The following is a 137,241-nucleotide window of genomic DNA, read 5'->3' as shown; positions in this document are numbered from 1 at the left end:
TTCATCCTATATCACATCAGCAAAACTGTTGACTTGGTAGGTTAATTATGAGGAGAGTTTCATCCCATGAAACTCACCTAGCACAATTACCAAGTCCCACGATCATATCTCCACGCAAAAAATAAATGTTGCAGGTTGTCTATGAAACTGTACAATTAAACTATGCACTGAGAGCGACAGTTTCATTCTATTAAAAAGATAACAGGCAGTGTTACAGTGCGATGAAATTATGCACTAAGATTGGCCTTAACCCACTCAACTATAAAACTAGGTATTCTAACCCCTAAATTATTCAATACCATCTAGATCACCTCATAAAACCAGGTATTCTAACCCCTAAATTATTCAATACGGTCTAGATCACCCCCTCGGGTGGTTTTGGAGGTGGTTTGCTGACTTGGCGTATTACATGGACGATGATATGGCATTGACCTTATATGTAATGCTTCTTTTTCTTTCCTTTCTCACTTTCCTTCTCTCATACACTCTGACCCCACCAGTCATCTCCTTCACCCGTGCCGTTCTTCTCATGCACACGGACAGCAGAGAAAGAAAGCTAAGCAGAGCAGATTTCCTAGCCAGCCTTGGAGATCTAATTTGGCTTTGCTGCGGCCTGCGGGTACAAAGGTTGTTCATTTCTCCTGCTCTCTCGTCGTGCCTTGTCAATGGTAAACTAGCAGCCGGCCCCCCAAAGTCAAATGGCAACAACGACGGCCTAGGACCTGGCAGTGGAAACCGCAAAATCAAAGTTCGTCGGTGGTCCGTCGAATTGAACTCAACTAGCAGAAATTGAGCGCCTCCGTCGAAGTTCGTCCTAAAAAATGCATTGTTGCTGCCGTTGCTAGCCCAGGCTGCATCCTTCGCTTGTCGCTACCATGCCCAATTTTGCCTTACTGCTAGTGCCACTGGTGATGCGATGTTGCGTGGCCCGCCAAACCCTCTCTTTCTTCTCATCTCTCTCGGTGCCTCTTTCTCTCTGTATATGAAAGCAAGCCCCAGCAGGTTCAGCAAGAAAGAGAGGAGTACAGTACTCCCTCCGTTCTAAATTGTAAGTCGTTTTGATTTTTCTAGGTTTATAAATATTTATATGCACTTAAATATAGCATATATCTATATGTATAATAATATCTATAAATCTAAAAAATCTAAAACGACCTACAATTATGTCAAGACGCAAGGAATATATTCGAGTAATTGAGCAATGGAAGGAACTTGTCGCAGTGATTTGTTGGATCTATTTACAATGAGATTTTGTTGACATAATCTTTTTTTACACCCTTCATTACATTTTTTTTAAAAAAACATGGTGCAAACGGAGACAGTGCACAAGTGGGCATCCATAATGTTTGGTGAGAAAACCCTACAATCTGGAAGTCAAGATGGGGCGCAATTTTGCTCAAGCCTACAATTTGGAAAGTAAAAATGGGGTGCAATTGGGTGAAGTAATTTCCATGGTGCATGGCCAATATTGGTACATGGATAGTTAAATCAAAATTTAGTAAATGATTCATTTTTTCTAAACCTAATATTATTAATCTTTCATGTATGATATATCAATCAACTAAATTCTTTTTTGAACCAGCTGTGTTAAGTTGTTAGCTACCAGTGGGCTTCGAATCAGATGGTTTTCTTTTCTGAAGTGGGATTGTGCATGACCCGTAGTTAGGTGCCTGGTTAAACATAGAGGCGGTGGCTCTCGATTAGAGCCTGTTGGCATCGTTCATGGTTTTGCAAAATACGGTTATGTAACAAACTACTGAGAAACATATATCGCTTACGAGTATTAAAAAGCAACTTATTTGGTAAATTCTTTGAATTCGAATTCTGCAGATAAGTTGCTAGGAAACCTTGTCATTTGACAAAACTCCGGCTAGGAGGTATGATGTTATTGCTCACAGACTTGTGCCATTGAAATTACCAGGTAAACAAACCAAATAAGGACATGCCCACCTCAGATAGCTCTCTCAAATCGCAATCACGAACTACTGAACGTTATCAAACAAGTTTCACCTAAAACCAAACAAATCACAAACAAACGTACACATCTGCCGGCTGCCCGGCAAGCAACAGATGATAAGACGATCACCGCAAAACAGTAAATCACATGACATGAGCTCACAGCATTCGATACTAAACCTTTGTTGACTGATAACACAGGTGAATCGCAAACATAGTTAACAGCATTTGCTCCACAGTACACACTGCTAACAAAGTTCATGGGGCTCAGAACACAAGTAGCAAAATTCGACAATGCAATAAAGGTACCAAATACTATCGAAGTCTGGATGGGACAGGTTCCACAGTAGGAGAGCATCAAGACATATGAACTCAACGGTAGCGGCGGAGGGAGAGGGTCTGGTTGCGCTTCCAGGTAGCCCTCCTCGAGGGCCTGTTCTTGTGGTGAGCACTGCCCTTGCCACGCAGACCACGGTACTTCTTGCCTGCAGAGGTGAGACCACGGAGTTCGCGGTGCTTGTGCACATCCTTGCACAGCCAGTTGATCCTTGGGTCATTGCGAATGGCAGTGTGGGCCACATCAACAAGGATGATCTCAAAGTACTTGTAGGTGCTATCCTGTTTTTAGTAAGACGAACACGAAGGCGTTAGTACTAGATAGGATGAGATTCACATGATACCATTGTTACAGGTTCCTGCAAACCGAGTATACCTCATTCACCCAGTAGGAGTTGAGAACCCTGAGTCCACCAATCTTGCGTCCAGCCCTCTCCTCAGCAACAGACCTCTTGTTCCTCTGGAACTTGAGCTGGGTGATACCCTGGTGCTTGGGCTTGCCATAGACAATACCCTTCGGCACAGGCCTCTTCCGGCCACCACGCCTGACACGCACACGGTAAATAACGTAACCCTGAAGGCAAAAAAACACGAAGTTAAGCAAAATCATTTTGAACATAGAGTCACAGCGAACAGCTACTCAAAAATTTCAGAGTAAATTAGTTCGGAGCATCATGCAGACAACTCCATCATTTCTACTCCAAAGAAAAGAATTGCATAAGTGGAGTTAAATGTCAACATGCTGATAAGCAATACTCTGGTAAACCAAATGTTGGAAGCCTAGGCATAAATGCATCCTAAATGGTATGACAACACTACACTCAATCAAGCCTAGCATAGCAACCTGCACTCACCATAAAGCGGCCAAAATGAAGGAATTCACCTCAGGTTCATCACTACAATCACTACAAAAGAGTCTAATGAACACTATTTGAATGAAACAAGGTCCCAAAAGTTGACTCGTTACTTAACAACAGGTTTGAATCTACAAAATTAGGGGCTAATACATCAAAAGTGACCAGTAGCACAAAATTCAATAATACATATTTGAACATCGTATACATACAGAAACAAATGCCCATTCTTAAAAGGATAAACTGAATGGCTAAGCCATCTCCGGAATACAATCAAGCCTTCATTTCGTCCAAAAACACAGACACCTATCACCAGAAATACTACACGCATGGGTTACATCAAAGCTGGAACATTTACAAGACAAGCAGCATACACTTGAAGCGCTACACAAATCACGATCCTAAACGACAACGGCAAAGCCAACCCTCAGCCTCGGCGTACCCACAAATCCCATCAACATCACGAGGGAAAAAACTACGCACGCGTCAACAGGGCAGATGGGAGAAGATCTACCTGCTTGGCCTTGAAGCCGAGGCGGCGGGCCTTGTCGGGGCGGGTGGGCCTTGTGAGGCGGACGATGGCCGGCTGCTGCCTGTACTCCCAGCAACGCACGCGCTGCACGAACCGCATCACGTCCGACTGCTTCCTCCTCCATAGCTCCGACACGTACTTGTACGCCCCTGCGCCAACGCGAGAAACGAAGCAATACACCGTCAGGAACCACGCGCGCGGATCGCAGAGACATGAGCGGGAAGAAGGAGGGGGAGGAGCTCACCCATGGCGGATGCGGCTGCGGCTGCGCGCGACGGCGGCGGCGAGGAAGGTGGTGGAGTGTGCGGAGACGAGCCTGGGGTTTCGGTGGCGGCGGAGAAGGGGAGGCCTTATACTGAAGCGATGGAGTTCTCGTGGCCGTCGGATGGTGCTAGGGTTTTGGAATGGTGCGGTTGGATGGGCCTAGAAAGTTGGGCCTTCCGGCGCAGATGTACTACATGGGCCTTGTTGAATTCCTTTTTGTTTGTAAGCCTAGCCCGCGGGAGCCCAAGTAGCGGTATCTTTCAAGTTTTATATTCGAAAAGTTGTCTGTTATTTTTTATTACCAAATTTTAGATTGAAAAATATTAAATTAACGGCACGGCGGAGAAGAGGAGGAACGCGGCGGGGCAGATGATCGGCCTCGCCAGCGATCCCTCCGCGGCCGTGGAGACCGATGGCCGGGGGCGCAGCTCAGTGAACACGGCGGACGCCACCCTTGGTGACTTGCCACAGGCGGCCGCCGAGGAAGAGGCCGCCGGCGCCGACGACGAGGCGGCAGCCGAAGCTATGGGATTCCGCCTCTCCTGGACTTCCTCCCACCCCCTCGCCGCCGCTCTCGAAGAAACCAGTAAGTGCATACGCACCGCTGATGCATTGCGTACCAGATTTCCTCTGACTATGTGTCTCCCTCGGTCTCGATCCATCCCCTGACATCGATGGGCCAAATTTGTTTCTCTTGCAGCGCCGATAGGCCCCAAGCGCTTCACATACGGACCCGTGCCGTTCAGGGATAAGAGCTTCGACACGGTGCAGGTCTTCTCCGTCGCCATCAAGGAGATCAAGCCGGAGCTTGGCTTCCATTGGCCGCTTCAGGTGTACGGTTTGGTCGCGCACGGGACAATTCGGACTTGAGGCTTCGGAACATCATCTTCAGCCGTGACAGGAACCACTGCCAGATGCTAACTGCTGAGGTTAGTCTGCTAAATTAACTCAAGATACGCCTTTATTGGTCGATCATCTGCTGACTAATTTTTAGGCATGCTGTTCTGATGGTGGATATCTTGTACAGTGCCCGCAAAAGGAACATGCACTTGGTAGCACAAATCAGCAGTTCAACAAATCACTAGACTTTAGTAGTTCGAGTGATTTAGTTATCTGTGCCTCTTATTGTTAGTAGCACTTTGTAGATTGATGCATTTTGGCTTGCTGTCTCACCATTTGAACCAGGTAGGCACTATCACTTAAGTTGCATGTTTGAACAAAGGATGTTGGTATAATTCTCTTAAATCACTGTTTAAAATATGAATCATTTTCCTGTCTGGTGTGTCACCCAGGGTTTCTTTACTCTGTTTAGTTCAAGCATGCTGCAATGCAATAGGTAAATGGATGGATTTGCTAAATTTGTTATCGTGTTCAATAACTCTGATTGTTCTTCAACAAAATGCTGTAATCTTGATAGTAACGTACTATCTTTATGTGACTAGATAGTTTTGAAGTGATGCCATTTACTTGAGTTTTGAACTTTGAAGTGCATAGAGTTGTATGATTGAGCCATGAGCCCATGACACACATGGATCTAACATAGCAAGTTGAGTAACATACACTCTGGCCCAATTTACGTGCAATTTAGCGACTGTGGGCATCGATGGTTTAATGTTTGTAACTTTTGTGGGTATCATGCCTGAGAAATATAATTCAAACTCCCTGATCAACCAGTGGTGGCCTCATGACACGGATGGTATCTTAGAGCAGGACCAAGTGCCATGTCAGCTCCATTTGCTATTGTAATTGTACTTGTGTTGCATCATTCATAAAATGCATGGGTCTAAAAGTTCAATCATCGAGCAAGGATGAAAGTAATCTTTTCTCCAACGTACTTTAATTTAGTTACCATGCGTATTCTGTGCAGCTAATCTTTTTGCAATAAGTAAATGATTTACTGAGATGCTAATCTTCTGTATCCCTCTTAGCTCCATCGAATTGTAACATGGATACTCTATGGATTAAGTCAGCATTACTGTGGTCCTTTACTTGAACAGATGTTCTACTTGGGTGATTGAATTTGAGAACTCAAACTTGGATCGTTCTTGATTCAAGGCTGAAAGTATTATGATTTCTACAATGTACTTTAATTTTATTGACGAGCTTACTCTGGCTGGCTAATTTTGTAGCAATAAATAAATGTTTACTGAAGTTCTAATATTCAGTACGCACCCTCTTTGAACTCCCATTGAATTGTAGCATAAATATTATTTTGCTCTATAGATTCAGTTAGTGCTGTAGTCCTTTACTTGGACAGATGTTCCACTTGGGTGATTGGATTTGGGAACTCAAAACTGGATCCTATAAACTCGGTTACAAGCACTTACGCTACATGTTCACATATACTAGTTCACTACTTTTCTTTCTGTATTTTACATGATGCTGCATCATAGTTAGCATTTTCACTTTTTTCCCAACGCAACAGGCATGGTATATGAGTTTTAATGAAACTAGACGCATCTGCACGACTCATCCTTGGTGCTAACTGGGCCTAGCCGTGCAGTGGTAGCACATGGTCCTATCACCTTTGAGATAGAAGTAAAAGTCAAGGGTAATAAGGAGTCTGAAGACAAACTACTGAGCTCCCTGGTCATTGATTATAATTCTAATATTGGTTGGACTACATATGGTAAACTTCACAGAGAGATTGTCTCCAACAAAGCAAGCACGACAGAAGTCCTATTTGCTCAACTTGAAGATACAGTGGAGGCCACAGTTGATATCAAAGTTATTGATGGGTCATGGAGTAACTTTTGCCCACGTTTAATTGCTCGCACTAAAAGTTTCCCTGATGGTGACTTTGTGCTATTTGATCCTCGAGGAGACATGGTGGAAAGTGATGAAGGCATGATCCAACTTTCTCGATCAGTCGTCACGGTGGAATCAAATGGAGAGCTGGAACTTACTGCGGAGGCTCGAGAACATGGTAGCAGTATAATTGTTGTCAGCAAGACGATCATGTTTACTCCAAAAAGAATTGGTACAACCGATGAGAGTCTTGACCTTGGCTTCTGTAAGATGGACGTTTGTGTTTCTTGGTCACTCATCATACCATGCAACTAGTAGCTGTTGTAAGCGATAGCGCCTTGTGTTATTGTGTAATGTAGAGATATAATACTGCTCCCTGTAGTGTTCCTCTAAGCTTATATTTTGCTTGACAACTGCTACTTTGGACTACTGAATCTTTGACGTCTCAATGCTGGGTTTTACCTAGAATTTGGCGCTTGTTTTCTGATGATGTCTGGAGTCTCTTGTTATATCTGTTCTTCATTTCCGCTACGAATCACACCGTCCTGTTACAGCCTTTGTTTTCTGATGATCTGAAGTCTCTTGTTATATCTGCTCTTTATTTGCACTACGAATCACACCGTCCTGTTACAGCCTTTCTTTCTATATGCAACCGTACTTTGGTCGAGCAGAGTTGCAAAAAGAGGAAAATCACTTGCACTATTTTTTAATTGAAGCTTTTACCTCGAAAACTTGTCAAAACTGTCGGTGCCTAGTTTTCATTTAGGTCAACAGCGAGGTCTGCGATTAACTCAAAAGCTATTTAACTTGAAATGAGGAGGAATAATCATCAAGCTTTTAAATTCCTTTACATTTCCAAATATTAGAGGAATGTTCTGATAGATGAAAATAATGTTCCTTATGCAACTAGGAGAGAACACACGAGCGGAACAACTCAGAACCGAAGAACTTTCAAATTTATAGTGTTTGAGGTGAAACTAGTATTCCCTCGTTTAGAGTAGGCAAATTAGTTTATTTTTGAACTAAATAAATCCTAAATATCGGATATTTATGGACGGAGGCAGTACTAAGTACCATTGGCTCGCTGACGTGACGGTGAAGGTTATGTGTGCGAGTGAAGCAATGAGGAGGGGCTGACCTACGGCGACGGCTCGGCTGTTTGATGGAGATCTGGGGAAGCGGGGCAACATTACTCACCGCACTGACAGCGACAAAAGAAACGGATCCGTGATGTGGAGTACCAGGGCGGGCGTGGCGAGGCCCTCGCGTGCGGTATTTTCTCCGAGGCGATGAGAGCAAGATGGAGTCCAACGCCGGATGTAGCGAGACCCTCGCACGTTGTATTATCATGGTAGCGACTGCGAGGCAGCCTTCGAGAGGTCCGGATTCAGTGGTATTACTGTGTCAGGTAGAGTGTGGTGTCTGCAGCGGCACTTTGGCGGAGGGTCCCACATGACGGTGGCCTTCTCGGTTGGGTGCAGTCTGCTTCCCTCAAGTTCCCTGTCGACGCAGGGCCACACATGGAGATTTCGGCGTCTACACGAGGGTGAATGTTAGTAGGTGCCGCGAATGTTATAAAGACTCCGGTTCTGCTGCCGTGGCGAGTGGAGTGGTGAAGCCGCGTTGACGTCCCAATCCAACCGGACGACCCTTTTTTGTTTTCTTTTCTTGCCTATAGCCTCCCAGGGCTGTAGTCTTGTATTTTTTCAGCTATATCAATGAAACATGCGCTAGCTCTGGAAAGCCATGGTCCAATGAAAGCTTGAAAGGAGAGAAAAACGAGCTTTTGGCGTTATTTACCCGCCTGCCATCGGTAATGTTGCGAATCATTACGTTTCTTTTTCCTCTTCCGCCTCCACATCCCGTGTCGGGCCGCGGTCCTCGTCACCCGCCGCCGTCCCCCCTCGTCCTCGTCGCCCGGCCCTTGTTCGTTGCCCGGCCCCGCCTTGTCCTCATCGCCCGGCCCCTGCTCGTCCTCGTCCAGCCACTCTCATCCTCGGAGAAGCTGGGTTGCCAAACGGATCCCAACTTTCAGAAAGTCAAAAACCAACATCCTAGGACAAGAAGCCAAAAGCCAATTTTTGGAAAGCAAAAGCTTAAACAAGCAAGAGCTTAGCACGGCAAGCATCGGCACCAACTAATTTTTTTTTTCCGAGGCCGCCACCAACTAAAGTTTCACCATGCAAAAAATTTGCTTTGTTAGTAAGTATCGAATTTAGTAGAACACCCAACAACAATTTTTAACTAAATTTCTAATTAAACATATAGTAACAAAAATAATTCTCCTAGGATCCGCTGGCACTGTAAAAAACAATCTATATAAGAGGAGGTGTGTGAAAATGAAATAAAGCCACAGAATTTCATATTTCAAATAAAAAACTCCCCAAAAAAAGAAGCAGCAAGGCTACACTCGTAAGTTGTATTGTTACCCATTTAAACTGCAACCTAAATATAGTTCAAAATCGAACGTTCAAATCGCTTGAATTGCCAGATGCTTTATAAGCACGCCAGGTGGTCTATTTAGATGGATAGTTCTAATTTAGTTTTCATACTCAAAGGGTTGTTTGGATCTCCTGTTTTATAGAAACTAGTTTCCGTAAAACATGCTTTATCATAACCACCTGTAAAACCATGTTTGATCTCCCAACAAACTCTCGTCCAAGGAAAACCCAATTTTCACAAAACCAGAAAAAGCGTATTAGTAAAAACAGCTTTGACTCGTTTTTGGCGGAACAGGTTTTCGATATCCACGATCTGGACGTCATTTTTTCGGCTTCTGCGCGGGAAACTACCTTTCTCCGTGACACTTTGGCGCGCAGCAAACATTGCCGCCTAGCATTATATAAGACCGCATTTAGGTTTTACTGCGCCTTATTAATCAAACAAGATCGGAGAGGGTTGTTGGCCGCCGCCAGCTACCCGTCGAGTCGCCATCCTTTGTCTAGAGTCCCTTCAGCAGTCAAGACCAATCCAGTTGAATAGCAATTGATCAAAGGTAATTTCTTCTCTCAACATTAATTGAATGTCGAGCAATAGGACCATCTTTGATTAGATAGTACATCTCTCTTGTTGCCTCCATATAGATCAAACACGATAACTTGTTTCATACTTGCTACATACATAATGCTATTATATTACTATAATTAGTCTAGCTCGATCCTAGAACAAGCAAAGCCTTGTATCTGTTCATGTATGCTCAACAGTATAAATTCATAGTGAAGAAGCACTACAATCTACATTACAAAACAAAGATACAAAGATTTAAACAAAGTGTCATGGGCATTTACTTGCGATCCATATATTTGCATTGTCCTTATAGAAATACTATTTTAGAGATGGTGTGTATGTTAATATGATCGATACTAGTGATCACCGATATTATATTGGTTCCTTTTAGAAAATACGGAGGGCTGTAATATTCCAAAAATTTGAAATATTAATATGCTTGTAATTTCAAAATTTCAAAACGCGTGGCAGGTTCCAGGAGCTTCCTCAGGGCGTAAAGACCAGCTTGCCCTTGCCGAGCCACCAACCCCCGCGAGCTGCGCCGTCAGATGCGCCGCAAACTCTCCTGGCGCCCTGACCCTAGGATCGACGCCGCCGGCATCTTTGCCCCTCCACCGCCTTCACCAAGCTATAAAATGGGACCTTGGGTGCTCCTCTCCGCATCTCCAAGTCTCGAGCTCCGCCCGTTCCTAGTTCCAGTAGGTTGAGGGCCAGGTGGTGAGGTTGTGTAGCGGGCCGAGGGTGGAGGAAGCAGCTCGGGTGGAGGAGAAGGAGAAGGAAGGCCGGAGGAGGAAGAGAGGAAAGGAGGAGGAGGGAAGCCTGAAGAGAAGAGGAGGGAGCCAGAAGCGGGAGGCGCCGTCCGCGGGAAGGAGGAGACACCGCCTGAAGCCGACGCCGCCTGAGAAGCCGCTGAAGCAGTTTTAGTTAGAAGCAGGCACATTCAGCTATCAAGAACTCAAATCTTGACAGACGGACACGGCTCCAAATCACACAATTTTTCAGCTTGGGAGTTTCATCGAGCAGTCGAGATTGAGTTTAATCTGAACTAGAACACGCACGCAAGCAAAGGCAGGAAGTGAGTGGTGGCTCGCTGGCGCAGACGTGCACCAGAGCAAAGTGCCGCACCCATTACGCCGAGCAACACTCTCAGGTCATTCTGCCATGCGCCCGCGTCCACCCTCGCTGCCGCTGCCAACGCCGGCGTACGCGAGCTGGAGCTGGCTGTGATGGGGACCACTCTTCCCTCCATGCACCGCCGCCGCTGTGGCCCGATTCGGACGCGAAGCGGTAAGCTCGTGTCCTCTTTTAACGGCAGGGGGATGGGGAAGGCAGCGGACCAGGCCCAGCAGCGGCGTGGAGGCAGATGCAGAAGGGAGGCGTGGGCGGGAAGAAGGGCAGCATCGGGTAGGAGGGAGAACGGTAGGTTGTGGGATACACAGATGGTGACCCTCCAGAGACTTGGGGGCCGTGGAGGTGAATTTGAAGGTCTCCTCAAAATAGGGACTATAGTAGAGGGTTTGCTGGAGTTCATTTTTTAGCCAGCGACTTCAAATTTTTTAGCCCTTAAAAAAAGATAATTGTGATCCAATTTTTGCAATTTACACCCTAGTTTGGATCGTGACTATTAATCACGATCCGATTATTTTTCCAGTGTACCCTCTATTTATTAATCGCGATCAGATTGTTTTCAATTTACCCCCTCTATCTTTACATATTACCCCTCCTGCCGGTCGCTCGCTCTCCTCGTCTTCCCGCCGGCCGCCGCCCGTCCGTTCGCCAGCGGCCGCGCCTCATCCCCAATCTGAACGGTACCGCCACTCCAGAGTCAGTGCATCCCGATCCAGCGAGCGCCTTTTGGGAGTAGGCGTCCTGATCTCCGTCGAGGGCACCGGCAGATTCTTGGAAAGAATGGAAGCAGAGAGATCTTAACGGAAATTTCGGCCGCACCGGCGCGAATCCCGCACTTCGTTTGTGTGCACGGGTCGGGGTGGCACCACTTGAAAGGGAAGGACCCATCATCACCGTCTCAAACCCTCCACCCGATCCACCCTGGTCCGGCCTAGTCAGCCTCTCCACCGGCGGCGTGTTGCCAGCCGTGCTCCACCGCTGAGCGGTGCCCGGTGCTGTGAGAGGTGCGCACGAGATGACCGCGTGCCGCGACTGCCTCAGATACCAGTCGGAAACCCCACGCCGCCGCGGGGGGCCTCACCTCCAGCCGGAGCACCTCCTCCCCGACGACTACGGCGGCGAGGAGGACCGCCTCGGCGCCCTTCCCGACGACCTTCTACTCGACGTCCTCGCTCGCCGGTGGCGCGGCCTCTGGACGCGCCTCCCCGATCTCGTCTTCCACGACACCGCGCTCAAGCGGCCGCTCCTATCCGCGCTCGCGCGCGTCGCCGGCCCCGTGGCGTCCCTCGTCGTCGTCATCCGCGAACACGACGGTCACATCTGGCCCGCACAGGCCCGCATCTCCTCGTCGCTCCGCGCTGCCGCCGGCCTGGCGCCGGCATCGTTTTCCCTCAAGGTCTGGTGGTCGGAGTCAGAGTTCGCCGCCGGGCGCGCGCCACCACCATCGAGCTGCCCTGCTTCGACCGCACCACCGCCGTGGAGCTGCGCGTGTCTCGCGGCCGCTTCAAGCTGCCAGCGGCTGGAGGTTTTCCTGTGCTTGAGAGCCTCTCCCTAGACTGCGGCCACATTGACCTCGGTGAACTGCTCCGCCGCTGCTCCCGCTTGCCCATGCTTCTGATCTCCGATCATCGGGACGGCTGGATAGCTGTCCACTCGCTGTCACTCGAGGAGCTAGATGTGTATGTGCATGACTTTGTGCAGCTTCGGCGCATCGACATCGTTGCTCCTGCGCTCAAGAAGCTGAGGTTTAATGCCAGTGCTGGCATCGACACAAGTGACTTCAGCTTGTCCTTCTCGGCGCCGGTGGTGGAGGAGGTCTCATGGCAGCGCTTGTGCCACTCCACAACTGATAGGTGCCCAAGCCTGACCTTGACGGCAGGGGCACGAGAGATCCTTGGGCAGAAGCAGCACGCCAGCAGCAGCGAAAGCGCATGCGAGCATCAGCTGCAGCACCGATCTCGTGTCCTGTCGCTGGACATATGCACCTACGTGCGTCTCCTCTCCTGCTCAAATTTGATTTTTCTGGCAGATCCATTTCATATTCATATTCATACTCCATGGTCTCCTGTCCAGGACTGGTACACCTGCAAAATTTTCCTCTTAGCTCTGGCTAAATCAAATGAATTTCATATTAATACTGCCTCCTTCCAAATTGTTGTGCAGGATTGGCATGGCGCAGCACAGAAATTTGGTAAAGAGATGTCTCGATTTTTATTTACCAACTTTTCTGTTTTAGAGCTGGATATAAGGACAACAGGGCACGTTTGTGGCGATATGTTACTGCGCCTACTTGGGCTTTTGTACCTCTATACAAAGGCTTAAATTGGTGACACTATCTAGCTCTGAGGTAACTGTTATTTCCTTAATTTGTCTGTTCAAATTGCAAGTCGTTTTGACTTTTCTAGGTTCATAGATATTTCCTCCATTTTTATTTATAAGGTGCACAAACTTTGCAATCTTTGACCAATAATGTAATTATTTTTTATTTTTATAATGTAAATTTTATATTGTTGAATTCGTAATCAATACACTTTACAATGATAATAAGTTTATAACTATAAATAATATAATGCAAGATAAATGAATGGTCAAAGTGTTATTCGGAAAATCGTGCCAAGTCATCCATACCTTATAAACATGGATGCCTAGACATATACTATATCTAGATGCATATTAATATCTATGAACCTAAAAAAGCTAAAACGACCTATAATTTGGAATGGAGGGAGTAGATTCTAGACGATTTTCTCTATCTTCCTTGGGATCGATCCGTCAATGATACATTGCACTTTGATTTTCTTTTAGGTGTCTGAAGCGTGCACTGTAAATTGCCACTGTGATGAGCCTAACAACTAGAGAAGTCAAAATATCTCCTTGGCTGAGCTTAAGGAAGTGGAAATCCAAGGCTTTGAAGAAAAACATAACGAAGTTGATTTATTGGAAGTACTATTGAGATGTGGAACGATGCTTGAAAGAGTGTCTATAAGATTGTCTAGCAAGATCTCACAAAGTGACAGGGGTACCTGAAAATTAGTAGCCTTTTAAAAGGATATCCGTTTGTGGAATGCAATGTTTCTCTTACGTAAAGGAACGAATTTTGTACGTATGATTAGGCTACTCGTTGATGTAATAAGCAGATACAGTATGCAGTTTGCTTTGTATGTATCTTTGTTAAGTTTTCCCGTGTTTATTATTTTCTGAATATGTGTTGTTATAACTCTGTCTGAATTTCATAAGATTGGCACAGTGCCCACCTCATTTTCTTATGAGATGAGCCAACTCTGCAATGCAACATTTATGCTGATATGCACTCCATTCTTAAATGTTTTCATCAGATAACAGAAGTGGTTAAGTTATCTACTTGAGTCCATGACTGCATTGACAGCCATTTGCGGACTTGGCTAAAAATTCAGTAATTCATTGAGTGAATCAGCACCAATCAGGCTGGTTCAGTTGTTTGAGGCCTGTAGGTTTTGATTACAATCTGGTACCTGCGATTGTTTGATGGGCATGCAAATGATGCAATTGAAAATATTGTGCGCTGTAGGCTATAGCTTCCTGCTGGCGCTCCGGTGGCGCGGCCTCTGGACCCGCCTCCCCGAGCTCGTCTTCCACACCACCGCGCTCGACCCGCTCCTCGCCACGCTCGCCCAGGTCGCCGGCCCCGTGGCGTCCCTTGACATCGTCGTCGCCGAACACCGCCGCCACGTTAGGCCCGCGCCGGCCCCCATGTCCTCGTTGCTCCAGGCCGCCGCTGGGCTCTCGCCGGCAAAGTTTTTCCTCTGCTTCTGGACGGAGTTCGCCGCCGTCGAGCTGCCCTTGTTCGACCGCGCCACCTGCATAGAGCTGCGCGTGCGAGGCGGCCGCTTCACGCTGCCAGCGGCCGGAGATTTCCCCGTTATTGAGAACCTATCCCTGGATTGCTGTCACATTGCCTTCGTTGATCTTTTCCCCCGATGCCCCCGCCTGCGCAAGCTTTGGATCTGCAATCGAGGGCACGGCTGGGTGACGATCCACTCGCAGTCGCTTGAGGAGCTAGATGTTCATGCCCTCGTGCAGCTTCAGCGCATCGACATCGTGGCTCCTGCGCTCAACAAGTTGAGGCTTAATGCCGGTTCTGGCATCAACAGAACTGGGTTCAGCTTGTCGTTCTCGGCGCCGGCGTTGGAAGAGTTCACATGGCAGCGCTCGTGCCACTCATCGACTGATAGGTTTTTTGGCATGTCATGGTGCCTCGACTCCCTGAACCTACAGACACGACGGGTGATCCATGGGCAGAACCAGCTCGCTCGCAACAGGGAAGGTGCACCCGTGCAGCTGCAGCGCCGATCTCGTGTCCACGTCCTGTGGCTGTACATCCGCGCTTGTGTGAGTCTCCTGACCTGCTCAAATTTGATGTCCTAGTCCTACCTTGATGACAAATCGATTTCATATTCGTATTGCATGATCTCAAATTGTTGCGAAGGACTGGTGCCCCTGCTCAGTTTTCCTCCTGTGCTGGCTAAATCAAACCAATTTCATATTTACACTGCCTCCTTCCAAATTGCTGTGCAGGATATGAGTGGTGCCGCGCAGAACTTTGGGCAAGAGATATCTCGATTTCTCTTCACCAAATTTTCTGTTTTGGAGCTGTATATAAGGACAGGAGGGCATGTACTGTTTATGGTGACATGGTATTGCACCTAGATCTCTCACTCTACGTTTGGCTTCGGGAGCAATATTGGAGCTGCTATTATAGGAGCATAAAAGCTAATCTTCAATTACCTACTTCATAGTGGTTTGTAAAATCTATAATATTGTAATTTTGATGCAACAACATAATGATATTTGAAGCATGCACCTCGTTTATGGAAGTGCAAAAATTTCAATAGAAAAATATCAACCTTTATATAAAATTTTTATTTAAAATTATATATTTGACATAACTAATCAATATATTAGTGATCAAATCTAATCCAGAGAGCGACTTAGGCCAGCAAAGGTCGAGGACAAAGTGTCACCCATTACCAAAAAAGGATAAAGGTTGTTAGGATTGAACGGATCCGATCGCATCACAATGGACAAGGCAGACTGACATGCATCGCCCCAAATAATAAAGGTTGCTAGGATTGAATGGATCTGATCACATTGCATCGTATATTGGCGATGGCCTATCACAAACCAACACGCATTGTCCCGAAAGGTAAAGGTTGTTAGCATTGAACGGATAGGAAGTTGTTGGCATTGAACGGACGGGATCGCGTAGCATATGGACTGAGCTCCGATAACAAACTGACATCGCCCGCGCTCCCGGGGTTTCTGCAGTCGCGTCCGGCTGCCCCCTCGCCGCCGCCCCCGACTCTCCTGTCGCCGCTGGGCCCGCCCGAGCCCGACTCCTCCGCCCGGCGAAGCACCGGGGGGCCAGGCGCGGGGCACTCCCCTCTGCAACCGCCGAGAAGCCGGCGGGATGGATGATGCGGCGCTTCTCGCTGGAGCAGGGGTCCCCGCCGCCGCGGTGCCCCCTGCGGCGGTGGCCGGAGCCGCCGTGATGGGCGTCTTCAAGTACAATTTCGGTGAGTGCACCTCGGGCTATGCATGCCCCCTCTGCTCTGCTTTTCTTGATCGGTCGCCGGGTGGTTACTGACTGGTGGATGCTGGGATTTGGAGATCTAATGCTCGGTGTTCTTTGTGTCAGCTGCGCAGTTCCTCTCGAGGATTATCCCATTCGTGTTCAACATCTGGTTCGTGCGCCAGCTCGGCGCAGACGACGGCGCAGTGTCGGTATGGAACTCTCCTCTGCTCTGTTCGTCCTTTTATACCCACTGTAATGGGGTTACGATTTCCGTTGCCTCCGGAAGCAGTGCTTGCGTTTGGGGATCCTCGTGATGTGAAGTTATTTTTACAGTTTGATAGTGGAATTTCTTCTTCAGGTTTCAACCCACAGTGTTAGTTCTCATGTGGACCTTAGAATTTGGTGCACACGCTGTCTGAATTTCAGGCTCCCTTTGTGGCTGGGTAGGGGTAGCGTTTTATTCTCAAACATAGATTCTTTGGATTTTGTTGATGATCTAGTTCAGGAATGGATACATTGTAGTTTTGTCCTCATGGTGACTGTGTGGGGTCTATTAAAATTTAAAAATGGTTAGACATTATCATGATTTGCTTGGGTGGTTTAAGGTAAGCTATGCTGTTTTCTTCATGGAGTTACCAAGAATAACAATGATTCAAAACACCTAGAATGTCATGGCAACATACTCATTACTCAACCAATAGCTCTTCTATATTCATGGATGCTTCTGTTTATTTATATTACCTAATAGAAATATTCAATTATTTACTTGTTGTTTTGGCAGGCATTCGCATTGCAGCTTCCTCTATTTATGAACTGCATCTTATTTTTAAGCCGGGAGGGGTTTCGGCGTGCATGCTTGCGTAATGATTCCCAGAGGTATTAAGATGAATCTATATATGGAGTTCAGGAATCGATTTAGGCCCAATTGTGAGGCTCATCTATTTATGTTCAACTGTGTGGCATACCTATTTATTGTGATTAAGCAACAGTACGGTAATTATGCTTCAAGATGTTTCACTTGTCACAACCACTTAATACTAACGCAATACATAGTATGGACAAATTGGTATGGACATCAGATTGTTACTCCTATTTGATGTGATGCCTTTTCTATTGCTTATGTGAAACATTTGCACTCTGTTTGGAATCTAGATGGGGAGAGTATGAAAAAGAAAGCTCAAATGAATAATTCTCTTGTTTGTTAGTGTTATATAGGAGAGAAATGAATCTCTTGTTTGTTAGTGTTATTTAGGAGTGAAGAAAAACGGAAACTAGATAAAGCAATCATAGAAATTGAGCCCTTTGTCATTTTAGAAGTTTCAGAGAATGGTAAATGGAGAAAAGTGGATTGTGTTAAAAGGGATGCTAACATCATAATTTAAATAGGATCCAACAAAAAAATCCCTAGTTATATTTTAATCTTCACTACTCATTAAATCTTGTTTTTCTTATAGTATCTAAAATGGTAAGTTTATCTTTATGTTACAGTGATGTGTTGACGGATGAAGCGATACTAAAGGTAGCTTGGATGGTAGTTCCATTTGCCATTGTAATTACTTCTATTGGTAGCATATTTGTGCTAAGTGTAAAGAAATTGAAGCTATCTGACCCCTATGCGAAAGCTGTATTGATCATCGGTAAGTCATCTTGCATGCACTAAATTTATCTTATAAGCTGTTGTGTTCACCTTTTCTGTATTCATGCTAAGCATAATAATTGATCTTTGATATTCCTTTGAGAATAAAATCTCATGCCAATGAACCTGTTCCTTAGTTGTATCAACTGGGACAAATTAATAGGCTGAAGGCATAATCAGCATCTAGAATCTAATTGTTTGATGGTTCTATTAGCTCTGCACACTTGCTAGCAGAAGATAGATATTCTTTCAAGGAAATAATGGCTTTGATGTGCCTTCTTCCAGAGGTTGCAGCATGTCATGATAAGAGAGTGTAATATGGTAGCTGATGAACTTGCTAATTTCGCTAAGCATATGGTGCACCGTGTAGTCTGGAGGGACCAGACACTCATTTGTGTTAGGGAGCTACTCAGCTGTGGTTGTAATCACTCTACCAGCCTACCCCAAGCTCTCTTTCAAAACCAAAAAGAAAAAAGAAATATTTTTAGCTAAGCATCTCCTCCTAGATATATTTCAAGGGCTGGATCTCTGTCCTAGAGGCTAGAGGCCTTGCATCAAAGATTCCAGCACATTTTACGATTACCATCAAGATGCATCAAGGTTGTGGGGGATATGAATCACTTATTCAGTTAATGTAAAGTGAGATTAGTAGAAATCATTGAGCCGGCAGTTTAACGTTGCCCCAGCCTGTTTTCCTGCTTGTTCGACAGATCAAAAGAGGGAACCTGATACTGACTCCTACTTGTTAGCCATCTACTTAGACTTCTGCAGTTTCAGGAATTGATATGTGAAAAGGATTAAACATGCATGAAGCTCAAAAAGGTTTGAGGACAGATAGTGCATGAAAACCAATTGCCCTTTCACTTTACATGCTGTTACACCTTGTCTTCTTACACTTTCATATGTTAAGAGCTGACATATTTTTTTTAAATGGCAGGATTTGCTTGTATTCTAGAGTTACTGGCCGAACCATTGTATATTATTTCCCAGAAAAAGAAGTACTATAACATAAGAGTGTACGCTGAGCCGGCAGCTACACTCTTCCGTTGTTTAACAACTTTCATCCTTGTAAAAGGACATATTAAAGTGGTAATAGTCATGAGTCATTTACTTTATTGAATATCTATTGTATTTAGTTGCCTAATTTAATCTTGTTTTTTTAGTTAAAATTTAATGTTATTTTGAACTACCTTAAGCTCATCTTCGAAAAATAATGATTCTTTTCTTATTGTTTTCATTGATCAATACATCACTAAAATAATAATTTATTTTCTCGCAGCACAAGCTGGTTCTCATTTCTTTGTCCCAGGTTGTCTATGGGGCCTTCATTTTCTTTGGATATTGTTCATATTTTCTTATATTTACTGATATGAAAATTTCTGATCTCCTTCCATTAAGGTTAGTCTCAATCTGTATTTGCATTTTTTTTATATCTTTAGGTTTGATTTCTCATGAGTCCAGCTTATTGATGCTAAATTATTGTCAGGTTATCGAACCTGATGGACTACGATAAACAGTTATTGCACATGTGCATGTTGTTTACAGGCCAGACTTTCAGGAAACTGATCCTCCAAGAAGGCGAGAAATTTGTCCTTGTGTCATTTGATACTCCATACAACCAGGCTGCATATGGTCTTGTGGATAAATTAGGCAAGTGTGCCCACAATATTCTTTTTCATTTACTTTTGTTTGCTAGAATTATAATGGATTGAACATATCTATTGATTTTATTTTCTTTTTTCAGGGAGTCTGGTTGTTCGGATAGTTTTCCTGCCATTTGAGGAGAGTTCATATACTACATTTGCCCGATTGGCAGGTTCTTTCTTGTACTCCTGAATTTTCATGAAGGCTATGTTATTATTTTACCTCTAGCATTTGGCCTTGCACTCACATTATTGGAATGGGCTATGATCTGGAGAAGGCCCTATATAAAGATTTGCCTACTAAGCATCTGGATGATATAAACAAAATTTACTGGGAGTCTACTATTATGATATCTTTTGCTTTATATTTACCTGTACGACCTTTATCCACAGGAGAAACTCCCCTAAATATATCCAATCTTGAAGGTTCTTTGCTTGGGGCTCTAAAGCTTATTATGCTAATAGGTACATATTTTGACACTGCTATGTTTGTATTTCCAGCATTAATCTACTCGCGCCCCTTACCTTGTGTAAGAATCAATCAATTGGATCGCTTGCGTTCTTTTTAAAAATGTTCTTTTAGTTATCGACTTCATTGTCCTTGTTTCCTTTGAGAACTCCACAATCAGTGAACTTATTCTCTAAATGTGCAGGTTTGGTGATCATTTCATTTGGTCCAAGTTATTCATATACCCTTCTAAAACTACTCTATGGGGACAGACACAGTGATAGAGAAGCCCCAGTTATTCTTCGTTACTATTGTTTTTATATCATCAGCTTAGCAATGAATGGTTTGTATTCATTACATCCACTTTATGATTATTTCATGTTTATATTATATATTGATAAAGTTAATTAATGATTGTATATTTCTTTTTTTTCACCGTCGTACAGTTGATAGTTGCCTTTACTTATGTTGAATCGTGTCTTAGTTTTAATGCATATAGCACAGTAGATAGACAACAGTTTAATGACCTAGTTGGTCCTGCTCGATATGATAACTATTACTGGGTTACATAAATGTGATTACGAATGTGTAACTTAGTTTATTATATGCATTTATACAGTTGAGATCCGGGTGATCTTATCATAAATTATCATGGAATGCTAGTTCGTGGTTCCAGAGCAGATGAAATATGCTGATTATGTTCATCTGTGCTTTCAGGCACATCTGAAGCTTTTCTTCATGCTGTTGCAAATGAAAACCAGCTTAAGCAGTCAAATGATATGCTGCTTCTTTTCTCGGTGATTTACATAATTCTGAATGTTGTTCTGATTAAATCTGCTGGAGCTCTTGGGTTAATTGCTGCTAATTCCATCAGTATCCTTTGACTAATGACAACAGTATAGCATTCTAATTTTTCTTGAATGCATTTTTCCTTGATCAACTTCATTTGGGCCTTGACTGTCTGTAAAGATATGTTGCTACGAATCACATATTCTGCAATGTTTATCAAAAACTATTTCAAGGTATAGTGTTGTTCATATTTCACATTGTGATCTCTCTACGTTCTCTTCTTTAACAGAAGTTAATACCAGATGACATTGTTTCCAGGGCTCATTCTCCTTCCGGCGCTGCGTGCCAGCAGGATGGGGCATTTTACTCATTTCTGCTGTAACCACAGTTTTCTCTGAGAGGGTGTTCTTGAACAGAACACGGTTTAAGCAGACCGTTCCCATTCACATAGCAATTGGCATCATGTGCCTGAGCATTTAGTCATTTGAGATGTAAGCACCAGATCATCACAGAACTATATCGTTCGCTCTATTTTACCTGTGATAATCATTCTAACGTGCCCTGTTTGAACAGATACCGTGGCGAGAAGCAGTTCTTGAGGCAGATCTTTGGAACACTGAAGCATCATGACAAAAGTCAATAATTCTATACCGCTCTTCCCATAAGACGCACGCAGCACTTTTCATACACGTAGACTGTCTTGACATAATGAGAACTGTAGTATAGTGGTTGTGTAAGTTGATGGTGCGTATTTTAGCAGTTTGGTTTATAGACAACAGAGGAGGATTAGTCAGTGGGTTAGATAGGCAACATATCTTTATCTTTTCTTTAAATCAGTTAGGTCTATTCTTTTGCTAGGAAAGAAAGTTTGTAATATAGTCAACCAGACGGCTCAAACAGGTTTGAGGGAACGCAGAAATATATGCGCGCTCGCTGTAACTTTACCTGTGATAATTATTGTAACTCGTTTTGCACATTTCGGCCCCAAGTAATTAGTGATCTGGATCTCAGCAGGAGCCGAAGGACTCTTTGGTGCTGCTTCTGTAGGGCACCTGTTGTCGGCCACGCACTGACATGGGCCGTCTCTTTCTCGGTCCTGTGGCGCGTCAATTGCTTACAGTTCACAATTGGACCCGTTTTATTCATTTTCTTCTACCGTTCTGGTTGTTCTCGTTGTTTTTGTTCTGGTTTCAGTATTTGCATAGGTTTTGTACCAATGGCTGTTGGCTGATGTTTACTGCTTACTGCAACGACGGGACTGCTCTCTTGCTTCGAGCAAAGAAAAGAAAAGGTTCATCAAAAGCGTGTTTGCTAGGTGGACCGTTCACCGTTGGGCGTCCAAGCACTTTGCGTGGACATGGATTTGGTGTCACGCTGGTTCAAGCTGCACTGCACGTGATATAGTCATGTAAAGGTAGCACGAGGAGAAAAAAGATGGGATATTTATCATTGAGCCATCGCTCGACCTAGAGATCACGATTACCGACCCGCAACATTTAGTTTGAGGTGACTTGGGACGTACTTCTATCGATGACTGTGGTGTCAATTCTTAAGCTTTGTCCCTGAACTGTAGATGTCGACTGAAGTTGTTCCTCAGCTCGAGGACAAAAGCTTATATCAATTTTTTTGATAAAAGGAAAAGAGATTTCAGTTCATCTTGAGAGAAGGACATCTTGTTTCATTTCCTAGAGGGGAAAAGTCAAATAGGCCAAGGAGGATGTTTGTTTGGATCTCACCCAAAAGTTAAAATGGGTTTATCAAATGCTAATTAATGGGCCAGATGGAGGAAACCATACGGTCTCAATTCAACCAACTTGCCCCGTCACGGAAAGTGGGCCATATCCGTCCTACTTCCTTCCTCCTTCCCTCTCGAGCTCGCCCAAAATCACGTCGCTCGGTCCGATCTACGAGTCAATCTGCTTAAATCCCACGCTAATGGGCTGGTGGCCTAGTCTATCAGCAAGGAATCCATCCGGGGCCTCGATTCGTTCTACTTGCCCCCAGCCCAGCAGCTGGAACCCATCCGACCCTCGATTCGTTCTGCTTGCTCCTCCCTCACGGAAACTGGCCCTTCCATCCTATGCTTCTTTCCGATCGGACTAGGCCGAAACCGCGTCTTTCGGCCCGATCTGCTAATCAAACCTCTGCCGCGCAATCCCCCAAACCAAACCTCTGCTCTCGCCTTCCTCCTCTGCTCGATCCGTCCATCCACGTCAGGATGATCACGCCCTCTCCGTCGCCGTCCCTGCGTCCGTCCAGCGCCCCCAGCTCGTCCGCCTCCGACACCACGGCCACCGTGGTCGCCGCGCGGGACGAGGAGATGCGTCCCGCGCCAAGGCCGACCACGGCGGGGAAGACCGTGCGACTCATCCGCCGGAGCCTCTTGCCGTAGATGGAGCGCCAGGCCCAGGCTGCCTTGCACGGATACTAGCTGCCGCTCGATTCTGTTTGAAGCGTTGCCTGTTTGTTCATGAGTAGTCTCTGTTTTTGTTTGATTAGCTCAAGGATTTTGGATCGTGTCTCAAGTCTCAAGCGACCATGCGTTATCGGGGCAACAAAGTTCCCAGCATGGTTGGTGTAAATTCTCTTAACTTCTGATGATTTATATGTACTATATGTTCGAATGATTATTTGTAAACGTTCTTGCTGACATCATTAGCTGGTTAATTTGATCGAGCTCTTGTTATGTTCTTCTTGCTTCCCGATTATCTCAAACATGCGACTAGGCAGTTGGAGGTGTCGGTAGCACTTCCTTTTGATCACCTAAGTTGAGTCGTGCTGCTGCTGCAGGCAGTCAGGAATCAGTCAATTTCTCAGTTTGCTGAAAGTATCTGAAATTATTCAATTAGCAAGCCATCTCTCAAATATTTCGGCTATTTGATCCAATACTTCCGCCCTTGCCAAGGGAAAGAGCTGGTTACTGCTGTGGAATTGTTGGTACTATACCCCAATTTTTTCTTTTTTTGAAGTAAATTGCTGTACCCCAATTAACAACACGGTGCTTTTGCTATTTCCGCATAAAAACACATCCACCTTTAGTTGTGTGATTCTGAGATTCAGAGAAGAGTAAATTCCACTGGCTGATAGCAATGTGATCACGATCTCTCTCTGTTCAAATTATCCACATCCCCTTCTTGCTTTTGCAAATGGATCCCATTTTTAACATATACAGAATTTGTTTGGTCAATTTTCTCCCCTTCTTGCTGATCATAGTCACCTCAAATATTGTTATGTCATTTTTGCATTGGGCGGTGGGAGGTACGCTGGGGATTTATCATGTGCTGAGCTTCTGCTACTATTGACCAAGCACTAGTTAGTAGTTACCGCTTCAGTCGATAGATCAAACTGCTATCACTATTTTAGATCAATCAAGACTCAAGAGTTGGCTACTGCTGTTGCTGCAATTTAGAACGGAGGGAGTATAATCGAATTCTGCTGTTGCTGCAATCACTTAAGGTCTCTGCAATATTGCCGAGAGGAGGAGCCAGACCCTGTCAAATTTTGCGGTGCATTGTGAAATTCAGAAAATAACAATTTCTACTGTCTGCTAGTGGCGTCATGCCCAGCATTTGATCAAGGTTCCACAGTTTTCTTACATAAGTAAACTGCAGTTGCATAAAAAAAAAGATTTTAACCTGCACTCAAGTGTTTTGGAGGCGCAAAAATCAACGGATTTGGAAGACGTTCATTTTACTCAAGTTTGATGCCGGTCTAATTGTCTTTGTAACGTAACCTACTATGTTTTCGAAAAAAAATGTGGCTTACTTTTACGAAAGATTTGTCAACTAAAGATTGCCGTTGGTTTAACCTGATAAAATTCATGCCTTTCCAGGCAGTGCGATTGTGTGATCCCCAAAAGGAAAGAAGAGCGAGGAAAATCATTAATGGGCTACAGCCCAGCCAAACGGCCTGGAAAACCATCTGGCCTTAATTTGATCAACTTGACCGTCACGGAAAATAGCCCATCCATCCTACTTCGGATCGGACTCGACCAACACCGCGTCGCTCGGCCCGATCTGCGAAATCACCTGCTTAAATCCTACACGCTCCCCTCGCGCGAAATCCCCACGCCCAACCTCTGCCCTCTCTCGCCTTCCTCCTCTGCTCGATCCCATCCATCCACCCACAGCTCTGCGCCCTTGCCTCCCTCGCACCCGCGCTTCTTCGATCCAATGGTGATGCCGCATCGCCCCTCCTCCTCCGGCATGCAGAGCATCCGCCGGGAGCTCCAGCGCCGGAGGCCCAAGCCCTTGGCGCCCAAGAGCTCGGTCGCCATGAAGTCCTCCGCGCCGCCGCCGCCGTGTGAGAGTGCTCGCTACACGAGCCGGGAACCACGCCCTCGTCCCCCGAGCGAGAAGATCCCGTCGTCGTTCGCCGCCCAGTCCCGATGCCGCGCCGGCACCGACGCGCCGCAGCCTCGGCCACACGCTTCGCCGTGCCCACCCGTCGCCTCTCGCCCGACGCCGCCGTCTTGGTCCGCCGTCTCTTCGGCTCCCGGCGCCGCCGCGCATCTGAGGCCCGGCACGGCGGTAGGTGTCCGCACGAGGACCACGACGCTCAAGACGGGGGAGGCTCTCGTGCTCTGGCTCAAAGCGATGGTCGTGTCGCCCACCCAGGAAGGCTACGAGATCGTCTACGACGGCAACTGGCCGCCCAGCGACCCCTACGGCACCGTCCACGTCCCGCGCCGACACGTCCGGATGATGAACCCGTCGCCGACGACCCCTCCGCCACCTCCGTCCTTCGCCGCCATCCCGTGCGCCTCGGCCACCACCGCCGCCGTGCCCGCCGCGCAGAAGAAAGAGACGCAGCCCGCGCCGAGGCCGACCAGGGCGGGGAAGAGCCTGCGCCTCATCCGCCGCAGCCTCTTGCCGGAGATGGAGCGCCAGGCCCGGGCTGACTCGCATGGATACTACTAGCTGCTGCTTGATTCTGCTGGATGCGTTGCTTGTTGGTTCAGTTCATGAATAATCTCTGTTTTTGTTTGATTAGTTCATGAATTTATTTCAAGTCTGTAGCGATCACGTGTTATTGGCTGAAGAAAATTGCCAACATGGTCTGTGTAAATCATTTCCTTGTGGAGATTCATATGTATGTCGACGATCCTTTGTAAACATTCCGCTGAAACTGAAATCATTAGCCGCTTAATCTGTTCGAGCCATTATCATCACAGTTATCTCAAATATCACTATCATGTGATGTATTTATGATGCAATATTGCTTAGTTGATTTTTTTTTTGTGGTAAGCTTAGTTGATATCAACTAGATTGATAGATTTGCTTTTTTTCTGAAATCGAATTGTGCTGCAATCAGTTAATCGTGTCTGCAATATTACTGCTGCCTGATCCAATACTTCAGCTCTCGCCAGGAGAAAAAGACAGCCTCAGCCAACTTTCACCGTGCATTGTGAAATTCAGAGAAGAATATTCTGTCTGCTACTGTCTACTTTCACCGTGCATCGTGAAATTGAGAGAAGAATAACTTCTACTGTCTGCTACTGCCACCTTCTGATCGTGCCCAGCATTTGACCCAAGTTCAACACTTTTCTTACATGAGTAAACTGCAAGCCAAATTGGTAGGCTGGGGGAATGTTGATCTCAAGAACACTGAAACGGGGATGCAGCCAAATTGGTAGGCTGGGGGAATGTTGATCTCAAGAACACTGAAACGGGGATGCAGCCAAATTGGTAGGCTAATTGGGCTAGTGGCCTAAATTACTTCCAGCCCAACAGCTGGAAACCATCCGGCCCCAATCCACTATACTTGCCCCTCACGGCAGGCAACTGGCCTACTTCCGATCGGACTCGGCCGAAACCGCGTCTTTCGGCCCGATCTGCTAATCAAACCTCCGCCGCGCCATCCCCAAACCAAACCTCTCTGCTCTGCTCGATTCCACAGCCCTGCGCTCTCATCTTCCTCCCACCGCCTCCGATTGTCCTCCTCCGCTCCTCGATCCGGTCCACCCCGCTCCTCTCCGATCCCATGGTGATGCCGCATCGCTCCTCCTCCTCCGGCATGCAGAGCATCCGCCGGGAGCTCCAGCGCAGGAGGCCCAAGCACTTGGCGCCCAAGAGCTCGGTCGCCATGAAGCCCTCCGCGCCGCCGCCTCCGCGTGAGAGTGCTCGCTGCACGGGCCGGGAGCCACGCCCTCTTCCACCACGCCTGGAGGTTTCATCGTCCACCGCCTCAAAGTCCCCACCAGGCTCCGCCGCCACCCACGCGCCGCGGCCTCGCCGTCGCTCTTCGCCGCGCCCCACCGTCTTCTCTCCCTCCACGCCGCTGCCGGCGTCTTCCGCCCCATCCTCGGGCGGTTCCGCGTGCCTGTCCACCCTCGGCGCCGACGAGCATCTGAGGCCCGGGACGGAGGTTGGTGTCCGCACGAGGACCACGACGCTAAAGACTGGGGAGGCTCTCGTGCTCTGGCTCCGAGCGATGATCGTGTCCCCCATCCACGGAGGGTACGAGGTCGTCTACGACGGAAACTGGCCGCCCGGCGATCCCTACGGCACCGTCCAGGTCCCGCGCCGACACATCAGGATGATCAAGCCCTCGCCGCCGCCCACGACTCCGCCGCCGTCCCTGCCTCCGTTCAGCGCCTCCGCCACCACCGCCACCGTGGCCGCCGCGCGGAAGAAGGAGATGCGTCCCCAGCCGAGGCCGACCACGGCGGGGAAGAGCCTGCGCCTCATCCGCCGCGGCCTCTTGCCGGAGATGGAACGCCAGGCCCGGGCTGACTTGCATGGATACTAGCTGCTGCTTGCTTGATTCCGCTGGACGCCTTGCTTGTTGCCTTGTTGGTTCATGAACAGTCTGATTTTGTTTGATTAGTTCATGAATTATCTCGAGTCTGAAGCGATCGTGTGTTAACTGTCAGGAGAAAATTGCTACCATGGTGTAGAACTGTAGATCCTTTTCTTTTTGGTGATTCTTATGTATGATCGAATTGATCAGTCAGATTTATGTGTATGTAACATCCAAAACATGTGAGCTGCACCTTTTAGCATTGGTTCTGTTTTGCTGCTTATTTCTTGCAATCAATCAGAGTTGAACGTAGTTCATGTCTTAATTAAGGAACCTGTCATTATCACAGTTCGCTTGAAATATATGAGTTCTTCGTTTAATGATCCCTTTTGATCCAATACCTCAGTTCTTGCCAAGAGAAAGAGCTGCTTCCTACTGTTAATTTTATTGCGAAGGCCCAGGAGTACTGGACGCAAACCGACAACAAGAATTTGATTCATAGAGAGTCGTCAATTTTTGTCGTGAAAATAAATGCCAAAGTAGAAAATAAATGCCGTTTCTTCGCATGGCTACTGTTGCAGCTCAGGTTACCAACCTCTGATCGTATAATCAGACGAGGAGGTCAAGCCCAACCAATCTGTACGCTTTGCCACACCAGAGAAGAATCCATACTGCACATGATCGTATAAATGTTCCTATGCAACTTAACTCTGGCAGAAGATTGCACAGTGGAGCAATTTCACACTCCCTGCAAATGGCCATCGAACAACTGCAAACTGGTGGGCTTCTATGGTTCAGGCAGGGGGATCTTCCAGGGAACTGCACTTACAGGTACTCATCTACACACGCCTGGAACCTATGGAAGGAACGCTGCCGTCGGGTCTTCGACAATAAAGCACTGAACTCAGGACAACTACTTAACATCATCAAACAGGACATCATCGCCTATCGGGTTGCTAACTCTAATGTGGCTGCAAACGACACAGGCAATTGAGGCCGTCCATGTAAAGTGCACTTGATCCTCTCTGGATTCATGATGCTATTAGAGTTGTTGATTTTCTTTCAGTAGTTTTGCTTTTCTTCTAGTTCACCCTGGTAAACTGCCAGGAATGTACATAACACCATGCTTCTCTGGATTTCAGGGCTTAGTGTGCCTGCTAGGTTCCCTTCATTTGATCCAAGCACCGTAGATTCTTCTTTTTTTTTTAAACAAAACTGGCAGGATTATGCCAGACTTGTACTGGTAAAGAAGAAGCCCTGTAGGTTCTTCTTTTTAGTTGGGTTCAATGGAATGGCAAGGACGCAAGGTTTATGCGCAGGCTTTGTGAATGCTATGAGCAGATTTAATTTATAATTCGTAAATGGAAATGGCAGCCCTTTCAGATAGAAACATCGATTCAGTTTCCCCCAACATCAATAAACAGACGACCTTAAAAAAACAATAAACAGACTCAAATTTGATATTCTCCTGGCTGCTATTACGTGTACTTTCTGAATGCATACGACGGTGTACTTTGCTTGCTAATATGTATGTATTGTACCCTTCCGAAGCCAAAAGGTTCTTTAATGTTCCGTTAAAAAAAAGTCGTTCAATACGTGCTCAACTCAAGAATGGATCGTGACCTTTTTATAAGCTGATGAAAAAAAGCTCCATTTTCTAGAGGAATTGAGGTCTGCGGGGGGAAGGGTTTAGAGTTTAGACTGCCCCGGGCGAATGTTGAGAGAAAATTCAAATGGGATGATCTCAAAATGGAAATATCTAGGGCCAGATGACCAGATGGATCGATCCACCAGCCCAACAGCAGTTGGAAACCATCAGGCCTTAATCCATTAAACTTGCCACTCACGGAAACTGGCCCATCCATCGACTTCCGATCGGACTCGTCCAATACCTCATCCGCCGCAGCCTCTTGCCGGAGATGGAGCGCCAGGCCCGGGCTGACTCGCATGGATACTAGTAGCTGCTGCTTGATTCTGCTGGATGCGTTGCTTGTTGGTTCAGTTCATGAATAGTCTCTGTTTTTGTTTGATTAGTTCATGAATTTATTTCAAGTCTGTAGCGATCACGTGTAATTGGCAGAACAAAATGGCCAGCATGGTGTGTGTAAATCATTTCCTTCTGGGGATTCATATGTAGTATGTCGACGATCCTTTGTAAACATTGCCGCTGAAATCATTAGTCGCTTAATCTATTCGAGCCACTGTCGTGTTCCTCTTGCTTGTTACTCCATGAGAAGCGCATTTTGAGATGCATTAAGTGAGACTTGCCATCTCTTGACTCTTGAGTATCTCAAATGTGACTATCATGAGATGCATTTTGCATAAGGCAGTGGGATTGTGGGAAGTGGCGGCGGTGGGGATTTATCATGCAATATCACGGAGTTGATATCACTTCAGTCACTGCGCATAGGCAGACCAGTCCAATTCTTGCAGAGAACATCCTCTTTCTCATGTTAGCCGGCCTGCAGTATAGCCCTCCTTGAGATTTCGCAGCGCTTCACGGATGTAGTCATCGCCTTGGTTCGAGTACTTCAGGCATACAAGCCGCTGCGCGACCTGGTACGCCATCCGAAGAGACTGGAACTCCTCGCAGTTGGCATCCATCCTTGTCATTTCCTGCAAAAGGGCAAATACAAAAAATTTACCTGGTCAATAAGAGTCCAGAGATCACCACCCCCCAGGTGAAGGAAACAGGCAATATTGGTAAATTGTGCAAATGTGAGATAGAAATGGGTGCCATAGAAATATGACACATAGGTGAAGTATTGATTTTCAGCAGCTGCTACATCCTATAATAGCAATAGCATAACCCCAAAAGATGATGCCGTAGCCTTATTATAGCAATAAGTAGGTACCAGGTTACCTGCTCTGTGATCTGTGAAGTGATGCTCGTCGCGGCGTCAATCACTGAAGCAGGGAGACCGGCCACCCTGGCCAGCAGAAGCCCATAGTGTGGTACCTCTCTGACGCCATCCTTCAGGCGGAACTGATGCAGTGGTTGATACAGTGTAAATGTTACAGACATGAAGAACCGAATTCCTGAAATTGTCAGGGTTGGGTACAGACCTTGAAATCCAAGCGATCATTTCTCAAGTCGACTTCGAAATGGAGGATATTCACATTTGGATACATCGTTGCAAGTTCTGACAAGCTCTCCATGTGTGTGGCAAAAACAGTGTATCTGCATGGGTATACGGCATTACTAAGGAAGGATAATACTATACATCACTTTCCACCAAATAATGGTATTATTTTCGTAATTAAATAAAACATCTACTTACAACTTTGAGTCCATCACAGAAAAACTACATCATGGATTCTGAATTTGTGATGCAGAGGACCAACATTATGGAAAAACAGCATGACCATTAGCATCAGGCATGACAAAGTACCATGGCTTGGTGCTACTTCTGATATGTAACCACTACAATATTAATAACTAGTTCAACAAAAAACTATTATCTGAATCCGCAGTGCATAGCCTAGGCTAACAAGAAGCTGAAAAAATGGGCATTCATTGTGTACCAGACCATCAGTAGCTGTAAGCAGCCTAGAGGTTGATTAATAAGGGCTACTAGTTCTTACGCTTTGACAGAAAGAAGGTGTTCACAGCAGCTCCATGCAATTGCCAACCCATCAGCGGAAGATGTTGCCCTTCCAAGCTCATCCACAACAATCAAGCTCCTGTAAGTTCGTGGTCATGAGACAAAAACAAGAGATTAAAAAAATACCGAATTTCAATCTTCAGCAGTGTGGTAGAAATACTTTGAAGAAGCATTCTGCATGATGAAAGCTGTTTCTTTCATTTCTGTCATAAACTGCAAAGACAAATTATGGTAATTAGATACACCAATAATAATATTGGTTTCAGAAAATCTTAAGGTGCTGGATAAACAAATGGAAGCTGCTATGTACCTAAGAAATCTGTGCACTCACTTGTTTTGAAAAATAAATGAATCAGACACTTTGCACAATCAATTAGGTTGACAAGAATAATTCTGCTGCTGCAGACTACTAATGATCGACAAACACACTATGGCCTACTGATGAATAATCTAACCTCCTTGAAGAAACTGTAAATGTCAATTGCTTTGTCAAATAGTCCTATATAACCCGGTACAACTAGGAAGCAGACTGCAATTGATAAATACGAACAAACTTGTGTACTGAACTTACGACATCTGAGCTTTTGTTGCATTTCCAGTTTGATGCTCCAACCAACCAAAAAGCATAAGGACTATTTAAGAATTTAAGAAAGGCGGAGAAACTGCATATGGTTTAACAACAATAATTGTCTTCAGTTGCCCATGTTTGATAATTTTAAGATTTTAAGCTAACACATGTTAACTGTTAAGCATATCAAGGACCATATAGCCCATGATGACTCTATATATCCATCATCCCATATGGACAGTGCCTTCTCAATTCCTCAAGGTTAGTAACAACACATAGATGTCATAGGTGAGGAAAGAAAAGCAAAGAATTTTAAACAATTATCAGGGCCCAATATCATGGAAATACCATAGAAGTTAACCGTTCATGCATAGTTGTTCTGTTTGATCTAATTACTGTACTGTTCAGGTATTTCTAGAGTAATTCTGTAACTCAATGAATAGTTTGTATAATAAGGCACAACGAATAAAGTTGAAGAGATCAGGCTTATCCTTGTCTGGGAATTACAAGTTTAGAACAGCCTTTTCAAAAACATACCGTACTTGAGTTGTTTTCAACATTATCCCCATTGCCAATCCGCGTGAATATGCGATCAACCACTCTTAATGATGCAAACTGAGCTGGAACATAACAGCCAATTTGTGCAAGAATGACAATTAAACATATCTGATGGAGATATGTGCTTTTGCCACTCCTGCAACAGTAAACAATCCAGAGATTAGATGAACTTCCACAGATAAATAAATAGCCGGCAACACCAACTTTGATACAATATTATGTTACTCACATATTTGGCCCCATGACAAGAACCATATTGGATGCTTCAGAGAGAAATGTATTGTTAGGCTGTATGACAAACAACACATAGGCCGTGGACATTTTAATCAGCAAGATTATCATAATGAAATGATTTCGAAGTAAATATGGAGAAATCAACAAAAAAAAGTAACTTACAACAAAATCAGTATGCAAAGTCTCCAGAATAGGATGTCGTCCAGCATTGATTGCCATTGGGCCATCATCTGCTTAATTAGAAACAAAAAAACAAAAATCATGAACAGCCAGAGATGGATTCCTAGAGCACTACAATGAAAGAACTCACACTTGCAGTAGTTCCTTCTTTTCTCCATCTATATTAATCTCAGGAATATCCATTTCAAAATATCCGTCCAGGGTTTAACTGACAATGTTTTATTGTGATTCTTCCTGTTATGCCCCTCATAATATCCAGGTAACACATACTCAATTTTATTGTCTCAGCAAACTTGTAATTCAAAGTGTGCAACTAAAGCATGAATGCATGTATAGAGCATTTAACTTTGTTATTTCTGCATGTTCCACGTGTGCAGGAGTGATTGCTTTCTCTTGCATTGATAAGTTAGTTCTGTGTGGGTGTGTTGGGTGTGTTCTTTTTGTACTTTTGTTTCTCTTCTTAATGGAATGACATGCAGCTCTCCTGCGTGTTCAAGAAAATAACACGTAGCATGGTCTACTCAACATAATTCCACTTGGTTATGGATTTTTCCTTGGTCCATTCCATTTGCAATGGTGTGCATGAACTAATATAGCGAAATGGAGGGAGTAGCAAAATACATGACTAGGAACTAAATTGCCCACCTGTGAACTCCGGTCTTGTGTAGCGATCAACAGGCTTTGTAGATATTGTATGAGCAAAAGAGTTTACAATCATGTCCAATAGACACAATACTTCAGCGAGCAATGTAAGGATACCAATGTCTTCTCTGATCTTGTCAATAAGACCTGAAAATGATAAACACAAGACTCAGGCAGTTTAAAGATTTCTATAGACGCTTGCGTGGTAGATGAAATGTAGAATTGCATGAGTACTCCATGACCACAAGATTCTTTTTTTAAACAAATGTTAGGATACTAGAATTTAATTTGCATGGAAATTTTCATCAGGCAAATTACAAACATTGCATTCAAGGTTGTAGATTCAGGTGTTCATTTGCACGATTTGCAACTTTGATGGGCAAAAGGCATCACTGCGAAACTGGAAGCACGGGAACAAAAAAGGAAATCAAGTATTGCCATGCACCCTCCTGCACTAGCTAACTGCTTCTACTTACATGGAGGATGCCATCAACATGCCTCTCTGTGCAACAGAAATATATAGAACATGTTATATGGCACCTCACTTTTTAGGTAGAAGCTTAATTTTTTATTTTCCTCAGAAAAAGTAAGTTGTAAGTGGAAAATATACTTGACCAATACATTCATTTTTTTTTCATAACTACCCATATATTCTTGAAATCAAACCAGCAAAATGACAGAACCCCAATCAAGAAATAAATGAAATAAAAACAAACATCAATATTTATTGCTAGAGAAACCTTCCAAACAAAGTTCCGTGCGGAAGAAGCACTCAGCAGCAGCTGACTTGTTCCTAACATTTAGCTGCAAAATGGAATGCAAAATACTATCACAAAGCTATTCCAAGTATAGTCGTGGCTGTCAGGGTTATGCACCAACTGATAAAAGATAAGTGTATCTTCTTAAAAAAATGTATTAGTAATCACAAAGCCATACAGCTAAACAAGCACATCTAGCGGTTACAGTAATGTAAGAACAAAAAAATGGATAAAGTATATTGTCTACTTATGCACTCTTGACTAACATCTATCCTGCTGGAAATTTGACAATCAGCAAAATGAAATTCGTGGCCAAGGTTTGCAGTGTGGCAACAAATCATGTAATTACTAAGATGCCAAAGAATAGCACAGGGAAATTAACTTACAGAAGCAAGCTCCAAGCTTGAGCAGTGGACATTCTTCCCATGTCTAACAACCTGAGTATCAAGAATTCACAAATACTGGTTATCATATTACAGCTAACAAGCTGATTTTGTAAGATGATGCTCATATACCTGGATAAATTTATTAGGAAGCCTATCAGTAATGTCCTTCTGGGGTATAATGAAGTAAAATCCTTGCCTAATATTATAGGGTATCTTCAGAGTCGGCATATTATATTCTTCCCTGTACTTGTTGGCGAGGTTATGTATGGCTGCAATACAATATGTTAAGAATGTGAACAATAAAAAAGTGAGAATGGATGTATATAAGAAGCGCCACCTTCGCTGGTATCACAGAAAGATCGACGAGCAACATCAAGCAGCCCATCAACTCCTGCCTTAATAGCAAAACATTGCTGAGTGCAGGCTACAAATGGAGCCCTTGAATGAACCACATCCTCGTCAATGATATCTCCAATTCTAGGACCACAAAAGTTAAATAAGAACATTACTAAAGATCATGACTGTGTGGCAAAAATTATTAACAATGCCAAGGAATATAACTGTGGTCAGCAAGTACTGAAATACTGCCCTCCTGGCTAAGATATATAGATCTTAGACAACAACCTGATTTTAAGGATACAATGCGTAATCATTATTCTTGATGATATACAAACATAACTGCTTCTGCAAGGTGAAACAGGCAGAATTTGGAACAAATCAACAAACTATGGTAAATATCTTATTTCAAATTTAGTTTTATACCTTTGTTTAAACATTGAAACTTTTAGGAAACATAGCAAGATAGATTAGTGAAAATTATTTATGCCTTTTCATTTCCCATTGGAACTTCCTAAAAAAGGTTTCAGTGCAAAGTTACTCAGAAGGATATATAAAATTCTGAAGGGTGAGCAAGTTCTTATTTTACTATGTAATTTGCTTTTCATGGGTGTTCGAGGAAAAAAATTGCTTATCATGGTGCTACCGAATGATAGTCAGTGCATATTATGTGGATTAAAAAGATTATGCAACTTTCGCTTTGAAGCAGGAGGTCACAAAACTACCTCTTTCTCATATTTTCATATTTAGGGTTTTCACATACAGTCTGATAAATGTTGCGAAGGAGAAAACTCTTTGCTCCCTTCAAAACCTGAATGATGGAAGGGACACACATTAAACACATTGGCAATTATTTATATTTCCAGTGATTGTGCACATTTCTTTTTCCAGAAGCAAAATAAAATGGTTTATCAGACCTTGGAGAAGAATGGTATGGCGTCCAGAGCAGTCTTTAGAATAATAATATCAGAAATCAGCATCTGGCTCTTTCTACCATTGGCAGGCTTCAATACCTCATCCGTAACCGGTTTGGGCTTGAAGCAGAAATGACAGAGAACCTTATCTAGTGCATAGAAAGCAAAAGAGAGTTTTGCGACAGTGAGAATCACATTTATTCACAACGCAGTATAACAAAGGGAGGAGAGCAGTATATTAACCTGATTCTTTTGGAAACTTACGAAGACCTTGAGTCAATCCGAAAAACAGTTCCTCGTTGGTCACTAGCTCATCCTGGAAATAGTTTAACATTTTAAATTAGAAAACATATTGCTACTGTAACATATCATTGCACCCTTCTGGGTGTTAACTTAAATAAAAAACCAATACTTATGAGATCTCACATTTCGGTTAATTGCACAATCATACTAAAAAGCATGCACATGAAGATTATAGTACAGTTATGATTGAAGGAAACTCTGCAAGTACAAGTTAAGACTGTTTGCTCTATGGTTTTTAACAGGAACAAAACAGGCCTCGTACAGCTAGTACATTGCAATACCAGAACCTAGCAATAATAGAAAGTATTTGCATGCACAATTAATTTTGAACAAAAAAAGGATATTTCAATAAATAATGTTTTATATTTAACTTTGATTGCATGTACATTACTACATATATCATAGCATAATTTATCACATCTTTTTATATTTTTAGGAAATCTTTTAGTTTGTATGGAGTACCTACCATGTATAAACAAAGTTTGAAATACTCAACAGTCAATACTCATTTCTCTTCATGTCAAGACTCACAAACTTCAGCTACAGGCCGATGCAGATTATGTGACGGTATTGAAAGATGTTTACATGACAGGAGAGTATATCTGACGATTGTCTAGAAACCAAACTCAAGAAAAGGGGAAGCTGGTATGATTCAGACTTCAGAAATCTGAAATGTCTGAAGTGCATGCAGACATCCAACAGTTGTATCACAATTCAACTTAGCCCTCAGAGCACAGCGCTGCAAGTTAAATCCAATGGGACCAAGCACATCATTCACATTCCAATATCAACTTAATAAGGTACAAGATAAGAAGTATTCTAATATGCTTCACTGGTTTTAGATGTTAAGCAGTGTTGAACTGCAGGTATTCATTCGTAAATACATCATGAAAATACTTACCAAGCAGTCTAGACGAGCATTGATGGTCTGAATATCTTTCAATGGCTGTAATAAGTTGGCTCTCAGAAGTCTGGCCCTGGAATAAGTATGTCAAAGAGAATAGCTTAATGTGCTTAGAACTTAAATGTGCAACTAAAAGCAAAAAAAAACAGTGAATAGCTTATATTAGAATGATTTCATAAGGTAGAAATGGTTCTAGATTGAACATGATTTATCAGAAGACTATCAAGTGCCAGCAAGTGTAAGAGGGTGTAATTGGTGGTCTGAAGGCATACCCTCCTGTAGTCTTTGTAGTTTTCAACATCTGAAAGAGGCTTTTCTTTTTGTTGCTTGTGCCCCATAGTTCAGTATGGAGAGGATCAATAATCTCCAATGTTTGAACACTGCAGATTGCATACCAAACAGATAAAGCAATTCAAGTCTGGGACAAGTGTTTGAACATACTTGGTTAATGCTACTTTATGTCACTCAAAGGTGTATTATCTCGAAAGAATTACCTAGTTGAGTCAATGTTCATATGGTCGAATGACCCATTGAATGTAACCTGACAGTAAAGAGAGATTTTCAATAATGGCGAATATGGTTATAATAGATAGAAAAAGGAGAAGCAACTTTCAACTCCCAGTTTTCGTGGTTTAGTAGGACACAGGAGTAATGGACACATCGAAAGTTGTAGGAAACAAATAAGTCTTTGATGGTTGTGTGTTAGTTTAAGAGTTGTTTAAATGCAGTGAATCCACCAAAAAAGTGTCTGCTTAATTCTTCAAAAGACTGCTTCCTGAAGCAAAACTCAAGATCCCAACATGTACAGGATGCAATGAATGCATGGACTGACTACTCAGCAGTCACTAGAATAATCAGTTAGAAATCGAAACATCATAAAAGCTAAACATGATTTACAATTGCCATTTGCAAAAGGGATTCCATTTGGAGAGAACTTTCTGGAGACAATGCATATACAGAGACGAGGTCATCAAGTAGAGAACAAACAGTGCGCATCAAAATCCGCTTGTTCATAATGAATAAACTAATGATGAACCTGAAGGTGAAACAATCAAACAAACGCTTTACAGTAACAACTTCCTTCCTAAGAACTTACTGATAATGAGTGGTTGGTAATAAATACACCCCTTTCTGATTCTATCCTGTAACAAAATTTAAAGAAGTTTGGCATGAGATTCATGTGATAGTCGATAAACTTGTAATAGCAAATGAAGTGAATTCTAGAAAAGGAGATATCACCGAAATCAGAACACAAGCATAATTTTTATACAAAAAGAGATTCAAACTGAAAAAAGGTTGCTTCGCACAAACAGTAAAGCTTCACCTGCACAGATTAAAACCCCCTCCTAGTCCTGATTGGCTAAACATCCTTCTGTGAAGTTTCTCTTTCTGGTTTTTCTTCTTTTAACCTCAGTTTTTTTATCTATATAATAGACACCAAAGTATGGGTTTGCCCTACTGTATTTCACTCAAAAAAAAGAAGAAGGGAAGGATGGTACAACAGAAACCCAATGGAGAAATGCAATTCAGTTGGTAAGCAAATGGGCAATAGGGCCAGCTTCCCGTATAACATACTCAGCTCTCAATGTATTGAAAATCAAACCAAAAATTGGATCAACACCATCTAATTCGAACTTATACTAGGTCTACAGTTCCTGAGATGTCACCTCCTCAAAAAAACACATAGTTATCTATAACCACGATTAAAGATAAGGTGATAAGTACAGCTCTATGTTCAAAATTTCTAGATGAAGCCAAGTGGGAAGCTGATGGAGTTCAGAACTTGAATTTAGCCTTTTTTAAAGATCAATGAAGAATGAATATACAGGAACACCGTTAACTGGTTATAGTTAATATCAAATGGAGATGTTTAGAGATGAGTAGGTTTCCTGCATTATACATGGAACAGTACAAGCAGAATTCATGGGTTATTATGGTATTTCAACAACAAAGACCTTTTGTTTTATGAATTCCAACTCAGAACCAAATAAATGTTGTAAAACAGAAAATACCACTAAACGTAGAAGTGCATGTGCTTTCTAAAAATGAGTTGATTTCTCGTCAAGTTGCAGTAAGTTCTTATGCTCCAGGAAGGCAGTAACCATTTAAATAATTGGAAACAAGTCGTAATTGGCACTTGGCAGCATGGACACATATTGAAGCAATATTAAATTATATGCACAGGAGGTATATCACGGTAAATATACCCACAATTCCTTCAGAAGTTATTACTATTCCTGAACAGGGTAGAACCGTAAAAGTTGAGCCCTGATGTTGTCGTGATGTGTTGAGCACACATACCACCTAATTGTTGCAGAGGCAGCCGCAAGACAAAGATAATACTGCTTGCAGTAAGTGTCTAAACCAAGCGCAGATGGGTCTCTAGCTGAAAGATTTTTCACCATGACAGCACCCTTAAAAGAAGAGGGAACATACGATGTTAAGGGGAAGTTAGTCAGCTGACATTGGAAAGAAAGATGGTGAATTAGGGGGAACATATACCTTCGTATCATCAAAGCAACCACGTGCCATTGTGACCTATAAAATTATCTATGTTTAGACTAGAACAAAATTATTGTTCTGAAAAATATCAATGATGATTCCAACATTACCTTTTTGTTTGCTGGGTAATGTTTACCTACCAGCTCTGAAACTCCAACCATACCATCTGCTGCTGTTTTGTTTGGGGGCACAATGACAACCATGGGATCATAGAAATGAAGTAGTGTTTTTGTATTGTGGTATGAGCGACTTGTCTCAATATACTGAGATAGGTGCAGCGCAGCTGATCTCAAATCAAAGGCCGCAACGCCAACCTGTAACAGTATATCATATTTTATATCAATATAACATAATTGGTTTTCAGAAAAAGAATGACCAAATCATTGAAAGGATTACATTTTCCATGGTTTTACTCTATCTATGTAAAACTTTGCGTCCAATTTATTTTATTTATCGCGATATAACTCTTAACACATCAGCCAATTTGTGAGTGCATGTACTCAGAGAGACAACAGCACATGTCAACTGGAATATTAACAAGCCACAAAAGAATTTACATTTCCAAAACTGGCTCAATAAAGAATTGGTACAATAAAACATGGGGTGTACAAGTTCAGATGCCTTTTAAAAAAGCATAAACCTAGAATTCTGAATTTGTATTAACTAATAAACAGTAAAAGAAATGTAAAAGGGAATCATTATATCTAGGTATCATCCGTAGGTTAATGACTTATACACAATATTTTCCTAATGCCAGCTTTGTTGTTGATATTCCTCCTGCTGCTTCCTGCAACCCCCTCCTCTCTGCTCCACCTTCCCTCACTTTGTAGGCTTGTAGCACACAAGTTAGCATGCCATGTCATGATGTAAATAGGGTAAAAAGGGGGTGTTTAATGAAGGTTTTGTAATCCATTTTCAAAGCAAAGTTACTGTGGGCAAGGTCCTGTAGATTCTGCTTAAACGTAGTTAACGTGCTGCTGCCATCGTAATAAAATAATGGAATTGAGATTGTGCTCTGTACTAGAAAACAAAATAAACTCTCGGACAGCGGAAATCAGAATATGGGACTTAGTCAGTTTCACTGAACAACGCAACAGGAGGGTACTGAAGTTGTGCCCTCATCAACCGCTACATTTGTGTCAGACCATTTCGACTCTCTCAAACAGCTGGATCAGTGACTCAGTGAGGAAAAGCGCACACCGAGAGGCGAAGTGTCAATCCTAAAACCCCAAACCCTCGATGAGTAACTCGCGCAGCTGTTGAATGCGACGCTCGATCCGAACAAACAACTGCAACAATCCTACACGAACCGGTTCGAGAAAAACCCTACACGAACAAATTCGAGCAAGCAATCCAACCAAGTAGGCAAGCAGCGCACGTGGGCTCATCCCAACCCGTCCCAGGAAGTAATAACCGTTCTGGGGAAGGGGAACGAAACAGGAATCTCAAGAGAAATCAACTCAATTCGAGCGGATTGATCCAACAACCAGGGAAATGCGGAGGGGGTTTTAGAAATGCGGAGAGGGGTTTTAGAGCGTGGCTGACCTCCTTGGCGCGGTTCTCGATGAGGCCGATCACGAAGCTCGACCCCTCTCCGCCTCCTCCTCCTCCTCCGTGGCCTCCGCCTCCGTCGGCTCCAGCGGCGCCGTCCTTCATCTCCGCCGCGCTGAGCCGAGCACCGCAAGCGCTGCGCTCGCGAGTCGCGACTCCGCGAGTGTTAGCGCTGATGCCGCTTTTCACGGAATCATGGGGAGGTTTGTGCCGGAATGCAAGGCCCCTGCCCCGGGCAGCCGGGCGCTCCTATGCACATCAAGTGAAGACGGAAAGCGTAGACATCGCACGGCCCAAGGCCCAAGGCCCAAGCCCAAGGCCCACAACGAAAGCTTCGTTTCGTCTCCCCTATACATCAAGCCTCATCTTCTTCTTCCAGCACCCGCCGCCGCCGCTTTCTTATTCGCCCCCGGTGACCGGCGCTGCTCCCCCGCCCCGCCAGCCTACTGCCGTCTCCGGCGGCGTTCGCCGCCGGATCCGCTTCCACTGCCCCTCCCACGCTAAACATCAGCCTCCACCACCCGCGGCCGGTGGATGGGCCGTTGCCTCTATCCTTTCCAAACAAACTGAGCGGCCGGCCTCCTCAAAAAAACTGAGCCAGTGGCCCAGCCCAGACTACTAGAAAAAAAAAACTAATACCCTAGGCGGCGCCAGCGAGCGGACGAGGCGCTTGCGGTTGCGGCGGGGACGGGGGCCAGCACCAGGCAGCGGGCGGCTAGTTCCGGGAGTCGGCGCTGCGACAGTGGCGGTGGCCGGGCACCCAGGCGGCGGGCACCGGGCGCGGACTTGCCGCGCGCAGCGGGTGGCGAGTTCCAGGCAGTAGGCACGTGCCTCCTGAGGCCCGAGCGCTCTTTGAGCTCTCAGGCTGAAGAGTCAGATCCCCACAGGTACAAACAAAACCGATTCTCTGTAGTAGTGAGGAGGGCAAATTTGCAGCTGTGAACTTGTAATCAGCAGTTCATCTATTGGTAATTTATCTGTAGATTTGAGTACATATTTTTTTCAGAAATAGAAGTTGTGCTCCAGGCAACTATTGATAGCATGACTCAACAACTTAAGCATCCGGTGCATTTGATTTTAGTCCTGAGAATGGCTCAGCAAGCAAATGGCAGATCAGTTAGAGATCAATTGAGGAAAGCGTTTATGTTGAATAGTCCAACTCAACCGGATGCCTTATAATTTTCTTTGGTTACATCAATTGTGCTGTTAGGGCGGACCTGCGCCTAAGGCCACCCGGGCCGTGGCCCTAGTCGTGGCCCAGCAAAGTCCACTACCCCTCTTTAATTTCGGCCTAAAAGCAAGAGGCCCAGGCCCATCGACTAGGGCAAAGCAGCAGCGCAAATCACCCACCGCTCGTCCTCGCCTCCTCTGTTCGCGAGTCGCGACTCGCCCTCCTGGTGCGCCGCCCGCCGCCGTCCTGGCCCTCGCTCCTCAGCTGCTGCCTACGCTTGCCGCCGGCTCTGCTCCTCCTCTATTCTCTCCTCTCCTACTGCAGTCCTACCTCGCGCACCGCCGCGCCGGCTGGAAGGAGGCAGGCAGACGCAGGCACCACCGACGCCCGACCGGAAGGAGGACAAGTATTCAACCCCTTTTTAAATGCAAAAAAAAGTATCCTTGTTTTTTTTTTACTTTCTACTAGAAGTGAGGCTAAAAACTTTGGCATTGACATGAAAAAAAAAGGAGGTAGTTACCCAGATCAAAGCCTGGGTGGGTAACTGCGTATGTGCTCAACAGCACCTAATACTAACTGAACATCGCATGATTCTAATTCACTTTCTAGACTTGTGATTTGTGAACTGAATTCGTTTTGTTGAAACCCCATATAAGTACCCATCCTTGCAGAAATGAAAACTAAGGGAGTGTTTATACAACACCCGAGTGTTTCAGAGGCTTCCGATAATTTTGTAGCCTTCTAATTTGATATGTGCAGTTCTGATTTCATCTAACTTTGTGTAAACAAAAAACAAGTGTGTTTAGATACCCCAATACCTACCTTTCTGCTCGAAACTTAGCTCCTTGTAAAAAAAACATATTACTTGATTTCAGGCTCAAATTATATTACTTTTTGGATGAAATGTCATTTCTAAACGACTACATGCTTAAATTGTAACAGTATGAAAACTATCTATGTTTTCTGGTCAGATTCGGCCATCGGAATGGACCTTTACAATACACTTGCGATTACTCTGTAGCAGTACTTTTGGCTGCTGAATTTTGGCCCTAGTCTTAACAAAAAGCTGGGTCTGCCACTGCTGTAGAACTTGATAATTTCACTTACTCGATAATTCACTTACATCAATTTGTGAAATCACCGGGATTGTGAAATTTTGGATTTGGATCTCATGTGTCAAGTCATATGAGCAGGTGCTGTGCAGGAATCCATGGGTTAGGGACTGGCAACCTCATGTCGGCCCTTGCCCAGCACCTTCTCTAATTTAAGCTATGTATGCCAAAGTTCTCTAATTTATTTGGTATACCATTCGAGGCTTCAAATTTAAGCTGTGTATGCCAAAGTTCTCTGATTTGTTTGGTATACCATTCAAGGCTTCAAATTTGAAATTGAAGTAGCTAGAAAATTATGTGTTGACCTGAGGTGTGTCATCACACCAGCTAGGAGCAATGTGGTCAATGTACTGTACTAAAGATAATTTTGATGCTAGTATGCAACTCACAATGTTACTTTCGTACAAGCACATACTATCTCAGGTTTACAGAATTATGTACCTTCTATCATAGAAGAAGGATAGCTAGAATTGAGACTATGAAGAAGTGAAGATTGTGTATTTGTGTATGCCCCTTTAAGATACTAGTGTATAATATGAGGATGCCATGTTCTTCTTAAGAAATTTACTGACACCTTTGACATTATTTTTCAGCCCCATGATGGATCCCAACATGAAGCAGCTTCAAGAGACTCTGGTTGACATTGAGACTGATGCAGAGCAAGTTCTTCTGGCAAGGCATCAGGTCCGTGTGTGTTATTGGCTTGAATTTTAAATATCAGATAAGTGTCACGATTGATTGCTTGTGTTTTGTTGTTCTCTGTGATATCAGTTGGTGGAAAATGACAAGGTGAGAAATGGCAACAGGGAGGCCCTGACAGCCCTCCGTAAACAAGCCAGGACAACCAAAACCAGTGTGCCATCTCCCTTTGAGGTCATAATGAAAGAAATGGAAGGAAGCTCTGGCAAGCAGCTGATAAAGGAGATATGCCCTACTTGTGGAGATCATGACCCCAAAGAACATACCTGGCTAATGTTTCCTGGATCAGATATTTTTGCCCGTGTTCCATTTCATGTGGCGCATACTGTTTTGGAAAAAGGTACCCTCCAGAATCTTGGTCTATAAAAATCAAATGCATTTGAAATTACTAATGATGAAAGTTCAATACATATGTGGAGCAAGCCTCTATTTGTCGATTTGAAATCTAGAGGATCCTGCTTGGGTGGTTACTCCTGCATATTATTTTTTGGTGCATGTTATTGTTAGACAAGCTTGGGGGTGAAGAAGTGTGTGCCAAGGCTTGTTTCTTTTCTTTTGTCACCACTGCTATCTTCTAGCATCCAAAATCTTCTTGGACTCATTTGGGCCCTTGAAATGTTTTGCCTTCAGTTCTGTAAAATTCCTAGAATTGTGTTTTAAGCAATTATTTCCCCTTTAGGCATAAGGAAACTTATGTCAGTTTGGTCAAACTATGTATATTTGACTAGTTCCTTGAGACAACACAGTGACTAACAATTGCTTGTTTCATTTTACTATTGCTGTAGACCAAGAGCGCCTGGATATTGATACCAAGAAACTGCAAAGCTTTGTCAAAGAGAAATCACTTGTGATTGCTGAGAAAGGCGCCCTTGCGGGCAGATTCGGCGCTGACACTGTGAAATCCTTGGTCAACCTAACAGACACACGTAAGTCGACACGGGAAGGAGGAGAGTCTGTGCAGGGCCCTGACGTGAAGTATCAGTTGGGTTGAATCGTGGACTGTTCGACCACAGTGTTCTTTCTTGGATATTTCCTGTATAGATGTTCGCTTTCATGTCAAACAAAATTTGGCATGGCTGTTGCCTGTTAGCACTTGCAGAAAGTTGTTCTGAATTGATTAGTCGGCTGTTGTCCTGCAACGGATCGCTCTTTCTGAATCCTGCTTTGCTGTGACATTGTGGAACAATCAGTGTGTAGTTCAAAAGACAGGTGGCCAGGCCTCAGTGTCTTTCTGCCCTGTCAAATAGCAGAACCAACTGAGGTTACACCTTTGAGTCTTCTTAGAAGTAGATTGCATTAGAAGTCTGATAACTCGCAACGTGGGTCAGTGGGTGCTAATTTGTTCTGCTACTCAAAGATTGTACAGATGCAGCAGACATGTGTCTCCAATTCAGATATTCTCGTTTAGAATGCGAAATTGTTGGTGGAAGAGATGGAATCGCATGTCGAACGTGCCCATGAGCTGAAGAACCGGTCAGTGTATGACCGTGCCATTCTCACCTACAGTTAGACAGTACTTGCAGCAGTAGTAATCCAACCATTTTGCATCAGAATTTATCGGCACTTCTGTAGCTCGTTCTTCCCAACTCCGGTCTGGTGTGTTCTCTTACATTCAGTTGAGTACTGCTCGTTCGTGCCATTTCGGCTTCAGTTCGGTAGGAGCCCTCTCGCCCCCCTCGGCCCCTCAGAATAGCAAACACTTGCAGAGCCCGCGCGACGTGCGGAGTGACCACGCACACCAGCGCGCGCCCGCCACCAGGAGAGGGAGACCCGCCGCGTGCATGGCCGGCACGCCCGCCGCCACAGACTCCGCCACCGTGCCGATGCTCCTGCCGCTCGACGACGACGACGCCGCGGCGGCGGGCCGCGGGTGCTGGGAGGACGGCGCCATCTCGCTGGGGCTGGTGGGCGTGCAGCTGGCTGGCGCGGCGTACATGGTGGTGGTGACGCCCGTGCTGGCGCTGGGGCTGGACCCGCTCTTCCTCGTCGCCTTCGGCAGCCTCTGCACCGCGGTCCTCACCATCCCCTTCGCCGTCAAGCTCGAGAGGTCTGAATTGTTGATCATGCACGCGCGTATCCCCTAAATTATTTATTATTCGTTACTTTTCGATACGTTCGATCTGCAAATCTGCGATTGACGATGCGTGCGTGCATGGATAGAGCAGGAAGAAATGGCCGTCGGAGCTGACAAGCCGGTTGCTTTTCCAGTTCATCGTGCTGGCTCTGGGAGGGTGAGAAACTCTAGCGGTTCTTAAGTGCTGCTCGATCTCAATTCTCAAATGATGAGTTTATGATCCATGTCGGTGTCTTCCAGGGTGACAGGATTCCAGGCCCTGCTGCTGCAGGGCATGAAGATGACGTCCCCGGCCATCGCCTCCGCCATGCCCAACCTCACCCCCGGCTTCATCTTCATCATCTCCGGCTGCCTCGGGTACGCGCTTACGCCGGCCGTGAGATGAACTGCGCAGCCGCACAATGTTAGTAGTTTTTACGTGCCGGCACCTACAGGTTCGAGAGGGTTGATCTCAAGTGCCCCTACACGAGGGCCAAGATCCTCGGCACCGTGGTCTGCCTGGGTGGCGCCATCGCCATGAGCGTCCTGCAGAGCCCGGACGCCCCGCCGGGGCACGTCATGCCGCGGCCGGCGGAGCGCGCCGCCGCCGCGAGCTGGGTGGCGGGCTGCCTGTTCCTCCTCGGTGCGGTGCTCGTGCTCTCCGGCACGATCGTCATGCAGGCGGCGACCATGCTCCACTTCCCGGCGCCGTTCACGCTCTGTTCCGTGACGTCGCTGATCGGCGCGGCGCTGACGGCGGCGTTCCAGGTGGCCACGGCGGGGCAGTTCACCCCCGGGACGCCCCAGATCAGCCTCCAGATCGTTCTCTCCCTCGTGTTCGTGGTACTGCCGAAATGGTGATGAATAAATAAGAAGCTAGCTCGGCCAGCGTGGCGTGACAGGTTGTCGCTGGTGTGTGTGGTTGCAGGGCGGGGTGGTGAGCTCGGCGTGCATCATGTTCCAGACGTGGGCGCTGGAGAAGAAAGGCCCCGTGATGGTCTCCATGTTCAGCCCCACGCAGACCGTCGGCACCGCCATCTTCTCCGTGCTCTTCCTCGGGCGGGCCATGCATCTAGGAAGGTACTAGAAGGTTCCAGGTTCCATCCATGCTTAGCAATATTGTGAATCAACATGCCCCCAATTCAGATGAACTGCATAGAATGAATTGATGCATGATGTTCGGTGCAGCATATTGGGTATGGTTTTCCTCTTCTCCGGGCTGTATGCGGTGCTGTGGGCAAAGAAGAAAGAAGGGCAGGTTCTTGCTGCAGAAAGGAAGGAAAGGGATAGAACGGTGAACAGCGACATGGAGAAGCCGCTGCTGTTCTGAGCTTGAGCATAGTTTTGCTTCACTTAGTATTAGTGTGGTCCCGAGTATCTCAGTCAGGGCACATCAACACTTCTTTCCTTTTTGCATTTTGTTAGGTAGCACCTGGATGCTTGTTCTTGTAGCGAAAAGTTACTGTGATTGTGTAGCCTAAGCAGGAAATGACCAGAATGTAGAAACGTAACAAAGCATCCGAATCATATGCTTACTGAATACTGCTACAGCATCAACAAGCAAGAAAAGGCTACAGTGGGATCTGCTAGCTCAATATAATTTAGTTCTGCGTAATATTGGCGGCAGATATAAGGGGAACAAAAGGTATTCTGAACTTATAAAAGGAATTTGGCAAATCTACATGCAAGCAAGAACGAGGTGTATATATATGGTCCGGTAAATTTAAAGGCTACAAGGGGATAAATAACTTACTTAAAGGTGTATCAAAAGTAAAGATGTATTTTGAAGTTAATATTGATCCCCCAAAACATCCATGCCCCATCAAAATCTCTATGAAACCTACACCCCTACATCGATTCAAATATATAAAACAAGAACTGTGATCAACCTACATAAACAGTCCCTTCAAGTTTCGACAGGTCGATCAACTACTACTGTCATGAGAAAGATGCTTATCGAATTATGGGGGAAACTGAAAGAACGGCATTAATCACAGTAAGCTTGGCCCCTGTTGACAAATGAAACAGACAAACAAATTGCCTCCTGGAAAACAAGTAACAGAAAGGGGAACGAAGGCTTTGGTTTATGAACACAATGGAGACAAAGTACCGCAAAATGAGACCACTCACAACTTAACACACCTTCGCATAAAGGTTGGTTCATTGGGAATTAGATTGATGTCCAGGTACCAACTATCAAGTCACAACTAATTTTATAATTACAACGTTGAACCCTCTGTGTACAGCACATTTGAAAAGAATGCTGCAATATTATTACAAAACAATATGAGGACACTATACATCCAAACTAAACCAGTAGCATAGCATATCAAGCTACTGTATGAGGTCAATGTTAATAGGCATGATCACTAGTTTAAAAATGTAACTGTATTGAACAGATGAATCATGATGGACAATTATGTTTTGCATAGTTGATTTAGCAATAACATATACCAAACACCGCCATCCTACCAACTTATTGTAGATCATGAGCGCACTCATAAAAGTATTAAATATTTTCAGAGAAATGTAGCAGCAAGATAAACACTGATGAAATTTTCCCATGACACCAGGCATTAAGACAACAGTTCTTACAACTAAGAAGAACACGCTAATCATGGATACCGGATCCATGCAGAGTTATCATCCCAAGTTTCTTGACATAATAAACCTTGGTACAATAATTGAGAAACAAGCAAGATAAGACACTGCCATCGTGGTGAAATTCAACACAAAAGGCCCTCCAAGAACTGTGAAAATCTTAAGCATGGCATCAAAGAAAGATTAACAAACGAGCATCACTTCAGGTTTCCCTAGACATAAGCATCAGGGTCAGATTTCTTGTTACACCCAGACGCACGCTAATCATGCAAATGAAATCTTCTGTCCAGATCTGTCATAAACATAGCATTTCACAGAAGCATTCGCCTTAAGGATACTGCAGAGTTCCTGGCATCCTTGAATATCTGGAGAAATCTCAGCGGACAGTTCAATGGTCAATCTCTTCAGCATTGGTGCAGATTGGAACAGAAATTTTAGGAAATCAACTTCATGATCCGCTCCATGAAAGCCTTCAAATTCTACCACTTGAAGATTGGGTAAGGAGATATGTTCATTTCTCCAATTGCTAGCTTGATCACAGTCACAATTCTTTAAGCATTCTCCAAACTAAAAAGTATGAAAGCATATTGTTTTATGGAAACTTCAAATATTTGAGAATCAACACATATAAATGATATAAACTGAAGATATTCGCAGAAGACAAATGAGAAAGGTGGATAATTACATAGTTTCGCAACAGGGCCACCTTAAGCCTCTATGGTGGTTCGAAGCAGGAGCAGGTGCAACACAAGCGCTCCAAAACCATGCCCCTCCGTTCGGCGACGCAACTCCAACACAGAGAAGTGGGACACTGGAAGACGTGCTATTTCCTGCGCGAAGCTCTGCGTGAAGCTCTGCGCTGCAGCAGAATAGCGCTGCAAAACAATTGGATTAACAGCCATAGACATGAGTGATAAGATTGTTAGCTTAGCCGTGAAGGTCAGGAATCGTGCAGGAGAGGAAACGCACATCGCGGGCTGCTATCGTCAGGGACAGGGTGTGGACGCGGACTCGAGGGAACTGCCCATATCTGTTAGTCCACGCCGTGACCATGCTCAACCACAGGAGGTGCCATTTCTCGCCAAACCCAACTCTGGACAAACCACACTCCATCTCCAATGAAAACTCCTCCACCTTGGGCGCCAAGAAGGACATGGCAAAGCGGAACCCGTAGGATCTCAACATGAACTTCTTGAGCATGGGCGTCGCAATGTTGACATGCTGTGGCATGGACGACCGATGTTGGATTCCCAAGACGAGCTCCTCGAGTGACTCCGAATGGACCTCGAGCGTGTCGAGAGTCCAGTTATAGTGGCACTGCGCCTCAAACCTGCGCAGGCACGGGCAGAGGGGGAGCAGGTCGCTCGGGTCGACACAGCACGGGACGAGAGCCAGGCTCTCGAGCGCGGCGAACTTGCCGGCCTCGGAGAGTGCAGAGAGTGCAGAGGCAAGGTTCTGGATCAAGCGCGGCAGCTTGACGCGGACGCCGCGGCTGTACCTATCCAGCTCGACGACGAGCTCCTTCGGCGCGATCCGGGCCGAGGCGTTGAGCAGCGAGGAGACACGCGCGGCGGAGAGCGTGGCACCCGGGGAGATGCGGATGACGAGGCGGTTCCGCTCGGGGCGCACCCGGGCGAGCGCGCCGCCGAGCGAATCGGGATTCATGCCGTCGAAGGTCAGGACGGGAAGGTGGGTCCAGAGGCCACGCCAGCGGCGGGAGAGGCCGCTAGTGCGCGCAGCTTCACGGGCACAACCGAGGCGGTCGAGCACCTCTAGGATCAGCTCCTCGGGTAGGCCACTGAGCCGGTCCTCACCACCGCCGTCGCCTTCCTCTGGGCGCCGCCGGGGACAGCCGCGACGGGCACCTCCTTGCGGCGCCGCAGACGGCCGCGACGGGACTAGGCGGCGGCCTGACCGGAGCTGCATTATATGAGAAGCTTCGCTGCGAAGCAAATGAGATGTGCTCACAAAATATTTCCCCCCGGTAAAAAACATCAACTTGGCACCGAGTGTAGTTCAGGTCCTCTTGCTCCCAAAATGCATAGCTACAAGATCTAGGCGTCGACATGTGTCAAAATGGGTCTCAGACCGGATCCGCGAGCTGATGTGGCACGCCACACTGGACCCAGGCATAATGTTTTTTCCAGAAATCCCCCCAACCCCCATCCTCCTTATGCTGCCACCATTCGTGTGGCCCCGCCCCCACCTCCCTTTGTCTTCGACTTCATCACCACCGAGGCAATGGGGACGGAGGCGGTTGCCGATAAATTGTACCAGTCCGTGGTACAACAAGGGACGAAGGCGAACCACGGCGGTGGTACCGTAGCTGTCTGCTGCCACGGCGGCCGACGATGGCTCCAATACTGCGGAGGAAGGTCGACCATGCGCCGTCGTATGGTGAGAATCCGACCCAGACTCATGAAATCGGTGATGGATTGGTAGAATTAGTGCATGCACCTAGGAGAAAATTCGAGTTTTGGGTTGGAATTGTCCAATTTAGGGTAATCTCGATGGGATTTAGGATTCTGTTGAGGTTCTGTTGGTGTCAAATGCTAGCTTAATTTTAGTCTAATTTGTTGTTTCCATTGGTTTGTTCTTGATCGTAGGTACAATCCTGATGAGTTCACAGTACAGGTTCACCATGGTGGATTCTTCGTTGGTTTTGGGCATTTGAGGAGTTATGTAGATGGAAAAGTTAGTTGGTATGATCACTGTGAAGTTGATACTTGGTCGACATAGTGGATACATGACATGCTCATGGAGCTACAATACCCAAAGACACCAAATTTGAAGTATTATTGGCTACCTACTAGGAAAGGAATTGGTTGATGCCCTGAGAGTCATACAAGGTGATGTAGACACCAATGCCATGTGTTCAGTTGTGGGTAGGATTAAGAACCTGGTTGTCTATTTTGATCATGATGATATTGTTATCAATGCTCCTTGGGATCATATCATATTGAACCTAATTGCACAGCTTCCAAAGGTGGTGAGCCCTGTCAATGTCAAGGTGCAGTACAGGGAGAAGAAAGATGGAGAGAAGCTACCATACTTTTATAAGAATCTAAGTCCAGCGAAGGAGCAGAGAAGTAATTCGATTGGAGAATCTGACAGTAACGAGGAAGATAGTGAAGATTTAGATTTCTAGGATAGTGAAAATGAACTTGATGATGGTAATGATGATTTATTTGTGGATCACGTGGATGAGGATGTGGTGGATGAAGGAATAGGTAGTGCCAATAATACTGGAAAGGTGAAGAAGGCCAAGGAAAGTAGGTTGAAGGTGGATGGATTTGCTATGACAGAAGAGTTATCTACTGATGATGATGAGGAGTTGCTATTACCCAACAGGCAAGAAGACTTGAGTAACCCTGTTTTCAAGGTAGGAATGGTTTTTGAGATAACAGAGAAACTGAGATCTGCTTTTACAAAGTATAGTATGAAGAATAGAGTTGAGATAAAAATACCAAGTAATGAGAGGAAGAGGATGAGGGCAGATGGTTGTCCTTGGACACTCTATGCATCACATGATAGTAGAGTCAAGGCAATTACAGTCAAGACATAAGTTGGAGGACACAATTGTCAAAATGAGTAGGTTCTCAAGAGGTGTACTGTAAATTGGCTAGCTGACAAGTACTTGGATTCATTTAGAGCCAATAACAACATGAGTATCTCAAATTTTACAAGAACAGTATAGAAAGATTTGAATTTGACTCCTTCAAGAAGCAAGTTGGCTAGAGCTAGAAGAATAGTTATGAAGAAGATTTTTGGAGATAACAGTGAGTAATATTACCAGCTTTGGGATTATGCACAAGAGCTCAGGAGAAGTAATCCAGGCACTTCATTCTTTCTGAACCTATCAAATGGTCATTTTTCTGCCTGTTACATGTCACTGGATCCTTGCAAAAGAGGATTCCTTTCTGGCTGTAGGCCATTGATATGTCTTGATGGCTGCCACATCAAGACCAAATTTGGAGTTACTGCAGTGGGCATTGATCCCAATGATTGTATATACCCAATTGCTTTAGCAGTTGTTGAGGTTGAATCAAAGGCTTCATGAAAGTGGTTCTTGGAGACTCTGAAGCAAGATTTGGGCATTAGCAACACATTTCCCTAGACTATCATGACTGACAAGCAGATGGTACATATTTTTGTTATATTTATTCTCCTATTTAAGGTAAGTTCACACATAGTAATGTTTAATTCCTATACTTCTTGTGCATTTTCAGGGTTTGATTCTTGCAGTTCAGGAGGTTTTCCCTGAGTCGGAACACAGATTTTGTGTTAGACATCTCTACTCCAATTTCAAGGATGCACGCTTTAAAGGTGAGATCTTAAAGAACCAGTTGTGGACTTGTGCAAGGGCTAGTACAGTAGCCAAGTGGGAGTACCATATGGGCAAGATGAAGACATTGAATGAAGATGCATATAATTGGCCGCAGAGAATGCCTGCAAACACATGGGTAAGGGCATACTTTTTAGAATTTCCCAAGTTTGACATGTTGTTGAATAATAGTTGTGAAGTATTCAACAAGTATATTTTGGAAGTAAGGGAAATGCCAATCTTGAGTATGCTTGAAAGGATCAAGCAACAGCTCATGACAAAATACTACAACAAGCAAAAAGAGATGGCTGAGCAGTTTGTAAGCAATATCTGTCCAAAGATAAGGAAGAAAGTAGCCAAAAATGCTAAATTTGCTAATGTTTGTTAGTCATTGCCTGTTGGTCAGGGGTTTTTTCAAGTATTTGAGAGAGATTTTCAGTATGTAGTCAATATCAATACCAAAGAATGTGAATGTAAGAAGTGAAATCTGACAGGTATTCCATGTCAACATACCATCTCTTGCTTAAGGCATGAGAGGATTCCTCCAGAGAGTATGATCCATGCATGCTACTCCCTGGAAGCTTTCAACAAGGCATACGAAGGTAACATCGTACCATGCAGAGATAAGAGCACCTGGTTACATGTAGATGGTCCTATAGTCAGAGCTCCTGTTTATGAGAAGAAAATAGGAACGCCACCAGGTGTAGAAGGAAGCAACCATGTGAAATCCAGGGAACGAATGGTCCTAAACTGTCCAAGCATGGAGTGATAGTCACATGCAGCTACTGTAAGCAGGATAACCACAATGCTAAAGGATGTTCTCTCAAAAGATGGGCATTCGGCCTGAGGATCATATACCTAATGAGGCCGAACATCAAGAACATGAGGATGCAGAACCTGAAAAATCAAGAACCACAAATGGTACCTCTAGTCCCGGAACAGGTATTACCTCCTTCACTGTACTTTATGCCTCTGAAACTTAATGCTCCAGAAATGGTTTTACCTTATGCATATTTAATGTAGGATCTTCCAACTTCCCAGTGGTTTTCTCAAGATGCTCCTGTTTCAAGTTCTATCATGATATCACAACATTTCTCATCACCAGCATACTCACATATGATGTCACAGCTAGCTCCACCATGCTTCTCCAAATGAGGGAATAGGTAAGCTACTGGACATGTCTTACTTAAAATCTGGATGGTAATGTCAATTGTGTTGTTTAGCTTTACAATGGCAATTCAATGTCACCAGGGATCACAATCAACATCTTCCTCTCAGCCTCCACGCTCACTTCTAGACTCTACCTTCATCAGCTCTAACATGCCAGTTGAGAGGCCTGCACCTTTGACAACTGCAACAAAACAAGGCAAAGATGCTGCAAGGAAGAGGAAGGTTGCACCGGCAAAGAAGAATGGAGAAGCTACAAAGAAGACAAAACCATCTGTGTTGAATTAATTTGAACTCTTCTACTCTTTTGAAGTGATATGTAATAGGTTAGCACCAAAATAATATTGGATGCTACCACTGTCAGTACTTGGATTTGCAATATGAAAATGCTATTGACATGCATTCCATGTCAATTTATGTGAATTCATATCCATTACCATTTATGAAATCTCAAATAATACAGTACACAAGGTCGGTCATTTACACTACACACACCTAACAATTATCCTAGCAATTTCTATCAACATGTCAATCTTGCTTGGTGCTTCCTATTCCCTCTCCGCATGAACATGTTAATATTACTTGGTGCTTTCTATCAACATCTCTTGCTTGGTGCTTCCTCTGCTCCGCTATCCTTAGAGATTTCCCTTGCAAGCTATCTACTGCTGCAAGAACAAAGCTAGACAAGAACAGAGCTGTGTGATTTGTTGTTGCTGCTGCACCTAGACAAGAGCAGAGCTGTGTGATTTGTTGTTGCTGCTACTGCACCGGGTGATTTGGGAGCATGGCACCCGCCCCAGGCTCATCGCGTCTTGTTGCTACTGTACCCGCCGCCCCACAGCTTCCTCCTCGCTACGCTGCCGTGCGCCGTGCCCGCTGCGCACGCCACGACGCCACGGCACCAGGCAAGCAGTAGGCGCAGCTCCTGCCGCGCGCGCCACGGCGCCGTGAGTGGCGGGTGCCGCCCCGCCCAGCCACCTGGATCCACCGCCGCTGCCGTCTGGCCGGCCACTCGTGTTGCGGCCACAGCCAGCACGAGCGCCACGACGGTCGTGGTGAGCGCGATTGCAGCACGGCTCAGCGGCGGTGGGATTGCTAGCTTCGATGGCCGGCTGACGTTCGCCTGCCTGCCTCCGGCGACGCGATGGGGACAGCGATGGGGATGGGAAAAGGATTGGGGCTGGAGATGGAATATCCAATCTGGAGGATCCTATGTATATGTGTGTATGTACTGAGGGGGTATGTGCAAAAATACACGGCTCCCGGGCTCGTGTAGTCCAGCGTGGCCTGCCACATTAGCTCGCGGGTCCAGTCCGAGGTCCATTTAGACGCATGTCAACGCCTAGGTCTAGATCCTGTAACTATGTGTGTATTTTAGGAGTAGAGGGACCTGGATGACACTCGGTGCCAAGTTGATGTAGCGCCAGTGAATTTTACTCATATTTCCCCCTACCCTTTTATCTTTAGAAAATTACCCAGAAAATCCATGTCCAATGACAATGCAGATCCACAAAATTGAGGATGAGTGGATGCCAAGCGAACTCGTAAGTATCTCAAACAAGCTGGAAAATGATCCAGAAGAGAAGACCAGTCGGCACTATAACAACCAGCCCACACCAGACAAATGACTGAGGCAGAAGAACTAGCAGGTACCCACCACCCGCAGATGGTCAGAGAAGACTACTCCGGCTACGTCAGATGGGGAACACCGGCCAGCTGCCGCCGGCTAGGGGAAGCAGAATTCAGACAGGGGACGCCAGCCCACTGCCGCCGGCGAGGGGAACCAGACTAGCGGAGAGGGTAGCTTGCTCGACGGTTGGTCTCCGTTTGCATAGTTAATGGGGTTGGGCCATTTTTTTTTTTACCGAGAGGCCGATACCTCTAAATAAAACCTCTATTTTTTGAACCGTCTCCACCTCAACTTGCTCGATTTTTTTTCTCTACCCTCTAAACAGTCTACAGAGAAATTTTAGGGGAGATTTTGGAAGCATCCCAAAATAGATAATCAAACATAAAATGAAATATATGTCTATTTAGAACAAATTATGAAATGGAGAACAAAGGTATCATCAACTTATAAAAAGAATTTGGCGAACCTCCATGAGAAAGCAAGCAAGAACGAGCTACTATATCAAAAGTAAACAAGTATTTTGAAGAAGAAAAAAATTAAATTACTCTATTAAGTACTCCAAAGGGTTCTAGGCCAACTGGTCACTTCGGCTTCTAGGCTAAACCTTCCAACTTCCAAAGGGTTTACCGGCGATGTGGTCATGTGGTTGCCTCCATGTGAAACCGTGAAAGCTAGTATACACACTCATCATGATTAAAAAAAAAACACTTTTATACGACTTTCAAGTTTCAAGTTCAAAACTCAATGTACCAAACAGAATCCGTAATCCAGGTTGAAAATGGTCGACTCGGACAACCCCAAATCTTCGTCACTTATTTTTTCTTTTTTCTTTACCTAAGATGAGATAGTTAGATACTAGCACACTAGCTTTCCAAGTAGACTTGTATAATAAAGAATCGTCATCATAAGGTAAGATAGACTGTGGTCGTGTGACTTGCGCAAATGAATACTACTCCTTCCATTCCAAATTATAAGTCATTCCATGAATCTTGGAGAGTCAAAGTATCTTAAGTTTGACCAAAATTATAGAGAAAATTATAAAGATTTATGACATCAAATAGGTATACAATGAAAATATAATTGATGAAGAATCTAGTGACACTTAGTTGACACCATAAATGTTATTATATTATCATATAAATTTGGTTAAACTTGAGATACTTTGACTTTCCAAGATTCTTGGAATGACTTATAATTTGAAATGGAGGGAGTATTTGGATTTGGTGGCTTGCGCAAAGGAATACTGTTTGAATTTGGATATACCATGTGAAGCGTTTCGGTGACAACAAGATGATCCAGCGTGTTCTAGATAAAGTATAACCTCCCCTTCACCACTTATGCTAACCACCACAGCAACATCTCACCTGTATATGCAAGTCAAGCGGCACATCAGAGAGCGCAAGTTATCAATCACTCATCAAAAAAGAAGCAAGATCACTCTTGATCTCCCAATCTTCAACTTGATAGGTGCATTGATAGCGTGCCAACACAAAGATAGATTTGAAAAAAGAGTAAAATGTACGGTAGCAGCTAGTATCATCTACATCCTCAAACTCCTAAAATGCACATCTACATCCCTAAACTTCACGTGAGATCCAAAATCTTTAACCACATTACACTCCTGCATTACACTGCCTGCATGGCATGCAGATATTGCATTGACGTGGACCTACATGTGGGGCCCACATGTCAGATCCACATCCCTTCTCCAATCCTTTTCTCTCTCTCCCGTCACATCGATCTCCCGCTGGCGGAGATGCGCTAGGGGCGCTGGTGAGGTCGGGCCAGCTGCAGTCCTCCCCCGCGGGTGCGCCGCCGTCCGCCTGCGCTGGGCTGCCGTGCGCTCCACCCACGCGGCCGCGACCCTGCCGGAGCAGACAGAGAAATCCTCGCGTGAGCGGACGCCGGCCAATGCAGAGCCCAGGCGGTCGGTGGCAGGGGCGTGACGCCGGCGCGAGCGGTCGGTGGCGGCCCCGCGCGAGCGAACGCCAGCCACCGCCGCCGTATGGACCACGACAACCGCGCCCATCGGCCCGCACCGGCCGCCCGCGCAAGGCCTCAGCCGTCATTCACTCGGGCAGGCCGCGACCGCTGCCGCGCGCCGGGCCGCGGCCACCGCCGCTGTCTGCCCACACTGCACCGCAGCCTCGGCGGTCGTTTGCTCCGGGCGGGCTGCCCTGCGGAGCCACCGTCCCCGTCCGCCTGCGCTGCGGCATGGCCCCGGTCACCTCCTGCTTCCCCCAATTCCGGCGGCCGGACCATCAAACAGGAGGGGAGAGGGCGACGTCGACAGCAAACAGTGGGAGCGAACGTTGGTCGAGGCCAGGTCCGCAGGGCAAGGGGCCGACGTGGGTGGATGACCGTAGAGGACGTACGGCGGCCGGAGGCGGAGAAGAACATTGGCCGGATTTTTTTTCTTTTTTCTTTAATTAGAAACGTGCGTTATTGTACGGTCAGCATCTCACATGTCAGATACACGTCATTGTACGGTCAGCATGCCACGCGGGTAATTTAATACTGGTTACGAAGATTTGTACCTCATATAAACCGATTAGCAAATTTAAGAATGCAGATGTGCATTTTGAAAATGTAGAAAATAGATGACACTCACTGGAAAAAAAAGAGAGAATAAACTATCTAAAATGATCAAATGCCGAGCAAAAGCAAACCGCAAAACCACTTGAAAGTAATCATGAAAGCTCCAAGTGAAAAGTCTCGATTCCCATATAAAGGGCGAAGGGTAAAGAGTTGAAGAGTCAAGTAGTTAATTTCTCATTTGTCACGCTCGATACAATCGAACCAAGACTCATGTCAACTTGATTTTTCAGGAATAAATAAATGAACTTTATAACCGTATACAATCCTAATGGAAACAATACGCCCATTACCTAGACAACCCATGTTTTTTTTCCTATAGGGTTAATTGATGACAACAGTACCACTACTGAAGAAGTGAGCATTCGTCGGTACCTGCTGTTTTGAACTGGTACTAATGCGTGGAATTAGTACCAGGTCCAAATTAATTTGAGATTTCCCAAGATCTTTTAGTACCGGATCGTAACACCATCCGTAATAAACCGTACTAATAGTCGATCCTCCAATAGTGTAGTAAAATAATTTCCTCATAGTTTATGTTACGTTTCTCCTTTACCTCCATATATACCTCCTTATGACAAATTATTTCCGTATAGTATAGTTGGTCTAGGAATACTATATTCCAATGGGTTGAGTTTCCAAGTTGACTAGATAATTCATTTCTAAATTCGTGTATACTTTATAGTATTTTCCTATTTTTCCAAAGTTTCTACCTTTCGTCTCCAGTCTCCTCGCCCACCAGGCAACAAGCTAAGATACAATCCCCACCCGACCGGAGAAAAACCCCAAACCTTAGAGCGAGCCTGCTCTCTGGCCCGGTGCCGCTTGGCGCCACCGCCGGCGTGCCCTGATCCATAGTGACCGGTGGTGTTGTTGCCTCCTCCGCCCTGAACGCCATCTCGTCGTGACGCGAGCTCTCTGTCGCGCATTCCAATCCAGTCGAGGTTCCGGGCTGTTTACTTCTCTCCTGCACTCCTCTTGCCTGCTTGTTCATGCCGATCAGATCAGTTGACATGCACTACCGTACCCCATTTTAATAGCACAAGAAGATTCTGTTGGACGCGTAAGATCTTTTCTTCGGTATCGCACTGCGTTGATCCAACATCTCGGTGGTTTTCGAGAGAGTACTATTCTTCATATGTGTGTGCTTTTAATCATGATTTTCCCAGCGTAATTCAGCACGGCTTCCAGGGCTAATCGACTTCTCTACCTTGGAGCTGGAACTCGGTACGGGTGGGCATGCTTTTGGAGCGCTTGTGTTGGAACTACTGCAGATTTGCACCATTCAAAGGCTTAAGGTGGTCCTGTTGCAAAACTTGGTATAATTCTATACATTCTTCCCCATTTTTTATGTGTCTTATGCAAATTTCATCCGTTTATATTCTTGAGATACCTCGGTCCTCAAATGTATACAAGCGTCGGTAAGACCGTAATACAACATGATTTTATACTTTCTATTATTAGGAATGGGGATGCTCAAAGAATTGTGACTGCGATCAATTTAGCAACCGGAGAAATCAACATATCTCCTTGACCGATCTTGGAGTGGCGGTAATTGAAGGCTTCTGTGGTTTTGGTCATGAAATTGATTTCCTAAAACTTCTGTTCCGATCCGCGCCAATGCTAAAGAGAATGACCGTTCAATTGTCCGATAAGGTGTCACCAGAAGATGGGGGATGCCAGAAACTGCGCACCATCTTCCAGGCAAATACTTCCGTAGAATGCAATGTCTACGACAGATGTGGTAAAGAGATTTCATCTGCATGATTATTGATTGGAATGCATCTGGGTGTAACAAGCAATGTGGTCGTTAATCTTGGCTGAAACCTGAAATGATCGTTTTTGCTTGCTAATAAATTCTCGTGACGCTTTCTTTCCCTGAAAATACATTCACAAAATTCAATATAATGCGCCAATGTTACTGCATGATAAATGATATCGATACAACAAAATTCATTGTAGCCTTCGCAGTGTAAATTTCTTTCCTTGCTTGCTCATGATGTTCTCATATTCCGTAGGCATAGTTCAGATGCACTGTTCCCTTTTCTTACCCGAGAAAGAGAGGTCTGCTGATCAATAAGGAGTAGAGTTACGATCTCGAAGCACTAAGCAAGCGCTCAATACAATTTGGGGTTACCAGCTAACCAAACTGTGGAGCTATGGGCTCTAGGAGCATCTTGAGTTAGCTCTAATGGACTAGCCTATGTTAAATGGTTAATAATCCCTCCAAGTATTTATTGAGTATGTTCACGAATAAGGTCCTCTGATACTTGAACAATTGCCTCATGGACCGAATTTAACTGCATGTATCTGAACTGTGAAGCGGCCGAAAGTATACAAATTTACATTTTTCTGCTATCAAAATTTGTTTCACGGGGGATGGCTATCGACAGTCAGAAAGGGATGCAGTATTTGCCGATTTGATGGATTTGGTTGCCGCTCGTGGAGCACAGCGGTGCGGGCGGCGACAATGGTTTCTCTCTCCGCGGGCGTGGACGGGATTAACCTCATTGGGAGTTTTTGGACGATATTACCTTCGCTTCTCCCCGTCCCAAAATAAGCAATAATTGTTTTTGGACGAGATTACCTTCGCTTCTTTGTACTTTATAATAGGAAAAGCATCAGCGAGCAAGACAACCCTCAAATAGAGCGACCTCACCTGACGCTATAATTGCCTGCATGGGTGAAAAGCCAAGCACCGTACAAACAAAAACCACCCTTGACAAAATTGTTAGTGTTCAAAATTACAGGAAGATCATACTCAGATTGTTATCGCGGCGAAATTTACCTTACCCACGGTGTACGCAATTACACCAAACAACGAATCCACCAGGGTATAGCTTCACTTCAGATTAGCAACGAGCAACTCTGTACAATGCATAGTAATGGGTCATGTGGTTTTCCCACCCTTGTCTCCCAGGCAAGAATTTCGTAAAGTATATATATGCAAACGCCTCGAGATCGCTAGAACTCGGCAGAGCCAGGAACTCGGGGAAATGGGATGGCGTCTCTGATGTTGTCAATTCCGGTTGCAAACTGTACGAGCCGTTCAAATCCAAGACCAAAACCAGCATGGGGAACTGCAGCAGAGCAAAGAAGACTGTCATGACACGTCACGGGAACCAAAGTTTCTTGATAATTAAAAAACCACAGAAAATCATATTATCCAGCCTTTCCCCTCAATTTCAGCAAGCATTGTTAAGGTATTTAACCTGATCCATATCGCCGTAGATCCAAATACCACCAGTAGCTCTCCTTGTTCAGGTTTTGCTCATCCAACCGGGCTTCGAGGTGATCAAGGCGCTCTTCCCTCTGACTTCCTCCAATAAGTTCACCAACCTGACATTGAACAGATACACAGTTGAATTGGCAATAGCTAAAAGAATTTTATGTATGTTGTATTGATTTTATCTGCCTACCCGAGGAACCAACAAATCCATCGCGGCAACTGTCTTCCCATCATCATTCTGTCGCATATAGAAAGCCTTGATTTCCTAACAAAATTGAAAATAGATGTCTCGAGGTCTCAGTTTGTTTCAAGAACAGTTAAATGCTCAAAAGTGCACAAAGCAAACCTTTGGGTAATCTCTAATTATAACTGGGCGGCCACTGAAAGCTACTTCCGTGATGTATCTCTCATGCTCACTTTGAAGATCCAACCCCCATTTCACCTAAACATAGCAGATCAGAATGCCAGATATTTATTTTGATATGGTTCTCATGAAAGAACATCGGTATGTGGAATTCAGTAGTAGAAAGCACAAAGATGATTCATACAAATCAAAACAACCAGCATCTATTCACGGTCAACACAAACACTGAAAAGTCGTCTAACACTGAACAGTGAAGACATATCAACATTTCAAACATGCAGACATTTTTCCTTTTGCAGAAGTATGTACTTGAATCTCCATTAAGATTGTAAATAGAAGTCAAATTGCAAGAAAGAGCAACAGATAAGTTTTACTGTGACAAAGATGGGAAAGTTATTCATAAAAAGCTGTTAGGCATCCATTACCGGGAACTCAAATTTCTTCTTGGACCCAAGAAGTAGCTCGACAGCATCAGTGTATGACAAGTGAACAAAGTTCTTCTCTACTACATCCTGGGTCAAGCAGAAGAGATCTCATTATGTCAGCATTCCTCTTAATCAAAATGTGCCATTAAGTCCAAAACTATACAATGCTGCCATAGATAACTAAAGAAAGCTATAGATTGGAGGTATACATTTAATCGTTCTATTATGCCTTTCTCAACCCATGTATTGAAGAAATCCATATCTTCTTTACAGTTCTCTAGAATATACTTTACCTGCATGAAACAGCAATGATTAGGTTAAAAAACCTCTGATCGAAATTTCCCTAATTTAATACACGAACCATTGATAAAACTACACTGTAGAATGGCTAGCAGTAGACTTGAGCATCAACCAAAAATTGATAGAAGGCACCTACTACATACTGGAGATATGCAGTTGCACAAGCCATGTCATCATTTAGATCCGCGAAGGCAAGCTCAGGTTCGATCATCTACCCTCAGAACAAACAAACAGCAAATTAAACTGTGAATTCAGTGTTTATGTAGGATTCTAAGAAAAAAAAACAGGTGTAAAATTTCAAATACCCAAAACTCAGCCAGATGTCTCGCGGTGTTTGAATTTTCAGCCCTAAATGTTGGACCAAATGTGTAAATCTGCAGCAAAAAATGAATGTGAGGAAATAATAAACTGATTAAAGCTATCAAAACAGATAGTGTTAGCTGTTTGAAATGAATATGGCAAAAGAATTACATCAGATAGAGCTGAAGCATATGTTTCGCCATTAAGCTGTCCAGACACCGTCAGAAATGCTGGTTTGCAGAAGAAATCCTGGCATAAGTAACATTGGAAACATTCACATTACTTGAACAGTTTCGAGAAACCAAATAACATTAAATATTGGACAGCAATTCATACAGAATGACTCAGGTAGCATCCTAACAAGGGGAAAGGCTACCTGTGACCAATCAACCCTTCCATCCTTGGTAGCAGGAATATCTTTGAGTAGGGAACCACCTTCAGCGCTGTTTGAAAGCTATATTATAGAAACAGGCAGAAATATTACATACATTCAAACCAGAATGCAATAAGCAAAACCAAGGAACAAGAAGCCAAAATGGAGAGTTACATATCAATTTAACAAAAAGTTTTGTGAAAGGATAATAGATGCTGCTAGTAATAATTAATTTTGTTCAATATATGCATGAAAATAAATGATAGTAGTACAGTACGATTATGATATTACTGTTATTGTATAACTTCAGTGATAGCATTTGCATTCACCAAAAACTGTGTGCAATCATATTTAACAGTAAACCTGCTGAGGATGTTATTATAACTTCCATACACCAAATATTTGATAGGCAAAGACTTCTATACACCACATAGGTCCAAAAATATCAAAAACCTGCAACATGTGCATTCCTAAAATGATGATAGCTGGATTAGGCAGCTTGTTATGCTGCATGGTTTCTGATTTGGAGCATAAGTTCCATTGAAATATTTGGGCAAACTTAGAAATGGGGCATAGATTCAGTTTGACATAAATGAGCAGAACATTTTCTATAAAACAATCAAATTTTTTAGTGCATCAAGTAGTCATATTGAAGAAAAACTAACCAAAGTAGTCACATAAAACTGCTCCCCGGCTCCTTCACAATCCGAGGCAGTAATAATAGGGCTTGATACCCAAACAAATCCATTGTCTTGGAAGAATTTATGAGTTGCATATGCCAGAGCATTTCTCACTCTTGCCACCTAAATAAGCACTGGCAGATACAGTAAGCAATCCACAGGAGAAACTTGTATAATTACAGGAAAAAAGGACTTCTATGGTCAAGAATCATATTTTTTTAAGCATGTCATTTTTTAAAGAGTGGTTTATGCAGCTAGAACATCAGCATAGACTGTTGATAACCCATTAATTTGAAAGTCAATGTCCAAGTGGCCCTCATTTAAGAGAAACTAAGAGAATCCTCTGTAACCATATCATTGCAAATCTAGAAATTTGCAGAGGCAACCATATTTACAGATTGTGTACTAACTTGTAAGTTACCATAGGGAACAAATCATACAAATAGATAAAGGATGACACTTGATAAGGTGCATTTCAATTTCTGGTTGAGTAATCGAAGGAAAGAATCATTTCCAGTCTCATGGTCAACAAACTATGCACCTTTATATACTGAAAGAAACTAAAAAGAATATCGAATTGGTGACTTTTGAAGTCCAGAATGCCAGAGAAGGGAAGAAAAAGGAGACAGCAGTGAGTAAAACATACTGCACCAAAAGTGTTTGTCCGAGGACGGAGATGGGCTACAGTTCTAAGAAATTCTCTTGATGCCCGTTTCTTCTGTATAGGAAAAGATGTGGGGTCACTTTTCCCAATCTGCAAGAAGCAAAAAATAAAATAAAATTAGAACACAAGAAAAGAAATATAAGGCACAAAGGATATGGTTCTCAGACTCTGCAAGTTCTTGGTCTAACCGTCTAAGTGTGCTCAATTATCACCAATCAGAAGTGTAGCATAAGAAAGAAAGTTCCATAGCTTGTATATTACACAAAATAAGACATGAACTCATTCCGCAATAAGTATTCATTGTATTTTGTATATGCAGCTAGTTAGTTACAGACATAAGAATGCATGTACCGAAAATAGTTACAAAGAACGAAACAATTACCACAGTGATCTTTGAAACCTTCAACTCCACTTTTTGCTTACCGCCTTGGCTGCTTGCAACAACTCCCTCAACTAGTACAGATGCTCCGGTAGTGACAGAGTCTATCTGACAGCCATCATTGAAAATATGACAAATAAAACATATTATAGCCTTATGTCAATGAACTGCAACCAATGCAATGTAAGATAAGCTTAATTAAGTATACAATCGCAACCTTCGCAAAATGGGTAAAACATAGTACCTGGTCATAGCCTTCTGTATCAGGAGTCAATACACATTGCATATTGGACAGGCAAGAGCCATCATTGACCTAAAAGTTGAAATTTCAGAACGCATTAGACTCTTAAAGGAAAAAAAAAAGATATCCATTCCTCTAAATAGCCAATCCCTATAATAATCTACGCATGCATACAAGACGAGCTGCTTGAGACCATAATATCGGAAAATCCTTTATGACATGCATAAGCATAATGGTTTCACTTGCCCATGATCATAGTGTTACAATCTGCTAGCCAGGGTCCTCAACTATTTCAAATTCAAGCTTGCAACCCTAGATTTCACTCGAGAGTATTTTGCCCAACATCAAAACAAATGATAACCATTGCTGAAACGTTACTGATGATGAACATCAGTTCGCATTAACCAGAATGGGAAGCAATGACAATAATGCACGACAGGGCCATCCTTCCAGAGTCATAAATCACAAAGTTAACCCAGCTGCTAACCATATGGACCAGCATTTCGGCAAAAGCAAAATCTGCTAACAGCACGCATTACCACTGCGCCATTCCAATTGACGCAAGCCTAGCAAAACGGAGTTGCAAGTGTCTCACCTCGACGAAGGTGACAGTCCTCTGGGCGCGGCAGGTGCGCACCCAACCGCGCACGGCGAGCTCCTGGCCCACCAACGCGGCGCCCTCGTCCTCCCCGCCCTTCACGTCCGCCACCCGCAGACGCTTCCTGAACTCTCCCACGGCCTCGCCCGCCGGCCCGGTCGCCGCGGCGGCGGCGGCGGGGGCAGAGGCCTGCGCCGCGGCGCAGAAGCGCTGCCGCCGCCCCGAGGCGGCGGCGAGCGGCGCCGTACGCGGGAGCGGGAACGAGAGCGCGGCAAGCGGGGAGGTCTTAACCTGGAGCCGGCGCGGGGCCAAACGGAGGAGCCGGGCGGCCGCTGCAGCCGCCATCGGCAGCTCGGCGGCGGCGGCGGCGATCGGCGGGGCAGTGGTATCGCCTGTCGAGGCGGGCCTATCCGCTTCCTCCGCCTAGGAGCCGTCCGTTTATGATCGAGGGGTGAACGCGTCTCCTGAGGCCGTTTACGTATTCCACAGACTCCGCCTTCATCCTTTGTTTACGTATGAACAGCGGGCACGCCTTTTTGTTATGGGTGCTGACCATGCATGCCAGGATCAGACGTCATCACGCTCATAAGTTTATCTAATCTGAAGTTCAATTTTAGTGAAAGGTAATCCAAGATTCCAAATCACATGGGAATGGGATCGATTGGTTGATTGATTATCCAACGACGAAGCAAGCAAGAAGCCAATCAAGATGATCTCATGCGTTTTGTCATCTCGCATCACTAGTTGAAGAGCCCTGCTCGCTTCTCTCTCCCTCAGGTCAGTCCAATCCGGAGGAGTTGGGAGAGTGGCCATCCGCGAGAGGAGGATGGCGAGCAGCAACGGCAAGCCGGCGCAGGGGGAGGAGGGGAAGGCGGCGGCGGAGGGGTCGATCGGCGGGTACGAGTCCCTGCACAGGCTCCTGGAGGCCAACCTCTCCCCCGAGCTCTTCCAGGTACCCTCTCTCTCACTCCATCACCGAGCGGGGGCGCCCAGATTTGTCCGGCCGGGTCGTCGTCCGTGTCCGTTTCTTGGTTCTTGGATGCCGTACCCAAATTCAGTTGCGTCCGTGTCCGTGCGCGCAAATTCTTTCACATGTTGAGTCAAAGCTGTTGGATAACCAAATTACGGTCGGGAAAGAGTGATCGAACTACTGGGGCAAGTTAACCGAGAAATTCTGGTGAACGAGATTTGGTGCTCTGATTGGCCTCATGATTAAGTTTGTGTTGTGCGTCAACTAGTCACTTTCTCCATATTTACTAGTGAATTAAGTATTTGTGATGTGGGCTGAATGAAACCATGCTCCCGTAGCAGTATTGATGATACTGATGGTTATTTACGTGTCCTAACTGTGTTTGCTGTCCTCCTCCGCCCATTTGTCGATGGAAATTGTGTGTGCTTTTTTAAACAAGTGTCCCTAGTCAGAGTATCAGAGGTACTGGCTGGTAGTTAGCAAGATCAGTGGATGTGAAATTTACCTACAGTCTGATTTCAGAATTGTAGATGCTCTACGCTGCTGAGCTTATACCTCCCAATTGAGAAATTTCACTGAGCCATAAGGATACTAGATGGCATTTATGCTCGGTTTGTTGATTTTGTCAATTTTTTTGTGTTAACAGGAAGCAAGCCGATTGTTGTTGGGTCTGAATTGTGCACGACCTCTTGAGGCTATCTCACTGCCTGAAGCCACAACCACTCTTGCGGAAACGCACAATTTTGATGTGCAGGTTATCTCCACATTGCCCTTTTTATTGGCAGTGGTTCTTTCTCAATTGATTATGTGATTGCCAGATGTAGCATCTTTATTCAATACGTCAGGTGCTAGCATATAGAAATTAAATTACATTGGGTGGCAGATTTAAACTGTGATATACTTGTGCTGTAGGCCTTCCGTTTTAGTGCAGACAAAGAGTTTCTGAGGCAACCACGAGTTGTTCGAGTTGGTCTAATTCAAAACTCAATTGCTGTTCCCACTACTTATCATTTTGCTGACCAAAAGAAGGCTATCATGGACAAAATTAGACACATCGTTGATGCTGCTGGTGCTTCTGGTGTCAATATTTTGTGCTTACAGGTGAGTACCTTGTACTATTTCTTTGGAACATTTAAAATTATGGCATACAATTCAAGATGTTGTGTTATAATATCCCCAAAATTCAGGAAGCCTGGACAATGCCTTTTGCCTTCTGCACTCGTGAGAAAAGATGGTGTGAGTTTGCTGAACCAGTTGATGGAGAATCTACTCAGTTCCTTCAAGAACTTGCACAAAAGTATAACATGGTAATTGTGAGCCCAATCCTTGAAAGGGATGTAAACCATGGGGAGACTATTTGGAATACTGCTGTTGTAATTGGAAATAATGGAAACATAATTGGCATTCATCGGAAGGTATGCACGTCACTTTATTTTTCTTTTCCTTCAGCTGCATTTTCTATTCCTCCCTTCTGGCAGAAAGCTTTTGCTGTGTCTAAATAAACACTACTGTAGAATCACATCCCAAGAGTTGGTGATTTCAATGAGAGTACATACTACATGGAGGGTAACACTGGGCATCCAGTGTTTGAAACAGCATATGGTAAAATAGGAGTGAACATTTGTTATGGAAGACATCATCCCCTTAATTGGCTTGCATTTGGCCTCAACGGAGCTGAAATAGTGTTCAACCCATCTGCAACTGTTGGTGAACTCAGCGAACCAATGTGGCCAATTGAGGTTAGAGAAAATTCTTGTGCTCTTTTCTTCACTATAGCACACGTTTTTTATAAATGCATTTGGAAACTTTGGGGTGCATAATTATTGATTTTTTTTATATTGTTGTGACACTTCAGGCAAGGAACGCTGCAATTGCAAACAGCTACTTTGTTGGATCAATTAATCGGGTTGGCACAGAAGTGTTCCCAAATCCATTCACATCTGGTGATGGGAAACCTCAGCATGCAGACTTCGGCCATTTCTATGGATCTAGCCATTTCTCAGCACCTGACGCTTCTTGCACCCCATCACTATCACGCTACCGAGATGGCTTGATCATCTCTGATATGGACCTCAACCTATGCCGCCAGATCAAAGACAAGTGGGCCTTCCGCATGACTGCTCGTTATGAGATGTATGCTTCCTTGCTATCAGAGTACTTGAAACCAGATTTTAAACCTCAAGTCATTGTTGATCCCTTGATTAACAAGAGGGCATAAAACTGAGGTTGCATGGATTTAAAAGGAGGCTATTTGTGCTGGGACTTCAACAGCACGTGTTTACAGTTTAGCAGAATAATCTCTTTGAAGGTGCAGACGGAAGGAAGTCTCTGTTTTCCTTTCCTTTTTTACATCCTGTAAAAAAAACATTTGGTGTACATTCGCTGAAGTTTGTCCAACCTGACTTTACTAAAAAAAAAAGGAAACATGAATTTCTGTTATGTTTTGCGTTGCAATTTGCTAGGGGTTGCTCTGTGAAGAAATTCAACAAACTTTTGAACCACCTATTATAACTAAGAAACGCCTCCAAGCATAATGTTGCACTAATTGGTGAGGCTTATTGTTCATAACATTGACTGGTGCAGAATGCTTTGCATTGTTTTACATGAAGACGGACATTTTTAGCAAATCTACTGCAGACTAAAATAAAGAGATTGGCTACAGGGTGTACAATAAACATTATACGCAATTCAGCTCCCTAATCCTTTTGGTCAGAAATTAGCCCTAATACCATCGACAGATGTTATCAACTAGTTTATTGTTATTCTAATGCTTCTTCCTCCTTCCATTTCACCAATCTCTTCAGGAAGTCCATCACCTGCAATTGGAATAACACATAGTTGAGTATATGAATGCAAATCAATTTTTTTTTTCTGAAAACTAATGCATCATGTAACAGTTTGATATATAAAAACAATCTAGTTGTGTAATTTGATGTGCAGCAAATGGTAGCAGCCTTACGCAAAATAATCAATTTACCTCAGATGGATCCACAAGAGAATAAACAGCATGAGATTCCTTGGGTACAGATGACACCAAAATTCCGAAACCCCGTTTATCTTCTCGTAGAACCTGCAGATTAAAAACATAAAATGAATTATGTACATGAAAGAAAGACAAGGTCGTTCTGTATCAAAACCATGTTATGCACCTTAAATGCGTCCTCATCAGTACGGTCATCTCCGATGTAGATGGGGAGCACATTGCCAGAATCAGCTAGCCCTAGGGAGTCCAACAAGAACTCCACAGCCTTCCCCTTGTTCCAGTCTATCACCGGACGAACTTCTAAAACCTGCATTGCAGCAATAAGATTCATATGCTGATCACCTTTCAAGAGTCGTCGTGCTAGTGGTTTCCATTTACAGCTTTTACCTTCCGTCCATGACTCAGACGGAGGCGAGGATAGGCTTTCAGGATGTCGTCTGTGCACCGTGCGACGAGTGGCCAATCCTGAAGGTCAAATGAATTTGAAGCAGAACTGTCAGCAACAGCAAATGGTTCTTTTCTCCCAAAATCATCTCTGAGAAAAGTGGGAGCCCACCTTCTCGTTGACGTTGCGGTAGTGTACTGACACGCAGAACTTGTTGTTTTCAACTTTTGCACCATCGATTCCCCTGATCTTCTCAACGAGCAATCTAAAAACCTGCATCAGACGGCGCTGCATTGGATATCTTGATCACATCATATGGAGTTGTAAACATGCAAATTTTATACCTCGTCGATCATTGGTATGAATTCACTAGCAGCCTGGAAGATCTTGACCTCCTTGTCCTACAAAAAGTAGCAAGAAAACAAAATCCTCCAAGTTGAAGAAACATCCATTGTTCTCTGCACTACGCATCGTAAACACTGACAAAATTCTATCTCATTTGGGTTGGTAAAGGCATTTGCGCACCTGTTTCATGCTGGAGTTCGTGCAGCTTCTATTACCAGTGACAGAACCAGTTTCCCCCACTGGACCCATGATATCCATTCCATGGCTACCAGCGTAGTACAGCTCGGCTAATTTGACAAAATCAAACACCTAAATAGATTCAAATGAATTAAGTTAAAGTGCATGAATGGATATTTAGAAATAAACTACTATAATTCACTGGAAAGGACAACCAACAATTTGTTCACCTTATCACAAGACCTTCCACTGATAATCGCAGTGGGAAGATGCAACGCAGCATTCCTCACCACCTCGCGCATCTGTGTATATGGTATTTAATTTTACAGATGTTTCGCTCAGCAAAACTCGGCAAAGAGAAGGGAACTCTTTCATAGATTGATATTGGAATGGCATTACCTGATCAGACATGATGGCATTGTCTGGCTCATCGACGATTGGTGAGAGGGTTCCATCATAATCCAAGAACAACACTGTCTTCTTGCCTTTGCCATAGGCAGCAATTTTTTCAAATGCGTTCAGTGCTGAAGGATACTTCTTCTGCAAATGACAAGGAATTCACAAATAGAACCAGCTCCTACAATATCAACACTACTGCAACAAGTTCAGAGAGAAGGGAAAAAAAACTCACAGTCCAAGCTCGGTAGATCGGATCAAAAGCACTGGGATTACCGATGTTCACACGGATAGCAGTAGGCGACGATATCTTCATGTCATTCAACCAGCCATTAGCATGTAGTGGCATCGTTTTTAGAGGAAAAGCAGGCTCTTTCATCTCCTCTGCTGATGGAGGAACATCATTTGCACAGGTGCTACCATTAGCATAGGAACCCATGCTGGTTTTTCTCTACCAAACCGTCGAATAGTCGAAGGCCTTGTTCTTGTTCGCAGCACGTTCAGTCAGACTCTCCCTTCTATAAAGAAACACCTGTCTTCAGTGTCTTCATGCCATTGCAGCCCATTTCCAATGAAATCAAAGCCCCAGAGCAATCAGATACATCTGCTCCCTGCTTAGACAAATGCAAAAGCCAAAAGGTAAAGGAAACGATGTTCATATACGTACTTCAAGAAGCCCCTGAATCTCGAGATCACCAACACCAGGCAAAAGTAAAGGCAGCAATGTTTATATATACTCTACATAGGCATGGAAAAGTGTTAATGGCTTGCAGAGGAATCTGATGCAACAAGCAACATGTAGGTTTGGAAGTCAAGACAAGCTTACGCTAGCAATCAGGGATTACGAAATGGGTGGCTTCAGGTCAACAACAATCAATGGGACAAAGTCTTACAACAAACAACAGAATCTTCCGTACACACACATCAAGGCAGCAACATATATATGTAACTCAAATAATCATAGTCAATTAGGATTCAAAGACAGCATGGTTGGCTGCATACCAATATTCTGTGGGCGCCCATGAAGACTATACTGATTTGCAGTAATATACTAAATATTATGTAAAAGAATCGAGCAAGCAACAACAATGACTAAATAGGTTTAGACACACCAGGGCAGATCAATGGCAGAATCAATGAGGCAATGGGATTGTGTGATCATGTTTGTCCAAGACTATGCAGTAAGCACTGACATCTGCAGTAACTTTGGCAATCGGTACGCTCTGATGAAATTCTAATCACACAAGGCAACCATTTCTCCAATTTTGAGACATAGAATCAAAGTTGTCCTCGAATGTTGTTGTAGAATCATACAAGTTAAGGGTATCTTGTTGGTTAGTTAGCTTTGGTTATTTGCAACTCCCTACGGTTTCCTTTCTATAATGGTCAAATCACATTCTCGGACTGTCTCAAAGAGGAAAATGAGGCACATAACTCCAACAAAAGAAACGAATTAAGATTCTATCTACCTTGATCGCTCGGCAAAACAAGTTGGAAGAAAAGGCATAAAAATTCAGGAACGTGGACGTATGTCGACATCGAATTTATGTCAAGGTTTGAAACTTCAGGTGAATTAAACAATCTCAATTGGGAGGTCGTTTTCACTCAAGAACCTAACAGACTAGTAGTACAACAATGGAGTGCACTTCTGGTTACCAATGAAAGAAGCATTTTAATGCATGAGGCAAAACTCAAAGGACTTGTAGCAGAGAAATGGGGTGCACTTGCAAGCAACAAAAATAAATTGCAGCTTGGTCAAGGCATGACACAAGCGTAGCTTGTTAAACTACAAGATGGCGTGAGGGCATGAAAATAATGTGTCATTTATCACAACATTTGAAACTAGATGCACCAAGAAAATAGTAGCAAGTCAAAGACTCAAAAAAAAAATTGGCAGGGTAAAAGTCCACCTGATTGAGTCTATACTACGTGCACAGTGGACCAGTTCTACGAGCTCTACGTTCTCTGTTCTCTGAGGTACCAAAAGTTCAAAATTCGACAGCACGATTAAGAGGGTTTACCAAGGTAACACAATATACAAAGGCAAGAGGAAAACCTGAAACAACGAAACTTAATCTAAGCTAATGTTGAATGACTCATCGGTATGCATAAAAAGTCTGTATTTATATCTTACTATTATTAATTAAAGGAGCCTCCACATTAATTCTCATGAGACACGCTAGAAGAAAAAAAAAAGATAAATCCTAGAAATTCTCATAAAAATTGGAAATATCACATTAATTCTCATGAGACATGCTAGAAGAAAAAAAAGATAAATCCTAGAAATTCTCATAAAAATTAGAAATATCTAGCCATCAATCGGGTAGGGTAGAGTAACCATCATAATCATTGGATCTATTATGTTTTCTAATTCTAGAAAATGTAAAACCTCTAAATCTACACCTAAATTACACATTCCTACCATTATGAAAAATAACAAATTGCTACGTGCTAAATTTGGTCTTGTCCTTTTCTTGTGTTTCATTGAAAATTTATGGAGGCAAGATAAATAATAAGAAATCAAACAGAAAAGAGCCATGCATTTGTGTGCATTTGCTCCAAGGTAAATATGTATAGATGACCATATCCATGCAAATTGTGAAATATTTTGAGCTAAAATTTCACAATATCCAGCAAATATTAACTGATTCATGTCAACTGATGATCCTACACATTTTGTTAGAACTAAAATGAGCTTATAAGCGCGTCGATGCCTTCATATGGGACAATAACAGTACCAATTTTATGTATGCATTTTGTTGTAACATATGCCCAATACAATCATATTTTGTAGGTTTAAACCAAATAAAATCAATAGGTTTAAACCAAATAAAGTTGATTTGGGACATGAAGAATATTTCTTTTGCATGCATCAAATTAAATCCCTCATGTGCAAATATCTAACGATTACGAATTACATTTGTCATCAAAGAGGATTCTCACCTGATTTGGAGAGGGCAGAGCGAATTGTAGCAATCGAGAGATAGAGATCACACAACAGAGAGAAAGCTTTGCATGTAATGACTAACCAAAGAGAAAAAAGAGGAAGAGGGAGATAGGAGGTGACCATATATAGACATGGAGAGGCCAGAAAGAATAATGTAAAAAAATTAGCAGGTTTTTGTGTCCATTGATTTTTTCCTTTACTTTCTTTCTTTTTAAGGGGATGGGGCCCTTAGAGCAACTCCAAGAGACTGCTAATCTTACCCCCAATACCTTTTTTTAGGAAAAAAGAGAGAAAAAATAAACTCCAACAATCCACCTAAACCTTCCCCAATTTTTTAGCGACGCTAAAAAACAGTCTGCCACTGCGTATATTTTAGCGTTGACGTTCCTCCCCCAATCCTGATTCCCGCACGCCCGCGCGTCCCTTCCGATGGGCCCAATACGATGACGTGGCCTGTGTTTGAAATATTGGGGGCTATTTATTAGCGATCTGCTGTGGACTGATATGTTTTTGGGGGAAATTTTTTTTAGAAAAACCCCCAATACATAGTTTTGGGGAAGAATTTTTTAGATACTCTTGGAGTTGCTCTTAGTGGCTTCTAATAAAAATCAATGATAAGACTGTTTAACTTAAGAAAAATATTATCCGTTTACAATTGTGGAAGAGAATATTAACGTTACTTGTAGAATTGTTAATTGATTTTATTTTTTACTCCCTCCGGTCATGAGTAAATGATGTTCATTATGGCAAAATATAATTAAGTGCAGAACAATGTAATTTTCTAAAGTGTAAACTAATTTTGATTGGAGGAAGTAGTTGTTTTCCCTGCTTTTATACTTTTAGATCACCAAGCTGGCCTGGAAGCTAGAATAGACCAACGTAAAATTACGTCACCTCATGCAATATCACATAAGATGTTTTTTTAGAATGTGGAGGAGAGGCTGGTGACAGGAATAGATCATTGTTTGAGAAGAAACAACCTCATAAGCTAATTTTAGGACTATAAGACCACTCTCTATCCATCGTACAAATTGCCATTGTCATGCAACTCATAACATTTTTTCCCATACGCCTAAATTAAGAGATTACAGGTACTACAATACAACCCAGATTACCAACGTTCACACGGATAGCAGCATGTGGTTAGTTCATGTCATTCAGCCACCCGTCAGCTTGTGATGGCATCATCACTTCATCAGTTTTAGCGAGGCGAAGCCGCTTCTTTCAGCACCTCCAATGCAGTGGCGAAAGATTATCAGGATAGGAGCCCAGGCTGATGTTCCACTTTATTTCAAGCAATCAAAGTTGTAAGTTTGCGACTGAAACAGCGAAGGCGTTGCTCCCAGAGGCCAGAGCCCTTAGCGCTTCCAGCTGTCTCTAAATTGTACTCCCTCCATCCCAAATTATAGGTCATTCCAAGAATCTTGGAGAGTCAAAATATCTCAAGTTTGACCAAATTTATATGATAATATAATAACATTTATGATGTCAACTAAGTATCATTAGATTCTTCATCAACTATATTTTCATAGTATACCTATTTGATGTCATAAATCTTTATAATTTTCTCTGTAATTTTGGTCAAGCTTGAGATGCTTTGACTCTCCAAGATTCTTGGAATGACTTATAATTTAGAATGGAGGGAGTAGAAGGCAATTCAATCTTCAAGGCGTTCCTGCCATCACAGTGAAAGACGCAGACCGTTTCCCAGTGAAAACTAAGCACCAGAATTATCAGATAGTACATCATCTGCTCTCTGCTCAGAAAGATTCAGGAGGAGAATCTGTCGAAGACAAAGCTCGCTCACTAAACTTGGCACTTTGTGATCAGTTTTATTATCACCATTTTGCTCCCTGCAATTTTTGGTTTTCGCAAATCTCAGCTTCCCTATCTGCTCTTTAATGTCCGCGGCTAAAAGGCTAGTCACACAACGCAGACGGAAAATGTTTAAGAACGACACCCGTCTCTGCTAATTCGAACAATTCCAATCTTTCATCCACGCTTTCACTTGCCTCACTTATATGCGAATGGAAAATAGGATGGGTCTATACAACAGAATTCACGTTTAGGCTACCATGCACAAAACCAACTGACTTTATGTCTTGCTCTAGCTGAGCCAAAGTTTGTCTATTCAACTACGTGTAGTCTGACTCCATGGACAATGTAGAGTTGTAGACACACCGGCCCCCTCTTCTCTTCTGTATTGTCACTTCTCTGACTGGAACACAGGACATCATTAGCCAGCTAATCACTCACTTCACATGTTTTGGATCGCAGATAGCACACTTAAAAAGTCTACACGAATGTGCATTTTGAGAACTTGGATGACACCGAGACAAGTCCAACTGTCCAAGAACTAATGTGTATACTCCTTATATGATCTTTTCAAACCCGATTGATAGCTGCAGTGAATTTGATTCAGATTTGGTTTATTGAGTTCAAACTTGTGCCGAACGATTAAGATCCTGTCCAAAAGAACATTGCCCCCACAACAAACGTATTTGGATGAGATTTATTTGGATCAAAATCCAGGAATCTGCATACATGGAAAAGAGCGAACAAAAAATACAAAAGAGACAACAGAGAAAACCTGGTTTACTACAGTTTGTCTCTCAATTTTCATTCTCTCGCTTTGAATGCAGAGCTACAGTTTGCTGGTCAGAAGCTTAGCTTGAAAGCCAAAACACAGCTGAAGTGGTCTTGTCTGCCAAATGAGCACATGAAAAATCAACAACAAAAAGGCCATTTCCGCTCGCTTCCACCACTTCTTTTCTAGCAGCCATGCAATGAGTTTCTGCTGCCTCTATAAACCTTGGACAGCACTCGGTTCTCGCTTCCAAGCAAAGATAACAAGAACTGTATAAGTTGCCCAGGCAATCAAGCACCTGATGCTCTGCCATCAGCAGCACCTCGGTACACAATTGATGAAAAATCACATCCATCCAGTTAAGTTATGTCTGCACACGTGTACTCTCCTAACCAGCAGCTCCAAAAAGAGGAAAAATGAAAGACAAAATTACAGCTTGCTCTCATATTTTTTTTCGACGCGAGGCTCAGCCCCATTCCCATTTCATTTGAAACGGAAATACAGAGGTTCGGTACAGAAAAGATGCCTAACAGAAGAAGAAAGCAGCCTACTAGAAAGCGGCCTAGGATTCCTAGACTCAACAGGAGTTTTCACCCTCCCCTACTTGCGACATCTAAAGTTTACCACGCTATCAAACTTCTTATATTACAATCTAGATAGTTTTTGGAGACTCCAGCACATGAAGATGATCCATCTTTCCAGGTTCGTCTTCAGCTTCACGTCGCATCCTCCTCCCGATCTTCCTGGATGGGCGGCAACAGAGCTGGCGGAGGCGGCCTTGCTTGTTGAGCCAGTACTTTGTGAGCGCAGGACAGCAGCACCTTGACACCATCGAGCAGCTTCTCTTGCAGATCCGTCTTGTACAGGCCTGCCCAATAGGTCATGAAAGAACAAGCATGAAAAATAATCTCCACAGGGTTTTTGATGATTTTTTTGTCGAAGCAGGCTCTATTTCTACATTTCTACCCTGCCCAGCAAATTGCTGAGAAGCCAAAAGTGTACACTAGATCCCCCTGGGGTAGCCATTTTCTTATCCAACCTTTGTATTGATGTACATCACACGGGATGTTGTTGGCTCCTAAGCATTGGCCAACTAGAGTCTCTATTGCACGGATAAGCTTGCAATTGAACATATACATGGCATGGGAGTTTTGGACAATGTAAGCACAGTACAAATGAAAGCACGCGGCCAAGCAGATCGCTGATGAAAGCACAGCAATCTCTGAATCATCCAGGAAGCACATCTGAGATTTGCAATATCACAGCAAGGAGGCTACCAGACATTGACAGATTGCAGGATGTGCAGCAAGTTTGATCAAATGAGATATACCTTCAGGCCTGTTTTGACAGTATAAAGACCCGATGGTGCCCAATCCTTGTTTCATGGATGCGTCCAAGATGGCGAAGGACCTGGAGGACAGTAGCAGATGAATGTAACAGAGCAACTTAAATTGCTAACAAAATGAGCAGGTGACAACCAGGAAATATAATTGCAGCCTATATTTTAAAAATATTTATATCTCTTTAGCTACCAAACTTTATCAACAATACTGCAAGATCAATGCTCTTACAAGTGCACATTATGACCTACTGTTCTGAAGGGTAGTGGACTGTAATGCAGGGTTCACATATTTTGTAGCATCAGGTTACATGAAAAGTGATTCAACTGTGTATGAAGCCAGAAGAAATTTGCAATTGTGTATTTTTTTCATCTAAGGGGATATCCCTTGGTGTATGCTCTTCGCGGATGATGTAGTGCTAGTTGATGAAAGTCAAGCAGGAGTAAATAGGAAACTGGAGTTGTGGTGGGAGACCATGAGTCAAAAAGTTTTAGACTCAGCAGAACTAAAACTGAATATATAAGATGTGACTTTGGCACTACTACACATGAGGAGGGAGATGTCAGTTTGGAAGGTCAAGTAGTGCCCAGGAAGGATACATTTTGATATTTGGGATCAATGCTAAAAGCATTAGGGGATGTTGATGAGGATGTTAGCCATAGAATCAAAGTGGGGTGGATGAAGTGGCGCCAAGCATCAGGAATTTTATATGACAAGAGGGTACCATTGAAGTTAAAAGGCAAGTTTTATAGGACGGCGATTAGACCTGCAATGTTGTATGGTGCAGAATGTTGGCCTACAAAAGGACGACATGTCTAGCAGATAAGTGTTGCAGAAATGCGTATGTTGTGTTGGATTTGTGGTCATACGAGAAGAGATCAAGTCCGGAATGAGGATATACGTGATAGGTTAGGGGTAGCACCAATTGAAGAAAAGCTTATCCAACACCGGCTGAGATGGTTTGGACATGTCCAACGGAGGCCTCCGAAGGCACCGGTGTGTAATGGAACCCTAAGGCGTGACAGTAATGTGAAGAGAGGCAGAGGAAGACCGAAATTGACATGGGAAGAGGCAATAAAAGGATATTTGAAGGGATAGAATATACCCAAAGATTTAGCCCTAGATAGGAGTGCTTGGAAAACAGTTATTCATGTGCCCTAACCCTGATTTGTAGCTCTTGTTAGGTTTCAACTCTAGCCTACCCCAACTTGCTTGGGACTGAAAGGCTATGTTGTTGTTGTTGTTGTTGTTGTTCATCTAATGCTTAATGTAAAAGTATAGTATCTTATGTATCTTATCTTGTTTACTGATGGTTCAAGTTTGACAGTCCACATATAGATTATTTTGGTTATACATTCAAAACGGTGCAAACATTATATTTCAGAAATAACAGATTGCATGAAGGCCAAACATTACATCATTAATCATCTTCAGTGATGTAAATGATAAAGAAAAAATATCATTTGGCTATATGCTCTATGTATTGTCACAGTAAGTAGCTAAAGTTGTATACACTCACTGTAAGAATAGCTTTTCCCGTGTTATCAAGTTTTAGACCAGGTCCTTTGATGTCGACCTCCAGGAAGAAAGGCTTCCCTTTCACTGCCTCAGTTGCTGCAATGTCCCTTAGTTCCTGAATAGAACATCCAAATGAATGAATTTTTGAATAAAATGAGGAAAGGAATCTGGTTGATGGCATCTAGATTGGGCTTACCAAAGCTTTATCCCACATATCTTCAGACAACTGCAAGAACACTGACAGCATGGTCAACAGCCCGTCATACAAAAAAAATACATATCACTGCCAAAAGGTGGAATGAAATAAAACAAACCTTTTTCTTAGGGCATGTAACAAGGTGAGCATTGGCATCTGCATATGAGGCCACTTCATTAATTGCGATATTAACCTTCTCCAAAGTCAGTCTTCCCCTCATGTACCTGCAATGACAACGATCACATATTTCATATTCAGTCGTAATAACAGATGGCCGAATTTGATCGGAAAAAGGAAAAGGTTGCAGACTGAGAACTAACGATGACAACGAAGCAAGCTCCTCAGTTGAGATGTACCAGCGCGGTGCAGGTGCTCTTCCTTTCTTCTCAGCAATCAAAGAAAGCAAAAGTTCAGCAAACAGCTAAAACTTTCATGAAGAAGAAAAGCAGCTAGAATCCCTGAATAGCGCACGAGATTAAGTAGCTTTACCTTGGGAGCAGCAACTGGCTCCTCCTTAATCTTCAACTCACATTCATTATATTGAGAAACAGATGAGCTGAAATTAAAGCACTCTGGGAGCATCCTGAAACATAAGCAGCATGTTATTACGGCCAAATGAAGGCTGAAACAAAAGATACAACCATATTCAGCAGATACCTTGATGAGCTCTGTTCCAGATGAGTAGCCAAGACCTCCCCATGCATCCCAGAAGGTAGGTTGGCAAGCATGTGCTGAAGCTTCTCTTCCTGCTTCAAGGACCGCTCGATAAGCTTCTGCATGTCAGCATGTGGATTCAATGAAGTCGACAGTGAGAAAACAACCATCTATCACCAAGACGCCAACATATAACGAAATTCGTTTTAGAATGTTAGGAGCAAGCATAAAACGTCTCGATTTTCCCAATAGGCCAATTCCTGCAACAATTTCTCCAAGCACAAAAACTGCTGCTAATCAAGATCCCGTTTCCTCATTTACAGACACGAACCTGAGCTTTGAACCTATCATCCATCCAGAAACAGTAAAAGGCTAAGAAATCCCCAATTTGAAGCCTAAACTCAACACCACCATTTCTACACAGTTTGGAAATGGCATATTTATCCCGTCCCTTCTGGTTTCTGTTAAAGCAACCGGCGGATCAGCATCCGGAGGCACATGGAGACTCAAAGAAGCACCATCCCCGGCATTCCCGCGGTGAATCGAGCGACGAAGCCGTACCTTTGCCTTAGGGATGGCGTCAAGCTCCTCCTGGAGGCGGCGGCGGATGTCCTGCACCTGCGACTCCATCGCCGTCACCGACGCGTTGACGGAGGCGAGGTCCGGCAGCGCCGTCGCCGGGAACACTGCGAAGGGAGTGGGGGATGGGGGCCGGGTCAGTACTTAGCACCCACCTAGGGTTTACGGAGCGGGGATTCGGCGAGGAGAGGCGTACTGCTGCGGGCGAGGACGAGGTCCTGAAGCTCCATGACGCGGGACTTGAAGGCGGCGGCCACGGCGTCCAGAGGCGAGGCCGCGGGGCTCCCGTCGCCGGCTTCCATGGCAAGGATGGGAGGCGGCGCCGACGGCGGGGAGAAGCGGTTTGGGGGCTTTGGGCGGGAACTGAAGGCGAGGCCGGATTGCTGCTGGAAATTGAAAATTGGGTGAATATAATGGGGTGTTTTGTTACCCGCACATCCCAATTTTACAAGTTTGAACTAGTTTGGATACGAGGGGCTAAACTTTAGCAGGATCATATCGGATATTCGTATGCTAATTAGAAGGACTAAACATGAGCTAATTATAAAACTAATTGCACAGATGGAGTCTAATTCGCGAGACGAATCTATTAAGGTCCCGTTTGGATCCTTGGAATTGAATTCCATTCTAATAATCATAATTTAGAAATAAATTAATTAAGCTAATATAATTGTATGTGGAATATATTTATATATTATTGTTGGTCATATGAGAGAGATACTTATGTGCTGCATTTCTGCTACATGGAAGCGAGTCGAAGAGCGTGCTATAAGAATTAAATTCCATTCTAATAATCATAATCTATAGAATCAATTTCCATCTCCCACCCTATGAATTTAACATAGGCTTATATCTAAACTTTGGAAAGTTGTGGAATCCCACATTCCAAGATAAATTAGTCTACTCCATTAAATAGATTCCAATTCCTTCAAAATGGAGGGTTCCAAACGGGACCTAAGGCTAATTAATCCATCATTAGCAAATGGTTACTGTAGTACCACATAGTCAAATCATGGACTAATTAGGCTTAATAGATTCGTCTCGCGAATTAGACTCCATTTGTGCAATTAGTTTTATAATTAGACTATATTTAATACTCCTAATTAGTATCCAAACATCCAATGTGACAGGTGCTAAAATTTAGCACGGTGTTTCCAAACACTCCTAAGCTAAAGAAAGGTCTATCCGGAACTCAAAGCTCGGGGGAAAAAACGCGCAGGCTTGTTAAAACGATGTAGCATTTCAAGTTGTTGGGATGAAAACGCAAGAATACCGTAGTGATTAAAATAAAAACTTTCCAAGGAATTGCAACTCGTGTTAGAACTTCTTTAGATGGAACAAGCTATTCCATTAAGGTCCCATTTGGATCTTTAGAATTGAATTCCATTCTAATAATCATAATTTAGACACAAATTAATTAAGCTACTATAATTATATGTGGAATATATTTGTATATTATTGTTAGTGATATGGGAGAGATATTTATGTGCTGCACTTCTGCTATAGGAAAGCGAGTCCAAGAGCATGCTATAAGAATTGAATTTCATTCTAATAATCATAATCTATAGAATCAATTTTTATCTCCCACCCCATAAAGTTAAGGTAGGCTTATATCTAAACTTTGGAAAGTTGTGGAATGCCACATTCTAACATAAATTAGCCTACTACATTAAGTAGATTTCAATTCCTTCAAGATGAAGGATCCAAACGGGACCTAAGAAAAATCATAGGAATTTGACTAGCTTTTTTTTGCCTTTGCCTTTGTACCTTTTGAATGTTTAGTGCAGATTGTGTTTGCACAAAAGTTGTAGCCAGCCATAGAGGAAAAAGGGTACTTACTCTTTTTTTAAGACATCCATTTTGATTCGAACCGATTTCAAAGAACCAATAAGAGAGAACCGATTTCAAAGAACCAATAAGAGAGACCCTCTTTGTTTCCAACCTCCTAAAATTTTAGCTCCTAAAAAGTGACTAAAAATCCAAACACTCCTCCTAAAAAGTGACTTTGAGGCTCAAAACTTTTAGTCCCCCCACCCCCTCATAAAACCTCCTAAAACCAGTGTTGGACTCCCACTACCCCTCCTTTTATTGCCTCTGCCCCCGCACCCTCCCCAACCCCGCCACCGCTCCCTCCCTCCTTCACGCCAGCGCCCACAGCCTCTCACCGGCGGCCGTGCCATCCCCCGCCAGATCTGCCACCCCCACTCCCTTGCGTCGCCGCACGGGCCGATTGGGCGCTCCCCCGCTGGATCCCCGCCGCCACCGGATCCAGGCGAGGGAGGACCGGGAGGGGGGCGGCGGTGCCGCGGAAGAAGAGGAGGGGAGGGGGACATCGGCCGAGGAAGAAGAGGAGAGGAGGGGCGCGACGGCCTTGATTGGAGGGTAGGGGGCGGCGCCGGGGAAGAAGAGGAGGGGAGGGGGCGGTGCCCGAGGGAAGGAGAGAGGGGAGGGGCGCCGGCGGGAGGAGGGAAGGGGGCGGTGCCGGCGGGAGGAGGGCGTCGGCCGCCGCCGGTGGGGGCAGCAGAGGGCTCAGGCGGGTGTGTGCGGGGAAGCGGGAGGAGGGGAGGGGGCGAGCAGAGAAGGACCAAGGGCATAGGGGGAGGGCAGTATGATCATTTTGTCACAATATTTATTAATTTTAATCAGTTTTAGGAGGTGGAACTAAACATGCTTTAGACCATGGACTAAAAACTGACTAAAATTTTTTAGGAGCTAAAATTTTAGGAGGTGGAAAACAGGACCAGAGTTTTGCACGTGCTGAATTTTAGGCTAGGGTGTAGCCTTTGCTGTATCTGCCCACATCATCAGCCCTGTTAGACCTTGTTTAGTTCCGAATTTGGGAGTGCCAAAGTTGGAATTTTGCTATAAATGCGCAACTGTAGCATTTCGTTTGTATTTGTGAATTATTGTCCAAACATTGACTAATTAGACTCAAAAGATTCGTCTCGCAAAGTCGAACAAAACTGTGCAATTAGTTTTTGATTTCGTCTATATTTAGTACTCCATGCATGTACCGCAAGTTTGATGTGATGGGGAATCTTCTTTTTACGTAGTGCCAAAGTTAGGAATTTGGGGTAACTAAACATTGACCTTAATGATGGGTGTGGCTTTGTTGCCTGCTCATGATGACAAGCTGGATTGTTACCAAGAAAATTATTTCTACTTCTGTCACGTCTCCATCGCAAGGTGACGGATATCATCCCATGGTGGTCGGACATCTGCGGGTTTTTGCAAGGATGTTTTTTACTTATTTTTTTAATGTATTTTTGCCTTTTATGTTTCAAAATTACTTCATATTCCTATCACTCTGCTCTTGACAAGTCAGCGCACAATTTCCCTCTGTTTTGGCAGAAGTAACCGGCAACAGAACATTTTTTTCGTTGCGAAGACAATTGTCCAAAGCTGAGACAAATGAGTGTAAACTGTAAAGTCACAGATAAGGTGATATGAAATACCTCTTTCTTTAACAAAGTTCTCTTTGTTTGTGTTATGCATTGTTGTCAGCGGACAGCGCGAGACAGATTAAGCACGAACACAACAACATTGTTGGTATACGTAGCTAATTATTTTTTCCTAAAAAACAGTACAAGAAGTCAAGAAAACAGTAGAAAAACACAAAAAAGGAACGCCCGTTCTAGAAGGCATTCTATGGTTTTGGCTTCTGATAAGTCTTCCTCTTTCGTTTTTCTAAGCCGCCCCGTCAAAAAGTCAAATTTAGTTAGTACAATACTCCAGTATACGATATTTATCCCAAGCCCTTGTTTACTTAGGGAATTTGGGAGGTGCTAAATTACTGTAGCAACACTGTAGCGTTTCGTTTGTATTTGTGAATTATTGTCCAAATATTGACTAATTAGGCTCAAAAGATTCGTCTCGCAAAGTACAACAAAACTGTGCAATTAATTTTTGATTTCGTCTACATTTAGTACTCCATACATGTACCGCAAGTTTGATGTGATGGGGAATCTTCTTTTTGCATAGTGCCAAAGTTGGGAGTTTTGTGGGAAGTGACCAAGGGCCAAGTCTAAGTAAGAGTACGAAATCAAGTACGAGCTTAGGTCGCTTCAAAATCTATACTATGATGTCAAAGTGTGATAGGGTGAGGACTCGCATATGAAATGTCCTTTCGGTAGGCGGTAGCCGCAGGCACATGCCTAGATTCTTTTTTTTAATTTCGAAAACCAAACATGCCTAGATTAGACCAAGCTCCTAACTTCGTGCTTTATTTAAACTTGCTGACGATCACCGCGCTGGTTTAGGGGGGAGCTAATCTAGCCAAGTCCTTATGACGTGTAGTACGATGCCAAAGTGTGATAGGGTAAGAACAAGCACATCAAGTGTTACTTTCGGCGGCCATTTCTTCTCAAATCAAACACACGCAAGCTTTATCCGTTCTTAGAAAAAAAAAAGCGCCCCCAACAAACGAGGGACCGGAACAAAAGTTTCCACCCTGCGTCGGCGCGCGGCGGCCGGAGACCGGGTCACGGCTCGGCGACAGCGCCGCCGAACCCACCGTGCCACTGCCACGCCCTCGCCCACGCCTGCCTGCCACGGGCACCTACCGAACCCGCCTTTCCGGTACCCGCTGACGCGCCGGGCCCACCCGACGACACCCCCCGCCTCCGCGCAGGCGCGTCACGCGCGCGCGCGCCGTACCGGTTAACGCCTTCCAGAAGCGCCAGATTTACGGAAACCACCTTTTCCTAAACAGGTTTCGCACCGCACGTCCACGCCTGCTTCGCGAGAAGGGCAGGCGGAAGCATGAACACAATTAAGCGTAGTTGGAAGGACTGTTTCGATAAAGTCTCCGGACTTTAAACCCCTTCAAATAAATACTGCTAACTCTGGATTAATTAGTCTACCATGCCTATCGCGTAATTAATCTGATCCAGAAAAAAAAAACCTAAAATAAAAATATCCCCCCTCGCTGCCGCAATAATTTTGTCCCCCTCCGCCTCCCCCCCTCATGCTCCTCGCCTTCCGTTCCGTCACGGTCCCTCCTCGCCATCGCTCGCGGCATCGCCTCCTGCCTTCCTCCCCTTCCCCACGCGAATAAAGCGCCGGAGGCGCGCGCACCAAGCAAAGCATACCCCCTGCGCGGGATCGGGAGGGAGGAGCGGCCGCGGAGAAGCTGCGCGCTAGGGCAGGTGCAGGTTAGGGGGGGTCCCGGCTGTCTCGTCCCCGGCGGCGGGCGACCGATGCGGGGCGCATGGCGGCGGTGAACTGCCTCTACGTCGCGGCCGCCTCCACGGCGGCCAGCGCCGCCGCGCTGCAGTGGTGGGCGTCCTCGCTCCTCGACGACGAGGCCGGGGCGGGCGGGGGCGGGGACTGGCTCGGGGCCGTGCTGCGGTCGCGGGTCACCGTCGCGCTCCTGGCGAATCTGGCCGCGCACGCGTTCCTCGTCATCCTCCTCGCGCTCAAGGTGGGCTCCGTTGTTCCTCCTCCATTTGGGGTTGTTCCGCGGGGGCTGCCCTCGCACGATTGGTGCCTTTCCGGGTTCGAATGAGGGAGATTGGATTGTTATGGTGTAGGTGACTGATCGAGCTCATTGAGATGGGTTACATGTTCTGGGGGACTAATTGCGTTAGCTAGCTGCGTTATTTATTACTGCTGTAGTGGTCCCTAGGTTGTTGTTTTAATGTGGCAAATTTGATTAGAGAAAGCCTCTGTGGGTTGTCTCTGCTGGTCCTTGTGCGATTTGTTTAACTTGCTTAATCAGACAGATGGGAGTTGCCCCGCCCCCTCCACTGAGTGGAGGTGTTTTAAATGAACAACGTGTTGGTTGAATTGGTGAACTCCGAATTTCCTTTTTCAAAGGAATGTTTGGAACAGGCTAAATGCATGTGCTAGTAGGAGTTTAAGTTGAGTGATCATAAAGGGGGGAAGTTTCTAGAATGTAAGTTTGATGACATAGTTGAATGGCGGATGCTTGTCATTGTCATGGGATGCATCATCCGTTGTCTGGATGGGGTTCCTGTTGGCAGTTGGATAGCTTCATGATTTTGGTTTTTGATTGCTGGGGTGATAGCCATACTATTGTGCTGCATAGTGTACAACAGAAGCTGATTATTATCTATTCTCATTTCATAAAGGAGGTTAAACTGTTGGCTCACCATACTGGATAACTGAGTTTAGAGTCTTATGCGAAGCGTCAAAGCCAATTACTGTTTCACGAAAGCGGTAGCTGGTAGGGAACTACAAACAAAACTGGAGTATCAGTTATTGGATGCAGCACAACAGCCTTTAGGCTTTTCACGGTTTAAATTTATTCATACAAAGTGGACTTCAGCATGAGAGCTGAACATTTGAAATCTTCTTGTTATTTTGCTAGTGCAAAAAATCCCTATACAGATTTCATTTGGATGCTGCACCTTAGCTATATATCAAGCATATTTCTACCTTTCCTTTATATATGGCGCAGCAGCTTTATTGCTGTTTCTTTTTTCCATGCAGACTCTATTTTTTGTTCAGCTAACTTCCTTAGAGACAAGAAAAGTATTGGAGCACATCATTAACTATGTAATTTACAAGGTACTTTCTCTCGTATTTTTGTCTGTGCTTCTTCTGTGCGTCAAAAGAAAACTCCTGCACTGGATTAGTTGAATGATTTTTGTTTCTTACAATAATCTCCCTGCTAATAAACTTGTTTTAGCCTTGTATTCTTCTTTCATTGGGAAGTACAACATGTCATTCATATGCTACGCGTAGTCACTTTCTTCAACATGTATGCTTGATATGATGTCACTTCCATCTAGTACCCTAGCGAGTAGTGGGACTCAAACAGCATGATAGTGAACTACTTTCCTAATGAAATAAAATGTAACATTACTTTAGTTTATGACTTTCAACCAAAATAAAATACGGCAGTACAGTTGTGCGTTCCTGATAGTGTCTGTACATCTGTAGTATAACCAAAACTTCTAATTTACAATTTACTAATATTTTGCCTAGCCACCATTCTGCATGCTTTAAGTATTTGTTTATATCGAAGTGCCTTTGGAAGTACCAGTTATAATTCAATTATAATTTTGCACTTCTAACACTGCAAAGGTTATGTTTATAATCGTGTCAGTGTACACTGCATTAGTACTATTGTTCATAGTTCATCCTGTCACCCAATGGGTTTCAACAAAAGACAAACAAGCGAGTTTCTACGACTAAATGGGTTGCTTATTAATCAAAGCAATTGTTTCTTAGTGACTGCTAAATTCCCTCCTAGTGTTCTAAATGTCATATGCATCTCTTACGTTAAATGAGGTCTGTAGCCAATCCTAAGTCTTAGCAGCTGTTCTCGACATGCTGCACAAAATATTTTATACTGGGCAACTCCTAATATTAAGCTGCAGTGTGTGCTCCTTTAGATAACATTTGTTAGTTTTGTTATCCTTTTTCTTTGATAAGTACATTATTTATTTATGCCTTGTTGTCCGTAATTTGACTAAATGTCAAGGACTCCTTCCGTGATACAATTAATCAATGTTCTGTTACAGGGAACTTTTCTCCCACTGATTGTGCCTCCTAGTTCTCAACAAATTATCCTTTGGTCAACTTGGTTGGTCATTCTTTGTTCACTGAAGGTACAGTTTGCAACTTGTGCTTGTTGAGGTTCTACCAATCACATTAACTGAAATGCATGTCACATCCAGATGTTTCAATCATTGGCCAGAGAACGCCTTGAGCAGCTCAATGCTTCTCCATCAGCTACTCCATCAAAATATTTTCGTGTGTACTCTGCGTTGCTTCTGGTTTTATCAGCTGATCTACTATGGTAATATTTCTTGTTTAGTTTGTATTCATCCATTTATTTATAACCTGCATATAGTATGATGGGTACATTTTGATATGCACAAGGTAATCCTTGAGTACTGGATTTCCTCAAGCATACGGGTTCATAATGACTTAGATTCTCATGACATTTTATCTATTTGCACACCCTTTCATAGTTTGTAACCAGCAGTATCATGTATTAATGGAGAATTCTTTTATATTACTGCCTATGGACAATTTACCATGTCAAACTGTCGTTGCTGTCTCTATGCATTGTAATATTTAGTATTTTACAAGCTTTATGTTTGAGTATGTTCTCTCTGTTCAATGGACTGGCCAGTGCTTTATTTATCTATCTTATCCAGGATGAAGTTCTGTGTTGGGTTCTGCAGCTCCTGTAATTCCAAGTTATTTTGGCTCCTGTTCTTTGAGCCACTTAGCATTGCCTTTGATACACTGCAGGTAATTCAATCAGGGTTGTTGGAAAAAACACTTCTTCAGTGCTCTCCTTTGACCATTTAGCCTCGAAGCTTGATCTTGATTAATACTAGCTGGGTGCCAATCTGTAACATCTGTTGGTACTGACATCAAATAAACAATTATTACAATCTAAAACATCTCTGGACCTTTTTACCATATGCAATTATTATCTTTAAATAAAGAAATTGCATGTAAAACATTCACAGATCTCCAAGCCATAGAGATTCATATCATCAGCCCACATCCTGCACATAGACACGCATAGCAAATCAACGCACATAAAATCCCTGAAGGTGGAGCTGGTCAAAACTACCATGACCACCAACTCAATCTTTTCAAGTAGTAAAGATGAACTCCTAATTTCAAAATGCATACTGCATAAGTTAGTACTTCTGAATCTCCTCACGCCTTATCTCATGATTTTTGTTGGCAGTCTATCATGGTGCATGGGTTTCAGTTATTTGACATCTGGCAGCGACATCTAATGGAAAGTGGTGCAGACTTTCTTGATTTCCAAAAATCTTATAAGCAAGCAGCAGGTATAAGCTGCTATTTCCTCTTCTGTGGTTAGCTGATGAGTTAAATTACTACAGTTGGTTAACAAATGTGGTGCGCAGATTATTTGATGTGCAAATCTTGTGGTTGCTTGCTTCTTAAATCTTAACTGTAGTAACCTTGAGAGGAATATAGGTACTACCACTAAATAAAGGTTGCATCCTAGAATTCATAGCTTGCAATATCATTCTGAAGTATAGGTTGGCTTTGAAAATATGGTGGCATTTGTCTGAAAGATATTTGCCATAGTTTCATATTATTATAGAGTTTACTTGATTTTACATATAAATGGCAATGCAAATTGGTACTCAAAGTTGCTCTATGGAGCCCGTGTCAGTGGCCAACAGTTGTTTACTAGTTTTGCTGTTTTTTTTTTCTGTCTGCTCGTTGTCTTTTGGAAGATGTCAGTTCAAGTTGAGTATGACTACCGTTCATTCGCCGTGCATCCTCTTGTCGAATATACTTCTTCACCAGGACCTGATCATTCTTCATAACTGCAGGATCTTTTTCTGAATGGAGAGGCAAGCTTACCAGAGATTTCGGTTTTGCCATTGACTTGATAAGCTTGTTGATGTCACTTGGTCATTACTCGATGATCTTTTGGCTTCGTGGTATGGCGTTTCATCTGGTTGATGCCGTTCTCTTATTGAACTTGCGCGTAAGTGACACATGCACTTGTATAAATTGTGTAATGTTTTGAGGTTTACATTTCGATGTGATGTGCTGATATCATCCATTTAAAACATTTCCAGGCTCTTATTGTTTCATTTTTGAAGAGGATTAAGACTTACATCAAGTTACGGAAGGCTCTTAGTTCACTAGATGGAGAACTTCCAGATGCTACATATGATGAAATTTGCGCATATGATGATGAGTGTGCCATCTGCAGGGTAGATAATTATCTAGATCTACTGGATCACATGGGGCTCCATTGCTTGTGTATCTAAACTTTTTTCTTGCTCCTGCAACTTGTAGGGACCAATGGCTCGAGCCAAAAAGTTGTCCTGCAACCATCTATTCCATCTAGCTTGCTTGCGATCATGGTATGCCCTTATTTACTTTTGATATAGTGCAATTGCCACTTGATAGTTTGCAGTAGAGTTCATAGATTGTATTCGTTTAGAGGAAACCTTTTGATTCATTATTCTGCATGCTCTAGAAATGATGCTCTTGTTTGCATGAGGAAATGACACTTATATTACTGTAACTGGTTAGCTGATGTTATGATTCAAATTGGTTTGCAAGACCAGTGCTCCTGAATTGGTTCTGAGTTTTCTTGCTGTAATGAGATCTGTGAAGAAAGAAAAAACTTCTAGGGTATGTTAAGTTGGCTATCCCAACCTAATATAAAAAATTGGCCATTTCTAGTGTCCATGGGTGTAGCTTAGTTTGCTAACAAAATTTTGGCCTAATGCCTACCTATGAATTTTTATTTCCCCACTTACAATCTTGCTGATATAATGGGAAAACCAGAGGTGTTAAATTTTATTGCCATAACACTGTTTAATCGATCTGACCAACCTTGACAGGGTGGTTGAGGCATAAATCCATATGAGCCCATATAATTCTGTGCAGGGAAGAGTTTATCAAAGTAAATTTGGAGTTTGCACATATATGAACAGAGTGAAAAGTGAATTAGTAGATCGAGCTTAGAAAGGTGTAGCGTTGGAAATTTTCCCTCTAAAGAAAGGGACATTGGCTGAAGAATTCTATGTCATAGCATCAAATGTGTATGGAAAGCATCCTGCTTTTGATTCTCTCCTGAGATCACACTGTTATGTGTAGGTTGGATCAAGGACTAATGGAAGGTTACTCCTGCCCAACTTGTCGGAGACCCCTCTCTGTGTCGTCCGAAGGGCCTACAAGGCCTACAAGTGCAGAGGTAGCGAATGTTCAGCGAATTGCGGAACAACTTACAATGGGGTTGAATCATAGAGTTCCTGGTAATGAAAATCCTGTTGAACAGCAGAACCCTTCAGATGCTGTTTGGAGGTATGTATCAGTACTTAGATTGTTCAATTGTCTTATTTTATGTGTTCACTTTATTCACCATATATATTCATATTTGGTTCCTTGTCTGGTGATGCAGAGGTGCAGGTCTCGATGCTAGCTGGGTTCCACCATGGTCGAGCCCCATGATGGACAATCCCAGCTCCTCTAGTGCCGTGAGGTCAGTAGGTCTTACTGGAGTTCAGATGATGATGAGGCAGTTGGCTTCTGTGACCGACAATTATGGGCATGCTGATGGCACCTGGAACCTATGGCCTGAGCCAATGGCAGGGTCCTCTCTTGTTCCATCCACTTCCTCGGTACCTGATAGTGCAGCTGCTGCTGGATTGCGGCTCCGAGGCACTGCAGGCACTACTCGCAATGGAAGTCTTTCAGAGGTTCTCACTATGGTAGATAGAGTACGGGAAGTTTTACCTCATATCCCTGATGAGCTAATTATAGAGGTATGTGCCTTGTCCCCCAAAACTCTGCCAGTTGTTATTCTTGTGAATTTTCATGCACTGATGCTTCTCATTGTAGGATTTGATGAGGACGAACAACATAAATGCTACTGTGAATAATCTTTTGCTGATGCAATAGTAGGGGCATCGGCAATACAACATATAAGTATGATGTTTACTGGCTATAAAAGCTTATAAGAAAAGTCTGTATAGTTAAAGGTGAGCCTGGGTGTAAAAGCACTTTTGGTTCTGTAATAAAGACTTTTTTCTTTGTTTTTGTTCCCAATGGTTTGTATAGCAACCATAGTTGTACAATATAATGCCTCGATATGCTGTAGGTTAGTGTATGTAGAAAGATAGTACCATCAGAATAAAATTTGTTTTGGGATATACAGATGTGTTCCGAAAGCAGTGGTAATCGCCACGCTCGCGGTGCCCTGTTTCTTCCAGCATTTTATATGGGCATGCAGAGTTTAACCTGCAGGCTGCAGCTATATGATGAGCTTTGGCGGAAGGTAAACTGATGGATGTGGCACTGCTAAATTGGCGGTTCTGCAGCTCTGTTCTGCTTGTACTTGAATTGCATGGACTCGGACTTAATGTCTGCATTGAGCCAACATTAACATTGTTGAGTGAAAAGGCAGAGTTGGGGTAATGATGATTGCTATTTGGATGCATGTTCGATTTAAAAAAAATCAAACATTGATTTTCCATGCGTAAGGATGTCTATTGTCACAGCATCAAAGATCGCGTCGGAAGTTAAAATGTCCTCTACTATATGCAGGATGTCTAAACCGCTTACGCCAAACTGTGTGGCAATCTCTTTCCAAATCAGGCGAGGACGTGCCGTCCTGCGCGGCTGCGCCATATAATCATTGCAGTTGCAGGTGTGTGTATTCCCACAATTTCGGGTTATGGGCTCAGGGTGTTTGATACTAGGCGCTAAACTTTAGTAGTGTCATGTTGGATGTTCGGATGCTAATTAGGAGGACTAAATATGAGCTAATTATAAAACTAATTGTAGAACCCCTGGGCTAATTCGCGTGATGAATCTATTAAGCCTAATTAATCTATCATTAGCAAATGGTTATTGTAGCACCACATTGTCAAATCATGGACTAATTAGACTAAATAGATTCGTCTTGCGAATTAGACTCCATCTATGTAATTAGTTTTGTAATTAGCCTATGTTTAATACTCATAATTAGTATCCAAACATCCGATGTGACAGGTGCTAAACTTTAGCGGGTGTATCCAAACACCCTTATGGTGCTCATATTCTCTTATTGTTACTATTAAAAAAAATATTACTCCCACCGTTTCAAATTGTGGGTCATTTTGACTTTTTTAGATGTTTTTTGTTATGCACTTAGATATAGTGTATGTCTAGACACATAATAATATTTATGAACCTAGTAAAACAAAAACGACCCATAATTTGGAACTTATGGAGTACAAAGTTCATCCCAAAGTCATACAGATTGACATGCCGCACAAAATTGTTGACAAGCGAAGTAACTTGGCAATACCATTGCTTAAAATGCCCCCTTTTTTTTTCTATATTACGGGAACAAATGCATTCTTATGCCCAACAAATGGCATGGCCATATATATATGCTCCTTACAAGAAGAAATGAACGAGTACAAGGAAAATAGACATGGAATGATTAGGACGAAGAATGAAAACATTTCAAAATTCATGGTATGGGAAGAAAGATATATAGTCCAAGATCAATCGCTCATCATGGACAATTAGTAGTGGGTGGGTCTCAAATAATGAAATGATAGTGCACGCGAAGCACTGTTGTTCATGGTCTTGTTGGCTTGTGATGGAGGATCAGTTAGTTGGTCCGGCTCCTGACGATGTCGAGGCTCATCTCGCTGGGGTCGGTGGCCTGGATCTCGCACTGGATGCCGTCCAGCTCCCTCCTGAACCTGTCCTTGGAGCTGGCGTACAGCATCTTGCTCCGGGTCCGTGCAGTGTCAGGAGACCTGCATACATGTTAATTTGGCCGAGTAAATTATTCGTGATCAAATGATCGTTGATTAATTGCCATTCCCAGTTACTAGTAATTTGTGATCGAGAGTAAAAAAAAGTAGGTTATGCATTAATATAGTGGAGTAATTGTTACCAGGAGAAGAAGAAGATCTTGCTCTTCTGGCAGTTCTCGACGGTGGTGAAGTCGAGGTCGTAGATGGCGTAGCGGCACTCGTCGGCGGGGAGGCTGTCGGTGAAGTCGCCGTAGCCCTGGGTGGGGTCGCCGAGGCGGTCCACCTTGATCTCCATGTCCTTGTCGTCGATCCTGAACACGATGAACCGGAAGCTCCGCCGCGCCTTCAGCTCCCTGAACTTCACCTTGCACTCGTCGTTCACCGCCAGCCCGGACGCCGAGTTCGCCTGCACACACCCACATTGATCGATCGATCGATCAAAATCCGGAACACGCACGAGCCAGGGAGGAATAATGGAGAGATATCAGAGATAGAGATCGGAGGGCATCATATCGATCACCATGGCTGCTTCGTGCTTCCGATCGAGCTCTCTTCCCGGCCCTGCGAAAGGAGACAGTGACAGAGAGAGATGGCGGAGGGAGATCGAGACGACCAGGGTGTTTGTTGCGGGGGAGGAGAGGACGGGAGGGAAACGCGGGAGAGAGATGGCAGCAAGAGGAGGCACTTCCTTGGCGCCACGTCTTGCGGGGCCGGCAGCGTTTGACTTGGTCGCCCCTCCTTGCCTTTGTCTGAGCTATGTTTAGGCAAGGCAATATACATGCTCCCCATGTACATACCGTACATGATTTGCATTTGCCACAGCTTGTTTCAGAAATGACAACAGTGCCCTTCCTAAGGGGGTGTTTGGGAAACACCTCCTAAAGTTTAGTACCCGTCACATCGGATGTTTGGATACTAATTAGGAGTATTAAACCTAGACTATTTACAAAACTAATTGCACAGATGGAGTCTAATTCACGAGACGAATTTATTAAGCCTAATTAGTCCATGATTTGACAATGTACTGCTACAGTAAACATGTGCTAATCATGAATTAATTAGGCTCAATAGATTCGTCTTTCGAATTAGTATAGGGGTTCTGCAATTAATTTTATAATTAGCTCATATTTAGTCCTTCTAATTAGCATCCGAACATCCGATGTGATACTCCTAAAGTTTAGGACCTCGTATCCAAATACCCCCTAATTATCGTTACATATATCCTGTAAAGAAGGAGTTTTGATCCTAAGAAAAATATCGGTCTACATTTTAGACCCGGTACTAATTTTTTTAAGCAAAGACCAGGTACTAATCTTAGTCTCTGGAAGTTTTCTAACACTGATTGGTGAAGCGTAACACCAACCGGTATCCCCGATACCAATGCACTTCTAGATTTTACGGGTTGACGGGGCAGCTGAATCTTGAATTGTGTATGCCTTTGTTTCACTGAAATGAAAGGTCGGGAAACATTTTCTAAAAAAACACGGGCTAGCTAATATGATAAGTTGATTAAAATTCTTTAATCAGGTTGGGCCGGCTCACCATACTGCTGGATCCAGAGGATTCTACACGTTGGAGTTTGTCACATGGGCTAGGCCCACTTGCTCTAGTCCATCAATCCAGATTTGCGATATATACTCTGTTTGTCGACAATGTAAGCCGTACCTTCTTTAAGAAAAAAACTTCGAAAATAATTTTTACTCCTTAATTTCTATAAATATATACTATCACTTGCTAAAAAAGCCAGCACCGTCTTTAAATTACTTACACCGTATAAACCTTACACCGTTTCGCGGAGCATTGCAGCTTTTTGTGACTTTTATTATTCTTTTCATGGTACAATGATGTTATTCAGTGTGTCGCTTATTTTCATCCAAGAGAAATATCACATAGGTCGATATTCAGAAGCTTAAGGAGGATCTTATTATAATTTACATTTATTTTCACCATTTTACCCCTTCTCTCTCTCTTTTTCCCAAGGTTTTACGCCTGGCTTAGTCAAGTCAATACGGGCAGTCCAAAATTAATCACTGGCTCACTGCCACGCCACACCCGGAGCGACTCGGGGGTCGTCGGGTCGGGTCGAGTCCGAGTCCGCGGGGCAGTCGCCGTCGCGCTGGCGTGGCCGGGGTCCATGCGTGGGCCCCAGAAATGGGCAACTCATCACACGCCAAAGCCACGATGGGAGAGAATCAGAGAGAGAAACAGGCACAAGTCGTCGTATACGGCCGTAGGCACGCACCCGGTGGGCCCCGCGAGGGCTTGTCGTGAACGGAACGTCCACTTCCTGGGACGACAAAATCGCTTGATCCTGATATCGTGTGGTTACGCATGTACGTACGCGAGCCGAGATATTAGCCAGGGGAGGATTTTTTTATTCCTTTTTTTTCCCTTTGGGTTTGAATAAAAGTAGTGTGCATAATTTTGCATAGTAGTTGGGCAAAGAGGGAAGGAAAATGGTATGTGGCGTTTTTTTTTTATAGAAATGCACAATATTATGGCGGCATGACACCGGCATATACCTGCTCTGATCACCCCCTAGTCAAAACTAGCCAAATTTTGCTGAAATAATCAAACACAAGTGGACTTTATTGGTCAAAAAAATTGAAGAAAGACAATGCTGATACAATCCTTTCATTCTTTCTTTTCTCGCAATTCCAAATTACACATTCTGTACGGCTACAAGTAACTAAGATACTTACACGTGGTTATTACGTATTATATCATGAGTTTATCGTAGATTTATTGTAAATAAAATATATATGCATACACCTATATATACACGTGCACACTCAGCATACGAATGCTACATCCTACCCACACAAGCACAATCAAGAAATGGAAGTGGAAGATCGAGATTTTGAGATTGATGAAATTATTACAATCATCTCGCTGTCGATGGACACGTGCGGCGTTTATCAATAAATAAATCTCTTTTCATCTTTCATCATTGGCGTCACGTACTAAGAAATTATGGTTACTCCATATTCTCCATGGAAACGTATTATTGCAGAAGCCGCTTTTGCCATTTCCCCCTTGGCTAAAGTTTATCAAAACCGGTGTAGAAAAGTCTTTCTGCTTTTTTTAAATTTTTTTTGACTGGCTCTCTGCTTTCTTTGCATTGCAACGGCAGTAAAAGATGATGCTGACTACTGCAGAAGATTTTTACGAAAAGTGGTTTATGGATTACAATTTTGTTCATTGGCAACGGCTTTCTTCAGCGAGGGTGAAGACCGGAGACATGTTACCCTTTGGAGGGAAAATATTCCTTGTTTGTCCCTTTCCTTAGACATTACAACAACCCATCTCCGTCTTCTTTTCTAAACGCGTGTAGCTGACATGTGATTAGTGTGTTTTTAACTCCCGAAAATGAATAAATAAACGGCTTGTCTTGCTAATCGCTGTGGAGTCCACCCAGGTCAACGTCAACTGCAATAGCAGCTGCAGTGTTTTCATGGCTCAGATCTGGACCCATGCTCCTACTGCTTTTTTGTCCTTGCAGAAGTGGGTGTCCTGTCCACGAGACCTCTTTTTTTCATTTAATTAGGGCAAAACAAGCCATCAGCTGCAGCCGTACTGTTACTGGACAGCTACCGCTCCAATTTAATTAGGGCAAAAATGCAGAGAAAACGAGAAATTAATCAAATGTGAGCAAATTAAGAACGATATTTTGCATTTCCATTTATTTTGATAACAAGAGGTGTTGCAGACTTGTTTACGGTTCAAGTGCACTTTGCACATGGAGAGACAGTGACACAGATCGTGTGGAGACCATTGTGAAGATTGAGGTAGCATAATTTAAACAAGCACACGACTAAACTAAGAACAAGAACACTAATCTACAGGCACTAACACATGCAAAGACCAGTGCTGAGTCAAGAGGGGAAAAAAAAGGAGTAAGCGCTACCAGTGCCTAGCAAAATTCTCTTCTTATAAAATGGGACAGCCAGATTAAATTTTCCATAGAAACACTGCAGAGTTATAAATTAGTCTGCAAATTGAATTTAAGCCGGGTCATTTTCCAACACCCAAACAGGGGCGCGTTACAACGACTAAGGTCGACCTACAAATTTTGGCAAATGATAAGCGAGTATAACCTCAGGCAAAAAGTGCCACTAGAATTATTAGAAAAAGGCTCTAACTATATAAACACCAGAGATGAAAAGAAAGAGGTAAAAATTATCATAAAATTCCATAGTAATTTGCAAATTGCAAGGTTAGGTCATTACAACATTTACCAGCATCCAAACAGGAGCATCTAAACCTCGACGCAAGATTGACGACAAAAATTTTGCAATGATAAGCAAGGGTGACCACGGGGGAAAAAATCACAACAATTATTGCGAAAGGACTAAACATATAAAGGAGAGGAGGAGAAGGAAGGATAACAAAGCAGCAAGCACAAGAAGCCAACAAAGCAACGGTGGCCACATCCACACTGATGAAGTAATGGTCAATGTGGGAAGGCGATAGAGACGATGCCAACCACAGCAAAACGCCTACCATTACCAGCCATTACACTGTCTTTTCTACTCACCTGTCGCTATCAACCCAAATTTCTTTTTGTCTCTCCCTCTCCCTCTCCCAACGCTTACTAATTAAAAGCTAACTAATCTTGATTATTGTTATTAATATCCCGTATTACATAAGTACTATTCTAATCTCTTTGGGTTTACACGCTCCCGCTCGTTCTCCCCTCTTTCCGGTTGATTAATCTCCTCCTCCTCCTCCCCGGAACGGCTCCAACCTCCAACACGGCACCGGCAGCTGACGGCACCGCGCCCCACAAGAACCACCACCACCGTATGCATGTGCTCCTCGCTCCATAGGCTCCCCCACCCCCATCTCTCTCCACTTCTCCTTTTTCTAGCGTGATAGGTTGTTGCACGTTTTGCAGCTCACCACTTCTCCTCAGTTTCCTGGCCGTGGCATGGAGCTCTCGTAACATAAGCTGCGTGCGGCCACTTGTAATCCTCTCTCCTATCACCAGAGCCAGCCAGATAGATAGCCCTCGTCTCCATCTTCGTCTTGGTCGTCGTCGTCGCTCTCTTCTGGGAATCAGGGAGGAACCACCGAGGGCTGAAGCTGCTGTCTGTTCAACGGCTGAAAGGATTAGCGAGGATACTGCCTTCTGAGCTTCTGAAGGTTCGTGTCCTATCCTCTTGTGATGTTTACCTCTGAATTTGCAGAGCTTCTTGCGTGTCTTCCTTGTACGCTCCTCCAAGTTTTTCTGTCTGGTGATGGAGGGGGGATTGGGAAATCAGATTGCTTCCTACGCTCCCCTTTCTTTCTCAGAATCCACTTTGTTGACACCCTTGCTGGTTTATTTCAAGAAGGATATCCTTGTTAATTCTGTTCACGGCTTGGTGATGATTCTGGATCCAAAACAAAACTTTTGATTTCCCTTTCTTTGATGTGATGCATGAAAACGGGTGCAAGATCCCAGGTTCAGGGATGTACCATCAAAAGCGTATAGGAATCACTTTATGCGCTGAGAATTTGGCATCTTAACTGCTACAACGACTATCTGCTTTCTTCTGTACATGGTTGTTGTCCTTGATTTTTCTCCCCCAAATTCAGAGCATATACTCTCTTAAAAGTCCAACCTGAAAGAAAATCGCAAGGCAAATGGGGAAGCCAAGTCCAAATTTCTTGATCATCTTCTCTCCAGCCAGTCCAAATCTGCTCACTGATTGGATGATACCTACGGTTTAGCAATTAATCATGCAATTAATGAGGTAGCCGGATTTCCACAGACAGGGCTCCATCTATTTATGGATACAATATTTATGATTGATTTTCATTCCGGTATATGGATGAAATCAAGCAACATCATGGAGTACTTGTTCGCTTGCTTCAGTGTTGACACCCCCATCCCATCCTCCCATCACCTGCCTGCCTACCTACCTTTCTTCAGCAAAGGAGCTGCACCAATGGTCCCTCCTAATCTCTTGATGGAACTCAACAAATTCAGTTGCCACTTTCCGGACGTTAGGATTGCTCCTGCTTCATTTATGTCTCCAGATCTCCTTTCCATGTTAGCGCTGCGTCTCCTGCGCATACAAGCGGTATCAGTGAAATAAATAACATCACATTCATACTGAACTTGTGCTCTTTGTCATGAAATTGGACTGAAGTTTCGGTTAATAAGCAGCGATATGTGGTCACGGTGGCAGTCACAATCAGGAAAAGGAAGGGCTGGTGGCCTCTCTCTTTCCCTGGCCTGCAAAATGTGGCTGATGGCTGTAGCTTATTGAATTAGCACATAATGTTGACGCATGCCATTATTTGGATTGGATTTAAAATGTGTTCTTAGCCTGAGTTCTGGTTGCTGACTATGTGTGCACCAAAAAATGTATTGAATTGTATTGAGAAAGGTGTACTTCATTAGCTGATGATCGTTCAGTAATGGTCTGTGTAGGTCTGTAAGGATAGTTCAATGTAGATTAAAGTGGGTAAAAGTTGTAATAATCTATCTTTCAAAGGAAAAGAAGTTGTGATGACCTTTTCAGAGGCTTGAAGCAGAATACTTCAGTACATGCCTTCCAGCTGTACAGATGTCTAATCTAGAACAGAAGTTGAAGCCTGACATTTCCTATCTACTGTACATGTGTATCCAATGATCCACGAAAATAAAACACACTTTTACTTTATGTTGTTGTCAACACCTCCCTTGTCTACCTTTTCAGTACCTGACATGCTCCAAACAAGATTTGATTCCTCGGGACCAAGGGAAAACTTGTGGGCATCACCAGGAAAATTTTCCAACCAACATCCTATTCATACAACCACCCATTGTACTAAAGTTTTCTTTCTTCCATCACTTGCTTCAACTGGAATACTTGTCAGACTGATAGTTGTATGCTAGCTATTGCTGTAGTTTCTGCAATCGAAGATTTCTAACGCTTGTTTCGTACTTATTTCAGAATAAGGTGCATCTCCTCAGTGCTACAAGATCCAGTGGTGGGCCATGATGAGTAATGTTAAGCTTGGTGTTGAGGTTGTCAGTGCTCATGATCTCCTCCCAAAAGAGCAGGGCACAGCCAATGCCTTTGTTGAGGTCGAGTTTGATGACCAGAAGTTCCGCACAGCCATCAAAGACAGGGACCTCAACCCTGTGTGGAACGAGCAGTTCTACTTTAACATATCTGATCCATCCCGCCTCTCAGAGCTACACCTTGAGGCCTATGTGTACCATGCAAACCGTGCCAATAATTCCAAGGCCTGCCTTGGCATGGTTCGCATATCAGGTACATCCTTTGTCAGCCAACCTGATGCCTCGCCCCTGCACTATCCCCTGGAGAAGAAAAACATCTTATCGCGCGCGCGTGGTGAGCTTGGACTAAGAGTCTTCCTTACAAATGATCCATCAGTAAGGGTGTCTGCACCAGGTCCAGAATTCGATATGCTAAGCACACCTACCACTGCACAAGAGCAGGCAGCGGCCAACTCCATTCCAAACCCTTTCCAAGAGACCAGATCAAATCCAGTGAGACAATTCCAGCACTTGCCAAGAGAACAGCAGCGTCCGGCACCAATGACAGGACAAACATACTACCCTGAAGGTGCATATGGAGACCAGCAACAGAGAAGCTTTGCTGCAGTTGCGAATAAAGCTGGGGCCCCTCCACCTCAGATATCAAGGATGTATGCTCCAGGTCCACAGCAACCTATAGACTTCCAGCTGAAGGAGACAAGCCCAACACTTGGTGGTGGCCGTGTTATTGGCGGCCGGGTGTACCCTGGTGAGAAGGTCGGGGCATATGACCTTGTTGAGAAGATGCAGTACCTCTTTGTGCGTGTGGTCAAGGCCCGCGACCTGCCCAACATGGACATCACTGGGAGTCTCGACCCTTATGTGGAGGTGCACCTTGGAAACTATAAAATGAAAACAAAGTACTTTGAGAAGAATCAGAGGCCTGAGTGGGATGAGGTGTTTGCATTCCCTAAAGAAGTAATGCAATCATCAACGCTTGAAGTCATTGTCAAGGACAAGGATGTCATTCGGGATGACTATGTAGGTCGGGTGAGTCTTGATCTGAATGAGGTCCCTGTAAGGGTCCCACCTGACAGCCCACTGGCGCCAGAGTGGTATCGCCTTGTGGGCAAGGATGGAATGAGGGACAGAGGAGAGTTGATGCTTGCAGTCTGGTATGGTACTCAAGCAGATGAATGCTTCCCAAGCGCCATCCATGCAGGATCAACGCCAGTTGATTCCCATCTTCACAATTATATCCGTGGGAAGGTCTACCCTGCACCAAGAATGTGGTACGTGAGGGTCAATGTAATTGAGGCACAGGATATATTCCCAATGGAGAACCACATACCTGATGTATTTGTAAAAGTGAGGCTGGGCAACCAATTGTTGAAGACAAGGCAAGTTCGCTCACCAACCAAAAACTTCATGTGGAATGAAGAGATGATGTTTGTCGCAGCAGAGCCTTTTGAGGAAGACTTGATCATAAGAATTGAAGACCGTGTAGCACAAAACAAAGATGAGATTATTGGTGAAACTATCATACCACTCACAAGGATTCCAAAGCGGGCTGATCACAAGCCAGTACGGCCAGCATGGTTTGATCTCAGAAGACCAGGACTGATTGATGTGAACCAGCTGAAGGAAGACAAATTCTATGCAAAGGTAAACCTTCGTGTTTGCCTTGAAGGTGGTTATCATGTGCTTGATGAGTCCACACAATATTGCAGTGATCTCCGGCCAACAATGAAGCAGTTGTGGAAGCCACCAATTGGCATGCTTGAAGTTGGCATTTTAAGTGCAAATGGTCTGAATCCAACAAAAACCAGAAATGACCGGGGGTCATGCGATGCATATTGTGTTGCCAAGTATGGTTCAAAATGGGTGCGAACACGCACAATCGTTGACAACCTGAGCCCTCGATTCAATGAGCAGTACACATGGGAAGTTTATGATCATGGAACTGTACTCACAATTGGTCTATTTGACAACTGCCACATAAGCGGAGACAGTAACCATGGTTCCCCAGGCGAAATGGATAAACCCATTGGGAAAGTGCGAATTCGGCTTTCAACACTTGAGAGTGGGCGGGTGTACACACACACATACCCATTGCTTGTCCTCCACCCATCAGGAGTTAAAAAGATGGGTGAACTCCACCTTGCCATCCGGTTCTCAGCCACATCCCTGATCAATGTGCTCTTTACATACTCTAGGCCCCTCTTGCCCAAGATGCATTACTCGCAGCCTCTGTCAATAGTCCAGCAGGAAATGCTCCGCCACCAGGCGGTGCATCTTGTTGCAGAGCGCCTGGGGCGCATGGAGCCACCGGTTCGCAGGGAAGTTGTTGAGTTCATGTCAGATGCTCGCTCTCACCTGTGGAGCATGCGACGGAGCAAAGCTAACTTCTTCCGTCTTATGCAAGTCTTCTCTGGAGTCATTGCTGCAGGAAAGTGGTTTGGCGACGTTTGTCAGTGGAAAAACCCAGTCACCACAGTATTGGTTCACGTGCTCTTTGTCATGCTTGTGTTCTATCCAGACCTTATCCTGCCAACAATCTTCCTCTACATGTTCTTGATAGGGCTTTGGAATTACCGGTTCCGTCCACGCTTCCCACCACACATGAACACAAGAATATCTTATGCTGATGTTGCACATCCAGACGAGCTTGATGAGGAATTTGACACATTCCCAACCTCAAAGAGCCCAGATCTCGTTAGGATGAGGTATGATAGGTTACGACATGTTGCTGGGAGAATACAGACAGTTGTTGGGGACATCGCCACTCAGGGAGAGAGATTGCAGTCACTGCTGAGCTGGAGAGACCCAAGGGCAACGGCTATGTTCCTAATATTTTGCCTGATCACAGCGATTATACTATATGTGACACCATTCCAAGTGATTGCAGTCTGCCTTGGGTTCTTCTGGATGAGGCATCCTCGGTTCCGCCACAAGGTGCCAGCAGCACCAGTAAACTTCTTCAGGAGGCTACCTGCAAAGACAGATTCTTTGCTGTAAAGTTCCTAGGAGAACAGCTATCAGTGATGTCTAATGTACCTCTTTGTATGTGTTTCTTGTGACCCCTATATTGTCGTATAATAGTATTAAGTGAGATCATATGCAATTGCTGCTTCATGTGACAGAACACATTAAGTCAATTTCGTCAGACAACTTTCCTGCTTTAGAAGTTAAGAAGACATTCAAACTTTTGTATAGCACGAAATGTATGTAAGATGTCTACTTCAACGAAAGTTTCTCCAATGAGTCAATTTTTTTCATGCTGAGACTTTTGATGTCATATTGTCATCTGGATGGGAATATGTAAGTTCAATGAAATAAACACTCATTCTAGTGTATGTTTTCCATGTCTGAGCATCAAAACCTTGCTGCATTATGAAGATGAGAATCAGAACCTTACTGTATTTGAAAACAGGTAATAGCATTACTACACCTGGATGTCATTCTTTGCACTTCCTTTGAAGACAGTCTTACCATTCTGGGACCTGAAGAACATAAAAAGCAAGTAGGCAACTAACATAAATCAACAATATCCAATACTGAAGAACTAATCCAAAAGGCATTTCTAACATATTTAGCTCTTCTAGTTATTTATTGCCTCATCAGCTATCATCTCAGAGAAAATTTTGAAGCACATTCAACCCTCCAAAGAGTGATGAAATAAGGTCTTCTGATTGCTTTTCTGTTAAAAGCACTAACAGCACATCTGGTGCTTTCAACCTATAAGTTTTTCCGTATAATCAAACTATCAAGGAGCTCAAAAGATTACCTGAAAAGAAATTGGTTCTCAAGTCTCAACATTCACTAAAAACAAATATCAAGTTTTGTTCAGTAAAAAAAGAGGCAAAATAGGAATTGCATCAGCTCTCATACTAGGAAGTGCATTTGTTCCAGCGTTACCTGTGGGTACTGGACTGTGGCGCCGTAGCTACCAGCGGTGACATGTTCTTTTTAGCTATTTTTCACTGATTTAATGAGTACACATTCTAATATGTATTGTGGTGCTACAAAGTCTAGAAATATAAAGAAATTCGAGAGATGACTGGTAATCAGGCTACCCAGCTACTGCTAAAGGTAAAGCAACAAAGGTATTTGGAAATTTGTAATCAATAAGAAGTTACTCTTCATCACAATATTTGAGGCGCCTAAGAAAAGCAGTGAGAAAGTTACCATTTTCATGTTAACCTCACAAGGCATCTGTCTCTTTAAGCTATTAATTTTTGCTTACAAATACGATATTAAAATTGTTGGCAAAATAGAAAAGAACAATACCACACATAATTTAATGTTATCACAAGTGGATCATTGTCATAAAATCCATGAGTGAGCAAACAAAAATAAAAGATGGTTGAACAAAGAGATAGCAGGAAAATCTTTGTTTTCATTTATCCCCAGTTTACAGAGATAGTCCATGGGCTGAATGACCCATTTACAAATGTAACTCCATGCACACATCATAACGAGATAAGTTGTTTTTCAACAAATGCATAGCATTGTTTACAAATACACAAAAGATGGAAGCGTAAATCAAATCAAGAGTAAGTAGTATTTTATCATGCCATGGAAGGGGAAAGTCCTCCTTTGTTGGCATAAGCCACTTCATATTTCCACCAGCTGGTTGCCTTGGAACTAAAACACATGACATATATGTGGTGTATCATTTTCCTTACAACCTGCAGCACTGTAGTGGCAAGAATCAGTACAGGTGCACCACAGCAGGAAAAGAACCAGTAGTCTGCAACTTTGTACTGCGGTCAAAAGTAAACATTTGATGAACTAGCAGTATGTATTGATGTCAAAAGCAAACATTCGAAGAGCATTCTGTTAAGGTGGATAATAACATGGCTACTTGAGGAATCATCTTATAGTGAAGTGTTGAATGCATCCTACATTTCAAAATAAGTTAGCGATAGTAGGTCATAATTAAAACATAAAATCAATGAGCCAACCAATAGATGCACATGCACCTGTACTGTATACAAAATAAGGCCTCCATTCTTCCAAGTTCCAAAGCCTAAAGTGGGTGATTGACACTTTACTTTGAAAACCTTCCTATTAGTTTTTCTTTGAATAAGGCACTGAAGCTCTCACAGATCATGTGAGCCACCAAAAAACCCCCCTTGAATTGACCCAAAAAACATGCCATGGACTTCCAGTGGTAGTTACCTTATATGAGCTACTGATAATATCCACTGACTAGGGGAGGCGGAGCAACTGGTTGACAGCCAAATCTAATGAATCAACATTTTTTCGTAGAGTCTTTCTTTCGGAAAATTAAGATTTAACAAGTCTGAAATGAACAGTGCTAAACTATTAACCAATTCCATAGTGAATAGAAGTACATATTGTCAGCAACTACCAAAAGGATACAGTTGCATAGCTAAGCTTTCCAAGCCTCTCATTTCCTCATTTAACCTGCAAAAACATATTATCAGAAAATGCTAGTGAGAATCAAGAAACACAAAATGGGTGACAAAGAAATACACTTTTTTTCATATAAAATCTCCTTCCGCTTCAAGAATCACAGTAATAATGCAATTCAGCAAAGCTTTTAACCAATACTGAAAAACAATAATATTTTAACAAAGAAATACACATTTGTCATATAAAAATTCCTTTTGCTTCAAGAATCACAGTAATCATGCGATTCAGCAAAGCTTTTAACCAATACTGAAATTTGCAGTTTACAGTTACTTCCAGAATTGCCATTCAACTTTACAAAATATCCCCAGAATAAGTATACTCCCTCCGTCCCGAAAAGAATGCGATTCTAGTTTTATCCTAAGTCAAACTGTCCTAAGTTTGACCAAATTTATATAAAAATGCACAAGGACTTATGATACCAAATAAGTATCACTACATTTGCTATGAAATATATTTTCATAACATATCTATTTTGTGTCATAAAAGTTGATACCCTTTATAAACTTGGTCAAACTTGAGATATTTTGACTGAGGACAAAATTAGAATTGCATTCTTTTGGGACGGAGGGAGTACACTGCTAGAACATAAGCTGTCTACATACTGTACTATCACAAAAAGCATGGAAAGATGATAGATGAAGAACATTTTGGTCAAACTTATCACCTCAAGCACGAATTGATGTATTTATTTCCTTTTGAAGATGCTTCAAGTGCTGCAAAAACATAAAAAGTAACAATCAGAATCTGGAGCACCAACGGAGTAATAAATGTTTAGACATTTCAGACCAACGAAATCATATGTGACACAATCCAAACACAAGAGGCTACATCTAATAGAAAATCACAAATCAAACTATGGAAACCTTGCAATGACTATCGCTACAGTAAAAGGAGCACGCTTCCCAGTATCATCAGAGATTTAGTTTCCCCAATTCGGACACAAAATTTCCCCCAATACATGCGAACACTCGAGAGAGCCTAGTAGAATCATCAACAGTCTCGCGGCCTCACCGGATTCCTGGAGGCGGCCGACGACGTCGCCCAAGCATTCAATATTCTCCGCCGACGTCGAGGTAACCTTCGTTTCCGCGCGTCGCAGCAGTAAGATTCATCATAATCCATCAGTGTAAAGTAGCAGTACATAGCGGAGCAGCGGAAAACAGAGCTCGAAGGCTCGCCGCGTTTTGGGGGCATGAAGAGAGAGTACGTACGTTGTTGAGGGCGACTCGGAGGGAGGCGAAGAGGGACGCATAGCTCTCGGCGATGGCGGCGGCGTCCCTCTCCACAGCCTCCATCGCGGCTGCGACCTCCCGCGTACCTGGAGGCGCCGGCGCCGGCGATTGCGTCCCCGGGGCAGCGGCGGGGGATGATGATGTCTCCGCCGGCGATGGACCCTCCAGGGGTGGCGACGGCGGCGGATCAGGGGACTCTACGGCGGCCGCGGCGGGTTCCATCTCCTCCGGTTGGGTTTCTGTGTCGTGGAACGGAAGCGGGGAGGGGAGGAGGAAGGCGTCCTGGCGCTCTGTGAGTGACGTGTACTGACACGTCATATGATGCGCTGGAGTCTGACCTGGGATTTGATTATTTTCTTTCCTGATTTTTTTATTTTTATATTTTATATTTTAGTATTTTGCAAAAATATATGTCATATATATTTTTGCAAAACACTAAAATAAAAAATTCCTCTATCCTTCCCTGGATCAGGCGATTAGGCCCAGTCCATCTATGATGTGAAGGAAAAAAAAAAGATAGTAGTTGGGTCCCGTATGTGTTGAGAATGTTAGCCCATGGGCTTTTATAGGCCTTCGCTAGTAATTTCGCTTTTTGTTTTTTTTCTAAGGTTGTAGCATCATCATACAAAGAGGCTTGAACCTACCCGAGGTATTATTCCATCCATTTGCCTGACATAAAAACTTCGAATTAATCATCTCCCGCCACATGATAGAGATCAGGCCTTTACCAAGCATGAGTGACACAATTTATTTAGAAAAGAATAAAGCTCCGTAAATTGATCCGCCTAACAAGTGGAGAAAGTAAGCATCCAAAGTTTCGAAGGGAAAGATCACCAAATGTGTTTGGTGGCAAAGAACATCGTCTCTGCTTCTGTGTTAGCGGTGATAGGGTTATTTGCCACCAGTCGTCGACGACATGTTCACCATCAATGTCTGGCTGCTTCCCTGCCTAAACTATTGATCAGGAACAAAACCACCTACACAAAGATGCAATGCAAGCATAGATGGTCAGACAATGCACGCGCGCGTCAAGTTGCATGGCCAACAATTCCTAGCTGCAAGCTGGCCGGTCAGCAGTCAACTGTTTTATGCCTGTGCTAGGCCAGTCTGTACAATCTAGGTCTCCTTCTGTTGAGCCAGCTGCTGCGCCAGAACTTGGCTCTGTTTCCATGTCCGACTCGGACAGTCCGAGGTTAACAGTGGTGCTGGCCCAAAATAGCTGCCTACCCACATCATCACAAGGTGCAGTTCCTACCCATGGTATATCCAGATCCACCCATTTGTACCACAGCCATCTGAGCCATAGTGCCCCGTTGAATGTTTTCTTTTGTCCAGTATATATACCAAAGACCATGAGTCGTAGTCTCGTAGAGCTACCCATTTGCTGCTCTTCAAATTGGCCAATTGGGCACCTCCACTGTCTTCTCTCCGTCGTCCTTGCTGTCAATCTCAGTAGGTGGTGGGCGACGTCGGTGCCGTCGAGGAAGCCCTGGAGTTGCGTGCCTTGCAACACGGGCATGACCTGCGCTTTCCATAGTGGAAAGTTGGTCTTCGTGACTCGTGAGCTTCTCTGACTTGGCCTAGCAGCGGCGTAGCAACGGCCGGCAGAGGATGATGATGAGCTCATCCGGCCCGTTCGCTTCAGCTTATTCAGTCGGCTTATCAGTCATCAAACGGTGTTTTTCTCTCACAACAAATCAGCCGTTTCAGCTTTTCAGCCGGCTTATAAGCTGAAGTGAATAGGAGTTGGTGAAAACCTGCATGAAATATGCTGGAAAATTGGTGAAAATGCATGCATGTTAGAGTTGCAATGTCATGCATAATTTGGGTTGTGTGGAATATAATAGAAAAAAATGGTGTTTGTTTTGAACGGCAAGACCTAGCACACCGTATCCTGACCAAGCAAGTGATTATTCAGACTTGCTATTCGATCCTATTGTGTTCACTGGTGGAAAACTCACCTTTTAGTTTCGGTTGGTAAGCCATATAGCTCCCGAATAACTAACAGGAACTAACTATTCGGGACTAATTAAAAAGGTTAAAAAAAATAAAAAAAGTGGGCCGCGCGGCCCGGCTGCTCGTGCCCTTACCATTGCGTCCTGCCGCAGGCCGCGCGCCGCTCCATGGCCTTGGCCATGGCCACCCATGCCCGCGCCGGCCGCCCGCCGCTCGCCTCGCCGCCCCTAGCAGGCCAGCCACAAGGAGCCGGCCGTCCACCCGCGCCAGCTCGCCCGCCGCTCCGCCTCGAAGAAAGGGAGAGAAGGAGGAGAGAAGATAGGAAGAAGAGAAAGAGGCCTGCGCAAGGAGAAAGGGAGAGGAGGAGAGAAGATAAGAGAGCGCTGCCTGCCACCGGTGGAGAGAGAGCGCTTTAGTCCCGGTTGGAAACGCCAACCGGGACTAAAAAGTCCCCCTTTTAGTTCCGGTTGGTAGTTCCAACCGGGACAAAACGCCCCGTCAGATTTTTATGATCTACTAGCCGTTACAACCGGGACTAAAGGGGTTCTTTAGTCCCGGTTGGTAAACCAAGACTAAAGCTCCCCCCGTCGGTGGCCGTCGGTGGTGGTATTTTGACCCGGGACTAAAGGCTCTTTAGTCCCGGATCCAAAGAAAACCGGAAAAAAAATGTTGGATGGAAGGTCTCTTCTCTACCGGTGATTCTTCTCGTATAAACATGAACGTGTGTAGTTACTAGTGATAATGATTACTAAAATAATGTGAAGAACAGTTGTCCGACGACACATATAGCCATTGAATGAATAGTTTGCAAGGCATTCCAAATTCATTCAAACAAATCAAAGATGCCTCCACCTACGTGCTGGTATAGATCCACAGTGTGCATTCAGCTATTATACATGAATGTAGGGAGCTCGTTAGAATAATTATAGGCCCACAAATAAATTCTACCAAGCATATGGATGAATGTAGGGAGTGTCGACAAGAGGTAAGAAAAGAGATGTTATCCTGTGCAAGCCACGCTGCATGCGCCGGATTTTCAGACTCTTCCACCGTCTTGTCAGCTTTTTCAACACGGAGTATCGCAGGGGTGCCGCCACTGACCCATCCAGAATTACTAGCAATCGCGAGCCGCAAATCGCCGGGAGGACTTGTGCTCGCCACACAAGAAAATTGTCTTAGTTCAATTTCTCCGAGACAGGGATCGAGAAGATCGCTGAAGCCGTCGAGGAACTTGTTAACACCAATGATCGTCGACGGAAAAAAAACCGAATACGCCAACTAGATGACTTGTTGGAGAAGGAGGCTCTTATACCATGTAATGAACAATGGAACGGCTTAACTCTCAAGGGGCGCTGGGTACTTCATTATACAGTTACAGATATGATTACAAGACCGTATCAAGTACGATTGGAAACAAAGGAGTCCTACTAGGACAATAGAGTTCTACTCCTACTCCTATACATCATGTATTTCTACAATGAGTTCACTGGTAATACCTGAAAAATCATGAACGAACCTAGTTGACTAAAAGATCAGTCATGCAATTGAATCGATGTTATTCGGTCGAACTGGCTATTTTTGGTTGAACCTGTGAACTGGCGAATCGTTTTGTGGTGAACCAGTTATTAGTTTGATGTTTGGATATAAGTTTGTAACTTGCATTTTTATATACAACATCATAAATAAAAAACTATGAGTACAATTCTGAAGGTGGTTGTAACTGGCTACATTGTGTGTTTAGTTAGATGTTGCTGGTTTGATGTCCAATTCTGAAGTTTACATCTTGTTTTAGTTAGTTGTTGCTGTTTTTTTATTCTGATATGTTTGATATAGATAACTCTTAATTATTTTAGTTGTTGCTGTTCTTGACGTTGTGCATGCCAGTTCTCATGCTGCAAGCCTACAAATGCATCGCATGTCCTATTTCATGTGTAGATCTTTGATATTCTTTGTTTTTTGCGATGTTCTTTGTCAATCTTATCTTTTGGGTAGTGATTGTAGAACAGTCTGTACATTTCGTATGGCCATGCTAGTTAATTATGGTCACTTGTGTCGTGTGTGTGGGACATTACTGCTGCAAGCATGAGGAAAAATGAAGCTATCTTCAATGAAATAATCTAGACCCAGCTGAAGCACGAAAATGTGACTGTGAACGTGAAAAGAAACTTCAGATTTCAGAATCCAGTGTAAGTTGAAATATCTATTATTAACACGTTTATTACCACACTTTCACTGATTTCAAACTTCCTGAAAACAGATGCCACCATTTCTATACAAATAACCCATTGTTTTTCACTTTCACCAGGTGACAACTATATTCATAATTCATGTGCTATATGGGTACACCAGGTCTGAAGGTGCATTCCTTTCCCGTACCAGAAATCAGCAAAGGTATATATGCATTTTTCTTTTCTAGTCCAAGCAATTTTAGTATTGAATTCACACACTGACTGGATCTCCTCTCTTTTGTCTTTTTTGGCTGAACTCCAGTTCTTGCACCATCATGCTGAATGCAAACCCTGTTGTTAACCTTTTCTGGTGTATTCGGAACTAACACTGCTGCTGTTGGTGCTGACGCCTCATTTGATACTTCATCTGGGACTTCACCAAATACAATTCTGTACTGAGCCTGAGCTACACTAACTAATGACTTCGTTGCTGCAATGACTCTGTAAGTGGTTTAATTTCTTCTAATGCTTAACAATTCTTGTTAATTTGCAACTGTTATTTATGTCCAAGGAATCCCACTTGCCCTTAGCAGTGAGTAGCATAAAAATTACGGGGATCAAATTTCATGCCTTGTTTCTGCTTCTCTTACTATCTTCTGCACATACTTTGAGAAATTTACGACCAACAGAAATAGTTTAAGTTGCAACACTAATGAATAAAATAGCCATTATTACATTGCCTATAATTTCATTTTAATAACAGGAACCGGAAAGAATAATGGAACCAACTCGTAAAATATGTCGCCATGTAGAAACTTTTTTTATTTTTTAGGACCAATTCACCATATTTTCTATCATCCTATATCAATGAGAGAACCCATAAGAAAATAAATTTCAATTCATCCACCTATACCGTACTTCGGCAATTTTCTTCATCCTAACAAATGATTCTTCCTTTTTTGCGCTTGGCCTCCCACGCCCCCCATCCCTACTCCTCCCCGGCATCTCATATGTGAGTGTCCTATCGTGTAGGGCTAATACTCATAACTCTAGTGGAACCCTTAGGGCTAATACTCATAACTCTAGTGGAACCCTTACTCGCTGCATTAATCTTTTAGTATTGGTTTGTCCAACCATGATGCTATGATTTTTTATCATATTTCAACCACGACTTGCACCAAATAATCCTCCATCATCACGAATCCCACCCACCGATTGTTACCATTTTGTCTGACCTCTAGGCTGCTCAGACCACGGTGAACGCCATAACCGAATTCTAAATTTTCTTAACATCACAAGAACCGCTCACAAGTTGTAGTTGAAGGTCGAGGTTTCTAAACAACGAGACAGCCGAGAGCCCGAGACAGTAGTGGGAGCCAACGAGACAGCCGTCACCGGAAAAATCGGTGCCTACCCTAAACAAGTCCAACAAGTCCAGTCGACGAGGTTTCCCCATTTAAAACGATAGGGCACTGTGTCCCCGTTCCCCTTTTCAGTCCAGTCAATTTCTCCGGCCCATTTCACCCGAGCGAGCGAGGTGTGTCCTGAAACCCTAGCTAGCGTCCCCCCTATCGTCTCCCCCAGCACCGCGCCGCCGGCCGTCAACCACCTACCACCTCGAGATCTTCCGATCCACCGCTCGTCGCCCTCCCTGGGGTGGCGCCTGATCGATCTGCCGCAATCCCCCGGGCTGCGGAGAGGTTCGGAGCGTACAAGGATGGCCGCGGCGGGTTCGTGCGAGAAATGCCGCGAGGATCAGGTAACTGCACCGTGCTGCCGCTGGGGCCTTCTCCGCCGCTCCCGGCGGCTCCGGCGCAGCGCCGACGACGGCGAGGAGGACCGCATCAGCGGCCTCCCCGACGATGTGCTCCGCCTCTTCCTCGTCGGCCTCGGCTGCGCCCGAGGCGCCGCCCACACCGGCCTGGTCTCGCGCCGGTGGCGCAACCTCTGGACCGGCCTCCCCGAGCTCACCTTCCACAACACCGCGCCCGACCAGATCGAGGCCGCGCTCGCCCAGGTAACCCGCACGTCGATGTCCCTCCTGGACATCGACGTCGCCAGGCACCACCCGCTCGAGCCGCCCGCCGTCACCTCGCTGCTCCGCTCGGCCGCGAGGCTGGCGCCGGCGGAGCTCAAGGCCGTCTTCTCCGGGGCCACACAGTACAGATCCAACCCTAGCTATCACGTCGATGTCGAGCTGCCCTGCTTTGACCGGACCACCTCCATCTCCATCACGATGTTCATTCCCGCGGTCAACTTAGTGATGCCGCCGGCAGGAGATTTCCTGAAGCTCGAGAGCCTCTCCCTTCGTTCATGCGATGTCAGCGTCGATAGCCTGCTTCCACGCTGCCCTAGGCTGCGCAAGCTTTGCATCCAGAGGACGAGAATCCTCTCAATAACTGGCCACTCGCCATCGCTTGAGGAGCTGGATGTGACAACACATGGGGTGCTTCTGCGTGTCGACATCGAGGCCCCATTGCTTAAGAAGCTAAGCATCTATGCCGTTGTGGGTATCAGCAATGAGTTTAGCATTTCATACTCAGCACCAAAGCTGGAGGAGCTGTCATGGATGTGCGGGCACAATTCCAAATCAGGTGTCGGTTTGGGGATTTGGCGCATGTCAAGCTTGACATTGGAGACCCGAAAGCTTCTTGGAGACAAGCAGCTTGCCGATGACAAGGAGAGCACATGCTTGCAGCCGCAGCACTGCCCTCGCGTCGATACGGTGTCAGTGTGCATATGGACTCGTGTGCGTCTTCTTTCCCCCTCAATTTCTCTGCTGTGCTGATACTGAATTGGTTTTACATTTGCATGGAATAATGTCGCCAAATTGCTGTGTGCAGGCTCATTACAAAGATGCAACCCGAAGCTTTAGGCAACATATGTCCCAATTACCAGTTGCCAATTTTTCTATTTTGGAGCTGGACATCTTGACGCGGGGGCATGCCTATGGAGGAGTAGTGCTGGATCTGCTTATGATTTGTAGCACTGTACAAAGTCTTAAGATGAAGCTACGTGAAGTAATTATTCTATCCATTTATTTTCCTAACATGGACATTTTGAGCTATTTTTTCCAGTCACATGCTTGAGATTAGGCCTTTACCAAGCACCAATTATACATTCTACTTCATTTTTCTCTAGGTGGGGCCCCGGGTAGAAGAATGCTTAGTAGATTGCACTTGTGATCACCCTAACAACTGGAGAAGTCAAACTGTCCCCATGACTGATCTTAAAGAAGTAGAAATCCAAGGCTTTAAAGGAGAAGCTCAAGAAATAGATATGCTCAAACTGATATTCAGAAGCGCGATAATGCTTGAAAGAGTGACAATTGAATTCTACTCTAAGGTCTCACCAAGAGACAACAGATACATGGAAACTCTTGGCATATTAAAGGCACATCCTTCTGTGGAATCCACTGTTTTTCTACGGAAGCGTGTTTTGAAATTTGAAGGCATGGTTATTGATTGATGCTCGTACATGTAACAAGGTATGGTACACTTTAGCCTCATCTCTTTGAAAGTGAAATTAATGTTTTGTATCATTGTCGACCTTCCCCGGCCCTGTGTATTTCTTTTATGAATTTAAGTTTTCGGCAGCTCTCGGTGTTGTATATATGCTGATTTCACAGTATGTTGATACTCGTATTCAAGAAGGTTCAATACATTGTTTCTCTAGCTGTCTATCCTAATAACATGGATCCTAGTTGCATCAATCCTTCTTTACTAAGCAGCCTATAATATGAACAACTTTCTATTTTGTACCATTGGCTTTAGAAGGAATCAATTAGTTTAAGTTTCCTGCTGTTTTTGGTTCTAGGTTGTCCAGTTTGGGGAGGTATGCTGTGTTACTGAGATAGATCTAGGGATGCAATGTGATGCCGTGAACAGCTAGCTATATACTCTTTTGACTCTCAGATGTTGAACACTGCATAATGGCTACATTGCAATAAAATGGGATGAGGGCAGTAGATCGACTTGTATTTCTGAATGAAACATTTAGTGGGACACATTTAACCCCTTGCCTAAATGAGACAAGAATTTATACACTAACATCCAGAACAGAATCATTGTCTGTTGCCTAACTAGCTTGAGCTGATTAACATGTTAAAAACTTAAAATGCTCTAACCTAAATATCCATTGTATATATGTGCAAGTGAAATGATATTTGCTGTCTACAATTTTATGTTGGAAATAGTTTGATCAGTGAGGGTGCGTCAGATATTGTCTGCATACAATTAAACCTTTTTGTCTTTGTAATTAGCTGCAGAAATGGTAAGAATGTGCCAGTATTGCTCCGTGCAGTTGTATATGTTTCTTGCTGGTAGCTAGGGTGTGATCTGTGTAGGGCTGATGTGGCTCACTGGCCGGTAAATCAGTGAAAATGTTTGTTGGAGTTGGAATATGACCTTGGATTTTGGGCTCTTTTTTGTGAACAAGAAAATGATTTTGTTTTAAACGGAATCTGCCAGGGTATATACTAACCAAACTGAGTTGCTGGTTCAAGCTACAGGAGGATATGCAGCTTAATTAAGTCTTCGCAGGCACTGAGGATGCATGGATTGATGCACCAAGAGTCCAAAACTGGAAGGGTCATATTCAGCTTGTGTTCTTTCTATCTCAGAAGTCAACCCGTCCCCTGGAGCAGCTCTAGAATACCAATTGTACTTGGGAATGTGTACAGTGTGGTCTTGTGTTATTTTTGAACTCTCTTTCATTCACCATTTCGACAATGCACCTGTTTGGATAATAATTTAGTAATTGAGATGTGTGCTGCTTATGTTTGATTTTCTCGGATAATTTAGTAGATTGTGATGTGTGCTGCTTATGTTTGATCTGCTCGTTTAGGATCAGCTGCACCTATGCCAACGTGAGACATTTTAGAAACCGAGGAACTACAATATCTTAATCCTCGAAAATCCAGAATGTGCGGGCTAATCTTAATGCATGCATGTCACTCTTTCCAAGATTACCATGACATATAAATACATGTGTATACTAGAAACCCTGCAGTCCATGTATAGAAGTTTCATTGTCGAATAATGATGCCATGTGCGCTTGAGCCGTTGTAGATTAAAGCAGAAATATCACGTTCGTAGAAACACATGGAACACTACAAGCAAGTATTAAACTGCTGTTTCTGTCTTCCCATGCATTCTCTGAATTGCAAGACTATGGAAGCCTCACTGTAAATCTGAATTATGCCCAGCCAATATGAGGCTACTCAACTCTTCAGTAGTTCCTTTGTGAATGTTTACCTATCTTAACCTCACATATTTGCCTACTTTAATTTGTCCATCTAGAGCACCCAGACCCCACAATAACGTTGATGTGTTAATGACAAACTGAGAGTACTATCCCCAAAAGAAGTCATGGCAAGTGCTCATTATTTTTTATCTTTCCTAAAGCTGTGAGATGATTCAAGTTTGTTAACGAAAGCAAAATTGTATGAAGCTAATAAATTAAGGACTGAAGCAAATAACATTATATTCTCTCATCGATGATCTCCATTATATTCTGCAATGAGGATGCTATGGTTTCATGACACATTTAATTTGATCATAACACCATGCAAGATTAAATTTAGTAGTCCGTCTAACGGACAGTTAAAGGAGGCTACCTCGATAAGTGGCTATAGCCGAGCGGGCATATATAGGCTGTTTTGGACCGATTACATTGGAGCATGCCGACACAATGCAGTCGTGTACCATAGTGGGCTGACAATGAAATCAATGCATTGTTTTCTTGCCCATAATTATACTTACTTGATGCAATATTATATTTCTATTGTTTTATTATATTGAAGTTGATGCTTTTTTCTATGCTCGGTGTATTTTCATCAGAAATGATGAATTTGGATATTGGAGTATCAATGACTTCCAATAACATTCAACCACCAGTATATCCCAGAGAACGAAGGAGCCGCAACAAGATAGGGACCAGTATGCAAAAAATGCCTACCCAAGAGAAGGAAGAAGAATTACTAAAAAAAAAGTCATCATGAAAATTACCAACGAAATAAAGCTGCAGCCACCAACGTTGAAATCGAACATCATCAATTGCTAGGTACTATGCATAATTACTTGTTGATATTTTTTAAATGTTATTATGTGATCATCAATAGAATATGTCTTATGGTCCTTTATTTAGAGGTGAAGATGGCAAGTAACAACAAAATTATTGTTTGTGATGAAAAAAATGATTGGCTATGTACAAACGAAATGCATCAAAGGCACAATCTTGGTGAGAAACTATAGTGCTGGAATGATAGCCTTATTGGTATTGAGAAAGAAAATTTCCCTTTTCAATTGCAAGCAACCATGAATATCTATTGCCATAGTTTACTTTTACTATATTTTTATAATTCATTCTTATCGGAATAATTGAAATATTTCCCGTGAAAATTGGTCATTATAGGAACAATGTTTGCTCCTGATGAAATGAATTATGCTAGCGGCATGTCAGTAAAGCAAAGACGAGGATTGACATATGAGCAAATCAAAACAAGTGATATAAAAGATAGGGCATGGTATACAATATATGACACCTAAGCATAGGCAAGTAATACGTGATCGTCAAAATACGTGTAATATGAAGCCCAAAAGAAGCTAAGCATCTATGCCGTTGTGGGTATCAGCAATGAGTTTAGCTTGTCATACTCAGCACCAAAGCTGGAGGAGCTATCATGGAAGTGTGGGCACGGGCACAACTTCTTATCATATGTTGAACTTGGGATTTGGCTCATATCAAGCTTGACATTAATATTGGAGACCTGAAAGCTTCTTGGAGGTGGGCAGCTTGCCAATGACAAGGAGAGCGCATGCTTGCAACCCCAGCACTGCCCTCGCGCCGATACGGCCGGTGTCATTGTGCATACGGCCTTGGGTGCGTCTTCTTTCCCCCTCAATTTCTCTGCTGTGCTGATGCTAAATTGGTTTAACATTTGCATGGAATACCGCGAATTTCTGTGCAGCTTTGGTCCACAGATGTACCCCGAAGCTTTAGGCAACTGATGTCCCGATTACCAGTTGCCAATGTTTCTATTTTGGAGCTGGATATCTTGACGCGAGGGCATGCCTACGGAGAACTAGCGCTGCATCTGCTTATGATTTGTAGCACTGCACAAAGGCTTGAAATGAAGCTACGTGATGTAATTATTCTATCCATTTATTTGCCTGACATACATTTTGAACTAATTTTCTCCAGTCACGTGCTTGATGTTATTAGGCCTTTATCAAGCCCCAATTATACATTCTATTTTAAATTTCTCTAGGTGGGGGTAGAAGGATGCTCAGGACGACGCTGCACTTGTCATCAGCCTAACAACTGGAGAAGTCAAACTGTCCCCACTGATCTCAAAGAAGTAGAAATCCAAGGCTTTAAAGGAGAAGGTCAAGAAATAGATCTGCTCAAAGTAATATTCAGAAGCGCAATAATGCTTGAAAGAGTGACAATTGAATTCTACCCTAAGGTCTCACCAAGAGACAACAGATACATGGAAACTCTTGGCATATTAAAGGGACATCCTTCTGTGAAATCCACTGTGTTTATACGGAAGTGTGTTTCGAAATTTGAAGGCACGATTACTGATTGACGCTCGTTATGTAACAAGGTATGGTATACACTTTACCCTCATCTATTTGAAACTGAAATTAATATAGTTTGTATCATTATATTGTCAACCTTTCCCTGTGTATTTTTATGAATTTAAGTTTTTGTCAGCTCTTGGTGTCATGTGCTGATTTCACAGTATGTTGATATTCGTATTCAAGAGGGTTCGATATATTGTTTCTGTAGCCTAATAACATGGATTATAGTTGCATCAATCCTTCTTTATTACTATGCAGCCTATAAGATGAACACTTTTCTATTATGTACCATAGGCTTTATTAGGATGAAAATCAATTACACTACGGAAACCTCAAAGTCGCCGAGTGTAATTTCTTCGCCGAGTGTATTATTGCGGGCACTCGGCGAAGGACCCGTTTGCCGAGTGCATTCCTAGTAACACTGGCAAAAATAATACACTCGGCGAAAACACGATTTGCCGAGTGCCATAAAAAAACACTCGGCAAACTCCCACGGGGCACTCGGCAAACAAAATTCACTCGGCAAATACTTGAGCACGTGACTTCCACGTGCCGCGCTGGGCGAAGGCCGTGACGGACGTTATGGTTTGCCGAGTGTCAACGGGGGGCACTCGGCAAACTCCATGTCTCGATGGGGCACTCGGCAAACCTGAGAGTTTGCCGAGTGTCTCGATGGGGCACTCAGGTTTGCCGAGTGTTTTTTTTGGCACACTCGGCAAAAAAAAAAAATTTCCTCCTCCCCCCTCCAAACTTTTTATACTCCACATGTATGACATTTGGCACTGCATGGTACAAGGTGGACTATTTATTGACCTGTTTGCTATATTTAATCAATTAATTTCATTTAGAGTAATTTGTTGATTTTAGTCAAATATGAACTGCATGTGATTGGAATAATGGAATAATATGAGTGGAAAAATCATATTCATGTTAGTGAGTCCAAATTGAGGTCTTACCCAGAAAATGAAAAGAAATTTCGAACATTTTGTTAAGGAAACACGACTATGAACGTGTGGCCAAATGATTTTTTAATTCTCAAAAATACAAACGAAGTTTGAAAATCACCAGATTTTGCAAGATGCTATGATTTCATATGCAGAGGCTGTGGTAAAAAATTGACAAGGTTTCGCACAAGTTTTGACATATGATGCTTAGAATTCGAAGCATCTCCGGAGAGGATTCGTAGAAGTTGGAAGGATCCGGTAAGATTTTGAGTCGAATCGATACTTGAATTTGTCATTGAGTTCCAATTTATTTTTATAGGCCATAGAGAACATAGATTGGTTCATGTCAAATTTTGGAGATTTTTCGGATCCGTTTGATAATTTTTATTTATTAATTGCAAGTATATGAATTTAATAGATATAAATTCAATATGAGCTATAAATCCATGAAATAATGGAACAACATTACTTAAAAAATGGTATACACAATGTTTAGTGAATTTGACTAAGTTTACACAAAGTTTACATACTTTTAATTACTAAAAGTGCTTTGCATATGCAATATGGGTACCTTGTTGCCGAGTGTCGCAGTAGGGCACTCGGCAAATACGTTGTTTGCCGAGTGTCACCCGGGCACTCGGCAAAGCCCGCCAAGGGTCCACGTGCCAGTGGGAGTCAGGAATTCGCAGGGGAAGTACCCTTTGCCGAGTGCCCCTGATCTAGCACTCGGCAAAGGCTGAAAATGCCTTTGCCGAGTGCTAGATCAGGGGCACTCGGCAAAGGTTTGGATCTTAATTTTTCCAAGTCCCATGCGCACAGGCACAGTCACAGTCACACGCACAGGCACACGCACACGCGCCGCCCGCCGCCCGCGCCGCCAGCGCCGCCGCCCCGCTCGCCGCCCACCCCGCGCCGCCCGACGCCACCCCGCCCCGCTCGCCGCTCGCGCCGCCCGCCCCGCGCTGCCCGCGCCGCCCGACACCACCTCGGCCGCCCGACGCCGCCCTGGCCCGCGCCGCTCGCCGGCCCCCGACCGCCCGACGCCGCCCCCGGCCCGCGCCGCGCCGCCCCCGGGTGCCCCGCTGCCGGCCCACCACGCACCGCCCCGGCCCGCGCCGCGCCGGCCCCCGGCCGCCCGACGCCGCCCCCGGCCCTCCCCACGCCGTCCCCGGGCGTCCTGCCGCCAGCCCGTCCCGCGCCACCCGTGGCCGGCCCCGGCCGCACCCGGCCGCCCCGCGCCGGCCCGCCCCAGCCGCCCGGCGTCGCGCCCGGCCGGCCCCCGGCCACGACCCCCGGCCGCCCATGGTCGGCCCCCGACCCCCGACCGGCCCCGACCGACCCCGACGCACCGCCCCCGGTCCCAGCACTAGGTGAGTTGATGCAATATTATCATGCTTGAAATATTGTCATGCATTATGTATCAGTGCTTGTTGTAGAGTCGGCCATTGTGCCGTTGTGATGTTGTAGATGTGATTGTCGGCCATTGAGCCATTTTATTTGATGCAGGTGTAGGAAACCTCCCCGTGCAGGGGAGGTGCTGTCGAAATTTTAACTTGACAGGAGTAATTTTTTTTCAGGAGAGTGTACGTTACCGTCCTCCAGTCGTCACTTTGCAGGATAGCAAGGTGAGGCATCCTACACCTTTATTTCCGTATAATGTTCGTATATCACGTAACCTAGTTAGGCGTCTCCCGTTCGAAATAGATACGGTTGGAAATATGCAGATTTTTGCATATTTATAACTGTATTTGTTTCGAATTGTCCACATTTTTTGGACAGCCCGAGGATGTGTAGGTGGGTTTAGTATCCATGATCTATTTCGGTCCGAGATAGAGTTTCGGCAACACCTCCCTGTTGTTCTCCAGATACACAATCTCCTATCAAGGACGTGTATTTGGAGAACAGCGGGGAGGTGCTGCCGAAATTTTATCTCGGGTCGGAGTAGACCATGGATACTAAACCCACCTACACATCCTCGGGTGGGATTAGGACCTATCTTTACCTAATAGACAATATAGGAACGTGTATATGCAATGTGAATTTTGTATTACTCGCTTAAATGGTAGAGGATGGAGGATCGTCAGTGGATGTACACGGGTCGCACTAGTCAGAATACGTCGACCAATGAATGACTTGACAAGACGGATGCTTTCTTGGAACGGACGTTTGCAAGTGTCAATGGAGCTCGATCGACTTGGTGTCCGTGTAGCAAATGTGGAAACATGCGTCGGCAAACCAAGCTAGACATGGGCAAACATCTAGTGAAGAACGGATTTACGTCAGACTACACCAGGTGGATCTACCATGGTGAATCTGACCGTGGGAGAGAGGAGGTCTTGAGACAACGCATCGAGGAATTTGATGATGATGCCGGGGTGGGAGACATGTTAAATGAATATCATGAAGTATACTTCGAAGAAGCATGTAGGGAGGAGGAGCCAGAGGCTACCGCTAAGGCTTATTACCGAGTGCCAGGGGCAAAGACACTCGGCAAACAAGCCGGCTTTGCCGAGTGCCCACTCCGTGACACTCGGCAAAGACCCCCTGTTTGCCGAGTGTTGGCACTCGGCAAAGACCCGGTGTTTGCCGAGTGCCTCCCGTCTTGCACTCGGCAAACCCGCCGTTACCCCCGACGCCGTCAGCGCGTATTTCGCCGAGTACATCTTTTCGCTGAGTGTTTTTTGGCCGTCGGCAAAATGTTTGCCGAGTGCTCGCGTTTTGACACTCGGCAAACTAGCCTTTGCCGAGTGTTTTCGTGCCTTCGCTGAGTGCCTGTGGCACTCGGCAAATTGTCTGGTTCCCGTAGTGTTAGTTTATTTTTTTTTCTGTTTTGGTTCAAGTTTTCCAGTTTGGGGGAGGTATATGCTGTGTTGCTGAGATAGATCTAGGGATGCAATGTGATGCCGTGCACAGCTAGCTATATATATTCTTTTGACTCTCAGATGTTGAACAACTAGCAATGGGATGAGGGCAGTAGATCGAATGGTATTTCTGAATGAAAAATTTAGTGGGGACACATTTAAACCCGTTGCCTAAATGAGACAAGAATTTATACACTAGCATGTGTGGAACAGGATCGTTGTCTGTTGCCTAACTAGCTTGAGCTGATTAACATGTTAAAAACTTAAAATGCTCTAACCTAAATATCCATTGTACTACTGTGCAAGCGAAATGATATTTTCTGTCCACAATTTTATGTTGGGAATAGTTTGATCAGTGAGCGTTGCATCATGTATTCCCTGTCACACCCTGAAATTTTTGAATTTCAAGATGTGATTAAAAGGAATAAATAAATAATAATTTTCTCATAATTTAAAATCTTCCTAACATTTATTTTTCTTGACAGGAAATTTAGTGTAGGGAAATAATTGATTGTTTTTCTAAATTAAATAAAGTTATTCTTTGTGTGTTGCATTCATGCTGGTGCATTGTTTTTGGTTGCTTGAAGTTTGAATTCATTTATTTGACTCTTTTAAACAAATAAGAAACCCTTTTCTCTTCCCTCCCTTTTCTTCTCTTCCTTTCGGCCTGCTTCTTTCTTTCAGCCCGCTTCCTTTCCTTTCAGCCCAGCAGCACAACGGCCCAGTGCCAGCCCGCCTCTGCCCTCATCTTGGCCCAACTTCCCACGCCAGCCGCTCCCGCAGCACGCCCGCACGCCTCCGCTTCCACCACTGACACCCGAGGCCTACTCGTCATCTTCATCCTCCCGCCGTTCTCGTGCCGGACTCGACCCGAGTTCGAGCCGCAACTGCCATCCTCCGCGCCTGCCTCCGCTTGGCCCGTACGCCAAGGCACCCCCTCCCGGGCTATATAAACAGCCACCGCCGCACACCGTGATGCCCCACCAAACCCTAGCCGCCGCCTTGAGTTCTCCAGCGCCGCCGCAACCCTAGCCGCTTCCGTGCTCGAGCCCACCGTCGCCGTTCGCCGCCACCGTCACCTCCCTATTTTCGACAGCACTACCTGGAGAATCGCCAAGAGGTGAGGAAGCTACCGGTGTAGTTTTTGTGCGCTCTCATGCTTTCCTCAACACGGGCACCCTCGCCGGAGTTGACGCCCCCGCCGTCGAGCCGCACGTCGCCGCCACCACGCTATCCACCTCATTGACACCCAAGACGGGTTCGCCATGCACCCCTCTTTCTCCTGGTCCAGTTCCCATCCCAATCCATGGCCAGAAGCTCGACTTCGAGCCGATTCCGGCGAGTCGCCGCCGCCACTTCGCCGCCCGCGCGCCGCCGGTTTAGTCCGAGACGTTCGTAGCCGCCTGATCTGGATCCGACGGCCCAGATCACATCTGACCCGGTCAATACCGGTCAACCCCTACGTGACGCCGCACTTTTTGCTAAAGAGTCCCTGGGTTTTTTGGTTTTTGCACCCGAGGACCAGCGCAGTTCAAAAGTAATTAGATCTACATCCTTTTTCTTCTGTTCTAACCCTTGAGCTTCTGCAAAATAGTGCCCACCATCCTAACCTTGCTCTTTCGCATGCCAAACCTTCGGTTTATACGCGTATTTATGTTTTAGTCCTCGATTTCTTTAAGTTTAGCCCCTGGAAGTTTAGTTTTCTCGTAGTTAAGCCTCTGAACTATTTAGATCCTTTCTATCTAATCCAACCTGAGATATTTTGCAGATCTAACCCCAAGGATCAATCTATTCATAGTGACTATTTACTGATTCTAAGGTTCTTCTTTGCTAGCCCCTGATGTCTAGGGTTAATCACGACTAGGTTCCTACAACCTTGTTTAGTTCGTAGAACCTTTGTTCTAGCTCCGTTTCGATCCGTTCAAGTTGCGTTAGATTCATATCAATTTAAATTACGCATTAGAAGCAATGTTAATCATATTCTCTATTTTATAATTTATTTAAAATATTAATATTATTAAGTACTTACATACTTGTTTTTCTAATTAAAATATAATAGAGTTTAACCCTGTGTTTTCATACTAATGCTTATCTAAATAATTCTTCCAATTAAAATCTAACTAGAGTTACACTTTGGATTTCATAGTCAAACTTAAATTGAGTAATGTTTATTCAATTTGCTTTGTAAATAAAAGATACATAGGTTACATCTCAAGTTTTCATAATTAAATGTTAATTTGGCTAATATAAACATAAATGTGTTTTTGAATTATAATTTGGTTAGTTCAAAATAAAGTTATGTGCTTAGGTGTTTTTATATACTTTGTTTTCAAATTAAATGTTTAATTTGCATAAATTATACTTAAATATTTATAAATAAAATTTGACTAAGCTTTACATCATCTTTTCATATGTAAATATGACTTGATTAATTCCAACTAAGGGTATTTATCTGAAATATTTGTACATTGTTTTTCTCAACTAAAATAAACGAAGCATGTAGCTCTTGTCTTTCTTTTATAATTCAAACCTCTCTATAGCTTAATCTTTTCAACCATAGTTTCGTTGCCCGTGTTTCTTGCGTTTGCGATCTTAGAATCGAGTCCTATCCTTTAGTATGTTCTTTTAAAGCTTTTCTTTTATTTTGGTGTATTGTTCTTAGTTGTACTTATTTGTTTGCATGTATGTTTGTGCCGGTGATTGCTTCGAGTAGAAGGATCGTTGTTCGAAAGATTTGAAGATTAAGAGTTTCAAGAGAGCAAGAGCTGAAGAGTAACTTCTCGTTGGAGAAAGGCAAGTGTCCCTAACCATCCTTCTATCTATGCTTATCACAAGAATACCATGCATGCATTAATTGGAACGTGGAGAACCACCCAGGAAAACAGTGCAACCACAAGAACTAAATGGCTCTAGTCTTGGCTAATTCATTAGAGACTTTAGTCTGGGGTAATCTTACCGAAAGGGCAAGAGGGGAGACGTCGATGGGGTATAACCCGGTCCTCCTGGGAAGTGAGCTTTGCTAAGATACTATGCCCACTAGGGAGGTTTATGCTCTGCTTCAACCGGAAACCTTAGCGGGTTACCACTTAACTAGGGAATCTTTGTAAATGCCTCGTAGCGTCCCTATGCAGTCACACCTTGGTAGTGTGATAAGTGCCTACTTTTGCATAGCATGGTTGGATCCAAAGTTCTTCTGAACTTTTTACGCGACTTGTGGTAAAAGTGTACAATCTCTACAGAGTGTAAAACTAGTATATCAGCCGTGCTCACGGTCAAGAGCGGTCTGGACCCTCACATGATTAATAAACTTAAAGATGGACTTAAATCATTAATCTGGTTATTTCTTGTGGCCTTACTGAGTACCATCCATAAGTGTACTCACCCTTGCTTACTGCTGCTCAGAAGAGGAAGGTGTGTGAAGTTTTCTGAAGATGATGCTGAGTTCTAGGCGTACGCAACCCCCAGTCGATTGCCTGTGAAGTTTGGAATCTCCGTTTCCAGGATTAAGTTGTATATCTCTGATAGACTTGTAAGTCTTTATTTATATTCCTTTACGTGATATTGTTGCTGTTATTCACTGATAATGTCACTATATATGTATGAAACTAGATCCTAGCCTACATATAGGTAGCACCGGGTTTTGTTTTAAAACCGGGTGTGACAGCGTACAAACCTTTTTGTCTTTGGAACTAATTTGTATTGCTCTGTGTATATTTCTTTCTGGTAGGGTGTGTTCTGTGTTGAGCTGATGGCTCACTGGGTTTGGGAAATCAGTGAAAATGTTCGTTGGATGTTGGAATATGACCTTGGATTTTGGGTTGTTTTGTGAACAAGAAATGAATTTTTTTAGACGGAAACTGCAATGGTATGCTAACCGATTAATTTTCTACTCAGATCTGGGCCCTTTCCAATAAGCAGGGACGACAGGAGTTGCAGCTGGTTCAAGCTGCAGGAGGATATGCAGCTTAATTAAGTCTCCACAGGCACTGGGGATGGATTGATGCACCAAGAGTCAAAGAGTCCAAAATGGGAAGGATCATATTCAGCTTGTGCTCTTTCCGTCTCAGAAGTCAGAACCCATCCCCTGGAGCAGCTCTACAATAATACCAATTGTACCTGGGAAACGTGTATGATGTGGTCTTGCGATACTGTTTATTTCTGAACTCTCTTTCTCAGTCACCATTTCGACAATGCAGCTGTTTGGATCATTTTGTAAATTGAGATGTGTGCTGCTTACTATGTTTGATCTTCTCGTTTAGGATCAGCTGCACATACATATGCCAACGTGAGACATTTTAGAAACCGAGGAACTACAATACCTTAATCCTCGAAAATCCAGGATGCACGAGCCAGTCCTAATGCACTGTGTATCATGCATGTCACTCTTTTCAAGGTTGCCATGACATATAAATACATGTATGTATGATACAACCCACACACATAATGCATGGTATCTTGTGTTGTTCTTATAAAACCAAGTCAATTAATCGTTACATGTGTTGTATCTATGACAATATATAGGACCAGTACATTCACACGGTTCTCTAGTATTAGATTTGAACCCAAATTGTATCTCATGGATAATATGGATTTCTCTCTCTTTTTGTTAAACAATTGCATGCCACATTAGCAAAAACTCATATATGAAATTTATTAGATGTACGATGCTAACGCTGAGATTAGCGTGAGGAATAGAGTTGATGGAATTAGCCGTGCCCTTTGCATGTAGCTCATCCATCTACAGCGAGCGGTACATTTTATTTGTGAGGTGCCTAGAAACCCTACCACCTAGCTAGTGTCACCCATGGCGGTGCCCTCCATGCATGCAGTGGTTACTGGTTAGATCGGTGAGGGTGCATCAGGTATTCCCTGCATGACACCCTTTCTGTCTCTTTTAACTCGTGATTCCAACGCGACAGGTGCTGGTTTTGCTTGATCAGCTGGGGTTACATACCAGCCACTCCATCTATTTGTTCGGATGCAAAAAATGCTCTATTTCGAACGGAAAATGCTCAGAGTTTTAGGAGATTGATTGGATTTCTGTGGTACTTGAGCATTAGAGCTAAAACTGTTCCGTAGTAGTTCAACGATAAGCAGACTGATGCCGATGGTATGACGAAAGGAAAACGTACGTGGAGAAAAGAGAGGGTTTGCAGCTAGTCGAGTTTCGGAGTGCGTGGCCCCCAGGCTGATATTTCACGTTGGTTCAAGCTGGAGAAATGTACATCTATAGATCATCGTGCAACGCTACACGTTGTGCCGTTGCTTTTTTCTTCGTATAAAATCAAGCGCTGCTTGGTTGGTGGAACCTGCAATCGGAAAACAATGATTGATCCGGGCTCAAGTTGTTATAGATGGTGCCTGTACGTGCTTTCTTTAATGAGCTGTGATGTGGCGGCCTAATTTATTTCTAATGGTCAAAGTAACATGGTTGCAATTGCTGTTAATTCCGTACCAGTGGAAAGTTTTATCTTGCGATTTTCAAGAGTGACGTGTCATCAAAAAAGGTTTGAGTTGATGAATGAAACAATACCCCCCAATGCAGAGTTTTATTTCACAATTTCGTAGGCTGCCCATGCTATTTAATTGTGAGGCATGCGATTGGATATTGTCAGATGAAATGAAACTCCATAGGCCCCAACTAGACCTGAGCAAATCTCAGGCTGGGCCGTCAAAATACTCAGTTTTTTTCGTCCCAAAATCTCCGCCCAAGCCCGCCCATTGACTCTATCAGGCTAACAAAATCGAGCCTAATTCGGGACAGGCTAGAGCTCGGGCCGGGCCGCCCATCATTTTCTAGTGTAAATTTAATCCATTTTATTATTCGAGTCGGGCTCGAGCCTGCCCATTTTTTTCAAGCTGCAAAAATCATATCCACACCCGACCTAAATGAGTGTCGGGCCGAGCTGGGCCGGGCCTATTTTGCTTCGGTTTAGCCCAATGCAAGTTTCAACGGGTTTCATAGTCTTGGAAATAGTGGTGAAACTCCTTCCCTCTCTCACTTCATAATTATCTTGCCATGTCATTACATATGCTGATGTGTCATCATTAAAAAATGTGCATAAAACCTATATGAAATTTTCATTGGGATTAGCCTAATCACTATTTGTTTTGATGGATGGAGTTCCCCGTATGAGCCAATGATATATTGATAAATCAGTAAGTTAACTGATCCATAATGCTTCTACTAGTTTCTGCTTAAAAAAACCCAGAAATGTCAAGTACAGGGGGTTGACTGTGAATTTTGATAAGCGGGGCACGTCAACTAAAGAATTTCATGACAGCTAGCTTCTTCGCCGGCCACCCCCCGCTGGAGGGAAGAAGTCTCGAGCATTAAAAACTCAGGCGACGCCGCGGGGGCGATCGGATGGAAGCTGCAGCGAAGGCGACGCATCCTCCGCGTCCCGCATTGCGCGCGGCGATAGTCCCAAGATCTGTGCCGCGCAGAGGCGCCGTCCCGGCTCCCGGCTCCAGGGTGCTCGGTGCGGCCAAAGCTCTTGGTTCCCCGCCTTTCGTCGGCGGGGCTGCCCAAGATCAAGATTCCGGGGGAGTGAGGCGCACTTCTGCTCCCTTGACGGCCCCAAAAGGTACGAAAGATGAAGTCTTTTTTGTGTTATCGGTTCTTGTATTTTGCCGAATTTGTTGTGGGAGCTGAGGATTCCGGATTGCGAGTTTACTGTAGCAGTATGAGCGTGGTAGCATCCAGCTGGCCCAAGAGATGTTGTCTTTTATGCTATCTTGTTTTACATTGTGCCTAATTTTTTGTTGGAATTGAGGATTTTGGAGTGCAATGTCTCATATTAGTAGCATCAAGGAGGGAGCACAGGAGCATTTCAGGTGCATTCACGATTCATGCTGTTGGGTGATTTGGGCCATTTTGCAGTGTAGGACCCTAGAGGTAGGCAGGATCATGCAAGTGGTTGGTTAATCTAAAGGAAGGGATAGCTTGGAGAATGGTAGATTCAGGAAGCATGTCTTCAAATATGCTAAAGCATGCCTTCAGATATGCTTTTAATGTAAGTTACCGTACATCATAAGTTCACAACACAAAAAACTAAGTGTTTATAAGGGCAAATCAGTTGTGATGTACTTTCTTCTGTTTGGATGCCGAAAATCTTATGGAAATTTAATTAACTGATCAAACCCACCAGGACAAAGGACCATTCATGTTTTCCTTTCTTCTGTACATCTATAACATGGCAGAGCCAGAGAGGACACCTGCCATTACCTTTAGTTGCTCCTATTTTTTATGTCGCCACTCTCCAGCAAGTTGTGACTTGGAAAATGTGTAGTGTTTATGTCTTTTGATGAGCCATCGTAGAGATCCCAAGTGATAATATTCATATAGCTTGGTCACTAAAGATAACTGATAAAACCTTATGTGCACGCATGGTTCTCGATGATGGTGAACAGCAAGAGGGGATGCCATTTTCATTTTTCTAACATAATGATTCTTGATTCTTTGCAGAGAAAGTATTTGAACACTTCCAAGTGATAGGATGGAGATGGTTCTATCTGAGTTCACAAAACAAGTTATCATCTCACTTGGCAATTTAGCCGGCAATGAAATTGCCAAAGTTTTGTGTGTCAAAAACGAGATCAGCAGACTGTCAAGAAAACTTGACAGTATGGCAGCCATCGTCAGGGATGCAGAGCAGACAGTTATTCAAAATGAAACTACTAGAGATTGGCTGAAGAGGTCACGGGAAATTATTTATGAGGCTGAAAACATCATTGACCGATGCAGGATTGAAAGGGAGAGGTTCCAAACATTACAACCACAGGTCAGGAAATGTCTTGATTCGTCGTTGATTTTCATTTTGTACCTTCAGGGTTGGATATTTGCATTATAGTTTTTTTTGGGTATTCTCCGAGGAGTCCTGAGGGTTGTCCAAATAATTGTGCTTGCATACACTGTAACTGAATCTCCTGAGCTTTGAGAGTTCACCTAAGTGGTCATTGGTATGCTCTTTCCTCTGGTATCTTCACATGTGTGTAAAGCCTCAGGTCAGAGATATGGTTGAGGGTAAGGGATATTCTTCAAAAGATGTCAATCCCTATAGGAATCTTCCAACCAGCCACTACAACTTGTGAAAAATTTAAATAACAGATGCATCTATTGTCTGCTTTTCTTTTTGCAGGCAGCACAATCTAGTGAATTATTTCTGTTAAGATTTTAACAGACTGCATATCTAGTAGTTTCTCAAAATTCTCTCAAGTATACAAATATTCGCAAGATTGACAGCATGAAAATTCATCACATGCTTGTGGGATTGGAGCATGTGTAAAGTATTATTTGTGTACCAAGTACTGCATCTTTTTTTGTTATATAGATTTGTGTACTGGATAGCAACTTCTTCATGTAGGAATAATGATCGATTGAGATATCCCAAGCACCATATGCCCCAATCCAACTAATACTCCCTCCTTTTGAAAGTACAGGCATACTGTGTTTTATATATTTAAATATTGCATATTCTGATCAACATGTCAAATTATAAGTATGCTTATTGTAAAACAATTATACAACAAGATTCGTATTTCAACAAAATCACATTATATTGGTTCTTTAGTAATAAAATAAATGATATATTCTATGAAGTCCATGCCCAAAAAACATACGCCTTCTTGAAGGAGGGAGTACTTGCCTTTACTGTAGACAAGTAAATGAGAATCATATGCGAAGACAATATTTGACTAATCCTAGACTAATATCATTTTTATATCGTAGACATACCTTGGCATGTTAGTTGGCAACATCTGCTCTGTGGCCACCTATTGTCAACACACCAGTGAGTTAGCAAACCTTATTATCTATATAACTACAAGCCAGTGGCATACGGAATTACGAACTGTGAGAATGATTAGTACCTTTACCTTTTTTTCACAAATAGTGTGCACCATGAAGCAATTGAATGCACTCGCATTGCTGATTTCTGGCTAAATGAGTAAATTTTTGTAGACCTACATTTTTAAATTCATCTGCATATTTCGTATTAATTTGGCAGTTCCGCTCAGAAATTGAATCATTTCCCGTCTGTATAGGAATGCAATCCTTCATCAGTCTTTAAGTGCTGCAGAGATGTTGGCACTGACTACATAATTGCGAGTGATATACATGAACTAAATCAGAAACTGGACATCATTTATCAAGAGGGTGAGAGGCTCCATCTAAAGCCAGCTTTGGAAGATCAAATAAGATTGTATCAAATAAGATTAGATCTTGACGTTGCTCCAGATCTAGAGCCTGATATTGTGGGCAGAGAGGTGGAAAATGACTGTGATAGTCTCATCGAACTACTAAACAAAGAAGATAGTCCTAGTCGTCCTAATCATCCTTTGTTTGCTATTATAGGAACAATTGGTGTTGGCAAGACTACTATTGCTAGAAAGGTATACCACAAGGCAGAAATTATGTTTGAGACCAGGGTATGGGTACATGTCTCCAAAGACTTGCGGCATATGTCAATGTGGTCAGGTGAGAGGTTCAGCAGAGGAGAGACTGCAGGACAACAAGCACAGCTGCGTACATTGTTACAGGGTAACAAGTTTCTGCTAGTCATTGATGATGTGTGGGGAGAGAATGTTTGGGATGGTCTGCTAGAGATACAAGCACAACATGGGAGCCCTGGCAGCAGAATCCTTATAACAACCCGTAATGAGCGTGTTGCGAAGAGAATGGGGGCAGTTCATATTCACCATGTGAAGGGCCTCAACGAGGACGACGGTTGGTGGCTGCTTCGCACAAGGGCCTTCCTTGATGAGAGCACTGGAAACTTGCAGGATATTGGTAGGCAAATTGTGCAGAAGTGCAATGGCCTTCCATTGGCAATAAGGAGAATTGGATGCCTTCTAAGGGAAGTGGACCCCAAAGAAGATGACTGGGGGAGAATCTACTCCAGTGATTTCTGTGGCCTTTCTTCAAGAATAAGAAATGCTATCAATATGAGCTACCTTGAGTTACCATATTATCTGAAGAGGTGTTTTGTTTATTGCTCACTATATCCAGAGGGGTCTGTGATTTATCGGCAGCGTATCACCCAGCAGTGGATTGCAGAGGGGTTTATTGTGACCCAGCAGAGCACAACACACAGTTCATATACAACTGTTGAAGAGGAAGCTGAAAAATGCTATGACGAATTGTTAGGTATGGGCCTTCTTTTGCCAGAAAATGGAGCTTATGGTGCAGAGAGGTCGAAGATGCCTCATCTCTTCAGATCATTTGCACTTCTCCAGTCACAAGATGAATACTTTATCGGCAATCCTCAAGATATAGGTGATGTATTGAAACCATGCCGCTTGTCTATTACAACTGGAGGTGCAGAAGCGCTTAGAAATGGTATTAGAAAGTTGAAATGCTTGAGAACCATTATCCTGTCTGGAAGTCCACCAAATGACAGGGCCTTGGGTGATATTTTTCAGAGGTTAACACACCTAAGAGTTTTAGACCTTGGAGATACACAGATCGAGTGTGTTGCTAGGAGTTTGGGATCGATGACTCACCTTAGATATCTTAGCTTTGCAAATACCCAAATTAGAGAGATTCCATCTACTATTGAGAATCTTAGGATGCTGCAGTTCTTAATTCTCAAGAATTGCACTCGTCTGAATGCTCTCACAGAATCTCTGGGGCGTCTTACAAACTTGAGAACACTTGACATTTCAGGAGCTGGACTAAACCAAGTGAAATTCAGATTCTGCATGATGAAAGAACTCAACTGCCTACAAGGTTTTATTGTAAGCCCAGGTGGTGCAAGAAATGGTTGGCAATTTCAAGAGCTGAGGTCCTTAGATAAGTTGACAAGCCTCAAGATGCTAAGGCTAGAGCGAACATTAAGCGGGGCAGATGCAAGACAATCAGCGTTGGAGGCAAAATCACATCTCAAAGAGCTTGAGCTATGCTGCAGCACTGATGATGGAATATCAGAAATTAGTAGAGCCGCAAATATTAAAGAAGTGTTTGAAGAACTCAAGCCAGGACCTTCTATTGTCTCTGTCAAGCTAGAAAATTATTATGGCCATGGATTCCCATCTTGGCTAGCCTCGCCTCATTTCCAAGAACTAAAGAGGTTGACCCTTGATGGCTGTTTGCATTGCCAACATCTACCATCTCTGGGTCAGATGAGAAGTCTAAAATTCCTAGCAATAAATGGTTCCAATCTGTCAGCTTACATTGGCCCTGAAATTCGTGGAACACCAGATGACGGGGTAGCATTTCCAAAGCTGGAGCAGCTGGTTATCAGCAAGATGAGCAACTTGAAGTCGTGGTGGGGCCTTGAAGAAAGAGATATGCCTTTACTCATGAATTTCAGGATTGTTGGATGCCCCAAGCTGGATTCACTCCCTCACTGCCTCCAGCATTGCAAGGCACTGACAAGCTTGCATATAGATCATGTTGATAGCTTGGAAACGATTCAGAACATACCTGCACTTAAAGAACTCGAAGTCCGTGAGAACATCAAGCTGAAGATGATCTCAAACCTTGGAAATCTTGAAGACTTGAAAGTAGTGGATTGCTTGCTTTTGGATGTTGTGCAGGATGTCCCTTCATTGCGCACTGTGCATTCAAATGAAAGGAATTCAACCAAACTTCCACAATGGTTGCAGCCAGGAAAACCTTTCATGCTCAGGAGATTGGAGATTGTTGGAACTGAGGAGCTACTGGACAGATGCTCCTCTGCATCCGCCCCATACTGGCCTGTCATACAAAATGCTGATCATGTATTTGCGTATCTGCCAAATGATGACTTCTACTTCTCCTATGCCAAAAGTAGTAGCTACTTCCATAAAAGTGCAAGGTCCCTTGCGCGATCTTCTTTATACAGCTCACCTAGCTTCAGCATGTCAGTTGTTTCACAAGCTGAAGAAGTTATTCCAGCGGATGAAATTAGAAACAACAGCGAACAAATTGGTCAATCCACAAATCAGTCATGGATGAGTATACTTTTCACGGTTCTCCTCTTTGTTGCTGCCCACATATTTTCCTTGTCTAGTGAATATTGATCACCAGATGAATTCCATGTTCAGACTGACTGAACGTTGATACCGCACTTCTGTACTCTGATGTGCCTTATTTGTTGGCACACAAAATTCATTCAGGACCCATTTCTTTGAACTACTCTATATTATTTTGTATATTCATTATGGTATAAGTAAGTTCTGTAATCATAGGGTTGGACTCCCTCGCCAATGGTTAAGCTCCTGCAAGTATTAGTTGTGACTGTTGTAACTGGGGTTGTTTCGAGATCTCAATGTTTTCTTTTAGACTGTACCTTCATATTTCGAAATTGAGTTTATATTGTAACTGCTTTGTGGAATGTCACCAGAGATTGCTTGTACATTACTATTTCCTGTGCCCATATTATATTTAATAGTAAATCAAAATGAAATTTCAGCTTCCTATTCTCCAGGATTTCCTTTCTTAGGGTGCTCTTGTAATAACATGTAACGGGAATCTCGAATTTTATATCCGTGCGCTTAGCCCGCGTTGTAAAAAAATGTTTTCATTCTCTTCTTAATGGAATGATACACAGCTCTCCTGCGTATTCTAGAAAAAGAAATTTCAGCTTCCATTTTCTCATCTTCTTTTTTGGGGGTTCTATTCTCACTATTTTTAGCTGTACCCAGTAACTTCGGAGCCCTACAACAAAATGGTTCCAACACCATGTCCCCATCTATGCTAGTGACATTTTTGTAATAACATTCCTAATCCATGCACCAGGTTAATCCATTCCTTACAAATATGATTTGTCTTACAGATTCAACAGCCTTGATAAGTACTTGTAGTTCATTGTCCAGGCATATGCTGGTTACGCTCAAGAATCAGTTCTTACAGATACTGGACGAAACATCAAACCTGGATAATCAGACAGCACACAGAAACAGGTTGAAGTTCAATTATAGATACAAGTATCGCATATACTTATTCAATTATAGATACAAGTATCACATGCACTTGTAATGCCTTCATACAAAGCCAAAGTCTCATGCAGTGGAACATTCAAATTCAAATGTGAAAAATAAACTATTATTAATGCACCACAGATTTCAAGCCAACTCGAAGAACAGAAGTTAAACCATGTCCTTGCCAGGACCTGTTTTCATCGTTCATTTGCAGGAGTATTCAGACTACTAACTTTTCTAAACAAACTTTCCTATGCATACCAGCACCAATAGATAGATCTTTATAATTGCAATGAAGATACATGAACATATATTACAGGCAACCGATGTAACAAAGTTACAACCAAGCTGAGTAACTTTGTCTTTATGTTCAGGGATTCCGCATATGTATGATGCTTCCATAGTCTTATTTCACCATGCGCACACAATGTTGGAGCACATCCAAAACCTTGATTAACACTTTTGCATCTGTGTATTCTCTTAAGCGCTTGAAGTATCAACATTAGAATCTTTCTCCACATTCTGCCATCATTCACACTTGTGTAAAGTGGACATGCAATTCCGTGGAGCATGTAACTATTTTGAAATTGATTTGTGGCTTCTTTTCATCTGATCACAGCTTTATATGAGAGAACCCTCACTCAAGAAATACAAGCAACAGCAATAGCACAGTAGTGAAGAAGATGACAAGGGTCTGAACAAGCCAAATCTCTCTGTTTGTCCTATTCTGCAGCAAATAGAAAAGAACTTGCATAACAATGATAGTCATAATAAGATACAGAACAAGGTAGTGTCTTATGGCCCTCTTTAGCATCGATATCCTTCTGACTTGTACTCCGAGCGCCCCAATCCGAGAGGTCCTCACAACAGAATT

General features: G+C 43.8%; 17 protein-coding genes, 1 long non-coding RNA gene, 1 other non-coding gene and 1 pseudogene across 31 annotated transcripts in view; 10 read left to right on the top strand and 10 right to left on the bottom strand.

The window, feature by feature from the left end:
* Nucleotides 1–2,123: 2,123 nt before the first annotated feature.
* LOC117845800 (large ribosomal subunit protein eL15z) lies at nt 2,124–4,068 on the bottom strand. Its single transcript, XM_034726887.2, has 4 exons — nt 3,923–4,068; nt 3,661–3,827; nt 2,669–2,866; nt 2,124–2,574 (listed from the first exon to the last, which is right to left on the bottom strand). Exons 1-4 carry the CDS (start codon nt 3,924–3,926, stop codon nt 2,329–2,331), a joined length of 615 nt encoding a protein of 204 aa, XP_034582778.1. The 5' UTR covers nt 3,927–4,068; the 3' UTR covers nt 2,124–2,328.
* A 154-nt stretch (nt 4,069–4,222) lies between these two features.
* LOC117845801 (60 kDa jasmonate-induced protein) lies at nt 4,223–7,213 on the top strand. The gene is made up of 3 exons (XR_011897391.1): nt 4,223–4,528; nt 4,643–4,871; nt 6,397–7,213. It is a non-coding gene; the product is annotated as a 60 kDa jasmonate-induced protein (transcript).
* Nucleotides 7,214–16,090: 8,877 nt separating this feature from the next.
* Nucleotides 16,091–21,867, top strand: LOC117845237 (uncharacterized). 3 transcript variants are annotated; one of them, XM_034726203.2, is made up of 14 exons: nt 16,093–16,376; nt 16,499–16,584; nt 17,157–17,251; nt 17,864–18,012; nt 18,949–19,100; nt 19,291–19,409; nt 19,498–19,661; nt 19,756–19,827; nt 20,048–20,119; nt 20,308–20,445; nt 20,820–20,975; nt 21,072–21,124; nt 21,210–21,382; nt 21,465–21,867. In XM_034726203.2, exons 1-13 carry the CDS (start codon nt 16,271–16,273, stop codon nt 21,369–21,371), a joined length of 1,524 nt encoding a protein of 507 aa, XP_034582094.1. In that variant the 5' UTR covers nt 16,093–16,270; the 3' UTR covers nt 21,372–21,382; nt 21,465–21,867. The 3 variants fall into 3 exon arrangements, 2 of the variants coding, with proteins under 2 accessions (XP_034582094.1, XP_072147645.1); XM_072291544.1 differs by having other exon boundaries at nt 19,498–19,665; nt 19,760–19,827; XR_011897390.1 differs by lacking the exon at nt 21,072–21,124 and having other exon boundaries at nt 16,091–16,376; nt 19,498–19,665; nt 19,760–19,827; nt 21,194–21,382.
* A 7,864-nt stretch (nt 21,868–29,731) lies between these two features.
* Nucleotides 29,732–41,361, bottom strand: LOC117843835 (DNA mismatch repair protein MSH4). Of its 6 annotated transcripts, XM_034724556.2 has the most exons (25): nt 41,068–41,361; nt 39,633–39,836; nt 39,523–39,558; nt 39,322–39,434; nt 38,117–38,162; nt 37,515–37,561; nt 37,293–37,400; nt 37,018–37,093; nt 36,057–36,129; nt 35,817–35,962; nt 35,625–35,710; nt 35,188–35,247; nt 34,901–35,040; nt 34,693–34,832; nt 34,564–34,614; nt 34,160–34,223; nt 33,423–33,566; nt 32,760–32,827; nt 32,593–32,651; nt 32,343–32,499; nt 31,398–31,450; nt 31,218–31,316; nt 30,699–30,813; nt 30,496–30,618; nt 29,732–30,248 (listed from the first exon to the last, which is right to left on the bottom strand). In XM_034724556.2, exons 1-25 carry the CDS (start codon nt 41,176–41,178, stop codon nt 30,081–30,083), a joined length of 2,487 nt encoding a protein of 828 aa, XP_034580447.1. In that variant the 5' UTR covers nt 41,179–41,361; the 3' UTR covers nt 29,732–30,080. The 6 variants fall into 6 exon arrangements, 4 of the variants coding, with proteins under 4 accessions (XP_034580447.1, XP_034580448.1, XP_034580450.1 ...); XM_034724557.2 differs by lacking the exon at nt 35,188–35,247; XM_034724558.2 differs by lacking the exons at nt 29,732–30,248; nt 30,496–30,618 and adding an exon at nt 30,914–30,951.
* A 450-nt stretch (nt 41,362–41,811) lies between these two features.
* LOC117843837 (uncharacterized) lies at nt 41,812–45,212 on the top strand. Of its 3 annotated transcripts, none has more exons than XM_034724561.2 (4): nt 41,812–41,960; nt 43,950–44,040; nt 44,128–44,395; nt 44,841–45,212. In XM_034724561.2, exons 2-4 carry the CDS (start codon nt 43,954–43,956, stop codon nt 45,044–45,046), a joined length of 561 nt encoding a protein of 186 aa, XP_034580452.1. In that variant the 5' UTR covers nt 41,812–41,960; nt 43,950–43,953; the 3' UTR covers nt 45,047–45,212. The 3 variants fall into 3 exon arrangements, with proteins under 3 accessions (XP_034580452.1, XP_034580454.1, XP_034580453.1); XM_034724563.2 differs by lacking the exon at nt 41,812–41,960 and adding an exon at nt 42,399–42,650; XM_034724562.2 differs by lacking the exon at nt 41,812–41,960 and adding an exon at nt 42,708–43,861.
* A 249-nt stretch (nt 45,213–45,461) lies between these two features.
* LOC117846400 (WAT1-related protein At5g47470) lies at nt 45,462–47,707 on the top strand. Its single transcript, XM_034727557.2, has 6 exons — nt 45,462–46,102; nt 46,221–46,286; nt 46,370–46,486; nt 46,564–46,951; nt 47,037–47,188; nt 47,297–47,707. The coding sequence occupies exons 1-6, from the start codon at nt 45,837–45,839 to the stop codon at nt 47,436–47,438; spliced, it is 1,131 nt and encodes a 376-aa protein (XP_034583448.2). The 5' UTR covers nt 45,462–45,836; the 3' UTR covers nt 47,439–47,707.
* Nucleotides 47,708–48,861: 1,154 nt separating this feature from the next.
* On the bottom strand, nt 48,862–50,635 carry LOC117844385 (uncharacterized). The gene is made up of 2 exons (XM_072291901.1): nt 49,679–50,635; nt 48,862–49,584 (listed from the first exon to the last, which is right to left on the bottom strand). The coding sequence occupies exons 1-2, from the start codon at nt 50,633–50,635 to the stop codon at nt 49,417–49,419; spliced, it is 1,125 nt and encodes a 374-aa protein (XP_072148002.1). The 3' UTR covers nt 48,862–49,416.
* A 425-nt stretch (nt 50,636–51,060) lies between these two features.
* LOC140221945 (uncharacterized) lies at nt 51,061–54,056 on the top strand (annotated as a pseudogene).
* A 7,070-nt stretch (nt 54,057–61,126) lies between these two features.
* Nucleotides 61,127–66,387, bottom strand: LOC117843707 (asparagine--tRNA ligase, chloroplastic/mitochondrial). Its single transcript, XM_034724383.2, has 15 exons — nt 65,976–66,387; nt 65,384–65,452; nt 65,143–65,247; nt 64,743–64,850; nt 64,082–64,219; nt 63,420–63,497; nt 63,215–63,292; nt 63,049–63,117; nt 62,880–62,954; nt 62,653–62,736; nt 62,444–62,530; nt 62,001–62,096; nt 61,845–61,919; nt 61,638–61,764; nt 61,127–61,505 (listed from the first exon to the last, which is right to left on the bottom strand). The coding sequence occupies exons 1-15, from the start codon at nt 66,321–66,323 to the stop codon at nt 61,390–61,392; spliced, it is 1,653 nt and encodes a 550-aa protein (XP_034580274.1). The 5' UTR covers nt 66,324–66,387; the 3' UTR covers nt 61,127–61,389.
* Nucleotides 66,388–66,559: 172 nt separating this feature from the next.
* On the top strand, nt 66,560–69,387 carry LOC117843708 (beta-ureidopropionase). Its single transcript, XM_034724384.2, has 6 exons — nt 66,560–66,930; nt 67,595–67,702; nt 67,861–68,049; nt 68,136–68,363; nt 68,463–68,687; nt 68,804–69,387. Exons 1-6 carry the CDS (start codon nt 66,805–66,807, stop codon nt 69,164–69,166), a joined length of 1,239 nt encoding a protein of 412 aa, XP_034580275.1. The 5' UTR covers nt 66,560–66,804; the 3' UTR covers nt 69,167–69,387.
* Nucleotides 69,388–69,497: 110 nt separating this feature from the next.
* On the bottom strand, nt 69,498–72,213 carry LOC117843709 (probable trehalose-phosphate phosphatase 10). Of its 2 annotated transcripts, XM_034724386.2 has the most exons (11): nt 71,902–72,213; nt 71,470–71,779; nt 71,238–71,378; nt 71,069–71,140; nt 70,842–70,970; nt 70,661–70,717; nt 70,488–70,589; nt 70,319–70,396; nt 70,098–70,238; nt 69,926–70,018; nt 69,498–69,764 (listed from the first exon to the last, which is right to left on the bottom strand). In XM_034724386.2, the coding sequence occupies exons 2-11, from the start codon at nt 71,671–71,673 to the stop codon at nt 69,708–69,710; spliced, it is 1,074 nt and encodes a 357-aa protein (XP_034580277.1). In that variant the 5' UTR covers nt 71,674–71,779; nt 71,902–72,213; the 3' UTR covers nt 69,498–69,707. The 2 variants fall into 2 exon arrangements, with proteins under 2 accessions (XP_034580277.1, XP_034580276.1); XM_034724385.2 differs by having other exon boundaries at nt 71,470–72,213.
* Nucleotides 72,214–77,042: 4,829 nt separating this feature from the next.
* LOC117842313 (SKA complex subunit 1 homolog) lies at nt 77,043–81,448 on the bottom strand. The gene is made up of 10 exons (XM_034722708.2): nt 81,252–81,448; nt 81,038–81,162; nt 80,480–80,595; nt 80,312–80,405; nt 80,143–80,204; nt 79,941–80,046; nt 79,823–79,852; nt 79,628–79,741; nt 78,099–78,178; nt 77,043–77,636 (listed from the first exon to the last, which is right to left on the bottom strand). The coding sequence occupies exons 1-9, from the start codon at nt 81,355–81,357 to the stop codon at nt 78,101–78,103; spliced, it is 831 nt and encodes a 276-aa protein (XP_034578599.1). The 5' UTR covers nt 81,358–81,448; the 3' UTR covers nt 77,043–77,636; nt 78,099–78,100.
* A 4,560-nt stretch (nt 81,449–86,008) lies between these two features.
* On the top strand, nt 86,009–92,697 carry LOC117844942 (E3 ubiquitin protein ligase RIN2). The gene is made up of 12 exons (XM_034725795.2): nt 86,009–86,477; nt 87,509–87,586; nt 88,546–88,632; nt 88,702–88,823; nt 89,188–89,284; nt 89,736–89,841; nt 90,358–90,515; nt 90,610–90,747; nt 90,833–90,900; nt 91,643–91,849; nt 91,947–92,310; nt 92,387–92,697. Exons 1-12 carry the CDS (start codon nt 86,265–86,267, stop codon nt 92,444–92,446), a joined length of 1,698 nt encoding a protein of 565 aa, XP_034581686.1. The 5' UTR covers nt 86,009–86,264; the 3' UTR covers nt 92,447–92,697.
* A 1,141-nt stretch (nt 92,698–93,838) lies between these two features.
* LOC117844943 (actin-depolymerizing factor 2) lies at nt 93,839–95,222 on the bottom strand. Its single transcript, XM_034725797.2, has 3 exons — nt 94,820–95,222; nt 94,440–94,705; nt 93,839–94,299 (listed from the first exon to the last, which is right to left on the bottom strand). The coding sequence occupies exons 1-3, from the start codon at nt 94,820–94,822 to the stop codon at nt 94,149–94,151; spliced, it is 420 nt and encodes a 139-aa protein (XP_034581688.1). The 5' UTR covers nt 94,823–95,222; the 3' UTR covers nt 93,839–94,148.
* Nucleotides 95,223–98,713: 3,491 nt separating this feature from the next.
* LOC140221722 (uncharacterized) lies at nt 98,714–101,226 on the bottom strand. Its single transcript, XR_011897389.1, has 2 exons — nt 100,804–101,226; nt 98,714–100,352 (listed from the first exon to the last, which is right to left on the bottom strand). It is a non-coding gene; the product is annotated as an uncharacterized lncRNA (long non-coding RNA).
* On the top strand, nt 98,968–104,553 carry LOC117845287 (FT-interacting protein 3). The gene is made up of 3 exons (XM_034726261.2): nt 98,968–99,102; nt 99,197–99,444; nt 101,226–104,553. Exon 3 carries the CDS (start codon nt 101,270–101,272, stop codon nt 104,291–104,293), a length of 3,024 nt encoding a protein of 1,007 aa, XP_034582152.1. The 5' UTR covers nt 98,968–99,102; nt 99,197–99,444; nt 101,226–101,269; the 3' UTR covers nt 104,294–104,553.
* Nucleotides 104,554–105,654: 1,101 nt separating this feature from the next.
* Nucleotides 105,655–108,254, bottom strand: LOC117845288 (uncharacterized). Of its 2 annotated transcripts, none has more exons than XR_004638050.2 (6): nt 107,929–108,254; nt 107,729–107,795; nt 107,382–107,430; nt 106,664–106,708; nt 106,460–106,552; nt 105,655–105,974 (listed from the first exon to the last, which is right to left on the bottom strand). XR_004638050.2 is itself a non-coding variant. In XM_034726262.2 (6 exons), the coding sequence occupies exons 1-5, from the start codon at nt 108,169–108,171 to the stop codon at nt 106,490–106,492; spliced, it is 471 nt and encodes a 156-aa protein (XP_034582153.1). In that variant the 5' UTR covers nt 108,172–108,248; the 3' UTR covers nt 105,655–105,974; nt 106,460–106,489. The 2 variants fall into 2 exon arrangements, 1 of the variants encoding a protein (XP_034582153.1); XM_034726262.2 differs by having other exon boundaries at nt 106,460–106,556; nt 107,929–108,248.
* A 5,536-nt stretch (nt 108,255–113,790) lies between these two features.
* On the top strand, nt 113,791–114,861 carry LOC140221944 (F-box/LRR-repeat protein 25-like). The gene has a single exon (XM_072291900.1). It carries the CDS (start codon nt 113,791–113,793, stop codon nt 114,859–114,861), a length of 1,071 nt encoding a protein of 356 aa, XP_072148001.1.
* Nucleotides 114,862–129,756: 14,895 nt separating this feature from the next.
* LOC117843756 (putative disease resistance protein RGA3) lies at nt 129,757–135,804 on the top strand. 2 transcript variants are annotated; one of them, XM_034724452.2, is made up of 4 exons: nt 129,757–130,051; nt 130,348–130,480; nt 130,933–131,248; nt 132,510–135,804. In XM_034724452.2, exons 3-4 carry the CDS (start codon nt 130,964–130,966, stop codon nt 135,465–135,467), a joined length of 3,243 nt encoding a protein of 1,080 aa, XP_034580343.1. In that variant the 5' UTR covers nt 129,757–130,051; nt 130,348–130,480; nt 130,933–130,963; the 3' UTR covers nt 135,468–135,804. The 2 variants fall into 2 exon arrangements, with proteins under 2 accessions (XP_034580343.1, XP_034580342.1); XM_034724451.2 differs by lacking the exon at nt 130,348–130,480.
* Nucleotides 135,805–136,477: 673 nt separating this feature from the next.
* The window catches only part of LOC117843755 (putative disease resistance protein RGA3), a 4,596-nt gene continuing 3,832 nt past the window's right edge, over nt 136,478–137,241 (bottom strand). Inside the window, exon 2 of the mRNA XM_034724450.2 lies at nt 136,478–137,241. This exon is cut by the window's right edge and continues 2,841 nt beyond it. Coding sequence (XP_034580341.1) covers nt 137,005–137,241 — 237 coding nt within the window. The 3' untranslated portion in view covers nt 136,478–137,004.

This window comes from Setaria viridis, chromosome 2 (genome assembly GCF_005286985.2).
Source record: "Setaria viridis chromosome 2, Setaria_viridis_v4.0, whole genome shotgun sequence".
In the NCBI taxonomy this organism is placed as follows: domain Eukaryota; kingdom Viridiplantae; phylum Streptophyta; class Magnoliopsida; order Poales; family Poaceae; genus Setaria; species Setaria viridis.
The sequence above is the reverse complement of the archived record's forward strand: the minus strand, read 5'-3'. Positions and strand labels throughout refer to the sequence as shown.

Bases quoted from the DNA above. Each gene is read 5' to 3' on its own strand.
- LOC117845237 (XM_034726203.2), top strand. From the start codon at position 16,271: ATGGATGATGCGGCGCTTCTCGCTGGAGCAGGGGTCCCCGCCGCCGCG. The intron at 17,252-17,863 runs GTATTAAGATGA...TTTATGTTACAG, and splicing joins TTGCGTAATGATTCCCAGAG to TGATGTGTTGACGGATGAAG. The intron at 19,828-20,047 runs GTTCTTTCTTGT...CTTTATCCACAG, and splicing joins TACATTTGCCCGATTGGCAG to GAGAAACTCCCCTAAATATA.
- LOC117845800 (XM_034726887.2), bottom strand. The intron at 2,867-3,660 runs GTAGATCTTCTC...TTTTGCCTTCAG, and splicing joins TCGGCTTCAAGGCCAAGCAG to GGTTACGTTATTTACCGTGT. The intron at 2,575-2,668 runs GTATACTCGGTT...TACTAAAAACAG, and splicing joins ACTCCTACTGGGTGAATGAG to GATAGCACCTACAAGTACTT.
- LOC117844942 (XM_034725795.2), top strand. From the start codon at position 86,265: ATGGCGGCGGTGAACTGCCTCTACGTCGCGGCCGCCTCCACGGCGGCC. The intron at 88,633-88,701 runs GTACAGTTTGCA...TGTCACATCCAG, and splicing joins TCATTCTTTGTTCACTGAAG to ATGTTTCAATCATTGGCCAG. The intron at 90,901-91,642 runs GTATGCCCTTAT...TGTTATGTGTAG, and splicing joins CTAGCTTGCTTGCGATCATG to GTTGGATCAAGGACTAATGG.
- LOC117843707 (XM_034724383.2), bottom strand. From the start codon at position 66,323: ATGGCGGCTGCAGCGGCCGCCCGGCTCCTCCGTTTGGCCCCGCGCCGG. The intron at 62,737-62,879 runs GTAGGTGCCTTC...TGTTTCATGCAG, and splicing joins CTGCATATCTCCAGTATGTA to GTAAAGTATATTCTAGAGAA. The intron at 61,765-61,844 runs GTAGGCAGATAA...GTTCAATGTCAG, and splicing joins TGGATTTGTTGGTTCCTCGG to GTTGGTGAACTTATTGGAGG.
- LOC117844943 (XM_034725797.2), bottom strand. The intron at 94,300-94,439 runs GTAACAATTACT...ACATGTATGCAG, and splicing joins AAGATCTTCTTCTTCTCCTG to GTCTCCTGACACTGCACGGA.
- LOC117843709 (XM_034724385.2), bottom strand. From the start codon at position 71,673: ATGGGTTCCTATGCTAATGGTAGCACCTGTGCAAATGATGTTCCTCCA. The intron at 70,590-70,660 runs GTATAAAATTTG...CGTCTGATGCAG, and splicing joins TCATACCAATGATCGACGAG to GTTTTTAGATTGCTCGTTGA. The intron at 70,239-70,318 runs GTAAAAGCTGTA...GCTGCAATGCAG, and splicing joins GTCTGAGTCATGGACGGAAG to GTTTTAGAAGTTCGTCCGGT.
- LOC117842313 (XM_034722708.2), bottom strand. From the start codon at position 81,357: ATGGAAGCCGGCGACGGGAGCCCCGCGGCCTCGCCTCTGGACGCCGTG. The intron at 81,163-81,251 runs GTACGCCTCTCC...CTCCCTTCGCAG, and splicing joins CCTCGTCCTCGCCCGCAGCA to TGTTCCCGGCGACGGCGCTG. The intron at 80,596-81,037 runs GTACGGCTTCGT...GCTGACATGCAG, and splicing joins ACGCCATCCCTAAGGCAAAG to AAGCTTATCGAGCGGTCCTT.
- LOC117843756 (XM_034724451.2), top strand. From the start codon at position 130,964: ATGGAGATGGTTCTATCTGAGTTCACAAAACAAGTTATCATCTCACTT. The intron at 131,249-132,509 runs GTCAGGAAATGT...CCGTCTGTATAG, and splicing joins TCCAAACATTACAACCACAG to GAATGCAATCCTTCATCAGT.
- LOC117846400 (XM_034727557.2), top strand. From the start codon at position 45,837: ATGGCCGGCACGCCCGCCGCCACAGACTCCGCCACCGTGCCGATGCTC. The intron at 46,103-46,220 runs GTCTGAATTGTT...TGGATAGAGCAG, and splicing joins TTCGCCGTCAAGCTCGAGAG to GAAGAAATGGCCGTCGGAGC. The intron at 46,287-46,369 runs GTGAGAAACTCT...GGTGTCTTCCAG, and splicing joins ATCGTGCTGGCTCTGGGAGG to GGTGACAGGATTCCAGGCCC.
- LOC117843708 (XM_034724384.2), top strand. From the start codon at position 66,805: ATGGCGAGCAGCAACGGCAAGCCGGCGCAGGGGGAGGAGGGGAAGGCG. The intron at 67,703-67,860 runs GTTATCTCCACA...CTTGTGCTGTAG, and splicing joins CGCACAATTTTGATGTGCAG to GCCTTCCGTTTTAGTGCAGA. The intron at 68,364-68,462 runs GTATGCACGTCA...ACACTACTGTAG, and splicing joins TAATTGGCATTCATCGGAAG to AATCACATCCCAAGAGTTGG.
- LOC117843837 (XM_034724561.2), top strand. From the start codon at position 43,954: ATGATGGATCCCAACATGAAGCAGCTTCAAGAGACTCTGGTTGACATT. The intron at 44,041-44,127 runs GTCCGTGTGTGT...CTGTGATATCAG, and splicing joins TTCTTCTGGCAAGGCATCAG to TTGGTGGAAAATGACAAGGT. The intron at 44,396-44,840 runs GTACCCTCCAGA...CTATTGCTGTAG, and splicing joins GCATACTGTTTTGGAAAAAG to ACCAAGAGCGCCTGGATATT.
- LOC117845288 (XM_034726262.2), bottom strand. From the start codon at position 108,171: ATGGAACCCGCCGCGGCCGCCGTAGAGTCCCCTGATCCGCCGCCGTCG. The intron at 107,431-107,728 runs GTGAGGCCGCGA...ATGTTTTTGCAG, and splicing joins CGGCCGCCTCCAGGAATCCG to CACTTGAAGCATCTTCAAAA. The intron at 106,709-107,381 runs GTGATAAGTTTG...ATGTTTTTGCAG, and splicing joins TACATCAATTCGTGCTTGAG to GTTAAATGAGGAAATGAGAG.
- LOC117844385 (XM_072291901.1), bottom strand. From the start codon at position 50,635: ATGCAGCTCCGGTCAGGCCGCCGCCTAGTCCCGTCGCGGCCGTCTGCG. The intron at 49,585-49,678 runs GTGCGTTTCCTC...ATTGTTTTGCAG, and splicing joins TGACGATAGCAGCCCGCGAT to CGCTATTCTGCTGCAGCGCA.
- LOC140221944 (XM_072291900.1), top strand. From the start codon at position 113,791: ATGGCCGCGGCGGGTTCGTGCGAGAAATGCCGCGAGGATCAGGTAACT.
- LOC117843835 (XM_034724556.2), bottom strand. From the start codon at position 41,178: ATGAAGGACGGCGCCGCTGGAGCCGACGGAGGCGGAGGCCACGGAGGA. The intron at 38,163-39,321 runs GTATGTGTGCTC...ATTTTGTTACAG, and splicing joins GCCTCTGCAACAATTAGGTG to GATAGAATCAGAAAGGGGTG. The intron at 35,963-36,056 runs GTTAATATACTG...TCTATGCACTAG, and splicing joins TAAGTTTCCAAAAGAATCAG to ATAAGGTTCTCTGTCATTTC.
- LOC117845287 (XM_034726261.2), top strand. From the start codon at position 101,270: ATGATGAGTAATGTTAAGCTTGGTGTTGAGGTTGTCAGTGCTCATGAT.